General features: G+C 39.7%; 3 protein-coding genes and 1 pseudogene across 10 annotated transcripts in view; 1 reads left to right on the top strand and 3 right to left on the bottom strand.

The window, feature by feature from the left end:
* PRKAB2 (protein kinase AMP-activated non-catalytic subunit beta 2) overlaps window positions 1-12,405 on the bottom strand; it is a 12,917-nt gene extending 512 nt beyond the window's left edge. The window contains exons 1-7 of one of the 2 annotated variants that reach the window (XM_057721600.1): window positions 12,295-12,405; window positions 11,849-12,031; window positions 8,188-8,354; window positions 7,277-7,370; window positions 6,924-7,044; window positions 3,371-3,504; window positions 2,281-2,349 (exon numbers count right to left, since the gene is read on the bottom strand). In XM_057721600.1, coding sequence (XP_057577583.1) covers window positions 2,281-2,349; window positions 3,371-3,504; window positions 6,924-7,044; window positions 7,277-7,370; window positions 8,188-8,354; window positions 11,849-12,004 — 741 coding nt within the window. In that variant the 5' untranslated portion in view covers window positions 12,005-12,031; window positions 12,295-12,405. Of the gene's footprint in view, window positions 1-2,280; window positions 2,350-3,370; window positions 3,505-6,923; window positions 7,045-7,276; window positions 7,371-8,187; window positions 8,355-11,848; window positions 12,189-12,294 lie in introns of those variants that run through there. The other variant, XM_057721611.1, reaches the window with a different exon arrangement.
* An 11,459-nt stretch (window positions 12,406-23,864) lies between these two features.
* On the bottom strand, window positions 23,865-56,933 carry FMO5 (flavin containing dimethylaniline monoxygenase 5). 6 transcript variants are annotated; one of them, XM_057721586.1, is made up of 9 exons: window positions 56,910-56,933; window positions 56,286-56,463; window positions 45,889-46,077; window positions 43,284-43,446; window positions 41,607-41,749; window positions 38,835-39,034; window positions 34,875-35,227; window positions 27,892-27,964; window positions 23,865-25,512 (listed from the first exon to the last, which is right to left on the bottom strand). In XM_057721586.1, exons 2-9 carry the CDS (start codon window positions 56,418-56,420, stop codon window positions 25,167-25,169), a joined length of 1,602 nt encoding a protein of 533 aa, XP_057577569.1. In that variant the 5' UTR covers window positions 56,421-56,463; window positions 56,910-56,933; the 3' UTR covers window positions 23,865-25,166. The 6 variants fall into 6 exon arrangements, with proteins under 6 accessions (XP_057577569.1, XP_057577558.1, XP_057577527.1 ...); XM_057721575.1 differs by having other exon boundaries at window positions 56,875-56,918; XM_057721544.1 differs by lacking the exon at window positions 56,910-56,933 and adding an exon at window positions 56,563-56,817.
* A 26,576-nt stretch (window positions 56,934-83,509) lies between these two features.
* Window positions 83,510-136,538, top strand: CHD1L (chromodomain helicase DNA binding protein 1 like). 2 transcript variants are annotated; one of them, XM_057721514.1, is made up of 23 exons: window positions 83,510-83,697; window positions 96,715-96,827; window positions 99,919-100,025; window positions 100,585-100,699; window positions 101,623-101,654; window positions 105,390-105,471; window positions 109,167-109,329; window positions 110,649-110,804; window positions 111,503-111,592; window positions 114,054-114,150; window positions 116,182-116,255; window positions 116,533-116,643; window positions 119,588-119,702; window positions 120,305-120,458; window positions 123,956-124,118; window positions 128,520-128,668; window positions 129,473-129,636; window positions 130,184-130,389; window positions 131,470-131,568; window positions 134,178-134,248; window positions 134,354-134,468; window positions 135,194-135,302; window positions 136,190-136,538. In XM_057721514.1, exons 1-23 carry the CDS (start codon window positions 83,565-83,567, stop codon window positions 136,266-136,268), a joined length of 2,697 nt encoding a protein of 898 aa, XP_057577497.1. In that variant the 5' UTR covers window positions 83,510-83,564; the 3' UTR covers window positions 136,269-136,538. The 2 variants fall into 2 exon arrangements, with proteins under 2 accessions (XP_057577497.1, XP_057577505.1); XM_057721522.1 differs by lacking the exon at window positions 83,510-83,697 and adding an exon at window positions 83,924-84,014.
* Window positions 88,453-89,800, bottom strand: LOC130858786 (septin-7-like; annotated as a pseudogene).
* Window positions 136,539-144,179: the final 7,641 nt, after the last annotated feature.

Raw genomic sequence — 144,179 nt, 5'->3', positions numbered from 1 at the left:
TTGAGTAATCTACTTAATGTCTTTTTTCTCATCATTACAAAGGATAACACCTACCATTGAGATGGCTCTGATGGGGGCTTCCTAGGTGGCACAGTGATTAAGAATCTGCTTGCCAATACAGGGGACACGGGTTTGATCTCCAGGAAGATCCCGCATGCTGCGGAGTAGCTAAGCCCATGCGCCGCAACTGTTGAACCTGTGCCCTAGAGCCCGTGAGCCACAACTATTGAGCCCATGTGCCGCAACTACTGAAGCCCACGTGCCTAGAGCCCGTGCTCTGCAACAGAAGAAGCCACGGCAATGAGGAGCCCATGCACTACAACGAAGAGTAGCCCCTGCTCACCGCAACTAAAGAAACCCCGCACACAGCAACAAAGACCCAACACAGCCAACAAACAAATAAGTTAAAAAAAAAGATGGCTCTGATGATTACACGAAAATATCTGACACAGAACCTGACAGAAAATAGGTGCTAAAGAAATATAAGTCTCCTACCACGCTTTCTTCCCCACCTCACATTCAAATATTGGGCTTAAAACTATCATGGAAAAAAAGAAATATCCTGACATCCATTTCTAGAAAGAAGTCTTAAAAGCAATGAGAAGAAAGGGTAGTGATCCTTTTGAAAAACCATTTCTGAGCCCCAAAGCAGGTCTAATTTCCATTTAATACCAGGGATGAACTTTTTAAAAAGTCCTCTCTGATCAAGTGGGGGCTCAGGAATCCTTTTCTATCCTTGAACAAAGTGGATCCTAAAATCCTCCTTGGAAAGACACTCAATCCAATGGATCAATTCCAAACAGCTTAAACAATCTGAGAGAACCAGGGATAGGTCAAGGCCAAGCTGAACCACAATAATCAAGACCCTGACCTGGGTCAGAACCAGTACGAAGAATAAGAGATACCATTTCCCAGGCGGTGTAACAGACCTTAGGTGTACCATAGAAGGAGATGGCAGATCTGTGGACAGCACCTGATGGCCAAGGAGCAGATACAGAGGGCAAAATTCAGTTAGATTCTGAAGAACCCAAGCAAATATAATTAAGAAACCAGTGCATCTTCCTGTTTTCCTCTATATCATCCACAATGAATACTTCTCAGATTGACATTCTGTGATCACAGTATGCAGATCACAGCCTAAATATGACAGAAGCAAGGCAGGTAAAAAATTCAACTCCAGGAAGAGTTTGGTGGAAATGAGGAGTGGGTGAGAGAAAGACCTATTTGGAAAAACCAGCACAATGATCTCTAAGAAAGAACACGGAATGAGGAGAGGAGGACTGGACCTCTGTCCTGTCTCTGGTCCTTACTGTCAATACAACCTTCTCTGAGCCTTAGTTTCTGTATCTATAAAACAGGGGTTAAAAATAATACTTATCTCACAAGGTTATTATAAAAATTGAATGCAATAATATATATTTAATAAGTACCACATAATCTGTTAAAGACAGCTATATCAGTGATTTCCCTCATCTAGCTGCACACCTATGAAATATAAGCAGCTTAAAAAAAAATTATTGAGGCCCATCCTAGAAGCACTTATTCAGAATCCCTCAGGATGGAGCCTCTGAATCTGTATTTTCACAAACTTCCCCTAAGTGATTCCGATAATATTCAGCTTAGTTTGGTAACTACGTAACTATATAAAATATTATCCCAATAGCCAGACCGCAAAGACATCTCAAGAGTGAGCAGATATTTTCAATCCAGAATCTAAAGCAGCAGAGAAACCAAGACACATTCTAAGAGTTGGGGTGGGGTGGGGGCGGTGTCCACAGGGCAAGTCTGGTCACATTTCTCCTTTATGTGGTGTATAGGAAAGATGCAAGCACTTGGGCATATATGACTCAGGCTCCTGAAAGCAGCTCATGTCCACCTTTTAAAAAGGTGGAAGCCTTAATATCACATTCAAGCATTCTTTGAACTAGAAGGTAAACTTGCTTTTTCTGCAAATGAAATCCTAGTACCATGAACTCAAACTTAATTAAGTAGGTGGTACAAAGGTTATAGCCACCCAAAAAGAAACCAGGAAGCAAAAAAATCCATTCAATCACAGGGCAATTCAGCTAGCCAGAACTCAAATATCGAGACTAAGATTTAAAACAAACTTACCCACTAATTAAAAAAAGAAAGTTCTTATCCTGTAATTTGACCATTACTGCCAGCTTCAGCTTCAGTGAAGTAGCAGAGCAAGTAACCACTAGAGTAAACACTGCAATGTGTTCAACTCTCGCCCTCCCATTTTGTGGGGCTATGTGAAGAACCAGGCCCACCACTTACCTTAATGGACAGTGCATAGAGATGGTTCAACATAACATGATTGGGCTCAGGGAGCAAGGCTGGGTCACACTAAGAGAGGTTAAAAAACAAACAAAAAAAAACTAAATGGGGTTAAATGCACAATCTTAAACCAAACAGTTTATTCTTCCTCAGAGATCTTTGGGACTGTTAAGAAACTCAAAACTAGAATGCATTATTTCTTTTAAATGATGCACTCATCCTAGTATATATCAATAATACGTTCTCATTACAGAAAATTAGGAAAATTCTGAGTCCAGGGCAGAAACCCTAAGCCTCAGTATTTATTCATCCTCTTTAATAGACCTTGCCCACAACACATAGAGAAGATTTGTGTTAAGAGCAAAAATAGGGACTTCCCTGGTGGGCAGTGGTTAAGAATCTGCCTGCCAATGCAGGGGACACCAGTGTGAGCCCTGGTCTGGGAAGATCCCACATGCCGCAGAACAACTACGCCCGTGTGCCACAACTACTGAGCCTACACTCTAGAACCCGCAAGCCACAACTACTGAGCCCACATGCCACAACCAGTGAAGCCCATGCACCTAAAGCCTGTGCGCAACAAGAGAAGCCACTGCAATGAGAAGCCCATGCACTGCAACAAAGAGTAGCCCCCCACTCACCACAACTAGAGAAAGCTCACGTGCAGCAACAAAGACCCAATGCAGACAAAATAAATAAATAAATAAACAAAATTTTAAAAAAAGAGGTAAAAATAATCAGTGGGAATCAAGCGACTAGAAATGTAAATTATATGCAAAATATACTTCTTTTGGATTCCCCAAATGAGAAACACTCCTCATCTTATGTTGGAATAGAAGTCTTAGACACTTGTTCTAGCAATCCATAGCTCTGGGCATGATATATTAAGACCAGAAGATAACTATGAACTTTGATACTTGGAAAAGTCGCAACTCAGCCCTGGAAAAAGGAACCTGTAACACTACTGATATGTATATGATTTATACTCAACACACCTTTGTAATAATCCTAATCTCTAGGATTACTACACTTTGGCTCAGATGGTCCTGGTAACCCCCAGATGATCCAGCAATACTCTTAGGATACTCACAGATATATTAGTGTCCTTGTTAAGAATAACCTGGAGAAGGTGAGGAGGCAGGATGGGTGGAGATTTGAATCTCTCCTCTGATCGAAACACATACATTTCTTGGCCATAAGGCCCTGGGGGTGAGCTGGAAAGGTCTGAAAAATAATATTCAAATATAAGGGAAAGCTGGAGAGCTATTAAAGATGCATGAAAAAGCTGTCAATACATGGTGGCTAATATTAAATATGGTAGAGGTCAAGAATCATAAATTTATGACTTGATGGGTCTACAACTGTAAGGCAAAGAAGAAGTCTAAGTCATCCTGAACATAAACCATGAAGTTCCTCAACATGGCAATACAATGTGAAGGATAGGGGAGGAGATGAGGGGCAAAAGATAAAGGTTCAGGGAAGAGCTACTCTATCAACTGTATGGCTTGGGACAAATCCCTCTAATAGTTTCTTCATTCATAAAATGAAAATAATAATCTCTGCCCTATTTCACAGTGTTTTTATAGGAATCAAATGAGACAACAGATGTGACAATGCCTTATAAACTATCAAACAATATGAAAATATTAGATTTGTTCTTTTTTCCACCCAAGCAACACCAAGGTTATAAACTCAAAGACTACTGATACTACAATGACTGCAACAATGAGGAAAAATTAGTAACAATGTAGTGGTCATTAGGGAAATGCAAATCAAAACCACAATAAGATACCATTTCACACTCATTAAGATGGCTATAATAAAAAAAGACAGACAATAATAATTATTGGCGATGATGTGGAGAAACTGGAACCTTTGTACTATTCCCATTGCTAGTCGGAATGTAAAATGGTGCAGCCACTTTGGAGAACAGATTGGCAGTTCCTCCGAAAATTAAGTACAAAGTTCCCATATGATCCTTCAATTATACTCCTGGGTACATACCCAAGAGAAATGAAAACATGTCCACACAAAAACTTGAACACAAATGTTCATAACACTATTATTCATAACAGACCACAAGTGGAAACGATCCAAATGTCCATCAGCTAATGAATGGATAAATAAAATGGTATATCCATACAATGGGATTTATTCAGCCATAAAAAGGAATGAAGTATATATTATCACAACATGGATGAACCCTGAAAACATCATGTTCAGTGAAAGAAGCCAGACACAAAAAACCACATGGTGTATGATCCCATTTATATGAAATGTCCAAAAGAGGCAAATCCACAGAGACACAAAGTAGATTTGTGGTTGCCATGCCAGAAGTGGAAGGAAAGAGGAAACAGGAAGTGACTGCTAATGGGGATGGGGTTTCTTTTTGGGGTGATCACTATCCAGAATTAGATAGGGATGATGGTTGCACAACTCTGTGAATATACTAAAAAGTACTGAATTGTACACCTTAAAAGAGTGAATTTTATGGCATGTGAAATTGTATCTTAAAAAAAATAGAAAAAAATGTATGCAGACAAGAATAGAAAGAAATACACAAAAAAGAAGAGAATTGTAATTTTTTGCTTAAAATTTTTTAATGTTTTTTACAGTTTCTAGTAAAAAGGATTTTAATAACCAGTTCAACATAAGCACTCAGATTTCAATTAAATATATGTGGGGCAAAAGAAAAAAGTAGCAAAAATACTTTTACATTAATCAATATCTTAAAAATATATAGAACTTGAAACTTTTCAAAGTACTCTCCGTTATTTTGTCATGTGATCCACAAAAACTTTGCAAGTTCATAAAACAGTTTTTTTGTTTTTGTTTTTCCTTTTCATCAGGAAAAAAAAATGGTTAAGTCATTTACCCAAAGTCACATACATGGCAAGATAGTGACTAAATGTAGATTAAAACCCATTATCTGAAGATTCCTAATAAAATGTATTCTAAACCTTACCTCAGTGGACCAGGAAGTTGGGTGAAAGCGGGAAGAAAGAAATATCAAATATTGGTCCTCTCTATATATAATTATGATTATATGTCTGTTATTCATTGGTTGATTTGCTAGAATCATATAATGCAAAAATTTAGAGTCACTAGTTGCCTCATCATTTAATTCAGTATTTTTAAACTATTTTTAATCTCTGTCCCACCAGTTAAGAACAATGTCCAGCCTTATTTTCTGAGCTTATATGATGAAAACAGTATCTTTGTAATTTTCCTAAACAATTATTATACTATTGATTATTCTTTTAGAAACTTGTGCCCTGAGATTTTAATATGTCTCACTTCAGGTATTGTGTCTCCCCAGCTGAGAATCACTGAGAGTCTAAGCCTCTGATTTTACTGATAAGGAAACGAGAACCAAAAAGGCTGAAGGACTTGTCCATGATGGCAAAGCTAGTTAGTAGCAGAGGCAGGCTTTGGACTCACAAGGGAGAAGTGTGCTTACTGGGAACACAGTTCTTTGGACAGTCATAGCCTTTGTTGTAAAGTAACAAAATTGGTAACTGTGAGTGTGGACAGCAAATCACTTTTCTGATGTTATAGCCAGTAGTAAGTAGAGATGAAGGCCTTGGAAAAAATACTGGGAGAAGCAAAAGGATACAGGTCTTTTCCTCTACTGAGGAATTTTTTTTAACCCAAAACTTATAAAACTTCAGTTAACATATACACAAAAGAAATGTGAGGTTTTTGTAACCCTTTTCCCCCAAAGACTGCCATATGTGTAGGGCCCTATAAAATTTTTATAGAAGTGCCAACTGAGCTATCAAACTGGCAGGATTAAGCTGAGGCAGCTCAACAAGACAAGACAAAACTAGCCCCTACTAGTTGAGAGTCAGGTCAAGATCAATGAAAAACTTGAAATATTACTAGAAATAGCTTTTTAAACTATAGCCCAGGGACTTCCCTGGTGGCACAGTGGTTAAGAATCCGCCTGCCAATGCAGGGGACATGGGTTCGAGCCCTGGTCCAGGACGATCCTACATGCCACAGAGCAACTAAGCCCGTGTTCCACAACTATTGAGCCTGCACTCTAGAGCCTGTGACCCACAACTACTGAGCCCGAGTGCTGCAACTAATGAAGCCCACACGCCTAGAGCCTGTGCTCCCAACCAAGAGAAGCCACCACAATGAGAAGTCTGTGCACCACAGTGAAGAGTAGACCCCCCACTTTCCACAACTAGAGAAAGCCTGTGTGCAGCAACAAAGACCCAACACAGCCAGAAAATAAATAAATTTATAAAAATAAAATAAAATAAACTATAGCCCATAGCCCATTAGTGGTTTATAAAAAGAAGGATAAAATAGAAAACAGAGTGCTTTACATGTAATAAAGGCAAACATTATACTGCAAGACTTGTGTTACTGGTGTGTGTGTGTGTGTGTGTGTGTGTGTGTACTGGGTTACAATGTAAACTTACTGCAGATCCTAGTTAAAAAGTTTGAAATCAAATACACTAGACAGATTTTTTCCTTGGAGAAGGGGACCTAAATGTTTATAGGAGAAAGATATACATATAATTTAGAAGATTCCTAAAGAGAAAATGAAAAAACAAACAAAAACCACTCTTGGGAAGAAACATGCATTATAAAAAAAACACATCAAGAAAGAGCAAATACTACAAAATTACCTCGACAAGATGTCTCTGAGCTTTCCATTGAATCCAGCTTTAAAGCATCAAACACCTCAAAATCAGATTTCTTGACATGGATCAAATTGTTAATTGTGCCAAGCTGACTGGTAACCACAGGCTGAAACAATGAATGGAAAAAAATTCATGAATCCCCATTTCAAATACATCTCTTCCATTCAACTCTCCTCTTTTTAAAAGGGATCATACTTGGCACCACCATATTTTATCAAGAGAGAAGTCCAACAGTGCAGCAGCCCATTAATCCTGACAGCAGTGATGTTTGACACCAAAGAGAATACTAGCTAAAAGGAGACTAAGTCAGTGGTTACCCTCGGAGATCAAGGCCTTACCTCTGATGGATCATGAACCCACTGTCCATCCACAAAGAACTTGTATTGGTGCTCTCCCTCAGGGAGGTCCAGGATGGCAACAAAGTCATTATGGCTACAGAAGAAGACAGAAAGTTAAATAGGCCAAATTCCTATAAGAGGACTGAATATAAATGTAAAAACCATGAGGCAATCACAATGTCATACCAATGATCTCCCACATTCTTAAGTGATTGCACCCCCTGGAGTAAAAAATAATTTATAAACCCATTCTCCTTTTCTATATCACCTTGAGCATATATTTGCTAGCCCCTCCCAATAAGTTTAGTTCTTAACTAATATCTGGAAAAAGAAAAATAAAGATGTTAATCCCCACAAATGTTCCACCTTAGTACAACTATTTTGCTTCAGCAGAACAGATTCTTCATGAGGTAAATAAGATAGCAAGTAGGTTCAGGATAAGAAGTGCCTCAAGGTATCCTTTCCATATTTTGGTGAGCATTTTCTACATACCAAGGGCCATAACCAGTTACATAATTCACTGTTGCTGTGCAAGCAACAAATAACATTACTGCCTAGAACTTTACAATGTGTTTTGTTTTAGTGCAGAAGTCAGAGCAACTGGACTCAGGCAGTTACAGAAGACTTCCCACAAGCACAAAAAGGACTTGTATTAACACAGTCCTAAAGAATGTACCCACAAAGCTGTTATAAATCCCTTTGAGGCGATGACATTCTAAGTGGTAAAATGTCTCTGACTCACTATGAGGTTAAAAAAAAAGTCACAGATATAGTTATTGGTTACAGAAAATGTTCTAGAGAGAGTCCCTAGCAGGTGGAGAGCAGTAGTCCAGCCAGGTCTCTCTCCTGAGAAAGGAAATCAGGTCTCTACTCCTGGACCCTGTAGACTCAACCAAGACACTTGTCTTCACCTCTTAATCAGTGGAATCTTGGTGCTCCAATTGTTGAAGGACCCAGAGATGAAGACCTCCTTGCCTCCTTCAGACCAGCGGATAACAGTGGGCCGGGCCTGCTGTGTGGGCTTTACGGAGTCCTCCAAATCCTGCTGCCATGATACAAACTCTTTGTCCCCAGGGAGCTGTAAGAAGGATTAGGTCATCCCTAAATTGTGACCCAGGATTTCTGAAAAGGTCACTCTCCTCCCTAGGGCAGAGAGGGGTGCTATGTTTCTGCTAAGGATTAATAAAGCCTTGAAATTAGCAACTAAATCAGATTTTGAACAAACTATAGAAAAAGAACTCATCTAGGACCCAAATGGTCAGGTGGCTTATGCTAAAAGTCTACCCAAATCACAGCCTAATTTCTGAGTCTGCATATATCATTCATCCTTTCAGAGGCTTAGGATTTCCCTTAAGAAAACAAACAAACAAAAAACCTTACTTCCTGTTACCAGATTAACTCATAGGCAGACAATTATGTTTCTGAGTGTCTCTTAAGAGGAAAAATATGAAAATAAAGTATGGTTCTACAAAAAATAAAGTTAGCCAGGTATTTTTCACATGCAAATACGAGCAGCTCTCAATTATCAGTTGTAATGGAAATTAGAGACACTAAAATGCATAAGTAATTCATAATCTCTACTTTAGTTAATAGGTTACAAAAAGACATTAAAAATATAAAAATCAGATCACTGATTTCTTGAATTTGGAAAAATGGTTATGAAATCTTGCTCACCTATGCCAGGTTTATACCAGTTATTTCAGGAGTAGGGATGAAAATTCTGGAGCCTCAAGAAGCATAAGATCAAAAACACAGTTTCCTTTAAAAAAGTTTTTCCAATATCAAATGAGGTATGGAGGGATCTGAAAAAAGAATTGACTCCTTACTTAGTTTCTTTTCATTACCATCCTTTAGAACAAGAATTGGCAAACTATGGCCAGTGAGCTATTGGAAAATAGCCACACTCATTCACTTACTCATTTTCTACAGCTGCTTTCATGCTACAATGGCAGAACTGAGTAGCTGTGACAGAGACTGCATGGTCCGCAAGGTCTAAAATATTTACTATCTGGCCCTTTACAGCAAAAGTTTGTTCACCCCCATGTCAGACTGGCTTAAATGACTTTGGTGAATAAGACTTTATGGTATCAACCAAAATATTACCAAATAAAATAATGTGGGTTTTTTTTTTTTTTAATGACTAGTTTATTCATTTGGGCTTTACTTTCAAAATGGCTGAGGTGGTCTACCTTCCATAATATCTCTCCATATTCCTCAAAACTACATTATGAGACACCAGTAGCAGCATAATCCAAAGTAAACAGAGAAAGAGAATTGAAGGAACTCTCATATTATATAAAGAAGTAACTTAAGAGAAAACCTCTGGACCTCCATTTTCTCAAAGCAATGAACCCTTGATAGGCTGCATTAGAAACACAGAAATTTTTACATATGCTTAACAATTACATATGCCTCAGATTCTGGTTCAGATATAGGGCCTGGAATCTATTTTTAGAAAGCTTCCCAGACAATAGTACTGAAATTATGTTAAATATAAAGAAACCTCATCTTTAGAGATACATCCTAAAATATTCACAGATAAAGCAATAACTGATATGATGGTCTGGGATTTGCTTCAAAATAAGTGGTGGGAGAAGAGTGGATTAGGGTATAGATGATATAAAATTCATTCATGATTTGATCATTGTTTAAACTGGATGACAGTTATATAGGAGTTCATTATACTGTTCTCCAACTTTGAAACATGGAAAATATTTCAAATTTTCCATGAAGTGTTTAAATAAATCCCAGGTGAGTCTAATGTGCAAACAGGGCTGAAAACCATTGAACTAATCCACTGAAGAAGGCTGGCATTTGAAGCAATGTAGGCCCCCCGCCACTGTTTCTATCATTTACTTGTATGATTCAGTATTTTCAGTTTAGAATTTGAAAGCTACAAACTATTAATACGCCTAGCTTTGGAAGAAAGCCCTTCCACGTATGACATGACATTTCTGTGGTAGGCATGAGTGCAGCTGACTAGCAGAAAGATTGTTTACTCCAAGTTAAATAGTCAGCAAAATCATCAGGAAGAGGCAAAACAACTGAATTACAATTGAAAAATGTTTAAGTGAAACACTGAGGGAAGAAATAGAGTAGATTGAGAACTATAAAATCTTAGGTTTGGAAGTGACCTTGGGAATTACTTGAACCAAATTTCTTATTTCACAAATGGCAAGACTGAGGTAAGGGAAAGAATGATCCAAAATAGGCTCCATTTCAGATAGAGCAACTGGCTTTTCCTCAGGACGCGGATTACTGCAGTCACAGTTTGACAAATACACTGTACTTAAATCCTGAGTCATCAATGTAGGAAATGGATAAAAATACAATCACCTTGAGAAAGCTTTGAAGAAGTAAATTAAGATGGCTGGAGAGACAGCCCAAATGTTGCGGAAGAAGTCCTGAAATGGAGAAGGAAGAAAGGAACAGAGAAGAAACCCCAAGAAATCACCCTCACTTCTCTTTGTGATTATGTTCTCAATTGAGATCCAAGGCAAAAAAACAGTAGAACCCAATGTGATAACACATTTCATGTGTTATCAACCTGGCAAATTATTCTCTATTTACAAGAGTAAATAAAATAAAACCCCTGATGGGTGGGAAGGGTTGAGTGATAACATCAAACACACCCCAATCGCCTCAATCCCTCCATTTTTCTACTTCATTCCAGTCAGAGTACCGGGAGGAATTAATGTATTTAATGCAGACAGCTCTAAACGTGATTAGAAACATTCGGATGGTAATTACATTGCTGCCAGCTCCATCTATCCTTTCTGAAGGGTAAACACAAATTGCCACTTTCCTGAAAGTCCTTGATTGAGAGCAAGGTCTTCACGGCAACTGTGGGTTGTCCGTTTTCAGCCGTGGTAACATTATGGAGTACTACGGGGAAGTGGAGAAATCCTGGAATTATTTGCGCTCCCACTTGAGAAGCAGCTGGACGTGAAAGAAGCACCTCAGCCACAGCCACAACAATTATTACGTATGAGATGAAAACTAAGCAGTCAACTAAAATAATGTCCTTTATTGATCCCCAAGACTAGAATAAAGTATTCATATAAGCAAGTGATTGCTGCTTACAGCCATGCCAAAGTGGAAGAGGATCTGAAGTGCTGAGCTCTCAGAGGGGTAGAAATGATACTGATACACAGAAGTTGTCAGGAGAAAGAAATTCCCTTACCTGTCTCAGGGCAAATGTGAGAAGCTGCCGCCTACGCTTACCCTCTGAAGTTTTTCACCAGGGCTTACAACCTACAAATTCATTAACAGTCTAGAAGAGGACACCTGTGCCTGTTAGGAGACCCAAGGGCGGGGGGGCGGGGTGTTTTTTGGCCTCATCCCCAAAACTGTGGCCAACAGAATAGTGGAGTAACAAGAACTCCGCCTCTATCCAATTTTGAGGCAGCACCGCGAAAGGAATTACCACTCAATGTCTCCGTCCCCGAAAAAAACCTTTAATTCTAAAATCCATAACCCAGGTCAGTGTGATAAGGAAAAAAACCAAAAATGGGAGGAGGAGCCCTGACATCCAGCAGCATAGCCACCAACTGGGGGCGTGGGGACGCTCACCTTGGAGTCCGGCAGGCTGAAAACGCTGGGGTCGTCGGTGCTCCCCACCATGATCTTATGTTCCTTGCCCGGGGCATGGCCGCCGGCGCCCTCGGCGCGCGCAGCCTTGGCGCCGTGGCGCTCGCCGGCCACCCGGTCGCTGGTGGTGTTTCCCATGGCGGTGCAGCGCAAGTTGGGGGCCACCTGCGGCAGGGAACAACTCGGCGCTAAGGACACCCCTGCGGTCGCGTCTGGGGCGCCCCCGGCCCCGCCCCTGCGCCTGGGAACCCAGGCAAGGGAATCCCCGCCCCAGGGAAGCCGCGATCGGGGGACCCCTCCCTCCCTGGCCTCCGGGAGCACCCGGAACCCCCAATCCCCCTACATGCCCGCTGCTCGAGAAGCCCGCTTCCGGGAACTCTCCCGCATCCCCAGCGCTCACTGCCCAGGGGCGCCCCCACCCCAATCACCTCCCACGATGCTCTCCCTCCTCCCGGGGCCAATGGTGCGATGGCTGTTCTGCGGATAAGGCCACCAATAAAGTTATTCAAATTGAAGCCGCGCCCCGGGCTAGCAAGCCGGGTTTCCTCCTAAAATGGCTACAAGGCCAGTGGCGCTGGGCCCGCCCCGCGCGCGTTCCCTGCGGCCCCGCCGCGGCAGCGCCCGGGGCCCGCCGGCCTCTCTAGCCGCCGCCGCCTCGATGGTGGGCAGACCTGTCCAGCCTCCACCGCCAGGCGGGGGCGCCGCTACGCCGTCAGCCGCGCGTGGGGCCAGGACCGCTTCGCTGGCGAGACTGCGCCGAGAATCGTTGGTTAGTGGAGCGCCAGGGCCTCCCATCGGGAGGAGACGGTCCCCGAATGACACTTGGAGCCCCCTCACGGGCTCGGGTGCGCGGTACCTGAAGGAGCAGCGTTGCTTTCTTCCTGGCCCCCTCACCTAGACTCAGGTTCGCCAAACGTTTTCATTTTGTAGCGTCTTTTCGACAGGCTTCCCGCATAAGTGAGTTTATGGGGAATTAAGTAAACGGACTTGGTAACTGACAGCTAAGGAAGTAGTGGTAATTGCCCGAGGCTAAAACTAAGTGCTCTGGGGAGCAGTCAGCCCGAGTGGAGCCCCAGGGAAGCGGGGATGATTAGGAGATAAATCTTGACAAATTGTTAAAATTAGTCTAAGGAGGAGGAGAAAGCTATTCTAGGCTAAGAAACAGCACTTGCAGTGCACAACCCCAGAAGAAATGAAATTCATTCAAGAGAGTAACAGAAACATCAGAATGAGCACTTAGGGCAGAAGAGGGCAACGACAGTCGTCAGGTTGGGACAGATTCAGGTTGCTACTGATAATTCATGGGACTTCTATGGTATTTACTAATTCTTACTTTGTATTGTTATTATGTGCTTGTCTCATTACCTGCTAGAAACCCTTGTCATTCAATGTGTGTTATAGTAGCCAGCAGCACTGGCATCACCTGGGAGCTTGTTAGAAGTGCTGAATCTGAGGCCCCATCCTACAGAATCAGATTCTGCATTTTAACAAGATCCCCAAGGGACTGTGTATACACATGGAAGTGTAAGAACCACTGCATTGACAACTGGCAGACAGCAAATCTGGGTTTGATTCTTCTTCACATTCTTGCATGCGCCTTGTACAGAGTCAACTTTTAATAAATATCTGCAGAATGACGGGTACATGGATACTGTTTACTACATTTATAACAGGATAATTCCACTTAGTCTTAAACACAGCCAGTAATGGGGAAACCCAAGTCACATAAGGCCACCCTTTCTGCATGAGCAGCTCTATTTGTTAAAAAGTTCATTTTTAAGTTGAAAACCCATCCACTTAAGTCCAACAAATCCACTGCGCCCCTTTTGTTTTTGCTCTGCCCCTAATAAACGCAGTTATTCTCTGGCTCTTAACCAAAGACAGTTTGCAGGAAAAAAAGGTACATTTTTTACTGCAACCTTTTGCTCACCCTTCAAAATCTTAACGTCTAGTTACTTCCTACTTGGATAATCTTACCCCCTTCATTCCCGAAGTCCCTTTCAATCTTTCCACAGAACTCCAAAGAAGGCCCTTGAAGGACTAATACATTAATCCTTAACTTGTGTACTGTTCAGCTTTCTAACCCCAGGGTGGTTTCTCCATGCCAAATAATATGTCCCTAATGTATTTCCTTACAAGCCTCAAATCAGCATAGGAGAAGCAAATTTGCATTGGGGGATTATTCGTGACACTGTTTTGCTCTAATAGCATTTATAAATCGGTCAATAGTTAATAAAAGCCAACTTTGCATATTGTCTATTTTAGACATAAGACAAAAGTAATTTGACACTGTAGAAAGGATTAATTGCTTCTCCCTAGTCCCATGTTTGTTTGTTTTCTCCTTATACTGAGAAATGAGTAGGTAAAGAAACATGATCTCTTAACCAATACCAGTATAATTTCTCTCTTTAGACTTAATGCTGTTGTCCCAATGTCCTATCTTTCTTTCTAGAGGAAAGGAAAAGAAAGAGGTAATAGGTAAAATAATTGGTGAGGGTTCTCTTGATGTTAGGGTATCTCTGATGTCATTGCCACTGGTTTCCTCAGATAAGCCATTCTGCCTCATCAACTGAGGAGAATAACAGAGAGCATGGGAGGCTTCACAACACAGCATGCTTTTATGCATGCTGCTCAAGGTGTCCTACTTCCTCTGAGAGGTGAAGATGGCGGAATGGGGGAAGAATATATTGATTTTACAAACTGGATGACAGGTTAGATTCGGCATCTGGAGCTTTACTTTCCTGTCTCCACTCCCGAGCTTGCATCCCCATTTGTGATCAGGAATGAGTAGGACATCTCATCTTGGTGATTTCCATTTCAAAAACAATCTGATCTTTTTTATAAAGTTAAACATACACCTAACATGCAGTTTAGTAATCCCACTCCTAGGTATTTATTCAAGTGAAATAAAGACAGGTTCACACAAAAACCTGTACATAAATATTTTTTTGTACAAAACATATTCGGCTTTATCATATTCACCCCAAAATGGAAACAACACAAATGTCTTTCACCTGGTAAATCCATAAACAAAATGTGGTATAGCCATAAATGGAATACTACTCAGCAATGAAAAGTGTTAAACTCTTGATACACACAACGTGGATGAATCTCAAATGCATTTTGGAAAGTGAAAGAAGCCAGAGTCTATTTACATGATATTCTGGAAAAAGCAAGACTTGGAGTCAGAAAACAGATCAGTGCTTTCCAGGATTTGAAGGTGGGAAGTAAGGGTTGACTACAAAGGGGCCTGAGGAAATTTGTGGGATTATAGAATACTCCTGTATCTTGATTGTAATGGTGTTAGTCATCTGTCAAAATTTACAGAACTGTACACTAAAAAGCATGATTTTTAGGACTTCCCTGGTGGTCCAGTAGTTAAGACTCTGCGCTTCCAATCCAGGGGGCATGGATTGGGATCGAATACATGCCACACAGTCCAGCCAAAAAAAAAAAAAAGGTGGTTTTATTTTATGAACATTATATACCTCAATAAAAAAATAACAATTTAATACTATTTTAAAAATCAGCTTTAGGAAGAGGAAAGACAAAAGTTTATACATAAAAGAGACTACTCAACCATTGTGGAAACTATTTTTAAAAACAAATACCATTGATATTAATTTTTTCCAGCTTTATTGAGGTGTAATTGACAAAATTATATATATTTAAAGTATGCAACCTGATGATTTGTTATATGCAAACACTGAAATGATTCCCACAATCAAGGTAATTAACACCTATCACACCTTTGTGTGTTTGTGTGGAAAAATGCTTAAGATTTACTCTCTTAGCAAATATCAAGTATACAACACAGTATTGTTAACTATAGTCACCATGCTGTACTTATTCATCTTATAACTGAAAGTTTATACCCTTTGATCAACATCTCATTTCCCCTACCTCCCAACCCCTGGCATCCATCATTCTACCCTCTATTTTTTTGAATTCGACTTTTTTTTTAGATTCCAGGTATAAGTGATACAGTACAGTTTTTGTCTTTCTCTGACTGACTTATTTCACTTAGCATAATGCCCTCAAGGCCCATCCATGATGTTGCACATGGCAGGATTTTCTTCTTTCTCATGGCTAAATAGGATCCCATTGTGTATGTATATATCCATTGTGTATGTATGTATACGCTACATCATCTTTATCCATTCATCTTTAGACAGATACTTATGTTGTCTCCATATCTTGGCTATTGTGAATAACACTGCAGTGAACATGAGAGTGCAGATATCTCTTCAAGATCCTGATTTCATCTCCTTTGGATATATACCCGTGAGTAGGATTACTGGATCATGTGGTATTCTATTTTTAAATTTTTGAGGAATCTCCATACTGTTTTCCATAGTGGCTGCACCAATTTACATTCCCACCAACAGCATGCAGGGGTTCCCTTTTCTCCAAGTCCTTGCCAACACATCTCTTGTCTTTTTGATAATAGCCATTCTAACAGATGAGGTGATGATATCTCATTGTAGTTCTGATTTACATTTCCCTGATGATTAGCAATGTTGAGCGCCTTTTCATGTACACGTTGGCCATTTGTATGTCTTCTTTGGAGAAATACCTATTCAGGTCTGTGATGATATGGTTTATAACAGGAAACGTATATTTGATCTTTGTCCTCATTTCTGTCACAGAGCTCCCAAAAGCCTTGGCATTTCCTAAGTGGTGAGAGCATTACCCCACATATTATCATAATTCTTTCAGATTTCAAAGGATTTTCATATGAATTGTATCATTTGATCCTCGAAACCACCTTGTGAGTGTAGGTGGAACATCTAGATGATCATATCTCATTTTATAGAAGAGGTTCAGGTTAAATATTTAGCCAGTATCTCCTGAAATAATATGTATAGTCTATTAATTTTAACAAACCTTGATGGAGGGCCTAGTACTTGCTGGGCCTAGGTAAGTTGGCCCTTGCTCTGGACTTGCTCACAATCTTGAAATCTCCAAGGAAACCACTATGACCCCAAATAGAGGCCAAACAAGAAATTAAGACAAGGCTTTATTGGGGCCCCTGCCCCACCAGGCGGTAGCAAGAACAAACAATAGTTTCCCCTGCTTACTTGCTCCTTGAGGAGGGGCAAGCTTGTTCCTTATATGGGATGAGGGTAGGGGTGTGTCCAGGGGTCAGGCCAGAGGGGTGGCTTAGGTGTTTTGCCCACCCCTTAGGTGATGGTATGTGCAGGGGGCATGCATAGTACCCTGTTTTTGCTCCCAACACCCTGTTTTTGCTCCAGGCTCTTCAAAGATGGCAGTTGGATTTTTTTGGTCTCTTCGTATCTTTTGGGTCCAGAATTTGCCCCAACTGCACATGCACACAGTTATTTTTACTCCCATACACTTTCTTTGTATTTTGTTGCTTGAGGAGAGGTGTGTCCAGGTGCAAGCATTGCAGCACTGCAGCAAAAGGTCCCAGGCCCCCCGCCTGTCTCAGTATGACTCCAGATGTGACACTTATAGACATATAAATGTCTATAATGACACTTATGACTTAAACATTCACTGAAAATGTCATCCAAAATTATAGACTTACATTATTGGAAGAATTAGTATCTTAGCATTAATTAAAATGTATTGATTGAATACCTAGTATGTACATAGCATCACCACATAAGTATTGGTTTAGTGCAAGTAGACTATTAACTGTACATTGTTTGACTTAGGGCAAGTATTTTTATCTTTCTAGTTGTAAATTTTCTCATCTATAAAATGAGAGGATTATGCATGTGATCACTAAATCCTAGATTAGAGTTGAAGACATTAGTATGAAGTCATGTTTAGCTTAGTATAGAAACAGATGGGTAAATACAGAAGTAATTATAATTATGTAATTATATATATATGGGTTAGTATGCACATATTTCCAAGCTTTGTCCTCTGAAGGGCCTGGAAGCAATGACACCCCAGTAGCAATGAGCATACCTAGCACCAAGTTTTTGGTTTCTAATACCATTCTGTATTAAAAGGAACCAGGAATCCTGGAAGGAAAGGCTGTTCCTAGGACTGGGACAGGAAATATACAAGATGAGTATGGAGTATCTTGAAGTGCCAGAAAGTGAAGAATTGCTTAAAAAAAAGAAAAAAAATGGTGCTATGTCAAAGGGACACAGGAGTCAGTGCAACAGCTCCAAATGGCTAAAGCTGAAATAATTTGAGCAATGGAATAAATAATATAGTATTGGATTATAACCCATATTATGAAGTAAATATCCATGAGTTCATACTGATATACATGACTGAATAAACAGATACATGGGGGAGAATTTTTCCCATACAGAAGAATTCTAAAAAATTTATTTATCAATAGATATTCTGCCCTCAAGGAGATTGATCATAACTCTCCACCCCTCAAGTGTGGGCGGAGCATAATAACCTCCTTCCAAAGAGTACAATATGGAAAAGGGGAAAAAAGGATAATTTTACAGTGGAGAAACTTAACAAACACAACCTCAGCCAGGTTAACATCATTAGTGATAAGTGATTAATAGTACTCTTGATATGAAATGATGAAAATAGCACTTTACCTCCATAGTTTCCCTCCTGACAACCCAAAACCCTAGCCTAATCATGAGGAAGGAATATCAGACAATCACAAATTAAGAGATAGTCTACAAAATACTTAATGAGTGCTCCTTAAAACTGTCAAGATCATCAAAAACAAGGAAAATGTAAGAAACTGTCACAGTCTAAAGCAGCCTAACGATAAGGAGTAATGGGATGTCCTAAGTGGGATCCTATGATAGAAAATGACATTAGGTATAAAGTAAATAAATCAGAATAAATTATGGAACTTAGTTATTTTTAAATTGTCAAGGTCCTGAAAGACAGCAAAACACTGAAGAACTGACAAAGTTTAGAGGAGATTAAGGATACATAGCAACTAAATGCAATATAGGATCCTGGAACAAAAAAAGGGAAATTAGTGGGAAAAGTGGTGAAAGTTGAATGAGTGGTTTAATTAACAGTTTTGTATCAGTGTTAATTTCTTTGTTTTGATAATTGTTTTAATGTTTTGTGAAGTCTTATCTTTAGGGAAGGTAGGTAAAGGTTATACAAGAAGTCTTTGTGTTATTTTTGCACCTTTTCTGAAAGAATGACATCAGTTCAAAATAAAAAGTTTTAAAAATTACTAAAGTAATCCAAATAATAAAAACATGAGGAATCCTAGTGTCATGATCTTTAGTCAGAAGACTTTTCAAATGAGAGCATTTGCACCCAAAGAAATAGAGAAAAAGAATGCACTGAAGAGAGCTTTAAAATAAGTTTATTTAAAATCCTCAAGGGAGGGAAGATGCTAGTTAATACACCACAGCTCCATACCACTCTCATCCCAACCCAATTTTCATAAGTCAACAACTGTTGGTTCTGGCAGATAGTGGAGACCTCAGGATCAGTTCGAGGTCTGACAGAAAGAGCAGGTACAGGTCTTCCTCACCTTTTGGCTAAATCAGTGGTTCTCAAACTTTACCATGCATCAGGAGGGCTTACTAAAACACAGATGACTGGTGACCAGAACTTCTGTTTCAGTAAGTCTGTCGTGGGGTCTGAGAATTTCTATCAAGTTCCAGATGATGCTGATGTTTCTGGCTCAAGAACCAAATTTGGAGAAACACTGGGCCAGGCAAGAGTATGGAGACCAGTATTGGAGATCCCTAATAAAAGGCAGTGTGCAGGAAAGAGTTTGCTGACTCTTGGAACCATAATAGTGCTTCCCATATCTCCAAAAATAAAATATTTAAAACCAACCAGAATATGAGGAAACAATCTCCTATACAGAAGAACCCCAATAATTTATGTATGTATTGTCCTCTCAAGGAGGTGGAGCATAACTCTAGGCCTGAGGCTGCTTACCCTTAGGAAGGCCAGCTTGCATCTTTGGCCCATGGCTGGTGTCTGGGAATTTGGATTTGGGGAGGGTTCTTACCCCCCTGACTGATAAGAGTGGCTTGCTGTGCCTAAACTGTATCACCATGTGGTTTACACTGATTACCTGCCCTCCTTCTGAGAGTCTGGAATTTTGGTATGTTCCAGGCAGAGAGTGCCTATGTGACTAGCCCTCATTATAAACCTGGGGCACTGAGTGGAAAGATGTGAAAGTCTTCTGATTGCTTCCATTTTCTTAGAGAAAAAAGAAGCAAGGTTTAGTGGTCATGGATTTAAGACTTCACGTGAGCATACTGATATTTTTCTCTTGCCATATTTAAGTGTTTTAGTGCAGGCAAATAACCAAAAGTAAAGTTTAGCCAAGCAAGTGTAGGGGAAAGGGCAAAGGAATTGAGAGTGCACGGTAGGGTATGATTATAACGTTGGATCGTGGATTTTAGACCAGTTGGGCTGCATGTTTTGTTTCCAAAACGTGGACACAACCTAAGTGTCCATCAGTGGAGAAATAGATTTTAAACATGTGGTATATATACACAATGGTATATTATTCAGCAATAAAAATGAAAGAAATCCTGCCTTTGCAACAATATGGATGGACCTTGAAGGTATTATGCTAAGTGAAATAAGTAAGACAGAGAAAGAGAAATGTTGTATGATCTCACTTATATGTGGAATCTAAAAAACAAAACAAAGCACCTAAACCCATAGATGCAGAGAACAGATTGGTGGTTGGCAGAGGCGGGGGGTGGGCAAAATGGGTGAAGGGGGTCAAAAGGTAAACCCTTCCAGTTATAAGATAAATAAGTCCTGAGGATATAATGTATAACATGGCGATTATAGTTAACAATACTATATTGTATATTTGAAAGTTGCTAAGAGAGTAGATCTTTAAAGTTCTCATCACAAGAAAAAAAATTAATTGTGGTGATAGATGTTAACTAGACTTCCTGTGGTGATCATTTCATAATATATACATAAATCATTATATTGTGTACCTGAAACTACTATAATGTTATATTTCAATTATATATCAATTTAAAAATTGAGGTTAAAAAAAACTGCTGAAAAAAATTAACTACAGGAGTAGCTATATAGAGAGAGAGGTGGAAAGCTTGGTGCTGAAATCTTCACTAAATGAAGAGGAGTAAACAGGAGGTCTGTAAATAACTTCAAACAGGAGAGGTAGTGGGTGTTTTAAAGAAGCTGGGGAATTTGAGAAAGCAGGGAGAAACAGCACTGAGGATCAAGACAGCAAGGAGGATCAAGGAAGACACGCACCGCACCTTCTTTCCTGCACTAAGATAATTGACTTTTTAAGTCCTGTGTTTGAGGAAATAAGTTATAGGTAGAACATGTCACTTGTGTTTCAAACCAAACAGATATTAGACATGACATACTGATTCAGATCAGTGATCTATCCCAGAATATTTTTTGAAAGAACATGCTTGCCCCACATACATTTCAAAATGTTAAGTACCCCTTAATCACCAAATATTATTCACTATTTTATTGATTCCTTTAGAAACTCATCCATATTTTTATCTCCCATGTTGAATTCATTTAATTAATTAATCATTCACTTACTGAGGTCTTACTATGTTTTAGGTACTACATTAGGCACTGGGAACATACAGATTAATTACAAAGTATCTTCCTCAAAGGAATTTACTAGTTCAAGGAGGAACTAGGTGAGAGAAACAATTGATAGTGTGACAATGACAGTCACCACATTATAGTCACTACATATAATTGAGCAATATAGCAGGTGCAGTGTGAACATAAAGATAGGTCATCTGTTTCATCCTGGAGTTATGGTGACTCTTGAAGGTGAAATAGTTTGGGCAAGTGGAAAATATAACAAGAGGGTACAGCATGAGAATGTTGTAAAAGCATGGAAAAACATAGCACTTTGGGAAATTCCGAGTAGGCTGCTTGGAGGATGTTTATTATATAGTATTATGTGTTATATAGTATTATATAATATATAGTTATATAGCATTATGTTATATTACTCGACAAAAGTAATCATGCACAAATCCAGTATTGAGTAAAATTATCTCATTCATGAATGTACTTATTAATATACCACACATTTTGCTAGTGGAGACTGTTGGCTTACTGTGCTCAGCTACAAGAAAGAACTTATCTAAGTATTTTAAGAAAATGTGTTTTTTGATGTTACATTCTCCTCTCTATAACTGTAGTCTATACTTATTCAGCAAAGGAACAAAATTGCTATAGTAAGTTATAGTATGCTTTATTAGAACAACTTAATTTGTAATCAAGGGAAAAGAGAGTAGTTTATTTTGTTTGTTTGTTTGGCACATGGGCTTAGTTGCTCCATGGCATGTGGGATCTTCCTGGAGCAGGGATCGAGATTCTTAACCACTGCGCCACCTAGGAAGCCTGTGAGAGTAGTTTAAATAAAAGGTACCATTCAATATCCTCCCTCCTCTGAGAAAATTCCACTAGACTATGTCTTTGGGTCTAATCCTGAACCAAAAGAATACATTTCTTTTTCTTTTTAGTAATTGTTAAATTTTAGAATAGTTTTAGATTTAAGAAAAACTTGAGAAGATAGTAGAGTTCCTGTATACCCACACCGAATTTATTTTATTGTTAACATCTTACGTTACTATGGTACATTTGTCACAACCAATAAACCAATTAGTACGTTGTTATTAACCAAAATCCATACTTTATTAATACTTCTTCAGTTTCTGCTTAATGTCCTTTTTATGTTTCAAGATCCCACCCAAGATACATTACATTTAGACGTCAGATCTCCTTAGGCTCCTCTGCACTATGACAGTTTCTCAGATCTTCCTTTTTCTTTGATGAACTTGACAGTTTTGAGAGGGTCAAGTATTTTGTGAGATATTCCTGTCCTTGGGTTTGTCTGGTGTTTTTTTCATGGTTTGACTGGATTATGGTTTTAAGGAGGAAGACCACAGAGGTAAACTAACCTTCTCATCACATTATATCAAGAGTACATACTATCAACATGACTTAACTGTTGATGTTAATCTTTTTTAATTTTATTTATTTATTTATTATTTTTTGGGGGGTACACCAAGTTGATGTTAATCTTGATCACCCAGCTGAGGTAGTTTGTCAAATTTCGCTACTGTAAAATTATTTTTCCCCCTTTGGAAGGAAGTCACTCTATGCAGACTACACTTAAGGAGTGGGCAGAGTATGTATTGTTCAAACAATACATTCTTTGAAATTCTTCCGTATGGGAGCTTTGTCTATTCTACCCCACTTATTACTGTCACTTATTTATATCTGTGTGGACTCATGGGTATTTTTTATACTTTGTATTATAATTCAATACTAGATTATTTATGTTGTTGTTCAAATTGTTCCAGCTTTGGCCTTTGGGACAACTTTCAGTTGGTACCTGTGTCCTTGTGACATACCCCCATCCGTTTACTTCCTGAGCGCTTCCTTTCTGGCACTACAAGAAAGCTTTTTTTTTTTTTTATATATAATGGGAAAATGATATAACCTTTTAATATAATTACAAAAGCAAAATGTGGTAAATTGATGAATATTAATACACGTTAGGGCTTTGTATCTTGAGTTGTTTTGAGTTCACTTTCTTATTCACATCTTACTTTTAGCTTGGTTTAGAATTTAACCAATGATTTTTTTTTTGTAACCTTTCATATTATAAGTAAAATGAGAGTCACTGAACTTAGAATCACATGCTTTTTATTTAAAGAGGAAACTGGGGTACTTATTACTGATAACCAGGAATTATATTATCAAAGGACTGTTAATTCAACAAACTACTGCTAAAAGAGGCAAATTTATATGTTAAAAGAGGGAGTGAAATGAAAATGAAAGGCTTTCAATTTACTTTAGAACTAGAATAGTCTGCAGATAAAAAGATACTAGGTCCATTTTAATAAAGGATAAATCCCCAGTATCTCAAGGATTGTGGAAGAAAAAAGACCTTCTAATTCTCAAAAAGCATTTCCACAGGTGAACTAGCAGGGAATTGTACAAATAGTTATATGATTAGGAGGAAGTTGTAGTTCTCACATTTCTGGTTCTCTTATTTACATTGGAAAGATAATAAATTCTAATGTTGTTCTTTCAGTTGTGCAGATTTATTGTTTGTTAAACAATAGGCAGCAATCCCAAAATGTATTACACCACAGCTTATTTATGAACACACACCTACCTGGCTGTTACATCCAGTACCTTTCTTCACGGAATTAAGTGTGCCCAACAACTAACATTTAGTTAACTTCTCGGAAAGACAAGAACAGAGCAAAACTTCTACAGATGAGAAAGCAGAATAAACAGCAGCACTTACATGTAAACTGGAGTCCCTGGTTTTCATTTCATTTGCTTCGTTTTTCATAACTATGATGTCTGACATAAGAACTGTTATAAGCAAAATACCCTCTATATTTAGGTATCATCAATCCTAATTTACTACATAACTGACCTCTTCGAATACTTATTACTTAGACTCTCTGTGTGGCAGAGTGTGGAGGGGAGACAGTGGCCGGGGAGGGGGGGTGGGGCATGGAACCCAATCCCATTTGTAGGCCACCACAGCAGGTGATGGCTACTTATCATGGCTCCTAAGATAAAGTCTTGTTGTATCCTAATATGGGAACTAAGATCAGAAAAGACTGCACAGCTCATTTAAAATCCCAATTTTTCCAGCCAGGTTGAATCTGTTGGCAGCTGCTAGATTGTCAGAATGATCCATGAGCCTAGAAAGCTGAAGGTGGTTTCTCCACTGAGAAAATAGAGATGTGTTGCTTAGAGGAAAAGAGTAAAACTGACCAGGTATCAGATACATTAGTGAACAGAAAGTGTAACAAAATGTCTAAGTATCTATATATCTTATCTTAGATGTATACAACTGTTGTAAGACCATTATTTCTCGTCTCTCTCAGGAAAAATACATTTAGTTATAATATTGAAAAGAAAGGTAAGATTAAACTTCTAGTAGAAAACCAAATCCTGTCAGAGGCACAGTTACATGGAATCACCCATTTCTTATGTAGATATTGGCTTATGCTCCCCACCATAATATTTGATAAATGACAGCAAACATTTATTAAGCACCTACCCCATGTCAGGAATTCTGCTAAGATCAAACAAAGATGACTAAAAGAGTATCTGAGTTCACAGCCCAGGAATTACAGGAAGGAAAAAGTGATGGGTCTTAAGAGTAAGGGAGGTAAGTCAAGACAAATGAAAAGCTGGGATTTCCACTGTAGGGAAAAGAAGAAAAAGGATTAATGCTTTGGAAAGAGAAATAAAAGATTTCAGGGCAATGTGAAGCTAAGAATTGTTCAATCTTGTCAGGTTCTGAAGGCATCTCTAGATCCAGCTTTCAAAGAACACTGGGACAATGACAATGGAAGAGCTAAAAATAAGTCATAATTACAGCAAAGAAAGCAACAGCCAGCATAAATCTGGCCATTGTTACTGCTGAAGTCATGGAATTATCGCTTTCAGGTACTCTTGTCATTAGTGGCTTCCTGATACGATCTTCTGTGGTGAGGATAGCTTTTCGAGCTCCATCCCACTTTCCAGGGCCTTGTAACCGATACTGGACTGGAGTACAGGGTCCCCAAAATAACTGTAATGCCAGCTTGGGGTCAGTGAAGGCCAGGGACAGCAGATTGGGCCTGACGCCCACCAGATCAGCAAGCTCATCCATGGTATCTATATAGTCTCCCTGAATGGTGTGGCGTTGGCTTTCCACATACCTGAGGCAGAGAAGACAGAAACCATGGCCTATTAACAATTCAGTCAATCAATCAATGCTTTCTGAATATCTGCTCTTGGCTCAATATGGGCTAGGAGAAGGGAAAAAAAAAGACACTATCTCTGTCCTTAAGGACCTTATTATCTGCTGAAGCAGATAAGAAATTCTACAGCCAGAGTGCGGATAATTTTTGACTCACCCTCGTAGATACACATGAAACAGAGAGGAATGTAAGACTTTTGGTAAATCATATGGTTTTGGACTGCTTAATAGAAATATAGAAGAGAGTAGTTAAAATAGAGCTATGATAAATCTTGAAAGATGTGGAAGAAACAGGTAAGTTGAGAATAAAAGGGAGAGTATTACAAGTCAGGGGACCAGCAGAGTGAAGGAAGAAAGCGGCCATGAGTATAGAACGTGAGCACAGAATATCTGTGGGCACTACCTACAGTAGAGGAAGCATATTGTGGAGAACAAGGCTGGATATAAGGAGGCAAGCACAGAGGATCCAGATACAGGAGACTCTGATACTATCAAAAAGAGAGAACCCACCACAAAAATTCTCAAGTTTGGGATCCTCAGTTGTTTCATGAGGGCAGTGGTGGTGGAGTCCAAAGAGCAGGACACTTCCCAGGGCCAATGTTAATTTGGAATCCTGAAAGGAGGGGGAGGATGACTTATCCCACAAGATCCTCCAAATGGAGCCAGATGGAACAATTATACCAAGTGCAGATTTGAAGAGTGAAGAGGGCTTTTTAGAGGGAAAATGTGGTAACAGTATATAATACCTGCATGGAAGGAGTGGGATTTAAAGAGCTAACTGGTGACTTTCTCGTTTACTTTCTACAATGAAAATAAAAGAAAGAACATTGGGACAGAAAAGAAATAAGAGAAAAGTCAAATCAAGCTAATTGAGATTAGAGGGGTTTACTAGAGGAATCTAAAAAGGACAGGAAGAAATGATAGAAAATAAACTTCAGGTAGAACTGGTGAGATGGAATTCCCGAGGAACTGATAGATGGTCAAAGGAATTTACTGAAATGGGACTAAAGTTTAGAAGAGCAGAAGGTAAGACAGGAAAGAATTTGAGAGCTTGCCTTTATGGACATTATGTTGGTTCACGGGTTTATAGGAATGTATTTATACTATAGTAGTGGGTCAAGAGCTGTAGTATTCAGGAAGATTTAACAAAGATATTCACTAGTACCTGCCCTGTATGGTTGTTTCGAGAATTAAATAAATTCATGCATGCAAAACACTTAGTGTTTGTACAGAGTTGACCCTCAATAAAGGTTAAATTTTATCCGTGGGAACTGCTCACAGTTGGAAGGTGACTAGACAAAAATAAGTCAAAGGAAAGAGAGGAGGAAAGTTGAAATGGGATAATTTTGTGCCAGAAAAGCAAGGAAAGAAAGCACTCCAAGAAGGAAGAAGCGTTTAAAGGTGCCAGTCAGTAGTGAGAGAAAGAAAATTAAGTTGGTCATGATGACCTTTAAGAGAGCAGCTGCAAGAGTAAGGATGGAAGTTACAATGGAGGGAGAAAAGGGTGCCAATTTAGAGCATATAATGTAGAATATATATTGTAGAAATTTGGCAGTGAAAGGAAGGAGGAAAATAGGAGAGCACCTAGAAAGGGTATCAGAGTTAGATAAAAACTTTCTTTTTCCTCCTTCCAAAAGGGAGAGTTATGCTGGTATCATCGACCGAAGAAAACCACGTCTTTGGGCATGGGATGATTGTGCCTCTAACTTTTCCCAAAAAATTTAGGAACTTCATCAACATCAACTCTGTTCAAATAAAAATCACCCAGTGAATAAGCTGAAGTTTTGACATTCAGATTGCTGAATAACTGTGTCCACCCAAGCACTAAGCAGCTGGGTGATGGTACCACCTTCCCAGATCTTATAGATTATTCATACCAAAAGCCACTGTGACCTGAGTACGCTGTCACATGACAGCCAGCAAAGTGGCCTCTGCAGATTCGTAAATCTACCTGCAGATTTGTGATTTAACCACATCTACCTCTCATTAATTCAGCGCTGTCCTTCCTTTCTCTGGCAGCTTTAATAGCCCTTCAAGTAATCCTTGCCAAAATAATATGCCTGGTTTTCTCTCCATGTGCTTTTTCCTAACTGACTTTTCTTTTAGGTCTTAAATATAGAATTTTCTTAAGCTTTTCTCTCCTTTCCCATCCATATTCAAACCACTTGGTGGTACTTCTCTATTCTATTGTCACAAACTTTTATTTCCCTTTCCTTCAAAATATAATCTAAATCCTTAAATGAACACGAGGAAAATAAATACAGTAAAGTACAGCATTGCTCTTATTAAGAACTAAGTGGGAAAAATTAACCACATACATTCCTGGAAGAATTCTTACCTTTTTGCCATATCCTCTTGAACCTTAGCTATTTCTTTTATCATTTCATTTTGTGAGGGCAATGTCTTTATCCCTAAAGAGAAAAATCAAAATTGTAAGTGTAAAATTACCTCAGTACGAACAATAATCCTATTAACAATCCCTATTAATAATCACCATGCTACGGAGAATTCAGGCTAGTTTTCTGTACCAAGGAGGTTACAGCTTCACTTGATCACCTTACCCTACCACCACCAGAATACAATCGTGTTAACCTCAGTAGCTTACTCTTTTCTGCCTTGTCTTTGGAAGATATTTCTCCTGATCTTTCCAATCAATACCTGACTCCTCCCCAACATAGTCTTACAATTGGGAAATGAAATAAGGACATGAGGAAATGATAAAATTGTATGGAAAATTAGGTACAAAGTAAAAGGGCGAGGGGAGGATGGGAAACACACCTGTACTTGTACTCTTAATAACAAAGAGGCTTTATACCACAGGAAGAAGGAAGTAAAAGTAAACTCTCAATCCTATTTTATGCCCAAAGTCCCATGGAAGATAAGCCTTACCTTCTTTTTATTTGGTGAAGATTGAGGGGTAAGGTCAAAGGCAACTCATAATACCCAATCTTAGCAAATAAATTTAAGCACTAAGGCCTAAACAGTTCCAGTAGCAGGAATTTAACACCCAAGGACACGGCTAGACAAAGGTAGAATAGTATTTAAGTCGACACAGACAACTCTCAATTTAAATGATTAGCTATGCCCAGAATTTATAGGCACTATGCCATGTAGAAATCTTTAGCCACACCCAACTCCGAAGTGTTACTCCACAAAATTCTGGAACGTATAATTTTAGAATGGGAATATATCTTACCTAATACAAACCTTCTCTCTACAAATACTCTCAAATGGTTATCTCGGGCTTCCTAGATGGCGCAGTGGTTATGAATCTGCCTGCCAATGCAGGGGACACGGGTTTGATCCCTGCTCCAGGAAGATCCCACATGCCGCAGAGCAACTAAGCCCGTGCGCCACAACTATTGAGCCTGCGCTTTAGAGCCTGTGAGCCACAACTATTGAGCCCATGTGCTGCAACTACTGAAGCCTACGCACCTAGAGCCCGTGCTCCACAACAACAGAAGCCACAGCAATGAGGAGCCCGCGCACAACAACGAAGAGTAGCCCCCACTCACCGCAACAAAAAGAAAGCCCATGCAGAGCCAAAAAGACCCAACATAGCCAATAAATTAAATAAATAAATAAATTTATAAAAAAAAATGGTTATCTCATTCCTCCTTAAATATCTCTGATGATGGGATCTCATCACTTTCTGAGATGATTTAATTGTTTGGCTGCTCTACTTGCTGGAACATTATTCTTTCTATTGACCCCAGAATCTGCGTCCATGCAGCCGACACCAGTGGACTTAGCTCTGCCTTCTTGAGCCAAGGAGTCTAATATTAACAAATGACGGCCTTTGAACCACTTGAGAACAACTGTCATAATTTCTTTAAGTTTCAGCCTTAAAGCCTTAACAGTACTAGTTCCCCATATCACAGGTTTCACATACTCTGCCACATTGGCTGCCCTTCTCTGGGCACACTCTAGTAACTATCTTGGTGTGTCCCTCTTAAAACATTGCCGAGACCAGCTCGGCGACTCGAGGTGAGTGATGGGTGCCGCAAGCTTGAAGAAAACACAGACACAGACTGAAGAGAAAAGTGGGGGGGGGGGGGGCTCAAGACCTCCCGGATCAAGAGCCTTGCTGACTCATCCCAGGTTGCTTTTATTGAGTTCTTCCGCTAACATTCTCAGGTTACACCCATAAACAATCAAAGGCCTCACGTGACTTAGGCAATTATCTTTGTTTGCTTCCTGGGTCCCAGTTGAGCAGGTGTGGATTTGAGCTGGGCGTGGAGAGCAAAACAGCCCTGGGGGCAGGAGACCTCTCTCAGATATTAGGGGTCTGTGCCCCACCCCTGTTGGCCCCTCTGCGACTGTGCCTGTCTTAGGTTGTTCCTCCCTTGAGGAATCTTACCCCTCTCTGGCTAACCAGTCATCCTCCAGGGCCAAACAGGGTGATATAAGGAAGGCTCTATGCACCACCCCTGTTGGCCCCTCTGCAGCTGTGCCTGTCTTAGGTTGTTCCTCCTCTGAGGAATCTTACCCGTCTTTGGCTAACCAGCCATCCTTCAGGGCCAAACAGGGTGATATTAGTATCCACGCCCCGCACCCTCAGCTCCTCCACTGCTCAAGCAGGACATTCTGAATCCCATCGCTCGGCCCACATACTTTAACATTTTCAGGGTTTCAGAAAGACTCCTGAATGTCTTCCCACAAAACATGAGACTTGGAAATTCATCACTCAAGAAATAGGCTTCTGTGTTTTGCCACGTGTTCTTTTCATTTTAGCCTTGGGAATTACTATGTGTGTTCATAGGTCAATGAGGAAACACTGAAATGCTTCATTTGAGGTTAATTGCAGGTCTTAAGATGCCCATGAAACACAGTTTGAGAGTTGATTTCCAAATTATTTCTCATACTACAACCATAACTATTACTTCTCTTAACTAGAAACATTATGAAAGAGGAGGTCATTTCTTGCCTGTGAGAGGCAGCCAATTCATCCAAAAAACAAAAAACAAAAAACCCAACCAAACAAAAAAATCACTGTAAATTAGATAGGTAGATAGATAGGAATATATAAAAAGGTGTACAGTATCCAGTGGTGCAGTTCTTTCTTAACTCATTGATACTGTTCTTGCAGTGTTTCCTTGTTCAAGCACATGTCATTTTTACCACATGTATCTCCCTCCTTCCTATCTCATTTCCCCTCTTATATTACCTGTTTCAATCACTGGCCATAGCACCTGAACAGATTCCTTTCTCACTTTCATCTCTAATATACATTCTATCCAAATCCTTTTAAATTCACCAATGAAATTTCATTCAAATTTGTTTCCTCATATTCGTTTACTTTAGTTTAAAGCCCTCATTATGTCTTTCTTGGACTTTTGCCACAGGCTCAAAACTGACCTATGTCCCATTTCACTCCCCTCTAACACATCTTCTGAATTACAAACCTGATTTGACTCTCCCTCGCCCAGTTAATCCTACAATTGTTCCCTGTTGCCTACATTGAATGTAAACTTCTTGCATGGCCCCTAAAGATTTTTCTTGGTTTTGCCTCTATAAATATCTTCAGCTTCATTTTCTTTAATTCCTATAACACTTTACTTTCCAGAATTCTTAACTCCTTGTAGTTCGCAGGACTTGGTTTATTTTGTCGTTTTCTCTAACTCTGCATAAATATTACTGATTGTTCTCTTCTCTGTTACAGTCAAGATGCCCTTGTCCTTTTGGTAAACTCTTACTTTTTTACAGTTGTAAACTGTAAAACTCTTACTTTTTTGCAGTTGTAGGGAGAATTGGGTACTTGTTCCTTACTGGCCCCATAGCCAGCTCCTCTACATTGTTCTTGGACACTTGTTTAGGGTATAATAAACAGCTGTTGAACGAATGAACACATTAAATGTCTGTTTACTTGTCTGTCTTCCTTGCTTGACTCTGAGTTCCATAAAGATAGGAATTTTCTGTTTGGTCACCTTTGTATGTCCAGCACCTAGCAGAGGGTCTGGCATATACTAAGAGGCCAGTAAATGTTAGGTGAAGAATGTTGAAGAACAGTGAAGAACTGAAGTTCAGAGATTTCCTAAGAGTTCCAAGACAAGATTCAAAAGGGGTGAGCCTGAATTATAACTCTGTGGAACTAAGTCTTTCAGTCTGCTCTCAGGCCTAAGGCAGGTTATATTTATGTAATCCTGACTAGTCCCTGCACATTTAATGTAAAAATAATGTTGCAAGAGAAAGGAGGTGTGGCTGCTGTTCTGCTCTTCCAGTCCAGTCCAGCCTTTTCCCATGACTGGAAACTGAGAAAGTAGTTCATAAGCTGAAATCCTCAGAAAAGAATTTTCTACTGTAGAGTCCAGAAAACCTCCGAAACTAAACTTGCATTCATTGAATAGAGATTTTTCAGCTGCCTCCCATGTGCTAGGCACTGGTCTAGTTGTGGAAGACAAAGGCAAATAAACATGATTCTTTTATTTAAAGAGCTTTCAATATGCTACTAAGGGAGGGAGGAAATAAACAGGCTTTTTCTACATAAATAAGGGTACAGGGAAGGCATACCAGGCAGAGAGAACAGCAGAAGCAGAGGCATAAGATACAAGAGTACCTGCTTTGTTTGCTGCTTAGTGGGTAAGCCATTCAGTGCATCTAGAGGATTATAGGATGTATGATAAACACTAGTGAAAGATGGGCCTGAAAAAGCAGCCTGTATCCAATTCATCGAGGAACTTTAATGCCATGCTGTGACATAATGCCTCCTTGTGATCCAGAGAACTGATATCATTTCATACAGTTTTCAAGGGAAGAAAGTTACTAAATGAAAGTGGAACACTTGCAAGTGCTCTTAAGAGGGCTACGAAAGAGACAAAGATAACAGAAAACTAGATTTTGGTCAAGGCAAGCAAGTGGGTTCAGTGTTCCAGAAAAGAGTGGAATATTTTCTTGACAAGAGAATAGTAATTCTAGAGAACAAAGGAAGAAGCGAAATGGGGCTCAGTAGGGAAAGGACAGGGCATGGAAAAGGACAGGCTGAGTTGGGCAGGTATGAAAAAATGGGAGAAACCAGCTGATTCTAAGGTCTTAAAATTGGCACAATGAAGGTAGAATTCAGAGATGAGAAAGGCATGAATTTGGTAGGTAGACAGTAGGGCTATGGGTAGAACAAAAAACTGAGAGTTCCTTTTGGAAGTTTGATAAAGTTATAGGGATTCTCTGATGATTCCTTCCTTCCAAGTGTTAGAAGAAAGCTGGAGGAATTAGCACCTAGCTTTGCTAACATAGCAAACTGGGCATTTTGTGCATTTCCCCTAAGATCCCCTAGTCCCATAGCCAAAATGCAGAATCTTCCAAATACTCATTTTCCCTAATCCTCTCAATAGTTCACTTGGTCCTAGAAAAGAGTCTTGGTTGTTCAAAGTATACTAAGATGCTGTGGCCTATTTTAATGCAACTTTTTCCTTTTATTTAATTGACCCAATTAAAAGATCCACTTGATATGACTGGAATTAAGCCAACTTAATGGGTTACTTGCATTGGATTGCTGGTCCAGTGTTCAAGGAGTACATGATCTACTGGATAGAATTAAAAGGAATTAAGAAATGAAAGAACTTTGGGACTTCCCTGGCAGTCCAGTGGTTAAGACTCCACACTTCCAATGCAGGGGGCATGGGTTTGATCCCTCGGTGGGGAACTATGATCCCACATGCCCCACGGTGTGGCCAAACACACACACACACGCACACAGGAACTTCCCTGGTGGTCTAGTGGTTAAGACTTTGCCTTCCAATACCAGGGCGTGTGGGTTCGACCCCTGGTCGGGGAGCTAAGATCCCACATGCCTCCTAGTCAAAAAAAACCAAAACATCAAACAGAGGCAATATTGTAACAAATTCAATAAAAACTTTAAAAATGGTCCACATTTAAAAAAAAATCTTAAAAAAAAATGAAAGAACTTTGGGGAAATTTGGGAAAGTTTTTTTATCTGTGATCTCTAACACCACTGCTTCTTTGTTGTCTGCAACCATAAGGATCGTCACTAGGGAAGAAGAAGCTGTAACTTCAACAAGAACTTCGAATAGTTTTAATTAAACATTAGTAATGTTAGCAAATTTTATTATAATAACCATAGACTCAAAGAACTTCTTTGTTAGATGGGACCTTAAAAGTCATCGGACCTCTTCCTATTCTGAGGCTTGAATCTACTCCATGTCGGCCAGGCCAAAATTTGTTTTTAATGTTAAGCTGACATTGTGCAAACCCTCAAAGTTTCACTCCTCGGTTCTGGTTCAACCCTTTAAAGTGATACTAAGCAAATATATAAAACCTTCTGCCATGGGGCATCTCTTCAGCTATCTGAAGGGAAATTTCATATCACCCCAAATCTTATCCTCTCCAGGCCAAACCTCTTCAGGTCCTCTGGTTGTACCTTACATGGCACATTTTAAAATCCTTTAACCATTCTTGTTTCTCTCCTTTTAATGTACTCCAGTTTCACTTTTAAAATATCTTTGGGTGTGGTCTGACTAGTTCAGAGAAGAACAGCTGTGAATTCCAGGACATTATAGTTTTTTTGTTGTTTTTTTTTTCTTTTTTTAGGCGCATGGGCTTAGTTGCTCCATGGCATGTGGAATCTTCCCAGAGCAGGGCTCGAACCCGTGTCCCCGGCATTGGCAGGTGGATTCTTAACCACTGCGCCACCTAGGAAGTCCTGTAGTTTTTTTTTAATGATGGCAGATATAGTTAAGTCTTTTGGAAGCCACATCATTCTGCTGATTCGTATTGAGCCTGCTATCCCAAACCCCGAGGTTTTTTCTCACATTCTCTTAGCCAAAGCTTTCTGAAAGAGGGAATATAAAGGAAGGAAAGTGAGAATTTGAGTGGCTGAATCTTCTACATTCTGAACTAGTCTTTAACCAGGTCTTAATTTTTGGCTGAAATCAAATCACAGAACTTCTATATTTGACTTTCTCTAACTATAATGAAAGAAGGCTAAATTCTTTTACTTCACAAATATATATGTGTCAGTTGTTTAAAATCTAGATGAGCAGATGGATTTTAATCTGGAGTGCACATTGGAATCACCTGGGGAACATACTCTCAACAATCTTATGTCAGCCCCACCCCAGACTTATTAAGTAAACACCACCAGGTACAACACGCCTATTTTGGGAAAATTTCCCAGGAGATTCTGCTATATGACCATGATTATAAATTACTACTTTATATTCCCTCAAAAATTAATTTTTGAGCACTGATTTTGTGCCAAGCACTGTTACAATCGTGCATAATGTCTCAGCTATTTATAAGCAAGAACATAAAGATAATTAAACACACCACTAAGTAAGTAAGTAGTCATCTTGCATAGTCACTTACCTTTAAATACTTGAGTGACCCAGCGTCCTTGGAGCTCTGAAATGGGCATAATGGCACCCAAGGGCTGGATCAAGCCTATGATTGCAAGAGTTGGCTTTTCTAGGTCGGGAGGGAAGACCTTTTTATACAGGGATATCTTGTTTTTGACTACTTTGACAGAATCTTCAAGAAAAGGAAAGGCAAAGCTATAGCCTGTAGCAAAGATGACAGCATCAATGTCATCTTCCCTGGAGCCATCCTCAAATATGGCCGCTGTCTCTGTGAATTCCTTCACATTCGCTTTCACCTTCACCAAGCCAGAAATTATACGATTTGGTAGATCATCATTTACTGTTGGATGCTGACTCAAAACTCTGTGAATGATGATAAAGAAGGAGAAACGAAGAGAGATCATGAGAGAGAGAGATCATTACTATGTAAGTAAAATTCTACTTTGATTGAGTTGGTTAACCAATATGCCAATAGCCTCCTTTTATTCATGAAATTTGGGAAAGGTCTCATGTATACCAGCTTAATAAAGATAAGGCTTTCAGAGTAGAAATTGGACCCTGGATGGCATTGAAAGGGAAGATGTTAGATATGTAAGGGAAGATGTTGGAGACGTAAGGGAAGAATGGTCTTATTTGAAGAGCACATGTATGGTTTCTCAAGGATTAATAATGCTCTCAGTGATACAAGGCCACAGTCTAGTAGTTTCTATCCATATATCAAGAAGTCTGCAGAAGTGGACTATTAGCATTCTGTTGTGTCTCATTTCAGTTTCGAAGGCCCAAGAGCTAGACTCGGACCATCATTTTCCAAATTATGTAATAAATTACATGTTTATAGTAATTTACAGTTATAAATTGATTTTACATACATTAACTTATTTGAGTCTCACACAAACCCAATGAAGGAGGCAGGACAGTTGTCATTATCCAGGTTTTGCAGATAAGGAAACTGAGGGCTAAAGAAGTTAAGTGGCTTGCCCAAGGTCACGCAGTCTAGGATTTTAGGATTTATATCAAAACTTTTTTTACGAACTCCCTTGAGATCCTCTGGGCATGGTAAGTAGTGTTGCCTAGAAATAGCATACGATAAGGTGACCAAAAAAAAAAAAGAAAAAAAGGCAGGTTTGCCGAATCTTGGACCTTTCTAAAAACAGTCTGAATCCTTGGATACTATGTTAACAGGCTCTCAGAATCCTCGGCCCATCATGTTCAGACAGAGCTGGCCTCTTCTCAGGAACATGATATGTTTAAACAGTATTACTGGTTTGCTGCATTTAGTAATTCTTTGACTCAAACCTTTAGATACAGATTCTATTCCCACTCCAACCTCATCATTTCATCTTTCCAAACTTACTCCTTTTCACTAACAGTACCACCATCCACATTGTTGCCCAAGACACAAAATTGTGAATCTTACATCTGGTCACCAAGGCCATTGTTTCTCCTCTTAACATCTCCAGAATAGTTTTACTTATTCTCTGTTTCACCTGAACCATTACAGTTGTCTTTAGGGCCTCCTGCTCCATCCCCCTTCAGTCTATCTTCTACATCATTTTTGGAGTGATTGTTCCAAAATGTATTTATTATTATGTTACTCACATGCTTAAAATCTTTCAATGGCTCCAGACTTGTCTTCATTCTAAACTTTTTATTTAGCAGAGCACACAGAGGTTTTCATACATCTGCCCAGTGAACCTGGAGATGTAGTCAGTCACTCTTCCATCTTTGCCTGTAGTCCAGCCAAACCAAAGTGTGTGCAGGTCTCAGAGCATACTATTTTTTTATGCTCTTCCAAGACCTTGTATTTATAATTAGAATGCTACTTCCTTACCCTATTTGTTTGACTATCTCCTATTATTCCATAAAGCCTCAATTTATTTTGTGACCACCAAAGTTATGGATGATAGTTTCTGTAATTGGGTGAAATAAATGGCTGAAAGGTTGGGGAACACAGTCTCAAAGCACCCCCACTGATTAATTTCAAAGGAAGAAATATCTTTACAGAAGAAAACCTGGTAGATACCACCTAATCCAAGTGGTCAAATTTAACATTATTAATATGCAATAAATTGCTACCAGATGGCTCCTAATGTGATCCACCAAGAAGGCACAATATAACCTATGAGTATTTGCACCAAAACTGTTTAACCTAATATAATAGAGGAAGAACAACCATGAAAGTCCAAATTTAGAGACTTTTGCAAAATAGCTTCAATTCTTAAAAGAAACAAAAATCCATGTCAAAAAAAATGGAGAATTATTTCAGATTAAGAGAGATTAAAGAGATATGACAACTAAATGCAATGGTGTAATACCTGACAGGATCCTGGATGTAAAAATATAAAAGCTACAGGGAATTCCCTGGTGGTCCAGTCGTTAGGACTCCATACTTTACACCATGCGGCACGGCCAAAAAAAAAAAAAAAAAAAAAAAAGCTACAAATATTATTGAAACAATTTGGGAAATCTGAATATGTAATATATTACTTAATGGTATTTTATCAATGTTAAATTTACTAAGTGTGATTATATTATGTTTACGTAGAAGAATGCCCTTTTTGTTAGGTAATATATGCTAAAGAATGTAAGGGAATGTCTCTTATTGACTGCAACTTACTCTCAAATGGCTCAGAAAAAAAAAATGTGTGAATACATGTATGTATATATGGCTGCTATATATGTGTGGCTCTACCTCCAGAGAGAGAAAGAGACAAAGCAAATATAGTAAATTGGTAATAACAGGTGAATCTAAGTGAACAGTATATGAGTATTCATTGTACTTACTATTTTATAGCAAGTAAATCTAAACATTAAAAAAATTAAAAGTTGGAGGGGGAGGGCTTCCTAGGTGGCGCAGTGGTTGAGAATCCACCTGCCAATGCAGGGGACACGGGTTCCATCCCTGCTCCAGGAAGAGCCCACATGCCAAGGAGCAACTAAACCCATGTGCCACAACTATTGAGCCTGCGCTTTAGAGCCCGTGAGCCACAACTATTGAGCCCATGTGCTGCAACTACTGAAGCCCACGCACCTAGAGCCTGTGCTCCGCAACAAGAGAAGCCACGGCAATGAGGAGCCCACACACCACAACGAAGAGTAGCCCCCACTCACCGCAACTAAAAAGAAAGCCCGTGCACAGCCAAAAAGACCCAACACAGCCAATAAAATAAATAAATAAATAAATAAATAAAGTAAATTTATTAAAAAAAAAAAGTTGGAGGGGGGAAAAAGCATGTAAATCAGCCCCTGGAAGTGCTATCACAGTCTACTTTCTTGGCTGTGTGAGGACTCCTATCCTTCATATTCTCATAGCACTCCATGCATTTCTTTATCGTATACTATTGTATGTCTTCTTGTTAGAGTATTAAAGGAAATATCCATCTTTCGAGTTTGTCATTTATTACTGGTGTGATCTTGGGCAAATTAGTTCCTGTAAGTGTCAATTTTTATATTTGCAAACTGGATATCAAAATAGTACCAACTTATGGGGCTATCGTGAGGATTAAATGAGATAATGCATGTAAATCATTTAGCACCGTGCTTGTCTTATATTTAGTCCTCAAAAAAGTAGGGTGTTATTAGTATTACTATTACTCTTAGGTCTTTAGTCTCAGTATTCTCATGCTAGTATAATGCTTGGCTCATAACAGATGCTCAGCTGTTTGTTGGATGAATGAATGAATGAATGATGCACTGCCTTCTACTACCATTTTGTTGTTGCTGGTGGGCATCATGTAAAAGAACTGGTACCTCAGGGAATGATAAAATGCCTAATGCCAAGGAGAATTATTGACTGAAGAGTACAGACCATTAGTTCTTCGACTTCTGTGGGGGCAAGGTAGAAATCTGATCTCAGATTCTGTGGATTTGCTTCATGTACAGGCAGAGGCAGCTCTACTATTAGTCTGTGTGAACAGTCCTTATTCTTTGCCTTGGCCATTACCGCCCAACTCCCAGCCTGGGGACATACCTGTGTTTAGGCTTCAGGCCAAACATTTCATGATCAAACCTTTGGCTTATCTTTTTTTCCAAATTTATGTTTGCTAATGATTGACCCAAAATCTTCTTCATAAAATATTTAAATCGAGACGAGAACAACACATCAAAAGGATATCCATAGTCTCCCACACGATTGAAGATCCAAGTCCCTCTTCTGGTGCTGAGGAAAACCTGAGGCATGGGAAAACAGTGTTTGCTTTTGCCATTCTCTGAAGAAATGGGAACCATCTTCTTCAAGATGAAGATCAAACTCATTAGTCTGGCTTTTTATTCCCTGACTCTCTCTCTCTCTCTCTCTCTGTGTGTGTGTGTGTGTGTGTGTGTGTGTGTGTGTGTGTGTTTAATGTCTTGCCATTTTCTTCTCAAACACTAAGTTTACATTTAAATTGGTGTATTTACCGACCAAGACTATGTTTTGCTCTGAACCACCACTGCATTTCTCTTTAATGTCATTATGCCTCCCTGAAAAGCCCCTTATCTCCTTAATTTTCCAAAGCCTATTCATTTTTAAGATCCAGATCAAGTCCCCCTCCTCCATGAAGACACCACTGATCATCCTGGCTGATAATTTTCTCTCCATCTTCTGAACTTCTCTAGTACTTATCACCTGTCCAACTCATTTAAAATCATGGAACAGTAAAGCTGAAAGCAACTGGACATCATTTAATCCAAAACCTTCAGTCTTTTTTTTCTTTTGCCTTTGACATTGTTTGTATTATTACAAAAAACTTACTCATATTGTTATTTAACATTATATATTCTTATTTTTTTGTCTTTCCAAATGTGTTTTCTCCAAGGAAAGAGGTATAACATATACATCTTTTAGTCCCCAGCATATCATGATCATCACTTCCATTTATTGAGAGTTGTAACCTGTAAGTCACTGTACTAGGTCCTTTATATTTTTATTTGATCAATACAGCAACCTCTCGAGGTAGGTATTACGTCCAATTTTTGGATGAGAAGCATGGAGAGAAGGAATAACTTGCCTGAGATCATATAGCTACTAAGTGGTAGAGCTGAATTTCTAACCTGAGTCTGATTGACTCCAAAGCGTTTGCTTGAGAAATGTTTCATCGATAATTTAAGGGAAAAACTGAAGGTTGCAAGTAGAGCAACAGGGAGCTGGTCTTTCTGTGCCATCTGCTGGCTAAAGTCCACGTTCAGAGCTGATAAAAGTTTAGTACTCAACTACCTGGCAAAAGCATCACTTTCTCTACATTATAAAACTCTCTGGAGATGGTTTCCAGGGTTGTAAGCTATATAAGTATATTGTTTTATGGTCTTTTGTCCAAGCCCTCATGTTAAAAGGTGACCTGTCTACAGAGGGATAATCATGTACTTCATGCTTATATTCTCACCGATGGTGACCTTAAGTGCTATCATAATTAAGCACTTTTATGTGTCACAGTTGAAAGGGTATTCGTGGCCTTAGGAATCAAATGGTTTTGTGTGCAGTCTATGTAACTTTTTAAATATAGGTTATGAGTAATGTAAATGCTTAGAGCTTCAATTAAAAATAACAGTAATACATATGTCACAAAGCTTTCTCAGACACAACTGCCTTACCTCTACCCACTCTTGCTGCCTTGTTCTCTGGCAGTTTACAATTCCTCAGTGCTTGTAAGACCCAGCTTCTCTATGACTGACCATTTAACAAGCCAGTGATATTAAAGAAAGCTCATGCTTTGGGTCCCCACCACATACCTTGTACATTCTTTTATCATATCACCCACACATATTTTTACCCTTTATTGTTTATATACCTATTTCCTAATAAATGCTTGTTGAATTAAATCATAGAGTAATATATGAAATCAGTTTTGTGGTGACAGATAGACCTGAGAAGTGGTGTTATTGAATGGAGTTTGTGGGTAAAGGTCATTTAACAGAGTTGTGGCATTAAACTTCTATTTTTAGAAATAATTTAAAAACAATTTGTGGAGAAGCACAGCTTAATTAAAGTTACTGAAGAACAACCAGGCATTTACCTATTGCCAACAAAGTTATGATTCAATAAAGACACGAATAACAAAATATATCGATGTCTTTTTCTAGGAATTTATAATGAAGATACTTTCTTCCCAGTTCAAAATCTATGATACAAAAAACAAAACAAACCAGAAAACCTCGAGGACAGAGAAATTGCTTTAGAGTGAGTGTCATTCTCTGTTACCTAATTGTAAAGGCTGGGGAGAGCTGCTTGCATGTGCTACAATGTGGATCCTTTTCATACTGATATCCTTGTTGTCTTTAGAAGGATTAGACTGCTTCTTTTTTCCATTTGGGGAGTGAAGAAGAGTGAAGAGGAATATCTCCCCACCATCCTATGAGTGAAAAGCTTTCAATGACCCAGTACACTTTCGTTCACATAAGAGCATAGCACTTCTGCTGGCCAACAGGTGATCCGCACTCTGCTGCATTCTAACAAGCTCTCCTAGCCATCTCCTGGTCTTCTTCAAAGCCAGAGGCGTGCTCTGAAGAGACAGCTGAGTGAGATTATGAGCACAGTCTGTAGTCATGACCAAATTCCTCAGTGTGAGGCCAAATGAATAATGGGAACCTAACTTGTAACCTTGGCTCCATCACATCATCAATCATAATGTTGCCAACTTACGGCAATGAAACCAAGCCCTGCATTGCCCTTGGCACTGATGGGCTGTGTGCAAGTATCCATATACTCTGTTGGGTCCTCCTGCAGCTTCCTTGATGAAGCAAAGTAAATAATTTTACTAATTCAAACCTGCTTGGCCGTGTGGCTGATTTCCACAGCCAGATCCCCTCCAGAATTCCCAATGCCAATTATGATGACTCTCTTTCCAGTGAAACACTCTGGATTCTTATAATCTCGACTATGGAAGTACTGTCCTTTGAACTTCTCAATTCCTGCAAGAGAAGGGAAAATAATTATTGGGTGGTGGTTTATCTGATATCATTTGTTAAATCACTCATTTTTTTTGCAGTGGGTAGAGTTTACGCACATATCCTCCATATGTTCTCCTTTTACTCAGGTGTACTCTTGCCTTTCTGAATATTTTTGCCTGTTTTCTTTTCCCATAATCTCAAGAGTGGAACCTTGTGATTTCCTTATTACAAGTATTGTTATAGTACTGTGGACTTGTGGGCTCACAAATCCAAACTGCTTCAGAAAACCTCCATTCTCTTTTGCCTTTTCATCCTCTATTTTTTTTTCATTGAAGGGCAGTTGACTTATTATATGTTTCTGATGTACAGCATAGTAACTTGATATTTTTATAGATTATGCAACATACAAAGTTATTACAATAGTAAAGTATTTTGACTATATTCCTTGTGTTGTATATGACATCCCTGTGACATTTATTTTATAGCTGGCAGTTTGTATCTCTTAATCCCCTTCACCTATTCCCATCCCCCACTCCTCTTTTCACCTTCTGTAAATACCTACTTCCATTTCAACTGGAGTATATATGTTTTTATATACTCTAGACAATACATGGAGTGCTTTTTTCCCCTCAAAATGAAAATTCAGGCCAAAGACTGTAATTAAACTCTTTCTTTAAGCTTTATTTTCTTCCTTAGAAACTCAATATTTCTGTTTGTTTCCTCGATTGCTAGAAAAGCCCTCATTCAGGTTAAAGAAGATGTGGTACATATAGACAATGGAATATTACTCAGCCATAAAGAAGAATGGGGAAAAAAAAGAATGAAATAATGTCATTTGCAGCAACATGGATGGACCTAGAGATTGTCATACTGAGTGAATTAAGTCAGAGAAAGACAAATATATGATATCACTTATATGTGGAACCTAAAAAAATGGTACAAATGAACTTATTTACAAACAGAAACAGAGTCACAGATGTAGAAAACAAACTTATGGTTACCAGGGGAAAGGTGGGGGGAGGGATAAACTGGGAGACTGGGATTGACACATACACACTACTATATGTAAAATAGATAACTAATAAGTACCTACTGTACAGCACAGGGACCTCTTCTCAATACTCTGAAGATGACATATATGTGAAAAGAATCTAAGTAGAGTGGATATATGTGTATGTATAACGGATTCACTTTGCTGTACAGCAGAAACTAACACAACATTTTAAATCAACTATACTCCAATAAAATTTTAAAAAGAAAAAGCCCTCATTCAACCTAATGCGGATCAACCTTTTATCCTTAGAAAAACTGTAATCATGATGAAACTAAATATAGAGCCTTCTAATTTTCCTCTAGTCCCCCAAATTACTGTTATCTCTACCTCCCAAATAGCACTAATACAAGTTACCCCAACATCTTTCAGGAGAATATGCAGAATCAGGATTAGCCTTATTTCATCTGAAGATAGGAGTCACTCAGACCACAATCCTCCTCTTCTGTAGGGACCAGGTCACAGGCATGGTTCAGGATTCTTCCTTCCTGGTAGGCTACTTACCAGGGAAGCTTTCCAAGGGCAAGTGAGCATTGGTGTGGTGGCCCGTGCAAACCATAACTCCATCGAAGACATTCACCTCCTTTTTCCCTTCAGATTCCGTGACCACCTCCCATTGGCCTGAAGTGGAGAAATCAGGCTGCTTCTTCACACTGCACACCGTGGTCTAAAAAGAAAAGGGATAGCCACAGGGGACTATAACCACAGCCTATACATCTTCCCTGACAGGATTCTCTTTGCAGGGGGTTACACAAAGGGCTGATACCATGTAGCAGGGCTCACACAGGGATATTTGATTTTCACACTCCAAAAATAAGAACTTTTTTGTTTGGGGCTGTGGCCAGAGTGAGAAAACTTCCATGAGGCAAGCTAAATAAAACAGAATTGGCAGACTAATATTGCACTTTCCACTGCTTCTAGAAAAGTACAAATTACTAATTCTCTTGGACCATACCCTAAGGCAATGTGATACTTGAATAAAGTTTGGGCTTCTCTTGTGCTTCTGAGACACTCCATGCACGAAATGCCTATTCATTCCTATACCCCCAGACATCCTGAGACCCTCTGATGTCTTCTTACCTCAAGTCCTGTTCTCACTGTCTAGCCTTAAACTTGTGACTGAGCTATGGGGCTCCCTTTCCTAATAGAGTAGAAAAACATCTCAGTGGCTCATATTTTATGTAAATGAAGCTTTCACTTCCATAAATGTCCATTTTACAAGTAACTATAAAGAAGGAAGGTATGAGATGGGATAGTCAGAGGTAAAATTTTTAGCTTTAAAAAATAATAATATGGGTTACTCTACCCAGCTTAAGGAAACAGTAAGAATGTGTTCCAATGCTTCTAGGGTTTATGACCATAATGTCTTGGTGGACTAATAGAGACACCACTCTTGTATACCTGAACCATCCTATACTATTTATAGTTCTTCTCTATCATGTTCTTTTACACAGGCTGGTGCTTCTGCATGGATCATCCTTTTATTCTTTCTTCATTTGGAGATACTCATCCTTCAATAGTTTGCTTTGTATTATCTCCTCTAAGAAAACTTTCCTGGTGCCTAATGCCTCATGCCCTGATAGGTTAAGTGTCCCTCCTCTGAGCTGTAATGTATAGATCTCAGTGGCATTTATCACCCTGTAACTCTTTATTTTTACTAATTATGTTTACCCTGAAAAACTTTTTCATTTTTCTATCTCCTTAACTAAGCTGTGAAATCACTCACTTTTTTTGTCTTTGTGTCTTCACTGCTTAGTATGGTAACAAACCTTTCAATAAGTGTTTAAACAAGAGAAGCACCACTAGTCTATAAATGAATGACTTTGAAAGTTGTCGTTTTAATTTTGTTATCAAACAGAAAAAGGCATGATTTAGTAGAATGATCAGAAGGTAGAAGATTTGGGTTTTTTGCCGTCTGTTAGAAATATCAATTCTTTTATGATCATGGTTTAATATGATAGAAGTATCATGGAAGACTTTACAGCAGGAGGGAACCAATGAAGTCATTTTTTAAAAAACAAAATTGACACATCAAAGTTAAGGAACTTACTTGTCTGAAGTCACAAGTTGATTGGTGGTACAGCAAAGACTAGAACTCAAGTTTTTGTTTCTCAATTCAGTGTTTTTCCCTCTACACCAGAGTTAACTTATTTGCTTCCTCATAACTTTTCAATAGCTACTTCACTGGGTGGTTGTGATCACATAAGAAAATGCATTGGAAAGTACCTCAGAAAGTATAAAAGGGGGACTTCCCTGGTGGCACAGTGGATAAGACTCCACGCTCCTGAAGCAGGGGGCCCGGGTTCGATCCCTGGTCAGGGAACTGATCCCACATGTATGCCACAACTAAGGAGCCCACATGCTGCAACTAAGGAGCCCGCCTGCCACAACTAAGATCCAGCAGAAATAAATATATTTTTAAAAAAAGTAAAAAAGGGCTAAGCAGCAAGTTGTTTTTTCATTGTTGGTGGTGGTGGTGGTTGTTTTGGCTGCATTGGGTCTTTGTTGCCAAGTATGGGCTTTCTCTAGTTGTGGCAAGTGGGGACTACTCTTCATTGCAGTGCGCAGGCTTCTCATTGTGGTGGCTTCTCTTGTTGCGAAGCTCGGGCTTTAGTAGTTGCAGCACGTGGGCTCAGTAGTTGTGACACGTGGGCTCTAGGGTGTGCAGGCTTCAGTAGTTGTGGCACATGGGCTTAGTTGCCCCACAGCATGTGGGATCTTCCCGGCCCAGGGATCGAACCCATGTCCCCACTGGCAGGTGGATTCTTAACCGCTGAGCGACCAGGGAAGTCCCTAAGGAGCAAGTTGTAGAACCAGAAGGTTTTAAAGTTCCCATACCTGTCAGTTCCCCTCATTTGTTTTATTGTAATTAAATGATATAGAATGAAGGCAATGAAATGAAGGTGGCTTCCTGGATCTACAGTTAAAATATATAGAAGAGGGGCCTTTCCAAGAATATTTTTCAGGCACAGAGAAGACACAGAGTGGAGTCTGTCTGAATAGGATAGATACATGAGCATATCAAACCAATCTACACATAAATGAAACCACATTATTCATTTACTTGACAAACAACTTTGAACACAAAGATACCCACAAAACTCCTTACCTTAAATCGAATGTACTTTAGAAGGTCAAATTCTTTGGCATACATCCTGAAATACTCCAGGACCTGGGAGTTGTGCATGAAGTTAGGATAGTGATCTGGGATGAGATAGTCACTGAAGCACATCATCTCCTTAGAAGTGTTAATGATCACTGACTTGTAAATACTGGCCCTTCCTTCTTCAGGTTCTTCCTGCAGTAAATAAAAACCATTCGTAGCAACTTGAGAATTAAAGGCATGGTTTATAAACAGCCAATAAACATTTGAAAAAGTTTTCTGAAAGAAATGCCAATTAAAAAAAGTTACCGCCCCCCCCCCACCCCTCCACACCTCCCAGTATTGCGACCCTTGTGCTGTCTCTTCTCCTTGAATCTGAGTTGTCTTTATGACTTGCTTTTGACCAACAGCATGCAGTTGGAATGAGACTGAATGGCTTCCAAGACTAAGTGATAAGTAGTCCTGCAGCTTCTGCCTGGGTATCTTAGAAAGCTTGCTCTGCTGGAAGTCAGCAGCCACCTAAGAAGTCCAGCTACTCTGAGACCACCATCCTGTGAGGAAGCCCAAGCTAGCCACATGAAGAAAATGTCTGAGATAGAGAGGTGTGCAGCCAGCCTCCAGAAGTTCTAGTTATCCCATCTGACGTTCTAAACATGTGAGCAAAGTGGTCATAGCATATGTCCTGTCTCAGCTGTCACCTGGACATGAGACTCCAAATGAGAACTGCCCAACTGAGTAATAGTCTTTTAAATAGTATCTAATTTCAAAGGCTAGGGACGTTTCAAGGGTTTTCATACACTTGCCACGTTGTTCTCCAGGAAACACTGTACTAACTTACATTCTGTCCACTATGTGTGTCCATTTTACCTTGTTTTTACTAATGTAAAAGACAATTACTCAGTGTTAGCAAAAGTGAGCTTAAAGGAGATCTCACTACAATGTTTTCTGCATAGCAATGTGGCAAGAATATGAAAACCCTTGAAACTTAGCCTTTTAAAGAAATTCAAAAAATAAAAGAGAGATTCAGCACTGTAGACAAAGATTTATGTTAATGCATGTTAATGATAGCATTATTTATAATATAAAAATGAAATAAGCTAAATGTCTGTGATATTGTGATTTATAAGAAATATATATTTGGCCATCCAGATGGTCAAAATATATCTCTCATATATATATTTGGTCTTTCTCCACAGTTCCTGGCTCAGTGCTCCCAAAACTTGTAATTTCCTAGTGTTAAGAGTGATAAAAGTGTCTTCTGTTATGTTAACATGGTGACTTTTAGAAAGCAGCTAAGGATGGGGGCTGGTGACCAGTGGAGCAAACCCTGTGATTACAGGGTTGTTATTTTCAGTTGTCCACCCCCTGACCTCTGGGGAGGGGATGGGGCTGGAAGTTGAATCAATTGCCAATCCCCAATAATTTAATCAGTCACGCCTATGTCATGAAGCCTCCATAAAAACCCAAAAGAGTGGGGTTCAGGGATCTTCCAGGTTGGTAAACCTGAGGAGATTAGGAGAGAGTGGTATGCCTGGAGAGGGCATGGAAGCTCACTTCCCTTTTCCTTATGTATCTCTTTCATTTGCCTGCTCCTAAATTATATTCTTTTATAACAAACCGGTAATCTAGTGAGTAAATGGGCTTCCCCATTTCCCCCAGTCAAACCCAAGGCGGGCAGGGTGTGGGAATTTCTGATTTACAGCCATTTGGTCAGAAGTATAGGTGACAACCTGGACTTGAGACTGGCATCTGAGTTGAATTCTTGTACATCCTGCTAGTGTCAGAGAATTGTCTGCTGGTGTCTGGGGACCACCCCCATTCTCTCTCTCTCTCTTTCACACACACACACACACACACTGGCATTGGTCTCAGAACCATTTAATGCCCAACAGAATACACTGTAATTTTGAGAACTACTGCTCTAGATCCTTGCTACCTAAAGTATGATCTGTGAACTAGCAGCAGGGACATCACTTGGGAGATTGTTAGAAATTCAGAATTTCAGGCCCCACCCCAGACCTACTGAATCGGAACCTGCCTTTTAACAAAATCCTGAAGTGTTTCAGATGCACCTGAAAGCTGAGAAGCATTGCTCTAGCTGACATCAAACCCCAGTTCACTGTTCTTCCCCCATCAAGGTTAACTTGTTTGCTTCCTCAAAAACTTCTAATAACTACCTCATGGGGGTGTTGTGATCACATAAAATAGTGCAATATCTACCCAGATTGTTATATTAGCCTGTCACTGAGGTATCACAAACAACGGCTTTTCAACTCTATTATATTTAAAAAGAATTGTTTTGATTATAGACAATTACCTTAACCAATTTGGACCCCCCTCTTCCGTTTTTATTCCAGAAACAGATATTTGGATGCTGGGTATTTTTGAACATTAAATGGCCACAAAGGAGAGTGTTCATCGGCTTTGCCCACGTTAGAGATGATTTTGCTCCCATTTTTAGAGAAGAATTTTTCAATTTCAGAATCCTGAGTTGATCATTCTCATTTCTCTGCCCCATACTTCAAGATCTCGTTCCCTTTGGCTGCTAATAATGTTTTCACAATTCTTTCCTTCTAATCTACCCTACCTATTTCAACCAAAGTGTTCTTCCTAGGCTATGGTTGTATCTCTGCCCTAATTAAAATTTTGGATGCTGCACCATTTTCTCTAGTTTATATTTTTCAGCTTAGGATTCAAAGACCTCCATAATGTCTTGTAGTACATTCTTTACCTCCCCAACTAGATTGTAAGCCCCTTGACTTGTATTCATGATCTCTCCCACAGCATATAAAAGTATAAATAGCACTTAGTAGATATTTAATAGACATATGTTGAATTATATTGAGAAAAGTACATATAGAAACAGAAAGTAAACTTCACATAATGCGTAACAAACTAATGAAATACATCAAAATTCATTTCAAAAACAGTTGAATAAGATATTTTTATCTTATTCACAAAAATTTGTTGTAAGGAAGATTGCAAAATAATATAAAATCAAATGCATAAAGATATCCATATTATTTAAAATAGCTACTAATTAGAAACCACTTATAATGCCCCCCTCCCCAATAGGCAAATGGTTTAGTAAATTATGGTATCTCAGTATGATGCAGAATTTATCTTCCATACCACTCCTTAAGTATCCTGCTAAATTCAAAGCAGATCCTGTCCCCCCACGCTTAATGGCTTCTACCGATTCCATCTGGAAAACCAAATTTCTTATTTTGACACTCAGCATATTTCACAATCTATCCTAATCTACCTTTTATTATCTTCATTTAGTACTCTCCTCAATTAACTTCAAGCTTCTGAGTCATTAAATTGTTCTTGAAATATTCTAGACTCTTACAGCTTTTGTAATACTACTGCTTCTTCATGTGGAAAATTGCTATCTATCATTCAAGTCACATCAAATGTCACTTCTAAGGAGAAGTATTTCTTGTTCTCTTCACTGAGTTAGATGCCCCATTCAACCTCCAAGCTTCCAAAACTCTCTGCTCATATTGCCATCAAGACAGCTTAGAACACATGATATTCTGCATTTGTTTCTATGACTGTGAGGTACCCAAAAGTAGGATTTGTGTCTTATTTTTTGCATCTTTATCATCAACACAGTACCTGATACACAGCAGATGCTTAATAAATGCTTTGTAATGAATTAATGAGTGAATTATAGAGATTGAGTTTGGAGACACTTAAAACTATGATTTTGGAATCTGTGTAGGAACACTGAAAATGGCCTATGCTATAATGTTAAGTGGAAAAAGTAATATTATGAAATTAAAATCACATTCTAATCACCAAATATATAATATTAGGTATACCTGGGGCACCTGTATACCTATGTCTACCCATGTTTATATAATTACATATTGTATAATCTCTCCCGATATATGAGTATATTTTATTTATTTTAAATCAATAAATCTTGAAACTAGAGAAAACAAGTTGATTTATTAAGGAGGTAGGATTTTTTTCTTTTATTTTTGTAGAAATGTTGTTTATACAGCACCTTTATGATAAAAACCTTCAGCAAACTAGGAATAGAGGGAAACATCTTCAATTTGATAAAGAACGCCTACAAAATATCTACAGCTAACATCACACTTAATAGTGAGAAAATGGACAACTTCCCCATAAAGTTGAGAACAAGGTAAGGATATCCTCTCTTACCACTTCTATTCAACACTGTACTAGAAATCTTAACTAATGTAATAAGATAAGAAATGGAAATAAAAGTATACAGATTGGGAAAGAATAAATAAAATGATTTTTATTCCCAAATGATATGACTATCTATGTAGAAAATCCCAAAGAATTAAAAAAATTCCTGGCACTAGTAAGAAATTATAGCAGGGTTGCAGGATACAAGGTTAATATACAAAAATCAATTACTTTGCTATATACCAGAAATGCAAAATTGGACTTTAAAATTAGAAAAACAAAACCATTTATAATAACACCCCCCAAATTAAATGTTTAGGTAAAAATCTGACAAAATATGTATGAGCCATATGCAGATACTATAAAACACAGAAGAAAATCAAAGATACAAATAAATGGAAAGAGAGTCTATGCTCATAGACTGGAAGACTCAATACTGTTAAGATGTCAGTTCTTCCAACATGATCTGTAGATCCAATGCAATCCCAATCAACATCCCAGCTAGCTATTTTGTAGATATTGACAAACTGATTCTAAACTTTATGTGGAAAGACAAAAGGCCTAAAATAGCCAACTTTGTCCTTACGTGTGGACTATGCATAGTGACTTTCTTCCAAAGAGTATAGTATGATAAGGGAGAAAAAAAAAGAGCAACTTTACAGTGTCAAACGCTGATAAGCACCATCTCAAGCCAGGTCATCAAGGTTAACATCAATCAATGTGATAAGTCTGATAGTGTGTAACATTGATATGATGTGATGAGAAGAGCACTTTACCTCTAAGGCCTTCCTCCCCAAAGTTTATAACCCCAGTATAACCATGATGAAAACACCAGACAAATCCCAATTGAGGGACATTCTATAAAATACCTGACCAGTAATCCTCAAAACTGTCAAGGTCATCAAAAACAAGGAAAGTCTGAGAAACTGTCACAACCAAGAAGAGCCTAAGGAGACATGACAACTAAATGTAATGTGGTGTCCTGGATGGGAACACCTGGAAAAGGAAAAGGCCATTAGGAAAAAACCTAAGTAAATCTGAATAAAGCATGGACTTCAGTTAATAATTATTCATTAATTATGACGAATGTATCATGCTAATGTAAGATGTTAATAATACCTGGGCATAGGGTATGTGGGAACTCTGTACTATCTTCCTAATAATTCTGTAAATCTAACACAGTTCTAAAATTAAAAGTTTATTTAAACATGTTTGTACATAGCACATTTTTAAGAAAAAAATAAGTGGCGGTGTCCTTTTGGAACCAAGATGTTTGAGGGGACAGGGGTAGACACATTCCTAACTATTAAAGTTGACTTCATTTACTCATTCAGTAGATATTTCTAAAGTCTCTCTGTAATAAAAACAGTATATTCATGCTAAAAAATACAAGTCTGTCCCTGTTCAAAGTTTAGTGCAAGGAGTAGAGCCATGCTTTCCACAGCAGGTCTGTTAGGGTCACTGAGCTAAATGAATCACAGACCTTACCCCTGTGACAATAATCATATATCTGTATTCTTTTTCAAGTAACGAAGACAACAGAGTGTTATCGTGTGTCAACAAAAACCTTCAAGCCCTTCTAAACACTTGATTGGATCCTAGGTAAGGTTTATCACTGTCAACTCACTACTTTATAAAAGAGAGTGAGGGCAGAGTGGTACTGGGTCAGTGAATGGAAAAAGAAGCTTCTGCTCCTGCACTGTAGTATTTCCTACCATCAGCGAATAATCTGCCCTCTGCAGATGTAACTTGATCATATTTCCTGCCTAAACACATGACTCTCATTGAGTAGGAAGTTCATTATGAGAAAAGAGAGAACTGGGGACTTAGGGTAGTGTAATTGGAACTGGAGGGATTAGAGCCAATTGTAAGGGCAGAAGAAAGGAGAAAAGTGACTCCCCTTCAGAGGCAGGAGTGAGAACAGTGTGCATCTTCTGTTCCTTTAACAGACTCTTAGAATCCTGTGGGACAGAAGCTGTCTTAGGACTGTTCTCAATGTTGTCTTCATCTGGAATCTGATGGGGAACTCTAAAAATACTAATGCCTGGTCCCCAACTCCCAGAGACCCTGTTTTGTTTTTTTTTTGTTTGTTTTTATTTTATTGGCTGTGTTGGGTCTTTTTTGCTGTGCACAGGCTTTCTCTTTAGTTGTGGTGAGTGTGGGCTACTCTTCGCTGTGGTGCGCGGGTTCTTCATTGCCATGGCTTCTTTTGTTGCGGAGCACGGGCTCTAGGTGCGTGGGCTTCAGTAGTTGCAGCACATGGGCTCAATAGGTGTGGCTCACAGGCTCTAAAGCACAGGCTCAGTAGTTGTGGCACAGGGCTTAGCTACTCCGCGGCATGTGGGATCTTCTTGGAGCAGGAATCGAACCCCTGTCCCCTGCATTGGCAGGTGGACTCCCAACCACTGCGCCACCTAGGAAGCCCCAGAGACCCTGTTTTAATTGCTCCTTGTCTAATGTGCAGACAAGGTTGAGATCTGCTGGTAAGAGGTCATGTGTTTGTCTGAGAAAGCTCAGGGCACCAGAGTTTATCCCACCCACCTCAGAAGTCCGTTCTCCAAATATTAACTAAACTGCAGAATGCCTGGGGGCAGTGGCAGGAGGTTATATAACTCCCTATCTCCACACCATCTAACATAGTCTGAGTTTCAGAAATGTTTGTTCAATAAACATTGATTTTCTTTTAAAAATGCAATGTCATCATCACTTATCACCTGGGAAAACTGGATAAAAGGGCAAAGGTTTCCATGTTGGCTGCATATTAGAAATAACTAGTGGAGAGCTTTATTGGCACACCAGGCCAATAAAACCAGAATCTGGCTGGACCGATATCAGTATTAAAGTTTATTCAAGTTCCCCAGGTAATTGTTCAGCGTGCAGCCAAAGCTGCACGGCCTACAGTTACCCTCCTTTAAGTATTTTTGCATCCATTCCATTGTCTTTTGTGGGCGGGGTAGTTGATATATTTAAGAATCGAAAAAACCTATTCATCTAAGAGTGTTTATTACTTGATTTTATATTTTAAGTTAAAATGTATTAAATATGCCTAATTTTACATTATATTGTATCTTTGTATCACATGTACACTGTAGAACTTTACTACTTGAAACTCAGTTATCAGATCAGCAGCACCTGGGGGGCTTACTTGAAATACAGAGTCTTGGACCACCGCAGATGAATGAATCAGAACGTGCATTTTAATTTTAGCAAAAGCTCCAGTGATTCACACGCACACTGAAGCTGAGAAGCACTGCCCTGGTATACTTTAAGGATTTTTAAAATTCAGAGTGACTATAGAATATTAAAAACTATTTCCCAGCGTTACATACTTATTAAAATCTCAGCATATCATAAGGGATTTAACATGTTAAGCCATTTCGTTTGTAAATAATATCGTAGTATGAAAATTAAAGTGGTATGTCTCATATTACTAGCTACTTTTCACCATCAGTCTGATCTAACATTAATGAGGAGATCAAGAAGACAGACATTTATACTGAATCCCTGAGACCTGTTACAAGAAAGAGGATATGGAAGCCCGGAGTCCCCCGTGGCTTACTGGACACCTGGTAGCAATGATGGAATTCCAAAGTGCTTGGGATGATCCTATATATGAAACCCCCAATGAATTACAGAAAAGTTAGTGGGGGTTAGGATGAGGCAGAGGAAGGCTCCAGATAACATGCAAGGGGGTAGTAGAAAAGCAGATCTCAGAGGGAATTCTTGAGGAAAGCTGCATCAGCATGTAAAACATGTTTAATCTGCAATTAATGGGTGTTTATAATATCTCAGGCTCCATAACTGTGTAACTGGAATATGTGAGAATGAAGGTCTCTATTTCCATAAGCATTCTAAGCAGCCACCCAAGATATTTTGCTTCTTGAGGATTCATTTATAAAATGTAAATATATTTGGTGCCTGATATATGCCAGGCATCACCCTTGGGTCTAGAAACATAGTGATGTGTGTGTGTGCATGTGTGTGTGTGTGTGTGTACATATATAATATGTGTAAAATATATATGTTAAATATAATAGACACAGATGTGGTCTGTCTTAACAGAAGTCAGAGCATTATGATGAAATACAGCTTATTTATTTTCAAGGAAGCAGTTTACAAGGTGCTGAAATTTTGCCAAGAGTATAATCAGAAAATACTCCAAGTTGAGTCTCTAACAGAAAAGAAGTTTAAACTACTTTGGAGATAAAAGTTAGAAACCTGGTAATCAGGTAGGATGGTGGAACCTCAACTGATTTCATGCCTGGTCAGCAGTTGCCAAACCTGGCTAGGATGCTTGCCAGACACCAAATGCGTGGGCCACATTCTGGGCCTAGTAATAACTGATATTCAGCAATTATTGTGCAACTGTTATTAGTGATGACATAATTATTCATTCACTTAACCCCCACAATAACTCTGAAGTGGGTAGCAGTATTATCTCCTTAAAGATGACAACACAGAGGTACAGAGAGATTTAATGATTTTCCCCAAGGGCACAGTAGGTGCTAGTAGGTGCAGACATAGGATTTGAACCCAGGTGTGCTCTTAACCTCTACACTATGTTGTGGCTGGATTTCAAAAGTAAAATTTTCTATTGATTACAAAATATTAATTGACAGGCTTTTCAGCCCATGCCCAGGACGGATTATGACAGAGGCATGGGTGGTGTGCTAAGGGTTATCCACCCTAGATCTGAATATAAGGACTGTTGTCAAATAGAGTTAGTCCCCAAGACAGAGCCAAAATGCAAAAAAACTGTACTGCCGTTTCACTAAGGAATGCTGTAAAACCACTTTTAAGTAGCTGGCCAACACTGTTAGTTTTTATGAAATATGAAACAAATCTGGACACCTTAATACCATTCGCTGGCTTAAAAAGTGAGTTTAAAAGCAACACCCAATGGATGTTGCTTTGGAGATGAGTTAAGGAGGCTGATATTCTTTGACATTTAATAAGCTTAATTATCATTTAAGTAAGCTGATACCTTAACTGTCAGTAACAAGTTGCAGGGCTGGGTATGCATATTAAAGCAACTCAACTTTAAAACTGAATATGTGCCAGGACAAAAAAAACCCAGTTGCAAGTGCCCTCTGCCCTCCTCTGAAGATAGGACTACTGATTTGATTTCTCAAGGGAAGGAAAAGTTCAAAGCAAAGATGGCAGCCAGGTTTTATATCCTATTCTAGGACTAGAATTATTAGAGAATTGTTTAATGTAACTAGAAGTTTTTAAAAGGAAAGAAGGAAGCAACCAAAGAAGGAAGTAAAGAAAGAAAAGCAAAAAAGAATCAATAAGGTTAGAAGAGATCCAAAATGGGGATTCCTGGAAGGAGTTGTAAGCAGTATTCTAGATCACTTACTGATTAATGCAGACCAGGAGCAACTACTTTACATCTTACCTTTGTCATTTTGTTACACCGCCGCCCCTCCCCCCAATGATTGTTTCCCTCTTCTGGATATAAGCAAAACTCACAAAGACAGTCCCCAACTTGTGATTTTTTGACTTTACAGTGGTTCAAAAGCAATACACATTCAACAGAAACCACACTTCAAATTTTGAATTTCCATCTTTTCCCTGGTTAGCGATATTTTGTAACATACTCTAGTGATGCTCGCAGTGGCAGCTTCTAGTCAGCCACAGGATCAGGAGGGTAAACAACTGATAGACTAACACAGGAGGGTAAACAACTGATAGACTGTACACAACCAACCATTCTGTTTTTCGCTTTCAGTACAGCATTCAACAAATTACATGATATATTCAGCACTTTATTATAAAATAGTCTTTGTGTGAGATGATTTTGCCTCACTGTAGGCTAACGTCTAAGTGTTTTGAGCATGTTTAAGGTAGGCTAGGCTCAGCTATGGTGTTAGGTAGGGTTAGGTGTTTTAAATACATTTTTAACTTAGGATATTTTCAGTTTACGATGGGCTTATCAAGATGTAACCTCATTGTAAATCAAGGAAGATCTGTAAATGAAAATGATCTCTGTGCCATTTTCATAGATATCGGTAACGGAAAAAACAAGTGATACCTGTGTCCCATTTTGCTGCAGGCCTAGGGAAAGAGGAACCTGCATAGAACCCAAGGTCATGGCTGCTGAGAAGAGATCAGCAGGTTGAGGTCTAGCAGGTTAAATCACTGTCAAGCCCATCATACTTCCTGGCACGAGATAAAGTATCTTATGCTCCTAGTTATGGCGAGAGTTCCAAGTATTAAGAAACCAGGAGATTTACCTGGAACCTCCAGAGCCCTCCAATGTCATCAGTCCTTTCAAAGCAGACGGGTTCCAAGCCTTCTTCCAGACAGCACTTGATAGAGGTGAGCCCACTCACTCCTCCCCCAATCACAGCAATTCTTTTCTTGGTCATGGTCTCCAGAGATCTTCACCGGGCTGGGTCAGTGTAACCTGTCCTAAAGAAAGGATAACAAAAGAGAAAGCACACATCAGTTAACATCCTTCAAAGAAAGACTCGGCCGCGGCAACTAAATAAATGCTGAAACAGCAGGTGCCTTTGGGGAAGCCAGATTCCAGTGTCCAGGTAACCGCAGGGAATTACACCACCTTGGATAGGGGAGCCCTGCTCCTGCAAGACCTAGAGCTGAGACCCAAAGCTGAGAGGTCTGCTCTGGTACCCGATCCTACTGCCTTTGCCTCAACACCCGCAGATTCTTTAGCAGCGATCTGGAGGGCGCCTGCACTTTCGGCTCTTTTCACAGAAATATAAAGCAACAAAGTACAAACAGCAGCAATAGCCAATGGGGAGGGCTGTTAAGCTCCACCTCCTTTTAGCCCACACACCGCCCACTCAGAGCATCCATTACCCTGGCAGAAGGAATAAAACTTGGGCTGAACCTACTTCCGGCAGAAAAAATTAACCATATAACCCCTGCAATTGCCCGCACTCTCAGCTACTCACAGGGGGAGACCCTAGCGGCCGGAATCTCCGTCGCCCGCCCCGCCCATTCACTTTTAACTTCAGGGTATTGTCTTAAAGTGACAAACTCCTACTGGTGAAGGGAAACTCAGCAACAACCCCAAAGCAAGTCTTCCTCCCAAAAGCTTAAGTGGCGAACATCTATCTTTCAGGAGACCTGTTAAAACACATCCTGGCCCCCTCGTCCACCCCTCCGCCCCAACCCCCAACCCCACAAATCGGATCTTTGATTCTGTGCTGCTGGCAGAAATTTACTTTAAAATACCCATGCACTGAGCCGGGTGCTGGGGTACAGAGAGGAGTGAGTGAATTACGTTTCCTACTTAGATGAGCTTATAGTTTAGTAGAGAAGACTGATACACAAACAGATAATTTCCAAAAAATAAAAAATACTGTAAAAAGCACTTTCTCTCACACAGTTACCTGTGTGATTACAAATACAAATATCTCCTTTTAAAATGTTAACAAATTTTTCAGGTCATGCTGAAAAGACCAATGTAATGGATATAGGATTTCACACATTGGGTCAGAATCAGGGCCATTCAACCCAGGAGTCTATTTTGACAGGTGTAAAGGGTTCTGGGAGACCTGGGTTGTGGTTGTGACGGATGTCATGCACCTTTGTGCACCTTATACTACTCCCTGTGTCGGCTTTGCTGAAGATGATTTGACGCCAATAATGCCAGCCCTGGATTTTGGCTTACTGACATCACCCGGGAAGTATCCTTCCCAGACCAAAGGTTATTCCTCAAGGGTTTACCTTATATGGTGCAAAAGATATAGTGGGAATGGACACATGTCATCCTTTTAGCAACCCCATAAAGAAAGTACTGTCAACTACTTCTTTCCCAAGTAGGTGAAAAGGCAGGGAGGTACAGCTGACAGTCTGGCTGCAGACCTGGACTTCAATCACTATATATACTGCTCCTTTATGAGGATATTTTTATGTCTTATTTAGCCACAAGTCCTTTGTCCATTTCTCATCTCTTTTTTCATCCCCTTTCTTTGCCTAACTCCTGCCTTTACAGTTTACACTTTAGTTGAACTGCTTTTGGCTATTGCCTTATTTCAACTACTTTAAAATATGTTTAAAAATAGATCTTTGGTTTGGGAAATCATTTGGCTCCATCTGGAAGACTCCCGCTCAAAACATGGTGTGAATTATATGAACACACATACACTCACACACACACGCAAACACACACACACTTAAACACACATACACACAGTGGGGAACACATGACATCAACATTGCCTAATGGGAGAATAAAGGGAAAGAAGCTTAAGGATGGAGTTATATATATCTCTCAGTAATTTAAAAAAGTGCTTTTGTGGGAGGGGGAGGAGGGGGGGAACTCGAGGGAGGGTGGGGGGGGAGTCGAGGGAGGGAGGGAATACGGGGATATGTGTATAAAAACAGATGATTGAACTTGGTGTACCCCCCCAAAAAAATAATAAATTAAAATAAATAAATAAAAAGTAAAAAAAAAGTGCTTTTGTTTTCTGATGTGGTTCTGTCTTTTTGATACTGTTCTTATTTATCAAAATGTCATTAATCTCTCAATAGTGACATCAAGATGAGTTAATCAAAAGGTTCTTATTTTTCTTTAAAAATAATGCTACCCTTTACTTTTGTTCTGGATTCTCTTCTCACTTTGCTCCAGAAATCCCTTATTTAACTAGTGTCCTCACTGTCAAATACCACAAAATAGAATGCCTTTGTCACCAAATATCTTTTCCTCGGTCTAATGCCACTTTCTCCTAGAAACAAAAAGCAGGGTTTTGTTTGTTTGTTTGTTTTTCAGTTACCTAAATGCATCTCCCTTGAGATTTCAAAAATATTAACCTCTCATCTTATCACTCCCCAAGATTTATGGTATTGGAAGGGCCACCAAATACTAGAGAACAAGACATTCTCAAATAATCATCCTGTTTCTATGAGATCATGGTTTATTGGGTATTGGATAAGTAAGTTGTGGAGGTAACCTCCACATGAACGAACCTGAATGTGAGTGGCACGGCGGAATTAAGAAAATTCACACAAGAGTATAGGAAAGCATGGGGTCAGGGGACTCAGGACCAAGTCAGTCAAGAGCCCCGAGCTCTGATTCCCATGGCATACTTATTGAGAAAGATCAAAAGCATTCTAGCAGAGACCAAATTATAAAATAAAATAATGAAAAACACAAGGCATGAGACTTTAGAAGAGCCAAAACAGAACGCCTTGTGTATATTATCACCATTAGGGAGGATAGCTAAGCTTCAACCCGGAGCTGGCACCATCGGGCTAGGTGACTGCCTTATCTCAGTCCGTTTTCCTTTGAGATTGGTTCTGCTTTCAGAACATGGTTACAGTCACTCAGCTGTCATGTGCCCTCCGCTGGTTTTTCCAAGTTACTGTCCTCTGCGTCCTCTCTGGTTTCCCACATCTCCCCCTTTTTGTTTACCGGCCACGTACCTGACCTTCACAGCACACTCAGCTAGTCGTTGTTGTTGCTTTCGACTTTGCCGGAAGAGACGTCGCCAGACTAGGCAAAGACAGAAAATCATTAAGATTAATATCCCAATTATCGCCAAAGCAGAGCCCCCAAATATGTGCCAATGGGGCATAAAGTTCAATTTATTCAATTTATTAGCAATATTGTCCAGATAATTTGATCCTGCTAGTAATTCCAATTTTTCGTCAAAAGTATCAAGGATTTCTTTATGCAATAATGTTAATTCATAAGTCATATTTCCTTGATTTAATAAATGTTGATGTACTTTGTTCCAATTAAATTTTGAAGAATTATAAGGATAGGGAGTAACAAAATTGAGTAATATTCCAATCATGCTGAGACCAGCTCCGCGACTCGAGGTGAGTGACGGGTGCCGCAAGCTTGAAGAAGACACAAACACAGACTGAAGAGAAAAGTGGGGGGGGGGGGGGGGCTCAAGACCTCCCGGATCAAGAGCCTTGCTGACTCATCCCACGTTGCTTTTATTGAGTTCTTCCGCTAACATTCTCAGGTTACACCCATAAACAATCAAAGGCCTCACATGACTGAGGCAATTATCTTTGTTTGCTTCCTGGGTCCGAGCTGAGCAGGTGTGGATTTGAGCTGGGCCTGGAGAGCAAAACAGCCCTGGGGGCAGGAGACCTCTCTCAGATATTGGGGGTCTGTGCCCCACCCCTGTTGGCCCCTCTGCGACTGTGCCTGTCTTAGGTTGTTCCTCCCGTGAGGAATCTTACCCGTCTCTGGCTAACCAGTCATCCTCCAGGGCCAAACAGGGTGATATAAGGAAGGCTCTATGCACCACCCCTGTTGGCTCCTCCACTGCTCAAGCAGGACATTCTGAATCCCATCGCTTGGCCCACATACTTTAACATTTTCAAGGTTTCAGAAAGGCTCCTGAATGTCTTCCCACACAATCACAATGAAGACGTAACTGTTTTTGAAGACTGGAAACTTCATCTCCTATCATAACTGTGGTTTGTTGTAAATCAGCCACTTCAGAAGCTAGTTTATTGTCAATTTGATTCTGAGCAGACCAAAGCAGCCCAGAGTCAATATGCCATTGCTGCACAAACTCCGTAATTTGAATAGTCTGATGTAGAGCTATACCTGTGGTTGCTGCCATGGCAGTTACTGCAATTAAACCTATTATGACAGCAATTAAAGTTCCAATGAAACGTTTGGTTCTGTTTAGTATTTTTTTAACTATCTCCTGCAAGAAGTATAGATTAGGAGATTCTTGCCGTTTCATTTGAACTGGCAGCCAAATTCCTGGGCAAGCTTTGAGTAAATAAATTGATACGGTTAAATAATATGCTAGAATTTAAGCGAGTATAAAAAGTACAGTTAACACAATTTAACAGTAATTCATAAGTATCAAAGTTAGTATGTCCTTTCATTAGTAGGTAAGGGAATTTTACACAAGCTTGTATGTAATGTGTTTCATTAATAGTAAGGGAGAGTGCAGTATCATTATTAACCAAATTTCTAGTATGATTTCCTTTCCAAGCACGTATTTTACGAAGGGTGGCCATTAATTTCCAAATTTGATTATAAACTGGACCATGAGTAAAATATGGACTCGGAGGAGTCATCCCTGATCCATGCCAGTATGTACTAACTCCAGACACCTCTGTTGAGATAACAGTACCATGCTTATATTTTTTCCATCTTAAATTATACGGGGAACCGCGGCGTGGAGCTGAAGCCTTAGGGCTCCAATCAATGACGTTTCCTTGGGAAATATTAACAAGCACTCGACCCTCATTTCCCCTACATTTCTCCCAACTGATTCAATTTGAAATAGATGACAGCATTTTTTGCTGACAAATGGGTGTGTCTGGAGGCATGGTGTTACTAATGATCCCGGTGTCTTTAAAGCTAAAACTTACCAATGAAAATAACTGAATAGGATTAGTACCGTTAGTTTTAATGGTAGACAGGCAGCCTTGATATGCCACTTTAAGACAGTGATTCTCATGTCCAAAACAAATAGGAATATTATTTGCTCCTACAGTATAATTAGAAATAGTATAGCCCTCCTCATTTGGCATCATAGGTCCCCTAGGATCGTATATTCAGATTCGCCATTCTTTCCTCTAGTGGTGGATCTGTGTTCAATCTCACCCTCTTCCAGTTCATTTCTGGGTTTCAGTCGTTTTGCAGGGAGCCACAATATTTCTCCGCTTTCTGTGGAGACACAAGCGAAACCTCTACCCCATGATTTAATCCAACCCCTTTTTCATATGTCTGTACTTATATCACGCCACCAAATTGGCTGCATGGGAGGAGATTCAGGTATTTCATTTTCCCAATGTTTTTCTATTGCTGATTTATTCTCTTCAGTCCAAAAATTTAAATGATTAACTGTAAACAAAGCTTTATTCAAACGATCTTTAGGTGTTATAGGAAACCCATCTCCCCCTTTTTTGTTTATCCAGCATTTGTTTTAATGTTAAGTGAGCTCTTGCAACAATTGCTTGGCCTGTTGGATTATATGGAATGCCAGTAGAATGTGATATATGCCATTCATCACAAAATTTTTTGAATAAATTAGAGGTATAAGCAGGACCATTATCTGTTTTTATTTGTTGTGGAAGGCCCATGACCATGAAACAGGCTAGTAAATGAGAACAAACATGAGATGTTTTTTCACCAGATAAAGCAGAGGCCATAATAAAATGAGAATAGGTGTGGGAAGACATTCGGGAACCTTTCTGAAACCTTGAAAATGTTAATGTGGGCCGAGCGATGGGATTCAGAATGTCCTGCTTGAGCAGTGGAGGAGCTAAGGGTGCGGGGCGTGGAGACTAATATCACCCTGTTTGGCCCCGAAGGACGGCTGGTTAGCCAAAGACGGGTAAGATTCCTCAGAGGAGGAACAACCTAAGACAGGCACAGTCACAGAGGGGCCAACAGGGGTGGGGCACAGACCCCCAATATCTGAGAGAGGTCTCCTGCCCCCAGGGCTGTTTTGCTCTCCGCCCCCAGCTCAGAGCCACACCTGCTCAACTCGGACCCAGGAAGTAAACAAAGATAATTGCCTCAGTCGTGAGGCCTTTGATTGTTTATGGGTGTAACCTGAGAATGTTAGCGGAAGAACTCAATAAAAGCAACCTGGGATGAGTCAGCAGGGCTCTTGATCCGAGAGGTCTTGAGCCCCCCGGTCTCACTTTTCTCTTCAGTCTGTGTTTGTGTCTTCTTCAAGCTTGCGGCACCCGTCACTCGCCTCGAGTCGCCGAGCTGGTCTCGGCAAATAGGTATCAATAGTAACATGCACATATCCCAGACGACCAAAGGAAGGGATACGAGTAACATCCATTTGCCATAATTGGTTTGGGGCTTGCCCTCTGGGGTTAGCACCACTAGGCCAAGAGGGAACACTGATGATTTGACAGGACGGGCAATGTTTTATAATCATCTGACTCCGGCGACGGGAAATTCCAAAGCGTTTTTTAAGGCCTTTGGCATTAACGTGAATCAGTCGATGAAATTCTGTTGCTTCTTTAAGTTGAACATTAGCAATAAGTAACTGATCAATATTATGATTACTTTCGGATAATGGTCCAGGCAAATTTGAATGAGCTCGCATATGAGTAATAAACAATGGGAAAGTTCGTTGTTGAAGAGTCTCCTGTAATTGAGTTAATAACTGAAAGATAGAAGAAGAGGAATTAAGTTCAGCAGTTTCAATGGTTTGTACTGTACAAACAACATATTGTGAATCAGAAACTATATTAAGAGAGTCAGGAAAATCTGTCAATAATGATATTACTGCCATTAATTCAGCCTTTTGTGCAGATGTTTGAAAAGTGTCCCATACTTTAGTGAAAAGTCCTGAATATCCAGCTTTGCCATTATTGCTTCCATCAGTAAAAAAAAGTAGGGGTTTCTATAATAGGATTTTGGGCAACAATATGAGGTAAAATCCAATTAGTGACTTTCAAAAACTGAAAATATTGCTGTGGGGAAAATGATTATCAAGAATATTTACATAATCCGAGAGCCCAATTTGCCATTCAATATTAGTTTGCAAAGTTTTGTTAATTTGAGCATTTGTTAAAGGACCTACAATAACATGTGAGTCTCGGCCTGCTAACTGCTGGAGACGAATTCTTCCTTTATGAGTTAATTGTCCCATTTTGTCCAGATAAAGCTGTAGCAGTTTATTAACCTTGCTGGGGAGGAAGATCCTTTCAATAATGGCCTCTTCCTGAATTAATATACCTGTTGGAGAATGTAAAGAAGGAAAAATCAAAAGCTGAATAGGTTTATTTAAATCAACGTGTTCAAGCTGAGCTTGATGAATGTGCTGTTGTATCCATTCCAATTTCCTTTTTGTAGTGGGAGTGAGTTTTCTGGGACTGTAATGTAGGATCACCTCTCAGAATATCAAAAAGATTAGAAAGAACATAAGTTGGAATTCCCAATGTTGGACATAGCCAATTAACATCTCCTAACAATTTCTGAAAATCATTTAAAGTATTGAGATAATCAACATGAATTTGAACTTTTTGTGGAGTTATAATATTACGATTTATAACAGCTCCCAAATAATGAAATGGAGATTCAGTCTGAATTTTGTCTTTGACTATTTCCCAACCATATTTTAATAGCTCTTGCTGAGCTGCCTCAAAAAAGAAGAGTTAATTCTTCCTTAGTGGGAGTTGCAAATAATAAATCATCCATATAATGAATTACATAAGCATTAGGAAACTACCACCTTAGCAGCTGCAGTGGCGGATTAACAAAATGTTGGCAAAGAGTAGGACTGTTTAACATTTTTGGGGGCAATATTTTCCACTGATATCGTTCTGCAGGTTTGTGTTTGTTAATTGAAGGAGCAGTGAAGGCAAATTTAATATAGTCCTGTGGCTGTAAAGGGATAGTAAAAAAGCAATCCTTCAAATCAATAATAATCAGAGACCAGTCCTTAGGAATCATAGCAGGAGAAGGAAGCCCTGGTTGTAGCGATCCCATTGGGTGAATTATGGCATTAATTTTTCTCAAATCCATTAACATTCTCCATTTTCCTGATTTTTTCTTCATTACAAAAACTGGAGAATTCCAAGGGCTGGTGGAAGATTCAACATGACCTGCCTGAAGTTGTTCTTGAGCTAATTGTTTAAGTGCGTCCAGTTTTTCTACAGTAAGCGGCCTTTGCTCCTTGCTGAGACGTTTAAATTGTAAAAATTCTGCTGATGTTAAACAAGTACGGGCTAGTTGGTCCCAGTCACATGGTATGAGTCTTTCTGCTTGAGATAAACCTTGCACTAGCCCCGTAGTGTAAGGGGAGCTGGTCCCATAAGCCATATATGCCTGTTTTAATTCTTTTAATGTCTTAAAAGGAATAGGGGCATGATGAAATCGATAAGCCCCTTGAGGGAATTTCTGATTAGGGGGTACTTGAGAAACAGTCACCGGAAAAGCACAAGGGTATAAGTAAGCCTCGAAATCTCCCTCTAATTGGGCTTGACCAATTCCTTTCTGTATTCCTGAACCCTTAAGTGGCGAGACAATAGAACTGGCAGGAACTCCAATACAATGTTGAATAGAAGTGGTGATAACAGATCCTTATCTTGTTAGGGGGGAAGCACTTACTATCTCACCATTAAGTGTGATGTTATTTGTATGTTTTAGGTAAATAATCTTATAAAATTGTGGAAGTGTCTATTCTTAGTCAACTAATAGTTTTTATTATGAATGGGTGTTGAATTTTATAAAATGCTTTCTCTTTATCTCTGCCCCCTTTTTTTCTATAACTTTTAAGATGATCACATTGTTAAAATCATATTGAATGAGTTTAAGTGTTAAGCCAGCTGTGTCTTTCTGGAATAAACTCACAAGACCATGATGCGTATGGTTCTTACATAGTTCTGTATTTGATTTGTTAGTATTTCATTTGGAATTTTTTTTCCATCTGTATTCTTAAGGGATATTACTTGGTAATTTTTTTTTTTTGTAATGTCCTTGATAGGTTTTGGTATTAAGGTTATGCTTGCCTCTCTGAAAGATTTTGTGTAGAATTGTTAATCTTTTCCCTTAAAAGTTTGGTAGCATTTACCAGGGTAGTCATTTGGATCTGGTGTTTTTGTTGTTGGAATGTTATAAAGTATGGATTTAATTTCATTAAAATATACAGGATTATTCAAAATTTTATAAGTTGTGTTTTTCTAAAAAGTTGTCCATTTCATCTGCATTGTCAAATTGATTGACATCAAGTTGTTCATGAATCCTCATATTATTTTTTTAATGTATGTCATCTATAGTGATGTTGCCTCTGTCATTCTTGATACTAGGTATATCTGTTTTGTCTCTTGCTCTTTTCTTTGATCAATTCTGTCAATTTATGAATCTTTTTTTTTTTAACTTCAGCATAGGTTTTTATTTATTTTTTATTTTTTTAAGCTCTTTATTGGAATATAATTGCTTTACACTCTTGTACCAGTTTTTGAGGTACACCAAAGTCAATCAGCTGTATTTAGACACATATCCCCATATTCCCTCCCTCCCTTGACTCCCCCCCACCCTCCCTGTCCCAGCCCTCTGAGGCATAGAACTATCTTTTGGCTTCACTGACTTTCTCTGTTTTATTATTTGTTTTCTATTTCATTAATCTCTGATTTTATTTTTCTTTCTACCTTCTCTTTTTTGTAGCTTGTTGAGATAGATTCTTTTTTTTTTTAAATAAATTTATTTATTTATTTATTGCCTGTGTTGGGTCTCCGTTGCTGCACACGTGGCAAGCGGGGGCTACTCTTCATTACAGTGCGCAGGCTTCTCATTGCAATGGCTTCTCCTGTTGCAAAGCATAGGCTCTAGGCACTCGGGCTTCAGTAGCTGTGGTACATGGGCTCAATAGTTGTGTCTCGTGGGCTCTAGAGCACAGGCTCAGTAGTTGTGGCACATGGGCTTAGTTGCTCCTCGGCATGTGGGATCTTCCCAGACCAGGGATCAAACCGTGTCCTCTGTATTGGCAGGCGGATTCTTCTTTTTTTCTTTTTTTTAAAACTCTTTATTGGAATATATTTGCTTTACACTCTTCTACCAGTCTTTGAGGTACACCAAAGTGAATCAAGCTGGTTCAGCCACTATGGAAAACAGTTTGGAGTTTCCTTAAAAAACTAAAAATGGAACTACCATATGACCCAGCAATCCCACTACTGGGCATATACCCAGAGAAAACCATGATCCAAAAAGAAACATGTAGCATAATGTTCATTGCAGCACTATTTACAATAACCAGGACATGGAAGCAACCTAAATGCCCATCAACAGATGAATGGCAGGCAGATTCTTAAACACTGCACCACCAGGGAAGTCCCAAGAGAGATTCTTAATTTATCAAATTTCCATCTAAGGACTACTATAGCTGCATCTCACAAATTTTGATATGTTATGTTTTCATTACTGTTACTTTCAAAATATTTTCTAATTTCTATTGTAATCTTGTCTTTGATAAATCGATTACTTAGAAGTTACTTTATTTCCAGATGATTTGGGATTTTCTAGCTAGGTAACCAAACAGGACCCTATGGGTCCTTCCCCTGGCAAACCCCTCCCCTACATCCTCTGCTTTAGCTCCTCTGAAGTATTGTACTTAGATGATTGTATCTGACACACATTTCCTGAGTTGTTTTATAGATGTTAAAACCCCCACCAAATGGAAGAAATTAACTACTTGATGACTGTGAGCAGGTGGCTCCCAGAGCTACTGGAGCCTGAGAATTGATAATGTTAACCCCTGTGACACCACCCTGTTACCTCATCATCAATCAATCAATCAGAGAATTCTGCAGGAGCTGGTCGCATACCCTGGAATGGCCCTCCCTCACTTTGCCTTTAAAAATGCTTTGCTGAAACCCATAGGGGAGTTCAGGCTTTTTGAACACCAGTTGTCCTGGGTTCCTTATATGGTGCCTTACAATAAATGATGATACCAAATGCTGGCAAGGCTACGGTGCAACAGATACTCTTTCATTGCCGGTGGGAATGCAAAATGGTACAGCCACTTTGGAGGTTTCTTACAAACTGTACATACATTTACCATACATCCAGCCATCCAGCAATCATGAGTCTTGGTATTTACCCAAAGGAGTTGAAAACTTATGTCCATACATAAGCCTGCACTCGGATTTCCATGCCCTACCACCCAGCTTCATTGAGGTATATATATGTTTAAAGTGTACACCAAGATGATTTCCTACATTTATACATTGTGAAGTGATTACCACAATCAAGTTAATTAACACATCCATCACCTAACATAGTTACCTTTTGTATGTATGTGGCGAGAAAGCTTAACATTTACTTCCTTAGCAAATTTCAAGTATCCAATACAGAATTACTAACTATAGTCACCATCCTGTACATTAGATCCTCAGAACTTGCTCATTTTATAAGTGAAAGTTTATACCCTTTAACCAACATCTTCTCATTTCCCCTACCTTCTAGTCCCTGGTAACTATTGATCTACTCTGTTTGCATGAGTTCAACTTTTTTTTTTTCTTTTCAGACTCCACATATAATAATTCTACATCATACTGTATGTGATAGCATACAGTATTTGTCTTTCCCCTCTGGTTTATTTCACCTAGCATAATGCCTTCTGGGTTCATCTGTGTTGACACAAATGGCAGGATCCCCTTTTTATGGCTGTATAATATTCTATTGTATGTTTGTATAACATAGTTTCTTTATCCATTCATCTGTTGGTGGACACTTAGCTTGTTTTCATATCTTGACTATTGTGAATAATGCTGTAATGAATATGGAAGTGCACATATCTCTTCCAGATACTGATTTTGCTCCCGTTGGATACATACCCAGAAGTGGGATTTCTGGCTCTTTTCCTACTTCTATTTTTAATTTCTTGAGGAAGCTCCACACTGTTTTCCATAATAGAGTTATGAATTTACATTCCTACCGACAGTGTAACAGAATTCCCTTTTTTTCTGCATCCTTGCCAACATTTGTTATTTCTTATGTGTATTTCTTTTGATAATAGCCATTCCAGCAGGTATGAGGTGATACCTCATTGTGGTTTTGATTTGCATTTACCTGATAATTATTGATATTGACCTTTTTATCTATCTGTTGGCCATTTGTATATTATTTTCTTTGGAAAGATGTCTATTCAGGTCATTTGTCCATTTTTTAATCGGATTATTTGTTTTCTTGGTATTGAGTTACATGAGTTTCTTATATATTTTAGATATCAACCCCTTATCAGATACATGGCTTGCAAATATTTTTCCCATTCTGTAGGTTGTCATCTAATTTTCTTGAGTGCTTCCTTTGCTGTACAGAAGCTTTTTGGTTTGATGTAGTCCCAGTTATTTATTTTTGCTTTTGTTGCTTGCTCTTTTGAATCATCTAAAAAAATCATTGCCAACACCAATGTCAAGGAGATTTTCCCTATGTTTTTTTTCAAAGAGTTTTATGGTTTCAGGTCCTACATTTCAGTCTTGAATCCATTTCAAGTTAGTTTTGTGAGTGGTATAAGATAGGGGTCCAATTTCATTCTTTTGCGATGTGGATATATAGCTTTCCCAACACCATTTATTGAAGAGGCTGTACTTTTCCCATTTTATGTTCTTGGCACTCATCTCAAAGATTAGTTAACTGTATATGTGTATGTTTATTTCTGGGCTCTCTACTCTCTTCCATTGGTCTATGCATCTGTTTTTTTGTTTTGTTTTGTTTTTTAATTAATTATTTATTTATTTTATTGGCTGTGTTGAGTCTTTTTTGCTGTGCACGGGCTTTCTTTTTAGTTGCAGTGAGTGGGGGCTACTTTTTGTTGTGGTGCACAGGCTCCTCATTGCTGTGGCTTCTTTTGTTGCAGAGCACAGTCTCTAGGTACATGGGCTTCAGTAGTTGCAGCACATGGGCTCAATAGTTGTGGCTCATGGGCTCTAAAGCGCAGGCTCAATAGTTGTGGTGCACAGGCTTAGTTGCTCCTTGGCATGTGGGCTCTTCCTGGAGCAGGGATCGAACCCGTGTGCCCTGCATTGGCAGGTGGATTCTCAACCACTGCACCACCTAGGAAGCCCTATACATCTGTTTTTATGCTAGTATCATACTGTTTTGATTATTGTAGGTTTTCAATGTAGTTTGAAATCAGGACATGTAATGCCTCCAGCTTTGTTCTTTTTTCTCAATGTTGTTTTGGCTATTTGGAGTCTTTTGTTTTTTGTTTTTTGTTTTTAACATGACTTTTTTTTAAATTAGTTATCTATTTTATACATATATATGTCAACTCCAATTTCCCAATCATCCCACCACCCCAGCCCCACTTTCCCCGCTTTGATACAGATTTTATGGCAGCTTTATTTTTTTTAATTGTTAAATTATTTATTTATTGGGCTTCCCTGGTGTGCAGTGGTTAAGAATCCACCTGCCAATGCAGGGGACACGGGTTCGGTCCCTGAGCCAGGAAGATCCCACATGCCTCGGAGCAACTAAGCCCATGTGCCACAACTAATGAAGCCCATACGCCTAGAGCCCATGCCCTGCAGCAAGAGAAGCCACCACAATGAGAAGCCTGCACACCACAATGAAGAGTAGCCCCCACTCTCCACAGCTAGAGAAAGCCTGCATGCAGCAATGAAGACCCAACACAGGCAGTAAATAAATAAATAAATTTATTTTTAAAAATATAGTTATTTTGGCTGTGCTGAATCTTTGTTGTGGCACATGGGCTCTTCATTGTGGTATGAGGGCTCTAGAGTGTGCGAGCTCAGTAGTTACAGTGCATGGGCTTAGTTGCAGTATGTGAGATCTTAGTTCCCTGACCAGGGATCCAATCTGGGCCTGCTGTATTGCGAGCACAGAGTCTTAACCACTGGACAACCGGGGAAGTCCCTATAACAGCTTTATCTGTAATTGCCAAAACTTGGAAGCAACTTGGATGTCTTTCAGTAGGCAAATGGATAAATAAACTGTGGTACATCTGGACAGCGGAATATTATTCAGTGTTAAGAAGAAATGAACTACCAAGCCATAAAAGACATGGAGGAAACAAATGCATCTTACTAAGCGAAAGAAACTAAAATGAAAAGGCTACTGTGATGGTTAATTTTATGTGTCAAGTTGATTGGGCTAAGATATGCCCAGATAGCTGGTAAAACATTATTTCTGAGTGTGTCTGTGAGGGTGTTTATAGACGAGATTAGCATTTGAATTGGCAGACTGAGTAAAGAAGATAACCCCTTACCCATGTGGGTGGACATTATCCAATCCATTGAGGTCCTGAATAAAACAAAAAGTGAAGGTAGGACAAATTTGCTCTCTACTTGAGCTAAGACATCCATCTTCTCTTGACCTCACACATGGGCACTCCTGATTCTTGGGCTTTTGGATTGGACTCTGGCTTAAACCATTGGCTTCCCTGATTCTCAGGCTTTCAAGTTTGTATTGGAACTACACCACTGGCTTTCCTGTGCTCCAGCTTGCATATGGTAGATCATGGAATTTCTCAGATGCCATAATCAGTGAATCAATCCCTCAAAATAAGTCTCTTACTATCTCTCTACCTATCCTATTGGTTCTGTTTCTCTGGAGAACTCTGACTAATACAGATACATATATGATTCTGACTTTATAACATTCTGGGAAAGGCAAAACTATGAAGATAGTAAAATGATTAGTTTTTGCCAGGGGTTTGAGGGGAGGGAGGGATGAATAGGTGAAGCACAGAGGATTTTTAGTGCAATGAAAATACTCTGTATAATACTATAATGAAGCGGGGAGGGTTGGGGGGGAATGAATTGGGAGATTGGGATTGCCATATACATATTATTAATAAGAAAAAAATACCAAATTGTACACTCTAAATATATGCAGTTTTTTGTATGTTAACCGTATCTCAGTAAAAGGTCTTTAAAAAAAAAAAGAAAAAAAAAATACTACAGCGGTGGATTTATGTTATTAATTATATTTGTTCAAGCCCATAGAATATACAACACCTAGAGTAAGCCCTAATGCAAACTGTCGACTTTGGATGATAATGATGTGTCAATGTAGGTTCTTTGATTGTAACAAATGTATCATTCTAGTTGGTGATGCTGATGATGGCGTAGGCTATGCCTGTGTGGGGGCTGGGAGTATATGGAAAGTCTCTGTACCGCCTGTCAGTTTAACTGTGAAGCTGAAACTGCCCTTAAAAAAAAGTCTAAAAAAAATGGAATCAAAGAAAGTTTTTCAATAATTCTCTGTTAAAAAAAAATGAGGTGGAAGACTAGCTGTACTAAGGTACAATTGTGTTGTGTTGGTGTAAGAATAGTCAAATAGATGAATAGGACACCATAGAAAGTCCAGAAACTGGTCCATGCACACAAAGACATTTGATTTATGATGAAGCTGTCATTGCAAAGCAGTTGGGAAAATAGCTTATCAATAAATGGTATGGAAAAAACCCCACAAAACTTGATTCTTATTTAGTATTCTACAAACTATTAATTCCAATTTATAGACATAAATGTATTAGAAATTCTAGATGGTGTAATAATATAAGAAAAAGAAATGGGACTTCCCTGGTGGTCCAGTGGTTGGGGCTTTGTGCTCCCAGTGCAGGGGCCCTGGGTTCAATCCCTGGTCAAGGAACTGGATCCCTCATGCTGCAACTAAAGATCCTGCATGCCTCAATGAAGATCATGCATGCCACAATGGAAGATCCCACATGCCACAACTAAAAAGATGCCATATGCCACAAAAAGGATCCCATGTGCTGCAGCTGAGACCCAGCAAAGCCAAATAAATAAATAAATGAATAAATAAGTAAATATTTAAAAGAAAAAGAAAAAGAAAAGGCAATGAGAGGTATTTAAACTGGAAAGGAAGAAATGTCCCTACTTGCAGAGAACACATTTGTCCATGTAGAGGATTCCAAGGAATCTACACAAAAAGCTTCTAGATCTTACAAGTGATTAGCAAGGTCACAGTATAAAGAAGGTCAGCATACAAAAGTCAATTTGCATTTCTACATATTTGTAATAAATGATGGGAATCCAAAAGTTAAAAACAGTACCAATAGCTCTTCAAAAATGAAACACTAGGTATAACTATAATAGGATATGCATGATCTTTATTTTGAAAATCAAAAAATGTTGATGAAATAAAGCAGAGAAGACCTAAATAAATAGCGAGACCTACCTTTTCACTGATTGAAAAATTCAATATAGTTAAGATGTCAATTCTCCCTAAACTGATGTAAAGATTTAATGTAATCCCTATGAAAATCTCAGCAGAATTCTTTGCAAATATAGAAAAGGTAATTCTAAATTCTTATGGAAATGTGAAGAAACTAAAGTATCTAAAATGATTTTGAAAAACAAAAACACAGTTGGAAGACTCACGTTACACATTAAGATATATCATAAAGCTACAGTAAAGAAGACAGTGGTATTGGTGAAAGGACAGATACATAGATCAGTGGTACAGAATAGCCTCCAGAAATAGACCTTCATAAATTCAGTCTATTGATTTTTAATGAAGAAACAGAGGCAATTCAATGGAGAAAGGACAGTATTTTGCTGGAAAAATTAGGCATCTAGATGCAAAAAAAAAGTGAACTTTGACCTATATCTCACACTACATAGAAAATGAATTTAAAATGGATAATAGACCTAAGTGTGAGATGTAAAACTATAAAACTCTTAGAAGAAATTATAGGAGAAAACCTTCATGACTTTGGGTAAGGCAAAAATTTCTTGGACACAAAACCGAAAGCATAATCCATAGAAGAACAAATTGATAAATTAGACTTTGTTAAAACTTAAAACTTTTTCTCTTCAAAAGACATTAAGAAAATGAAAAGACAAGCCATGGACTGGGAGAAAATTTACTAATCATGCATATGACAAAGAACATTCACCTAAAATATATAAAGAACTCTTAAAACTTGAAAAAAAATACAGTTTTTAAAAAGTGGGCAAAAGATTTGAACAGACACTTCACCAGAGGAGATATATAGATGGCAAAAAACACACGATGAACCCATTAGTCATTACATAAATGAAAATTAAAACCAAATGGGAAACTCTTGCACACCTATTATAATGGCTAAAATAAAAAATAATGGCAATACCCAGTGCAGGTGAGGATTTGTAGCAACTGGAACTCTCCTATATAGCTTGTGAGAATGCAAAATGGAATAATTATTCTGGAAAACATTTTGATAGATTCTAATAAAGTTAAACAAACATTCACAATGTAACCCAGCAATCCTACTAATACGTTTTTAGTCTAGAGAAATGAAAACATATGTCCACACAAAATTTGTAAACAAAGGTTCATAGCTATTTAGAACTGTCAAAAACTGAAAACAATCCCAAATGGCCTTCAACAGATGAATAAACACTGTGGTGTATTCATACAATGGAGTGCTACTCATCAGGAAAAAGGAATAAGCTATTAATACACAAACAGCATGGATGAATCGGAAATGCATTATGCTAAGTGGAAGAAGCTGGTCTCAAAATGTAACATAATATATATTTCCATTTATGTGACATTCAGGAAAAGATAAAACTGTAGTAGTGGTGAACAGATCGATGGTTTCTGGGGTTTAGGGGGTGGGTTGAGAGACTGATTAAAGAGTGTTAGAACTGTTCTTTATCCTGCTTGTGGTGGTGATTATAAGAATCTCTACATTATTAAAACTTATAAAACAAAAAACCAAAAAAAATAAAGAGTGAATTTTCTGTGTGTAAACTTTAGAATAATTAATAGACAAATAAGATATATTAGAGGTTGGACTCATCATCTTGGGTCAAAGTGAAAGGCTACATAGCCTACAATTTTATGGCTGGTAGTGCAATAAAATAAGATACTTGCTACTTATCCTCCCTGGCCGCATATATGCCAGTATATTTTAATGGTTATCTATGGTCCTATTAGGCATAACTGACTAATTCTTACTGTGAAGACACATTTATTTTATCTTTTAAACCATTTACCAAAGGTCACAGTAACATGCAGTAACATTTTTTATAAATGGAAATTTAAAAAATCTAGAAGGATCAACTGAATAACTATTTGTACTACAAAGGCAGTTTAATAAAGGGGCAGAATATAAGATCAACATATACAAATTGATTTTTTTCCTATATACCAATTGGAAAAAGTAAGAGAATAAAAGATCCCATTAATAATACCAGGAAAAGGGCTTCCCTGGTACTACAATGGTTAAGAATCCACCTGCCAATGCAGGGGACACGGGTTCGAGCCCTGGTCCAAGAAGATCCCACATGCTGCAGAGCAGCTACACCCGTGCACCACAACTACTGAGCCCACGTGCTGCAACTACTGAACCCCATGCGCCTAGAGCCCATGCTCTGCAACAAGAGAAGCCTGTGCACCACAACAAAGAGTAGCCCCTGCTCGCTGCAACTAGAGAAAGCCCACACGCAGTATGAGACCCTACACAGCCAATAAATAAAAATAAAATAAATTTATATTAAAAAAATAGCAGTAAATACTAAACATTTCACTAGAATAAACAAAAAAGTAATATGCAAGACCTATTTGAAGAAAACAATGACACCTGACTAAAAGACACAAAATATGACTTGAATAAATATCTTGTTGCCAGATGAGGAATCTTAGTATCGTACAAATTATTAAGTTTGCCAGTCTCCCAACATTAATTGGTAATGTCAAGGCAATCCAGTCAAAATTTCAGGTGAATTTTTTATGGACCTTGATGAGTTGATTCTCAGATTTATATTGAATACCAGAAAAGAAAATGTGTGAAAAAATTAAAAGAAAGACAAAAATTGAAAAGAAATATTTAAAAACAAACTAACAGTATAATGATTGAAACAGTGTGGTATAGTTGTGTAAAAAAATAGCCTCATGTATATAAAGGAATTTAGTTTGCAAGAAAGACACTATTTTTAATTATTGTTAATGGATGAATTATCAGTAAATAGTGTTTGTTATCTATTTGGGGAAAAAGTTAAAGTTAGGTCCTAACTTTGCATTGTATCAAATTCCAGAGATAGATATAAAAAACAAAACTAGAGAACTACTAGGAGAAAATTTAAGAAAATATTTGTATAATCTGGGAGAAAAGGAAGCATTTATGAGACAAAAATCCAAGAACAGGGATGGAAAAGTCTTACACATACAAATTCAAAACCTGTATATAAATAATACTAAATAAAGAATTCAACAAAAGACTAAAATTCAAAATACGTGAAGAGCTTCACACAATTATTAAAAAAAGACAAGTAAGACAATAGAAAAATAAGCAAAGGATATGAACAGCCCACTGCAATAGAAGGAAGAAAAATGGCCAATTAGTTTATAAAATGATTTTCAATCAGACATGCAACCAAAGAAATTTTAGGTAATAAGATATCTGTTTTCCCCATCAGATTGGAAAACAAAACAAAAGAAAAAGATTGGTCATATTCGGAATTGGAGAAGTGATGGAAGTTGGCATGCTCATCTACTGTGGGTGGAAGATAAATTGATTAAGCCTTCACATGGAACAGTATTATCAACATTGTGAGTTTCTTTTACCACCAATTCCCCTTCCAGGATTTCCTACAGAAATAGTTGCACATGTGTATCAACAAAAATGTACTGTAGCATTGTTTGGGGGTATAGCTTAGGTGCTGGAGCCGGACTATGTGGACTCTACCACTAACTACTTTTATGACCTTAAGCAACTTAATATTTTTGTGGCTCAGTTTTCTCATCTGTAAAATGAGGAATAGGATACCTACCCTGTAGCACTGTTGTGAGGAACAAAGAAAATAATACATGTAAAGTGATCAGCACATGGTCTGGCACATCAAGTTCAAATATCAGGTGGCATTGATAGTGAAAAATTTGAAATAACCTCATAAAATGTTCATCAAGATGGACAAGGACTCTATTACGGGACACCGACCATACTATGGACAATACAGCGGTCTCCAACCTTTTTGGTACCAGGGACTGGTTTCGTGGAAGACAATTTTTCCACGGACTGGGGCGGGGGGATGGTTCAGGTCGTAATGCGTGCAAAGGGGAGCAGTGGGGAGCTGCAGATGAAGCTTCACTGGCTTGCCTGCTGCTCACCTCCTGCTGTGTGGTCAGGTTCCTAACAGGCTGCAGACAGTTACTGGTCTGGGGCTGGGGGATTGGGGACCCCTGGACAAATATATATTATATGACATATATTAATATAATATATTAATATAATATATTAGTGTTTAGTTCCTTGTAAAAAATTATTTCATTTAAGTTTCACAAAACCATTATAGGGTAGCTATTTTATCTTTGTTATAAATTAATATAACATAATATATATTATATTAATATAATGCATTATATATAAATACATATTATATATATATTTTTAAGTATATTTCTAAAAATCTATTTTGAATGAGATGAATTTATTGTACTGACAGGGAAAGGTTAGGAAAGATTTTAACCAGCACAGCCCCTATTTGGTTTCTACAGCTCTCATGGCAAAGGGTAGGAACAATCTGGGCAAGCAAACTTAAAGCTTTAGCTCATATAGATAGAGTACATCACATCCACTTGCATTCCACTGACCAAAGCAAATCGTATGCACTGTGCCTATGGGGAGGCACTGAAGTCATATTAGCTAAGGGCATGGAGGTACAACCATCTCATAGGGGAAAAAGTGAATATTTGGGAACAGTAATACAATCTACCAAAGCTGGCTATCCATGACCCCACAAGCCCACCATTGAGTAGATACCCCACACTCTGTGTGTGTTTCCTATTTACCTTCAGAACCTGTATCTGTGGGCCACACATATGAGAAAAACACTGTGGAGCATTTGCCTGTGGATTCCCTGAGCAACTGAGGTTACAATGGGACTTCAACAATGAGAGAGAACTCCTGACTGCTTGTGTCTCCACTGGTAAGATGTAGATCCTTAGGTGATTACCAGGCTCATTCCCAACTTAGGTTTTTTGTTCCTTCACAATATCCTGGACATTCAAATTTGTGTTTAGTTCCTTGTAAGCAATTATTTCATTTAATTTTCACAACACCATTATAGGGTAGCTATTTTATCTTTGTTGTAAATTATTGTGTATCATAGGCCTTCCAGAAGTACTCTTATTGTTAAAAACTCTTTAATCATGAATATGAGTTGTGCATGCCAGTTTTGAGCAGTTTGGGGGGTGGCGGGTTGGAGGTAGGAGAACTCCCTTACCTCGGTGTTATAACAGTGTCTCAGGAATACATACTTGCGACAGGTGTGCTCATTTTTCAAATCTAAGACCCAGCTTTGTGGGGTTATGGTATGAGATGGCTTTGGGCTCTTGTCAACCACAGCAGAGAGGGGTTCTTAAGATTGTAGCTTCTGGTAGCAAGTTCACATTGTCTGAAATTATCTCAAGGTAGGCTGAGTCATGAGAAACATTTGGCTTCATGATTTTATTACTGATCGAGGCGTCCTGTTCCTTCTGTGGAAACATGTCGCAAAAGTTAAATTCCAGAGTTGGAAAACTCTCAAGATTTTGGGGATTAGCTAGGTGGATGGCATAAATGTTATGCTGCTGGGTGGAGAACAGAAAGAGTGAAATTACATGTGACTATTTGATGGCAAGGCATGGTAGTCAAAAGGCATTTAATTAAAAAGGAAAAACACAGTCAACAAAAGAGCTGTGGGCAAACTTTGGTGCATGGCTCAAGTTCACAAACTCTGGACTTTGTCCTCAAAGATTTACTTGATTGTATTCCAGTGTTATTATGCCCTTACCTCTGCTGACAAAGGCTAGTAGCAATTTTCTGAAGTGACTGGGCAAGAGTCCTGTAAAGCAGACTTACTTTGTTGGCATACTAAAGTGTGAACTGTCTGTTTCTTCCTGGCTCTCCGGATTTTAAGTTTATTATGTGTTATTTGATGCCAAAGATGTATAATTACATCAAAAGTCAAAATGCAGTATTTCCTTTCTTGGGAGAAAGAAAACCCAGTCTCATTCATCCTACTGCAGTGATTCTCTATCCTACGTCACTGACCTAATCCTAGCCTGAGCCCGAAGGTCTAAGTTCATGTACTCAAGAAGAAGTCTGTGCAAACTTTCACCCATGGTCACACTTTTACTCACGCTCCATATCTGCCTCACTAGATGCTGCCAGCTAGTGTCCTCCTATGACCCCACAGGGCAGGGACAAAATGGACAGCAAACAACTTGTTCGCTAACCTGTGCTCGATCATGCATGTTTTGGTAAGGGTGGCATAGACCAAAGCTCATCACTGATGTCATTTGGATGCCATTAGTCTTATCGGGTTGCTGTTGCCAGAGAGTATACCTTCTCCCTGGTGTAATAAAGCAATTAATATGAACACCATGCTTATATAACCTGAGCAATGAATGAAACAGGACTTGGGTTTATACTTTATTCTGGAAGTTAACACTGACTCATTAGAAAACATTGGACAAGTTGCCTAAACTCTCTGTGCCTTAGTTGGCCCATTTGTGAAATATCCTCTCTGTACTACAAGGTTATAATAATCATAGGTCCTGGATTTCAGAACTGTTCTACAGGTACCTCATTCAAACATTCAGCAATACTTATGCACCCTGGCAGTCTTCTAGGCACAGTTGAATTTTCAACATATCTAAAAGTGAAATAATTATCTTCTCTTCCTCAAATCAGCTTTTATCTCCTCATTCTCTGTCTCAAGTGGTGGCAGTTAACATATATCCGGTTGCCTGAGGCAGAATCCCCTGGGAGTCAATCTCAGTGTTTCTCTTTCCCTCAGCCCCACATTGCTCCTCTCAAGTGTACCCTCACCAGTTTAAAAAGTCTATTACTCCCTTGCCTAACCCTGCCTCAGTGTCTTTGCCCTCATGGTCTGTCTGCCTTGAACATGCTCCTTCCTGATCTCACATAGCTGGCTTCTCATCATTCAGATCTTGGCTCAAATGTCATCTTGTTAGTGACATGTTCTTCAACCCATCCCATACAGAGTTGCTCCCCAGCCCTGCTCTTAATCTCATTACCTATTTTCAAACATCTTATTAGCAGTAATACTATCTGATAACTCACCTGTAACCTCTCGCCACAGACCCCCCCCCCCCCGCTCCCGCCCATTTTGTCTGTTTCCAACACAGAATCTAAGCTCTGTACGCGCAGGGGTGTTTCCTGCCTTGTTCACCTCCATTCCAGACACTGGGGATGTGGCTAGCATAACCACTCTTTATTGTATTCATCTAGCAAAAGTTCAACCTGGTAAAATCCAGTTCTCTAACTATTCCTCACTTGCACCAACACACACTACGCTGACTGGTCTCACGACCATAAACCTCGTGTCCTTCGCTGCTGTTTGGCATATTTCTCCAGTCAATTAACGCTCTCAGTTTCCCAGACAACTATTTCACACCTTTCCTTCCTCAAACCTCTAAGTCCCGCTCCTGCTCCTCCAGCTCATCTGATGACTTTGTTTCTTTCTTCACTTAAACAACAGAAATGGAAGAAATCTTCCTCATGCTCTCACCACCATGTCCGTGCATACACTGTGCCTCTGTATGTTCTAGTGCACGGACTGTCCACGCTCCTAACTAGATGTGCACTGGGTCCCACCTCCTCTCACTCAAGGACATCACTTCCGCAGCATCAGTTTTTCTCTCGACTGTTTTCCCCTGAGCTTTCAACATGCTCTAATATCACCCATCGGACAAAGCAACCCTCCTCTTGACCCTATTCCGCCTTTCAGTTTTCGCTCCCAGTTTTCTGCTCCCTTTTACAGCAAAACTCATTGGAAGAGGCATGAGACATTTTGTCTTCACTTTCTTTTCTCCTGTTCCCTTTTTAAAACCCACTTCAATATACAGAAATCATTCTTGTCAAGGTCATGAATGGCCACTCTATTGCCCAATCTAGTGGTTATTTCTCTATCCTACCTTTGATGAGGAAACTCTGGAGTTCATACACAGCTAGAAAATAGCTTTATGCCTGCTCTGCTTTTGTAAATCCTGCTTGCGGCACTAGAGTGTGGACAAAATACTTTAACAATCAACTGGAACCTAAAAGATTATCAGATAAGTATGGAATGTTCTGTTCCTGCCCCTGCTCTTCTTGTTTGAAAACACTTTGCATGTAACGCCCAGCAACGCCTGTGCTCTGTAATCACCTGCAACCTATGGAAACTGCGTAGCCAATCAATTAATGCCAACTGTAGCCAATCAACTAATGCCAACTGTAGCTATGTGTCTTAACATATATAAGGAGAGAATTCACCTGGAGCGGGGCCCAGAATTTTGGCACGTTAGCTTGTCTGGGTCCGCTGGCTCAATAAACCTGAGTTCTCTAACCCTCCGAGTGTGGTGCTTGGTTTCTTGTGGGATCGATTTCTGCAACACCTTTAGTCCATCTCTTAGCTGCATTTGACACAGTCACTCACTTCTTAATACTCTTTTGGCTCAGGGACACCATGTTCTTAGTTCTCATACTGCGTCACAGACTATTCTTAGTCTCTTCTGCTGGTTCCGCCTCATCTTCTTAACTTTTAAATATTAGTTGTCCAAGGCTTAGTCTCTTTTATAGTTTCAGTCATCTCTTAGGGGGCCCATTTAGTATCAACGCTTAAAGTCTATCCTAAAATGAGGACTCCCATATTTATGTAATCAGTTCCAATCTCTCCCCTGAATATCAGGCTAATCTGATTATCTATTCAAAATCCATATTTGAATATCTACTAACAATTTTATGCTACTCTGTCCAAAAATGAATTCTTCATTTTCCTCAAGCCTCCTCATTCTCAGTCTTCTCCCTTCCACGAGTGGAAACTCCATTCTATCATTTCTTGGGCCAAATCCCTGAAATCACCCTTTCTCCTCTTCTTCTCTGGCACACAATCTCAGTGTGTATTTTATAGGCTCTGCTTTTTCAATATATCTAGTATCTCACCAATTCTCAACACTCCACTGCCACCACACTGACCCAACAGCTATCATCTCTTGCCCAGACTCCTGCAAGAGTCTCCTAACTGGTCTGCCTGCTTCCACTCTGCCCTCTTCTGTAGACTTTTCATACAGCATTCAGAGTAAAACTTGTAGGCGTCATCTCACTAGCTGACTTGGAGTCTCTCAGTTACCTTTATACAGTTGCCTAGCTGTATTTTAGTTATTAAAAAAAATTTAATAGCTATTGCTAGATCACTTTATTTTTTTATAATTTTATTTGTTTATTTATTTATTTATTGGCTGCATTGGGTCTTCATTGCTGCATGTGGGCTTTCTGTAGTTGTAGAGAGTGGGGGCTACTCTTCATTGTGGTGCGTGGGGTTCTTATTGCGGTGGCTTTTCTTGTTGCAGAGCATGGGCTCTAGGTGTGTGGGCTTAGTAGTTGTGGCTCGCAGGCTCTAGAGTGCAGGTTCAGTAGTTGTGGCCCATGGGCTTAATTTCTCTGTGGCATGTGGGATCTTCCTGCACCAGGGCTCAAACCCGTGTCCCCTGCATTGGCAAGGCAGATTCCTAATCACTGCGCCACCAGGGAAGCCCACCTAGCTGTATTTTAGATGCCAGACTCAATATACCAAAGGAACACTTAGCTTACAGCTAGTATCCTATCTCTGGTATTACACAAAATCAAATATACTTTAAGTTAAAAATAATAAACACCCTTTTGTTTGAGCTGCAGATGGTTGATATTGCTGCTGTAGTGGATGTCTACCCACAGAGCCTAGACAGGAAGAAATAAGTCAAACACAGAGACCAGGATGCGAAAACCATTCAGGAGCAGCCCCATAGGACAGAAGCCCCTCCAGAGAAGCCCGCAAAGGATACAAGTGTTTCTTAAGGTTTTAGGAAAATACCCAAGTAGGAAATCAATGTAGCCCCATTAAGTGACGCTGTTTTTCTTTCACCTTAACATTGATCACTACCTGATTTTATTTGCTTATTACTTGTCTTCTCCTTTTAAAATATAAGCTTAATTCAACATATAAACTTAATATAGTTTACTTAAATGTTCCACAGATGAGTTAAGTGACCTCTATCTCCAGTACCAAAAGAGTGCTTGGCACATGTTAGATGTTCAATCAGTATTTACAGAATGACTCAAGACAAAAAATTATCTTCACAAAGAGTGCTTTGTTTAATTTTTTATGAATAAACCAACCTGAAGCCATCGCTTTTGTAGCTAATTTCCCCCTTTTATTTAGAGGGGGTGAAGTTGTGGGGAATGCAACTTTTAAAAATCTGTGTATACTGAAGGTTGGAAGCACCAAGATTAACCTAAAGGGGAATTCCGTATTCTTATGACATTACCCAGAGAATAGAAAGGTTCCTGTTCCAGCTTTTGTCAATTGCCATTCCAAATCACAGTTTCCTCAACTGTAGTTTAGGGACAATTATCGTACTTATTTATAGGGTTATTGGGAGGGTTAAATGAGAAAATCATGTAAAGCTCTTAGGGCAGCAACTCTAACTGCATCAACAAATGCAGCTACTTGGTTGTTATAATATTTGTATTAGCGGTACACTACTAATCGTAAATTACTACATCTTAAATCCACTCAAGGCTGATGTTGAGTCATAGTGACCCCTGATCTAACACATTGCCTCAATTTGCTCCCCGTAATTTATTTGAGAAATTCATTGCGGCAATGACATCCTTCATGATTTTAATTTTCTACCATTGAGAGGTTCCAGTCTACATACAACAGGGAGTAAGTAAGACGATTTCAGGGCCCAAACCAATTTATTACTCGTGAAAACTGAACTTTACAATCTTGCTGTGAATCGCTGAGGGGCAGAGACTATGTCTTACTGAATGCTATAATCCCAGGGCCCAGCAGAGCCATCTGGCGCCTGACAGCCAATGTTGATTACATAACAGGCGAGTGACGAGCGTTTCAGGTCTTCAGTCTCCTAGAGCGGGCAGAAGCACAGCCAGGAGGCACAGGTGCGAGACTCACGCGGCCGCACGCGCACCGGCTGCAAGCACTCAACAGCGAGTGGGATACGTCCCAGCACCCTCCGCGCCAGCAACTCAGCGCGGGACGCGCCCTCTGGCGGCGGCGGCGCCCGGGCGTCGAGCCGCGAACGTTGGGAAGGAAGCGCGCGGGGCGGCGGGGGCGGAGCGTCGCCCGGCGGGATGGAGCGTGCGGGCGCCGCGGCGGGCGAGAGCAACATGCCTGGCTTCCTACTGGCTCTGCAGAGCGGGAGCCGAGCCGAGGCGGCGCGGGAGCGGGTGCGGGAGCAGGACCTGCGGCAGTGGGGCCTGACAGGTGAGTGGCCGCGGGCGAACTTCCGCCCACGCCGGCCGACTCGCTGGGACTCTCCTCGCCCGGGCCCGGCGCCCGGCGCCAGGAACGGTCCGGCGGCGCCTCGGGTGCACCGTCCTGTGGGGTTTTAACCTGCGGACAACAGGGCCTTCCCTTCCCGCCCCTGCGGCGGGGCAGGGCGGAGACGAACCCCGCCTGCGCAGCGCGCGGGGCCAGCGGACGCCGGAGAAATGGGATTCCCCGCGGAGAAGCGAGGCCCGCCCGCGGCCCCTGCCGCCCGGCCCTGGGGAGGGGGAGCTTGGTGAGGCCCCGTGCCAAAGGTTAGACCTTCCCCTCTGATGAAGAGGAGGACGTCCTGGCGCCCCAAGGGTGTGGGTTTAAAGTTTCTGTTCTGGTGGGTTTGGAGGCCTGCCTTGAGGAGTTTAATTGGTTGCTTCCGTGAAACTATCAGAACTCGTCTCAAACTTCACTTTTCTTCTTCGTTTACCGTGGGCGCGCAGTCCTTTGTAAATTCTCCACTGGTTAGTTCTCCCCCAACGCTGTAATTTGAAATATGCAGCTAAGCAAAATTCATCAGCTCATAACTGCATGTAACTGTCTATTTTATTTATACTAGCCCTTCCCTAGAAACTTCTAAACGCGAAACTTGCATCCCCCTGAGGTCTGCAGGCAGGGAGGCGGACCGCATCTCTGGATGGAGAGCAAAGGATGGAGAGATGCAGATCCTATTTTCCGATTTCCCGGCCTGCGCTTGAGTCACCCCCTAACCGCTCCCACCCTCGTTTTATTTATAAAATGTTGAACACACTGCCGTGCCTTAACTGTCTTAATCTTGATTCAGTAATAATCAATGATTTAGTCGTAAACTCATTATTTATTGAGTGTTGCTGAGAGTCACATACTACAAGATGTTAGGTATAGTGATGAGGATACAAATGTGGGCCCTGCTGTCCTAGAGTTTCTAGGAGACTATGGGGACTGTGAGTGCTTTCAAAAATATAAACAAGTATTTGTTGAACTGATACTGTGTGCTAAATACCACGGAAGCGTGAGGTTTTGTTGTGAATGAAGCAAAAGGGGCAGTTCTATGTCCAGCTTAGAAGAGGGATGGGAAGAGATGAATGGATAGGATACAGACATGAAAGAGAAAGATTTCTCCCTTCTTGAGGCTCTGAGTCTATGAGAATGGTATCTCTGTGACTTGTAAGGAGTGTGTATCCAACTTGAATATGAATTTATGGACTAATGCTTTTGTTTGGTGTAAAGGTTATATATTTATAAAGCCAAAGTTTATATGTGATTATATGTGTTTGCCTATTTCCTTGCCTGTGTTTTTGGGCATGATACTGTGTGTGAGAGAAGGCTAGTTCCGATATGCACATTGATACTGGACTGTCAGTAATACACCTGGAGAAATATACACATCGACCGGTGTTGCTACCATAATGAAATCGAGAATATAGATGAGAGCTTGCAGGTTTGTCTGGATGAATTAGAGTGAGTGAATGAAAAAGTAAATAGACAAATATGAAAGCTTGGTGGTGGGCCTGGATGAGTGGATAGTGGGGCGAAAGAAGAAAACGGGAATATAAGTACACTCAGAGGAATAACCATTTATTATTATAACTTGAAATTCCTATTTGTATTTGCCAGAATAAATTAATGTTCTGAGAAACTGTTCCTTGTGAGTTGATTCAAGATGCTTACTGATTTTTTTCCCTTCCAATTGACAGAAGTAGTACATGTTCTCTGTAAATCATTTAGAGTAATATTTTATGCATAAAAAACCCCATAATCCTATTACTGTTAACATGTTATTATCTATCCTGCCAGTCCTTGGTCTGTGCATGCATATGTGTGTATATAATTTCTTTTTTTCTTTCTTTTCCTGGGTGGAGCAGGGACTGAGGGAGAAGTGCAAAAATGGAGTTTCATGTACATACTTTTTGGAAACCATAATTTTTTTTCCTTATTACCATTTAGTCTTCTTCAGTGTCATATTGTAGGTACTGACTATTTCAGTGTATGGATGTGATGTAATTTAGCCAGCCACTCTATATAGGTATTTAGGTTCTTTTTTTGCTGTTTTAAATAATACTAATAAATATCCTCGTAACCAAATATTTATTATTGCTATGAATTTTTAAAAATTGAGATATAATTGACATATAACATTATATTAGTTTCAGTTGTATAACACAATGACTTGATATTTTTATATATTGCATAATGATCACCGCAGAAGGTCTAGTTAACACATTGCCATAGTTGCAAATTTTTCTTTTGGTGATGAGAACTTTTAAGATCTACTCTCTTAGCAACTTTCAAATAAGCAATACAGTATTTTTGTAGCAATGAAGTTTTAACTCCTCAAAGACAGCGTTTCTGGAACAAGAGTATGTAGAATTTTGCTCATTTTTCCACACTCACCAACACTGATATTTTCAAATTTGAGAAGTTAAAAATGTTGTTTTATTGTTTAATTTAATGTTTATTGTTTACTAATATTGATGGACACTTGGATATTTGCCATTCTTTTGTTCCTTGTCTGTTTATGCTCACTGCCTTTTTTTTTTTTTTTTTGGTTGCTTTGTATCTTTGTTGCTGTGTGCCGGCTTTCTCTAGTTGTTGTGAGTGGGGCTACTCTTTATTGCGGTGCACTGGCTTCTCATTGCTGTGGCTTCTCTTGCGGTTGCTCTATAGTAGAGCAATGGGCTCTGGGCTCGGGTGCTTCAGCGGTAGCAGCATGCGGGCACAGTAGTTTCAGCGCAAGGGCTTCGGTAGTTGTGGCGTGTGGGTTCCAGAGCGCAGGCTCAGTAGTTGTGGCACACAGGCTTAGTTGCTCCATGGCATGTGGGATCTTCCCGGACCAGGGATCCAACCTGTGTCCCCTGCATTGGCAGGCAGATTCTTAACCACTGCGCCACCAGGGAAGTCCCTCATTGCCCATTTTTTTTTTTTATAAATTTATTTATTTATTGGCTACGTTGGGTCCTCGCTGCTGCGTGCGGGCTTTCTCCAGTTGTGGAGAGCGGAGGCTACCCTTTGTTGGGGTGCACTGGCTTCTTATTGCAGTGGCCTCCCCTGCTGCGAAACATGGGCTCTAGGTGCGTGAGCTTCAGTAGATGTGGCACGTGGGCTCAATAGTTGTGGCTCTCGGGCTCTAGAGCACAGGCTCAGTAGTTGTGGCTCACGGGCTTCATCGCTCCTCAGCATGTGGGATCTTCCCAGTCCATGGATTGAACCCATGTCCCCTGCTCATTGACCATTTTTAAATTGAGGTTTGTCTTTGCTTTGTAGGCTGTTTCTTGTGTTGAAAATATTATAAGTATTTGTCACATGTAATGGGAATATGTTTTCTAGTTTGTTATTTGCATTTTGATTTCTTGTGTGTGTGTGTATGTATGTATTTCGGTGGTGAAGTTTAAGAATTCTTTGTAGTCGTACCTTTCAGCCTTTTACTATATGAATTTTGCCATTAGTATTCTGCTTAGAAGCAGCTTTGCTACTCTGAATTTATACATACTGGCCTAAATATTTTTCTTCTAGTAAAATTATGATTTCTTTATTTTATATTAAATTTTTAATTTCCTCACAAATTTATTAGGAAGGAACTTGACTCTAATTCTTTCCCCAAATATGGAACAAAATATCTACTTTTTGGAAATTGCTGACTTAAGTATTTTGTTCTGCAGTATTTTTCCTAGTGATTCAAAAACTTTCTTCCTCTTAATAGTGTCAGAGATACATCCCATTCATCTGGTGAACTTTAGAAACCCAAAATACATTGTATCATAAGGGTGTGTTAGGACTGCTTTTTTTTTGGAATATGTAGACCTATTCTTTTTTTTTTTTTAACAACACAACATTGTTTACTATGTGAATTTTTTTTACAATACAAACAAAAAAAATACAGAAATGCAATATATGAATACAGCTAAATGCAGAATAGTGACTTTTTTTTTCAAGAGGACATGATTCCCATTTCTAGTAAAATAAAGAGACTGCACATAGGTAGAAATAGGTTGGTCGTTAGCTTAACAATTTTGCCTAGAAATGATCTATAAATGCATTTTCCCCCCTGCTACTTACCATAAAGTGTAAAAAGGGAATTAAAGGAAAGTTTCCTTGTTGGTTCCTACCATATGAAAGATGCTATATTTTATTTTAGCAGGGCCAATATATGGAAAATACCTAAATTAAATGTTATTACAAAAATGAAGCAGTAATGAGATTCTGGCTAAAGAGGGCACTAAATGAAAATAATATATGTTTAAAGAATCCAAAACAAACAAAAAAGGTTGCTATACAAAAGCTCTAGGTTCATTGTAAGCATACAGGGTTTTTTTCCATGTGTATTTTTAAACAATGGAAGTGTCGAAAAATAGGGTCAACTGTGTTAGACTAAATTACATTATTGTATATGCTGCAGTGAGTGGAACCTCTGTATTATAATTATCATAAAGAAGCATAGTTTGCATCATATTATGGCAGTTTATCCTCAATGAAAACCTTCCAGTCTTTTTATTTTGGAATATCCTGTAAACAGTCAAATCACCAGAACATGATTGTACAACAGTGAAATGTTTTCTTGCATTAAATCGAAGACATCTGTTTAATAAAAAAAGAAAAAAATGTAGGAAAGGTACTTAGAGCTGTTAGTTTCTAAGTACATGACACCCTAGACAATTCAAGGCATCTGAATCTCCATCAAGAACAAAAAAAATAACAATAATTTTTGTCACGCTGTTAAATCCATCAAGGATAAAACCGATGCAAATTGGTCAAACGGATCCAACAAACACTGATGTCCAAGGTGGCATGTTGGCAACTAACATGTAACTGATGGTCAGTAGGGGGTTTAAAAGATCTTCCCTTGTTCTTTTCCAAGGTTCTGGAAGAGTTCTGTTGTTCTAAAATACATTGTTGGGCTTCCCAATTTGCCTTCTCATCCTCAAACTGACGACGTTTTCCCTCTAATTCTTTGTGCTGTGCTTGCAAATTCTTTTTCATTTGCTCATGGCGCAGTTGGAGCTCAGCTTCAGAGTCCTTCAGTTTTGGAACTTTTTCTTTGACCTTCATCTCAAACACCTGCTCCATCTCCATCTTCTTCATCTTAGCTATGTGCTCCCTTCTTTCTTCTTCCACTTGTGCACGAGGGCTCTCAGTAAGTTGCCCTTTATTCTTGTTATTATCAACTCCATTATAAGTCACAGCTGCCAGTTTTCTGCTCCGGTAGTTCTCATAGTGCACATTATTAGTGACATCTTGCAAGTCCTGCATGTGTGTTCTTAGTGTATTTCTTAGAATTGTAAAATCACAATGTTCACCATTTTCAACTTCAGCAACACCCCAAGTGTAGTGCCTTCCGCTGACCCTTTTGCCATTAACTTCAGTGATAGTATGACTGCTACCACAGTGAGAGGTAAACGGTCCTTTATCTTTTTAACAAGCTTATTTTCTTCTTCATCTGTTTCTGGGAATTCATATGTTTTATATTTATGTTCTTGGATTTCTTTCATTATCTGTTTCTTAAACTGTTGACGCTCCTCCCTTGTGAGTGTGTCTGCTTTGGCAATAAGTGGAATGATATTCACTTTTTCATGCAGATGCTTCATAAACTCAATATCCAATGGTTTGAGTCCATGTCCTGAAGGAGCAATGAAGTATAAGCAACACTGCACTCTGTTATCAGGCATCTGACATCTGTTCACTCTAGATTCAGCATTTAGGTAATCCTCAAACTTACTATCAATGTAGTCGATAACAGGCTGCTAGCAATTACTGTTAACCATGCATGTCCAAATCCTGGGGTGTCAACTGTTGTGAGCAGTAACTGAACACCACCTTCTTTGATGAAAACTTTGGATTGTTCCACCTGTACAGCCTTTTTTATTCTGTGGGAGGGACCTGGATACTCTAGAGAATACAAATCTGTGAGGAATAATGAGTTGATTAATGTTGACTTTCCCAGTCCAGATTCACCCACAACCAAAAGTGTGAATTCACACCCTCTCTTCACGGATTTTCTGTATACTTGATCTGGGAGATTTGCAAATCCCACGTAGCCTTCAAGGTTCTGTTGAGCCATGGTGCTGCTGTTGATGCTGCTCTCCTCAGTGGCACCAGATCTTTCACTAGACCTATTACTTTTGTGTGTGGGGGGGGGTCTAATAACACTGTAATTTTATTTTATTTTTATTTTTTAGAGTGTACAATTTGGTATTTTTTTTCATATTAGTGATGTATATATGCCAATCTCAGTCTCCCAATTCATTCCCCCACAACTCTCCCCGCTTTCCCCACTTGGTGTCCATAGGTTTGTTCTCTACATCTGTGTCTCTATTTCTGCCTTGCAAACCGGTTGATTTGTACCATTTTTCTATAGTCCACATATATGTGTTAATACACGATATTTGTTTTTCTCTTTCTGACTCACTTCACTCTGTATGACAGTATCTAGGTCCATCCATGTCTCTACAAATGTCCCAGTTTCATTCCTTTTTACAGCTGAGTAATATTTCATTGTATATATGTACCACATCTTTTTTATCCATTCATCTGTTGATGGACATTGAGGTTGCTTCCGTGTCCTGGCTATTGTAAATAGTGCTGCACTGAACGTTATGGTACATGTTTCTTTTTGGATTATGGTTTTCTCTGGGTATATGCCCAGTAGTGGGATGTATGTGCCCAGTAGTGGGATTGCTGGGTCATATGGTAACTCAGTTTTTAGTTTTGCAGGGAACCTCCATACTGTTCTCCCTAGTGGCTGTATCAATTTACATTCCCACCAACAGTGCAAGAGCATTCCCTTTTCTCCACACCATCTCCAGCATTTACTGTTTGTAGATTTTCTGATGATGCCCAATCTAATGGGTGTGAGGTGATACCTCATTGTGGCTTTGACTTGCATTTCTCTAATGATTAGTGATGTTGAGCAGCTTTTCATGTGCCTCTTGGCCATCCATATGTATTCTTTGGAGAAATGCGTATTTAGGTCTTCTGTGCATTTTTTGATTGGGTTGTTTGTTTTTTTGATATTGAGCTGGATGAACTGTTAATATATTTTGGAGAATAATCCTTTGTTGATTCGTTTGCAAATATTTTCTCCCATTCTGAGGATTGTCTTTTTGTCTTGCTTATAGTTTGCTTTGCTGTGCAGAAGCTTTGAAGTTTCATTAGGTCCCATTTATTTATTTTTGTTTTTATTTCCATTACTCTAGGGGGTGGATCAAAAAAGCTCATGCTGTGATTTATGTCAAGAGTGTTCTGCCTATGTTTTCCTCTAGGAGTTCTATAGTGTCTGGCCTTACATTTATGTCTTTCATCCGTTTTGAGTTTATTTTTGTGTATGGTGTTAGGAAGTGTTCTAATTTCATTCTTTCACATGTAGCTGTCCAGTTTTCCCAGCACGACTTATTGAAGAGGCTGCCTTTTCTCCATTGTATATCCTTGCCTCCTTTGTCATAGATTAGTTGGCCATAGTTTATCTCTGGGCTTTCTATCCTGTTCCATTGATCTATATTTCTTTTTTTGTGCCAGTACCATACTGTCTTCATCACTGTAGCCTTGTAGTATACTTTGAAGTCAGGAAGCCTGGTTCCACCAACTCTGTCTTTCCTTCTCAAGATTGCTTTGGCTATTCGGGGTCTTTTGCGTTTCCATACAAATCGTAAAATTTCTTGTTCTAGTTCTGTGAAAAATGCGGTTGGTAATTTGATAGTGATTGCGTTGAACCTGTAAATTGTTTTGGGTAGTATAGTCATTTTCACAATGTTGATTCTTCCTATCCAAGAACATGGTATATCTCTCCATCTGTTTGTGTTGTCTTTGATTTCTTTCATTAGTGTCTTATACTTTTATGAGTACAGGTCTTTTACCTCCTTAGTTAGGTTTATTCCTAGGTATTTTATTTTTTTTGTTGCAATGGTGAATGGGATTGTTTCCTTAATTTCTTTTTCTGATCTTTCATTGTTAGTGTATAGAAATGCAAGAGATGTCTGTGTGTTAATTTTGTATCCTGCAACTTTACCAAATTCATTGATTAGCTCAAGTAGTTTTCTGGTGGCATCTTTAGGATTTTCTATGTATAGTATCATGTCATCTGTGAACAGTGACAGTTTTACTTCTTCTTTTCCAATTTGGATTCCTTTTATTTCTTTTCCTTCTCTGATTACTGTGGCAAGGACTTCCAAAACTATGTTGAATAGTAGTGGTGAGAGTGGACATCCTTGTCTTGTTCCTGATCTTAGAGGGATTGCTTTTAGTTTTTCACCATTGAGAATGTTGTTTGCTGTGGGTTTGTCATTTATGGCTTTTATTATGTTGAGGTAGGTTCCCTCTATGCCCACCTTCTGGAGAGTTTTTATCATAAATGGGTGTTGAATTTTGTCAAAAGCTTTTTCTGCACCTATTGAGATGATCATGTGGTTTTTATCCTTCAATTTGTTAATATGGTGTATCAAATTGATTGATTTGCATGTATTGAAGAATCCTTGCATTCCAGGGATAAACCCCACTTGATCATGGTGTATGATCCTTTGAATGTGTTGTTGGATTCTGTTGGCTAGTATTTTGTTGAGGATTTTTGCATCTAAATTCATCAGTGATATTGGTCTGTAGTTTTCTTTTTTTGTAGTATCTTTGTCTGGTTTTGGTATCAGGGTGATGGTGGCTTCATAAAATGAGTTTGGGAGTGTTCCTTCCTCTGCAATGTTTTGGAAGAGTTTGAGAAGGTTGTAGTTTGGTGTGAGGTGTCCAGCACTGGCAGTTGCAGACAGTCAGACGAAGCTAGGTCTTAGACTTTGATACAGGGCTCCGTGAGAGTTCTCTGTGTGTGAGGACTCCCTAGTAGCCTAGCATCCTGGATTCAGTGCTCTCTCCCCACAGACTCGTACTTGACTTCTGATGGAGTAGTCGAGACTTCAGAGGTTGCTTGTCCTGGCAATAAAGGGGTATAAGGAGGACTGTCCAAGCCCCAGACTAATGGCAGAGTGTTGAGTCAAACAAATACCAGTTACGTCAGGATCTTTTCAGTCCTTCCTGGTGTCCGAGACCATCTGCTGGTGTTCAGCTGGTTCTCTGTGGGAATTATTGCGTCTTTGATGTATTCCTGATGCATCTGTGGAGGGGGATGCATTCCACGTCCTTCTACTTCACCGTCATCCCTCTTCTCTCGACCTGTTACTTCTTGATGTTTTTGCTGGCATTTTCACTACATATCATCCACCTGAGAGGTGGGCATGAGAATTCAAACAACTCTGTGATGGATAGTGCCAATGGGTGCTCTCAAATTTATTTCTTCTTCAACCCCCACGCATGCCTTACTGCCTCCTAGAGGTTAGAAAGCAAAAGACTACATGTCCCAGACTTGCCTGGAGTTCTGTTGTGCATGTGACTTGACTTCCACCTAGCAGATGACTGTGGGAGATTTGGAAGACACAAGTGAGGGAAAGAGGCTGCAGTCCAGGAGGGATTTGAAGTTTCTACATTTCCCTTGGCTGTGACTCCTAACTTCAGTGAAATTGGGTAGGGTACTGAGCATCCCCTTTGCTGGCATGGATTGCAGCTGAGGCAGTAGGGTCCTGGAGCTGACAGTTGGGGTAATGGCCTCCTGGTTTTTCCCCTTGACTTTAGTTTTTAGAAAGTTAATTTTGATGTGTCTTGGTGTATTTTTCTTTGGGTTCCTTCTTTTATTATGTTTGAAGTTCATTCAGCTTCTTGAATCTGTAGGTCTTTTGCCAAATGTGGAAAGTTTTTCAGCCATTCCTTTTTTGAGTACTTTTTTTAGCCCTGTCCTGTTTCTCACCTCTTCTGGGATGCCAGTGAATGAATGTAGTTCTTTTGTTAGAGACTTGCAGTTCCCTGAAGCTCTGTTCATTTGTTTTCAGTCTGTTTTCTCTCTGTTGTTTAGATTGAGTAATTTCTGTGGTTCTGTTTTACAATTCATTGATTCTTTCCTCTCTTCTCTCCATTCTGCTATTAAGTACATCCTCTGAGCTTTTCATTTTGGTTATTGTATTTTTCAGTATCTTTTTTGTCTTTGCTGAGACTTTCTATTTCTTTATTGTGGCTTTCTATTTTTTCATTTGTTTTAAGCATTTCATAGTTGCTTGTTGAAGCATTTTTATCCTTGCTCCTTTAAAATAAGTGTAACATCTGTGTTATCTGAATGTTGGCATCTGTGGATTATCTTTTGTCATTAAGTTTGAAACCTTCCTGGTTCTTGGAATAATGAGTGATTTTTTTATTGAAACCTGGACACTTTTATGTTTTGAGACTCAAGATCTTGTTTAAACCATCTGTTCATTTGTCTGTTTTTCATGCTGCTCTGACAGGGGAAGAGTGGTGGCTGCTTTGTTACTACCACCTGGAGATAGAAGGTCAGGCTTCCCTCTGACCTTCTCTTGATACCTCAGGATAGGGAGGGCGTTCCTCCTTTGGATGAGGAGGAGAGTGCTAGCTTCCACCTCCCTCTCTACTGACACTGTGATAGGGGTTGTCTCATTACCTCTAGGCAGTGATAAACATCCTGAGTCTTCACTAGGCCTCCATTTGTAGGAGTGGTTAGGGAGGGGGCTCATGAGATCTAGTAGGGATAGAAGTCTAGGCTCCCTGTGTGGTCTCCACTGACCTGCACGGGAGGAAGAAGTGGAGTGGGGACGGCTTCATTATTGGTGAGTGGGGATGAAAATCCTGGCTCCCTACCTAGCCCTCTTTGGTACCCACTGGGGGTTTTGGGGAACTTTGTTATAGCCTCTTGAGGGTAGAAGTCTAGGCTCCCACTTGGCCTTTGCTGATGTGCATGGGACCATGGTTTTTTTCCTTGTGGTGTTTGGCTTAACTAGAGTGGTTATTGTCTAAGTTTAAATTTTCTGTCTCTCTAAGCTGTCCCTTTCCTTTGGCTAATGGGAGCAGGCTTTTGTTGGGCCTTTTTTTTTTTTTTTTTTTTCTTTTCTTTCTATGTCCATTGGCATTTCTGGGGGTGGCCAGTTTCTTCATCTCTAAGTCTGGGATATATGAGGCAAAAAGAAACCCAGGGAACTCATCACTCTGTTGTTCGCTGGGTCCTAAGGTTGTTAACCAGTCTGCTTTCTTTGTTCACCTTTTCAGAGTCATCTTTTTTTTTTTTTTTTTTTTTTGGCACACGGGCTTAGTTGCTCCGCGGCATGTGGGAACTTCCTGGAGCTGGGATCGAACCCGTGACCTCTGCATTGGCAGGCGGATTCTTAACCACTGTGCCACCTAGGAAGCCCCAGAGTCATCTTATTATGTTCATTTTTCTTTGTAATAATCAGGATTTTTAGTTGTAGTAGCAAGAGGAATGGGGAAGAGAGTATCTCCATTTTCCCCAAAGCAGAAGCCTCCAGATTTCACATTTTAATCTTCTTCGACTCTCTGAATTTTCTAATGTGCAATATGGGATTGTTATCAGCATTAAATGGGGTGACTTAGGTACAGTGTTTACTACTATCCCTGTGCCGAGACCAGCTCGGCGACTCGAGGCGAGTGACGGGTGCCGCAAGCTTGAAGAAGACACAGACACAGACTGAAGAGAAAAGTGGGACCGGGGGGCTCAAGACCTCTCGGATCAAGAGCCCCGCTGACTCATCCCAGGCTGCTTTTATTGAGTTCGTGGGCTTACATTCTCAGGTTACACTCATAAACAATCAAAGGCCTCACATGACTGAGGCAATTATCTTTGTTTACTTCCTGGGTCTGAGTTGAGCAGGTGTAGATTTGAGCTGGGGGTGGAGAGCAAAACAGCCCTGGGGGCAGGAGACCGCTCTCAGATATTGGGGGTCTGTGCCCCACCCGTGTTGGCCCCTCTGCGACTGTGCCTGTCTTAGGTTGTTCCTCCCTTGAGGAATCTTACCCGTCTCTGGCTAACCAGTCATCCTCCAGGGCCAAACACGGTGATATAAGGAAGGCTCTATGCACCACCCCTGTTGGCCCCTCTGCGGCTGTGCCTGTCTTAGGTTGTTCCTCCTCTGAGGAATCTTACCCGTCTTTGGCTAACCAGCCATCCCTCAGGACCAAACAGGGTGATATTAGTCTCCACGCCCCACACCCTCAGCTCCTCCACTGCTCAAGCAGGACATTCTGAATCCCATCGCTCGGCCCACATACTTCAACACTTTCAATGCTTCAAAAAGGTTCCAGAATGTCTTCCCACATCCCTGGTATTTAGTAAGTGCTGAATAAAAATAGCTTGTTAATCTTTTTAATGTTCTACAAATATATATTGTCTAGTTTCATTTAAAAGGCCATGAGTTCTAACCAGAGTTTTACTTTTGTTAAAAGTTTTTCTATAAAGTATGTTTGGGGTCTTCCCTCTCCCAAAGACATGGCTATTCTCTGAAATTGAATTTTTTTTTTTTTTTTTTTTTGAGAGAGAGAGAAAAGAGAGGCAGCAGGAGCTCTGGATTTCAGACATTTTCTGCTGTCCCTGTGCACTGTTAAATTTTTTTTTTTTAAACAACTTCTATGTAACATTGTTTCCATTCTTAACAGCACTGCTTCTTGATTGAAGCATGATTTAGTCTAGTCCTATCTTGGTTTTTTTCCTTTAGCATCTGATGGTAAATTTACATGGTTGCAGTTAAGCAAGCAGACACATGTACAGTCCATGTGGTATTCTTTGCTGTTATGTTGCATCAGTAAAGCCTCATTTCCTAGAATGGACACTGGCATGAGACTCAGGCAGTCTAGAGGCCAAATCCCAGGTTGACTTTCTCATCTGTCAAGTGGATCCCGTAACACTGACAGGCTCTTGTAGGGCTTTGATTATAGTGGTAACTAAGTCTGCTCAAAAAGTAGTTTGGAAGTCAACAAATATTTGGATATCTATAACTTCTCAGTAAAGGATATGGCCAGTAAGGTTTGGGGTATGGGAATTTAGGCTGTGTTCTTTAGTTGAAGTCTTAAATATAGCCTGTGTGTGTGTGCTGAAATGTCTGCTCTTTGGACTTGCTGTTTTTTGTTTTTTTTTAATTTAAAAATTTTTTTTATTTCTAGGGATCCATCTACGCCCTTATCAGCTGGAGGGAGTCAACTGGCTAGCCCAGCGCTTCCATTGTCAGAATGGCTGCATCCTGGGAGATGAGATGGGCTTGGGTAAGACCTGCCAGGTATGTTACTGTGGAGTGAGTACTGTTCACCTCTACTGAAATACCTCCTTACAGCTCATTACGATCTTTAGCTGCCAGCTCCTGGTATGTATTTTTATAGTAGGAGGTAAAATGCCTGAACTTTTGTTAAGAGATCATGACCTTGGACTTGACTTTTCTCATCGTGGGGGTGGTTTTGAGCTGTGTCACTACCTTCATTTTATCTAGCCCTTGACACATAGAATTACAATTAATGGGCAGGGTTTTTTTTCTATATAAAGCAAATATACCTATCCCACAGATGAAATTGACTCTGCCCTTCTTAGTAATACTTCATCTAGTAAAGATAACTGGATCACTTCTAATATTAGTCTCCCTTCCTCAGTGGGTGGTAGGGCTACTGCCCATTTCTCTGCCATGCCAGAGAAGTACAGAGGAAATACTCTATGTTTTCTAAAATTCCTTGGCCATCTAATGGTAGGATACAGTTTAGACACCAGGAGAATCAGAAGTGACTTCCTTGGGCATTGATTAGCAGGTTGTGTGTTGAGACTGATGCTTCTAGTAGGATAATCACCAGTACAGCTCATGTTGACAGACATCAGTGATAGGCTTGGATTGATGGAAAGTCCAGACACAGATACCCCTGTGGGTTCTGTGTCTGGACTCATCACACAAGGTTTATTCACCTGTAAGGTACCAAAGAGAGTCAGTGCAGTCAGGATGCACAGCAGAGGCAAGTTGAGCAGAAACCATGGAAGTATAAGTTTCTTGATTCCAAAAAGGTTTCATCAGTGAACCCACAGAATGAACGAAGTTCTCATTAGTCCTTTTAGATGCTTAACCTGCCCCATGTAACCTCACATCCATAAACATCAAGCTAGAGCAGTTCTGCTCAGAGCCTGGTCTGACCATGCGTTGGAGATGCCTTAATCTAAGCCAGGTGTACCTCATCCATCTTGGGGTTGTTCACGATACAGTATGACCTCTGAGCATAGTACCCCCAGGTACCTCATTTATCACCCTCAAGTCTCTCAGGCAGTAATCCTGGTTCTAGTGTATGTTCCCGAACTGAGAGCTATGAAACAAAGGTAAGTTTCCCTGTGTTTCTGGGAGGCAGGTTAACATACTCTCGTACTCAGGTACAGAGCCCTCCTTGCGTCTGCTGTGCTGTGGACGTTGGAATTGCCCTGACTTCGTTCAGTGCCAGCAAATTCCACTTGTCCTTTGCCTTTCCCAGGGTATTCATATAGCTGTACTTTAAGTGCCCTAAAAATCACACCTCCAAATTCATCTCGTTAAAATTTTGCTTAGAATTTTTGCATCTGTGTTCACGAAGGATGTTGGTCTGTAGTTTCCATTTTGAGTAATGTCTTTGTATGGTTTTAGTATTGTGTTAAACCTGGCCTCATAGAATAAATCAAGAAGTATCCCTTCCTTATCAGTTTTCTGGAAGAGTTTCTGTAGAGTTGCTACTGTTTCTTCCTTAAATGTTGGAAGAATCCACTAATGAATCCAAATTTGTTTTGTAGATATCTGGTTTAAGATAATAAAAGATAAATTTTCTCTAAATAGCATCTTCAATGAAAACTAAACAGAATGGTTTTAATTCAGCAAGTACTTATTGGGTGGTTGTCTGGGCACAGTCTGGTCTGGGAAGCCTTGGATAGTTAAAAAAGAAAAATATTTCAATTATAAAATTAAGTATTATCAGTTAAAACCCATAACCACAGCACTTTAGCCATAATCATGAATAGCAATACATGTTTCATGTGGTTGGAATTATAGTGCACATATAGTTTGTATTTTATTAATCAAATAGTCATTGTTTTCCATTTTATATTCTTTATCTTTTATATTCTTCACAGTGATTATTTTCTATTGACTGCACAATATTCCATCAAGAGAATTGATCATAATGTACTTAAGTGTTCTGTAGATGAGGAATAGAGAGTTTCCCTCTTTCTGTTTTATTTCAGTTAACCTTGTGAACATCTTTGGGCATGTATAGCTTTCTCAGGATTTTGGATTATATCCTTAGGATAGATTTTTCTAAGAAAAATTGGGGATGGAGGGCCCTCACACTTTTTGTTTTATGAAAGAGTACTATTTTTTCTATATATCACAGCAACCTTTTAAAGAAACTTTTCTAGTCAGAAGTGTGTATAGCCATATCCTGAAATAGGCTGTTAAGGCTTTACAAAGATTTTCAGTTTAGACCCTGACCTAAGTTCATGAGGCATTATTTATTATTTTCCTCACTGGAATGTGTGCCCCAGGAGAGCTAGGAGTTTTGTCTGTTCACTATTACATACCAGAGCTCAGAATAGTGCCTGCTAAATAGAAGACGTTTCATTAATACACATAGGAGGGAGGAAAGAAAACATCGCCCCTTAGGACAGGGGTCCCCAACCCCTGGGCTGTGGACTGGTACCGGTCTGCAGCCTGTTAGGAACTGGGCCGCACAGCAGGAGATGAGCAGTGGGGGAGCGAGGAAAGCTTCATCTGCTGCTCCCCGTCTCCCCATCGCTTGTATTACCACCTGAACCATACCCCCACCCCCCACCCCCCACCCCCACTGCCGCCATCCCGTCCGTAGAAAAATTGTCTTCCATGAAACCAGTCCCTGGTACCAGAAAGGTTGGGGGCCACTGCCTTGGGAGATCCTGGCCAACAGCAAGAGGCCACTGCATGGTTGGTCCTCTTTGCAGTCATGTCTTAATACTACTTATGTTTTTAGAGCATTCCTGACCTTGTGCATAATTTGCATTGTTTTCATTGATTTATATTGTCTTTCCTGATGTTTTCCTTTGTATGAAATGTTGAATTACATAAATTTTGAGCACTATTGCTTGTTGACTGTTGATGTAATTGAGTACCATAAATTTCTTTGGCAGTTATATTGAGGTTTACCTGATTTCACTCTAGGAATGCATGACTCTCCTAATGTGTGGAAGATTGTACATTTTTTGGTTTTTTTGTAAAGCAAGTCTTCTATAACAGTTTGTGTTTGTATTTTATTCTTTTTGATGTGATTACAAGGCTGTGGGAACTTTATCGTTGTTTCTCATGTGGAAGTGTGATCAAAACTGCCTTTTTTCCTGTGTTCCAGACTATTGCTCTCTTCATTTACTTGGCTGGAAGATTAAATGATGAAGGACCGTTTCTGATTCTTTGTCCCTTGTCTGTTTTGGGCAACTGGAAAGAAGAGATGGAGAGGTACAGAATAGATGTAGCTGAAATTTTATTTTTTACATTTTGTTTTCTGGGTGCTACGTGAAATATGATAAAACAACATAGTGTCCTAAGCAGTAAGTTTATTTCTTCCAGAAAGCTCTGGCCTGAGGCGGTGTAGATAAGAGACTGAGGATTTGATGGGGGAGGGTTCAGTGGGTGTTATTGTCATCTTTTGGCAATCTGACGGTCAGTACTTATTTTTAGTAAATTTTGCAAAACTAAGGAAGAAACCATCTTTTTCGTAGTGATATAGTGACACTTCATAGGAAGTAACAAATGTGGAAAAATAGTTTTGTTTTTAGAGTTAACATATGGCCCTTTTAGATGTTTATCCTCCCCTTCTCCCTTTTCACGCGGGGACTTACCCTTAGGTTTACCCTTTACTCTAGGTAAGATTTAAGGGTCCCAGGACTTGTTCTGGCTGCAGGGCATCCTGGGGTCTGCACATCTGCAGTCCTTCCATGAAGTGTAATTTTCTAGACATGCACTCCTTTTCCATGGCTCTATGTTTGTGTTCCTCTACCTCTTTTCTTGGATTCAGATTTGCTCCAGGTCTTTCCTGTGTAACATATGCCGGGGGCAAGGAGGAGAGAGCTCACCTACAGCAAGACCTAAAGCAGGAGTCATGTTTTCATGCGCTGCTGACTACCTATGAGGTATCCGTTTGCTTTTCTACAGCCAGAACTCTTTTTTTTTTTTTAATTTTTATTGTATTTATTTATTGGCTGCATTGGGTCTTTGTTGCTGCATATGGGCTTTCTCTAGTTATGGTGAGTGGGGGCTACTCTTCATTCTGGTGTGTGGGCTCCTCATTGTGGTGCCGTCTTTTGTTGCGGAGCATGGGCTCTAGGCGCCTGGGCTTCAGTAGATGTGGCACACGGGCTTAGTTGCTCCTTGGCATGTGGACTCTTCCTGGAGCAGGGCTCAAACCCGTGTCCCCTGCATTGGCAGATGGATTCTTAACCACTGCGCCACCTAGGAAGTCCTGTAGCCAGAACTCTTAACCTGGGACCTTAGAAGTTGTAGAATCCACTGGGATTATATTTAATTTTTTTGAGGGCTCGTTATTTTGAGAAGAAGGCCTTTCATTAGATTCTCACATAAGGTCTGTGAGCAAAGGAAGCAAAAGACCATTGTGCTCCAAGTCAATTAGATATCTCTCCCTCTCTGTCCTGGTAGATCAAGGGGGAAAGCTTCCCAAGGAGGCAGTACTTGAGCTGCCTCTTGGCCGATGAGTAGAAGGAGGCAGGCAGGTAGGGGAAAGGATTTTGTGGGCTGAGGCATCATCTCTGTTACTGGAGGATGGGAAAGGAGGACACTTAGGTCCAGTCCCTGTTTAAGTCCTTGTTCTTCAAGCTAAGACTGTCTGGGCCACTGTAAGCAAGACCTTCCACTCATTCACACCTCCTTTTGTCTGTAAGGTGGTGCCACTTAGAAGTTATGCTCAGAGCTTTATTACGTAGTGAATGAATAGGACTTAGCTAAATCCTGTAGTCGAGGAGAGTTAATAAAAAACTAGCTTGTTAATATCAGAGTTGTATCAGTCAGCCTTTGTAATGTGTCTTCCTTAATTTTTCAGATTTGCTTGAAAGATGCATCATTTCTAAAGTCGTGAGTATGTTGCACTACTTCAGAAATTGTCTTGAATGTGTCATGAAGGTCATGTCTTACCTTCATATTTTAGCACTTTGTGTTTTTTCCTGGTGTGTCGTCCGTGAGTCTTACCTGGTGTGTGGCATGCAGGAGTCTTACAGTCTAACCTCCTGCTCTTTAGCTGTATGTCTGTGGGTTCATTACTTAACATCTGTGAATCTCAGCTTCTTCATCTGTAAAACGGGGATAATGAAATTTTTACCTTGGTTGTTTGCTGTGAGGATTGAGATAAGGTGTATGTGGTGGGTGGTTAACAGATACTAGATTCTTTACATCACAACTTGCATAGACACCTTTCAGGACTGTTGTGTGGAGATTTTACTACAACATAAGAGGTGAATTATTTGAGCTTTTTCCTGGAAGTATCCTAAAATAGCAATCAGTGCTATAAAATCAGCTTTTTAGAAAGGGATTTTTAAGTATATTTCTTTCCAGTTAATTGGCTTTCAGGTCTCACATCAGCTCATGAAGTACAGGAAACTTCGATGTAACTCTTAGTACTACCTGGTAATAGGGATGATGTGTTGCAGTATGTGGTCAAGACAACAGTTACTATATAAATTACACAAGAGCTGGATTTTTTTTTAAGCTCTTTATTGGAATATAATTGCTTTACACACTTCTACCGGTTTTCGAGCTACACCAAAGTGAATCAGCTGTATTTATACATATATTCTTATATCCCCTCTCTCCCGCGACTCCCCCCCACCCTCCTGTCTGGGCCCTCTAAGGCATCACCCATCATCGAGTTGATCTCCCTTTGTTATACAGCAACTTCGCACTAGCTATCTATTTTACAGTTGGTAGTATATATGTGTCTATGCTACTCTCTCACTTCGTCCCAGCTTCCCCTTCGCCCCCTGCCCCACCAGCCCCGTGTCCTCCAGTCCATTCTCTGCATCTGCATCCTTATTCTCGTCCTGTCACTGGGTTCATCAGTACCATTTTTTTTTTTTTTTGATTCTGTATATATGACTTAGCATACAGTATTTGTTTTTCTCTTACTTCACCAAGAGCTAGATTTTAAGTGAATAAGAAGATATGTTGACAGAGTTTCATTTTCCATAATGTGTATTTACGACATGGTTAGGTGGGGTTTGCATCTTTAATATTCAGAAACTTTTCAAAGTGCTTTATCAATATTTTAAATGTTATTTTCTCTCCAGGTTCTTCTGAGTTGGCTTTTTACTTTCATCTTATTTTGAAACACTGAAGGCTTAGTCATACATTTCATGACTTCCATCTGTTTTGTTTCACTTAAGTTTCACTTAAATAAGCATATTACCTTACTTGTTTTAGGAAAAGGATATGCTTTCCCTCTCACTTCTCTTTTTAGTATTAATATCCAACTTAATATTTATTGAAGCTCTCTCCTCTGGAAAGACACTGTTCTGGGAGTTACCAGCAGTACCAGGAAAGTAAACCAGAGAGTGACCCTAAGAGGACATAAACTCCAGCAGAGGGATAAGAAGTGTACAGATATCTATAACACAAGGCAATGTATGGGAAGTCTCAAAAGACAAGAAGATTGAGACACAGATGGTATTGGGTACTTTACATAAATGATCCTATTTAATCTTCAAGAAAACCCTAATAGGTGGGTATTCTCATTCGTTTTATAGATGAGAAAGGTAATAGATTAGGTGACCCATCCCAGGGCACGTGGCTAGTGAGTGGCAAAGCAGACATCCAAACCCACCACTCGGTGCTGTGGAGCTTCTTTATAAGAGAGCTTTTCAAAGTATCTAGGTGCACTGGAGTTTCACATTTTCAGCAGAAATACAATCTTTCTATATTAGATCATCTATCTTAAATCCATTCCAGGTGAATTTAAGAACCTAAGGGACATTTATAATGTGTACTCAGTATGAACCCTAAGAACACAGATGTATTCTTTTGATGTATTTGGCAAGGTTATAGCGTGTATTGCTGTACTGCACACTCTGAGAACAGCCAGGAAGTATAATGTAATCTCTGCCCTAAAGAGGCTCGTTATGGAGAGTTGAGACTGTGCATGTAACAATATGAAAAATAGGAAATTTTTTTGACAATAGACTTAACAAAATCTTTGGATCAAGAGGATTAGAAGTTACTTTGCCCACTTTGCATTCAGTGCTGAAATTCCCTCCACCTGTTCCTCTCCAGGGAACATCCCTTGGTGTGTCCTTTGATGAGTGATATGACCTCCTTCTTTCATTGAGCCCAGATCAACCTCCCTGAAGTCTGTTTCATTGAACACGCTTTTTATTGGATGCTTGCTTGTATAAAAGCCTGAATATCTAGTTCTTGATACCTTAACGGTACCATAATAATCTTAATAGATTAATACCTAATCTATTTTGAATGCTGATTCAAACAGGAGCCAGGCACTGTAGTGCAGCAACTTTCACACCTATCTCATGACCAGTGTCCAACATCAGCTGGACTTTTATTCTTCATAATCCTTCAGTGCAGCCCCTGCTTCTGCTACCCAGCAGGAATGACCCCAATTTCTGCACTGTCTCTTTGGACCCCAGTTCTCCCTCTACCTGCACCACTCGGAGTAGGTGAATGGTACTAGGTATCTTGTTTCTATACCCATTTTCTGGATTTCTCTGTGGCCTCAGAGGAAGAAGGCTTCTTCCTCGTAAGGCCATAAACATCTTTCTCTAATATTTGAGGGGTTTTTATTTCCATACCTACTATCTTTCCAATGTTCTACTTGTATATACATTTAGTTTTTTAAGTATAAAAATAATGTAATGGGATTTATAGAATGTTTACAGATGAAATAAAAAGTTAAAATCCTTATAACTTCCACATTACTATCTTTTGCATGGTTTTCACATTTGTGAAAAAGATATATCTTTTTTAGTTATATAGGCCTTTTAAATTATAATCATATTTATCATTTAAAATGCTGTATTTCGTCACTCATTGAGCCTATTATTTTCAGTTTTTTGCTGTTTTAAATAATGCAGCTTGGAACATATTCATACATATTTTTCCATATTTTGGAATTTTTTTGGGGGGAGAACAGCTTCCCAGGAGTATGTGAAGAGGATATGCTTTTATGATTACAACCTCTTGAGAATTTGTGGTCATAACTATTATGCTGCAGAAGTGCTCTGGCACAGCCACCCACATTAACAGAGCCAATGATGTATCTCACTGTCTGTAGCGTTTGATCCTGTTCACCACGTCCCCATTTTAAAATCATACTTTTTTAGCTACTGTGACACCACTGTCTCTTGGTTTTACTTCTAGGTCTGAATCTCAGTTGTGCCTCATAATAGCTTTAAGACCTTGACCAAGTCATATACCTTTCTGAGCTTTAGTCTCTGTGTTGGTAAAATGGGCACAATAATGTGTACTCACTTTATTTTTTGGGATTAAATAACATACCTAAAGCCCCAAGCTGAGTTTCTGGCATATAGTAGGTGGTCATAAGCATTTCCTTTTGCTTTCTGTCTCCGGTTTCTTCCTTTCTGTCTTCAGTGTATAGGTCTTTCCTGTAAATTTCCTTAATTTTACTACTTTATCCAGATTGTCTTGTGTACACGGGCAGCTCTCAGATAAGAAGGCAATTTGGGTGTGTTTCTAATAGAATGGACTTAATCCCCAGCAAGAGTCATAGTTTTGTAGTAAGACTTTTGATTGTGAGATACGTGTTTGGGTTACACAAAACTGAAAGCTTGGATTTTTTCCTCACAGCTTCCCTTGGAGTGTTCTTGTTGTGGATGAAGCTCACAGGTTGAAAAACCAAAGCTCCCTGCTGCATAAGACACTTTCAGAGGTAAACTCCCAGGATAGTCTTAGCTTTTATATAACTCCCTAATATTTATTTATTTATTTAGGCTGTGCTGGGTCTTAGTTGCGGCACTTGGGATCTTCGTCGCAGCATGAGGGATCATTTAGTTGTGGCATGCGAACTCTTAGTTGCTGCATTCATGTGGGATCTAGTTCCTCGACCAGGGATCGAACCCGGGCCTCCTGCATTGGGTGTGTAGAGTCTTACCCACTGGACCACCAGGGAAGTCCCTATATAACTTCCTTTTAAAAAATATTAGTTTAGTCCTGTATAGAGCCAATTAAGTTGAAACTTTCTTTCAGTGAGATTTCTGCAGGGTTCAGTGAACATTTATGGCCACAGAAGTAGTACTTAATATAGCCTAGCTTCTTCCTCTTGTCTTTTACACAGGAGATAATGTTTAGTAAAATATGGTTATCAAATGAGTAAGACTCTACCCCAGGAAAATACATTGTATTTTTGGAAATCTTTCAACTGTCTTTTTGATCTTCTCTAACGAGGCAATTTCTTTAAAAATAATCTTACTGTAATTTTTCTGTCTGCAATAACAAACATATCTGACATATTGTATCCCTCCCCCATTTGCCTGTTTAAAAATTTTGACAGTTCACAGAATTGTGAAATGACTGATTTCACACCACTGAATATTCCCTTCAATCTCACCTGTCTTTGTGATACATTTGGCTATGACACCCTTGATCTTGTTCCATTCTCTTAATCTCTGGCATCATTCTGGCAAAGTAGATGAGAAATGTCATCATAGCCCTAGAGTTGCCATCTTTTCTGAGGAGCCTGGGGAACAGCTTATGAGTATGAAGTGCCCTTCTCCTTGTTGACCTGGTAAAGGCTTGTTCATTCATGAGACCCCCATGTATGAACTGGGACCATGAATGTCTGGGACCATCATTGAATTTTGGTCCCTATCCTAAAATAGATCAATTAATCAATGTAGAGATAATTTCGAGGAAAGTCTTAGATTTGAATTCTATATTTACTGGCTAAAAGCTGCAGTTTTTAGTGTTAATGCAGATATGGCCACTGTCTGTTATTAGCCCAGTCTCAAAGCTTGCTGTCCCTTAGTGGGATCCCCCTGCTCTGTAGTGTCCTTTACCTGCTTTTTAGGGACTCTTAACAGTCTCTCTTTCCCAAGAGGTGGTCATATCCTGGCACCTAACCTTGTAAGAGACTGCTTCATAAACTACTGTGCCAGATTACTGATTTACAGTGGGAGAAGAGAAGCAGGTGTAGTAGAAGAACCCTGGGTTTGGAGTTGGGAAATTAGATTCTGTTGCTGGCTCCAGAGACTTTCCTTCTTATTCATAAGGAAACTAAGGCTCAGAGGGACGAAGTGGAATTCTCTGAAATTGAAATTGTTCTGCATCATCTAAATATTCTTTTTTAGGTGAGGTTTGAAATGCAGACAGAAAAAAGTACTCACTTTTTTTAAATTTTATTTTTTTCTTTTCCATTATGGCTTATCACAGGATATTGAATATAGTTCCCTGTTTTATACAGTAGAAACTTATTATTTATCCATTCTGTGTATAATAGTTTGCATCTGCTAATCCCAAACTCTCAATCCATCCCTCCCACATCCCGCTTCCCCTTGGCAAGTCTGTTCTCTGTATCTGAATACTCACTTTTATTGATAGGGCTGAGAGGCAGGGAGAAGGTACTGCCTTTTTTCTCCTTCCTAATATTGTTTTCAGTTTGTTTGTAAAAGTTGGAAGCAACCTAAATGTGAATATAAGGAATTGGTTATACAATTTATGCTATACTCATACAGTACACTTACAAAGTAAGGCTGTCATGAAAAATTATGCAAAAGAATATGTAATAATGCAGAAAATACTTGCAAAATATTTTATAAAAAAATGTTTACAGAATATTATACATAGACAGAGATTGTCTCTGGACTTTTTTTTTTCCTGACTATAAGTTTTGATGCCAAAATGGACACTGCTTTGAATAAAATGTTAACTCGTGTTAGTGTAAGTTGATTTTAGTAACTGACAACCTTGATTATCTTTGTTGACCTCATTACTTTGGTCACTTTAGTTCTTTGCTTGCTGAGCACGTATAGTAAAAATGTGATTTGATTATGAAACACTTATTGTTGGAATACTGTGAAAACATTGTCCTACAAGCAGAGCAGGCATGAGTGGGCATTGATCAGACAATTTAAAAAGAAACAATAAAAGGGAGAGGGTCTCCCACCCCCCCAAAAAAGATTTTGAAATCAGTTTTAATTGATTGTGTCATTTCGTTTATCACCTTTTCTTATTTCAAAAGCAGTATCTTTTTTTGTCTTTGGCTGTACTGTGTGGCTTGAGGGATCTTAGTTCCCTGACCAGGGATTGAACCTGCACCCTCAACAGTGAAAGTGTGGAGTCCTACCACTAGACTGCAGGGAATTCCCCAAAGCAGTGTCTTCTTTTGACCCCCTCCAAATCAAAATATAGAAACATAAGAAGAAAAGTAAAAGCCACCAAAAATTCTACTCCACTGCATATATTAACATTTGGTGTATATGCTGTCACATCCTTTGCAGTGCATATGTACACCCAAACATAAATATGCATATATATTGTTTAAAAAATAAAAATGTATTACTTTAAATATCAAAATGCAGTATATATGTGTATCTAACTCTATATATATACACACACAATGTATTTCAATGTTTAACATGTATACATAGGATATGGCTCTCTTTGTGCTGTGTTATTTAACTCCAGTGGTCTAAGTTCTTGTTTATGTTAGTTCAGAGGTTGTCCTTTGTTTGACCTAATATCTGTTGTTATTATTTTTCTTAACCTTTTACTTCATTAGTCTGTTATTCTTGGCATTCTCATCTTTTGCTCAAAATTTAAAGAGTTTCTTTCCATTTTGGGCTCTACATGGTCTAGAAATGCCCAGAAGTCTTGATGTCTTGCATTGGCTGCACCTGTAAAGTTTTACAAAAGGACAGTCTTTTAAAGTAAATCTTCTTGCTTCTTGCTTGTATTGGTGGGTCCTGCTGCTATTGCTTTGGGCTTTTCAAACTGCATGAATATATGCTGTGTGGTTGAATTCCCAAATGGATTGAATAACAGTAACCATTTTGAATACTCGTGGAGTACTGTAGTGTTCACAATGTGATTTTTACTTACCTTATAATGGTATCTCCTTCACAGGATTATTATCCCCCCCTTTCTTTTAAATTAATTAATTAATTGGCTGCATTGGGTCTTTGTTGCTGTGCGTGGGCTTTTCTAGTTGCGGTGAGTGGGGCTACTCTTCCTTGTGGTGCATGGGCTTCTCATTGTGGTGGCTTCTCTTGTTGCAGAGCACGGGCTTCAGTAGTTGTGGTGCATGGGCTTAGTTGCTCCACGGCATGTGGGATCTTCCTGGGCCAGGGCTCAAACTGGTATGCTCTGCATTGGCAGCATTGGCAGGCGGGTTCTTAACCACTGTGGCACCAGGGAAGTCTGTATTATCCCCTTCTTATAGTTGAAACTGAAGAGGTATTATTTCCTGCATCAAACAGCTATTATCCATTTTGAACCTGAGCCTTCTGATTTCATGTCCCTTTAGTCATTTCATTAAATCATGCCTTTCTTTGTAAAGGTTGTGATGGGTAACTCAGTCTTGCTTTCCAGTGTTACAGGTTTTTCACTTTATTTATTTATACATTTGAGTTTTCAGTCGTCTTCAGTCTCCTGTTGACCGGAACTCCCATCCAGAACAGCCTTCGAGAGCTCTACTCTCTCCTCAGTTTTGTGGAGCCTGGTCTCTTTTCCAAGGAACAGGTGGAAGATTTTGTTCAGCGTTACCAGGATATTGAGAAAGAGTCTGAGTCAGGCAAGTTCCCTTCTTACAAATCATGCGCAAGAGGTCTGGGCCCAGAGATTTCCCTAGTGTGTAAGGGTTATGGATAGAAAAGAAAGAGAATCGATAACCAGAGGATACCTTCCGGGGAGACAAAGAGCCGCACAAAGATAAGGTGATGTCAGAGCACTCCCGTTCCCAGTGCCTGCTGTTCATGACACTCTTATTCGTTGTTACATGATTCTACAGTAGTGCTTATTTGGGTCATTTTCGGAAGAAATAATATCTGCTGATTTGCAGACTTTTTTTTCCAACATGTAATTTCTATGAGGACTTTAACTTCCTGTGCTACTTCCTGAGGCGGAAAAGTATGTGGGTGCTATAGTCTGAAACTGTCATTCAGTGTTCCATAGCACTGGTGTGTCTTTTAACACTGCAACAAAACCAGAAGTTTGCGATGGATGGTAGTGGAAGTGAAGGAGGAAGCCTTCCTCATTTGTACAGTTGTACATAGTCTTTGTACATAGTCTTCCTCTCGCACCTTTGCCCCCCTGCCTCATAGAATTGTCTGTCTATCTCTGTGATATTATCCCGAGATGATTATTCAGAACAAATGTTAGGCATGCCAACTAGTGGGTATGTATATACTAGGTGAGTGTGAGTTGGAAAGGCTTCTCACAGCAGAGATCCCCACACCAGAGTGAAATTTACCTAGGGAACCTGCTCTGATTGTTCCTACGTTTAGGGTTGCTAGATAAAATATACAACACCCAGTCAAATATTACACAGGACATACTGATATTAAAAAAGATGATTTGTTTATCAAATTTAACTGGGCACTTGTATTTTTATTTGCTGTATTTATCTGGCAATCCTACATGCAGTGTAATTCCAATTTAGGCTAGTTTTCGAAGTTCACGACAGCTAGGGAAGGAACAAGGGCATTGATGTCAAAGAACTAAGTTTGAGTGCTAGCGACATTAGCAGCCAGCTGTGTGACTTTGGATAAAGGGTTTAATTCCTCTGAGCTTCACTTAACTTAGTTATACAAATAGGGACAATATTACCAACTTGCCCTACATTTCTGAGCTGTCATGCTGATCGAATGCAGAAGTATCCTGGAAACAGAATAGCTCTGTGAAAATGAGATTAGTAAGAATCAGGAGGAGTTGGAAGGAAGAACCCAATGAAGGAAGAAATACTATGAAAAATTACCATACTGGCGTGGAGCGCAGAATTGGCATGAAAATGAGAAACAAAAATAAACTGTTGTACGTTCTCTAGTAGTTCATTTCCTTGGTCTTGCTTTTGTCCCACACCACTTGTGTGTGTGTATGTTTTTCCTCCTACAGCAAGTGAACTATACAAGCTCTTGCAGCCATTTCTGCTGAGGCGAGTGAAAGCTGAGGTAGCCACAGAGCTTCCCAAGAAGACGGAAGTAGTGATATACCACGGCATGTCAGCACTGCAGAAAAAATACTACAAGGCTATTTTGATGAAAGACCTAGGTAATTGGAGGGTACTTGTCCATTAGAAACTACATGAGGATGTGGTTTCATGCAAGGAAATATTTTATAATCACACTCACTTTGTATAGCAAGAACATGGGATGAAATTTTGTATTCTGAATAATATTCAGGTCAGCTGCAGTGAAACTGGCAGAGTATCTTTAATACAACTCAGACTTTACTGATAGTTGCATTTGTGAAATTTCCTCCTCCTCCCCACTCCTTGTTTTCCTTATTGCCGTTAGTTAAGCAGACACTTCTAGGTGTCCCAGTCATACCTTTCATTTTCCTGCCCTGTCATATATTTAACACATTGTGAAACGTTTTTGTTAAATCATACTATCTGGGAGGAGTTGGGACTGGGAAGGGAGAGAAAGGAGTAGACTGATCTCTCACTTTGCATTTTTTTGTTCCTTGGCTCCATAAGAGCAGTTAAAGAAGGAAATTTACAATTCTGCAAAGGAGTAACAAAGTACTCCTGAGTTTGTGTTATAGTTCTGCTTCCTTCTTAAAACAAGGTGATGGTTGAGAAAACTTCCTATCGATGTGCTATTAAATCTTAATGCAATTCAGTGAAATTTGGGAGCTTAATATAGATTTGAAAGATATATTATTGAAGTGAGTGAGGTTACATATGGAAACTTAGAGTTTTTTCTGTTGTTGTTCAGTTGTCCATCTCTCTCTTTTTTAAATTTCAGATGCGTTTGAAAATGAGATGGCGAAGGTTAAACTTCAGAATGTATTGTCCCAGCTTCGAAAGTGTGTGGATCACCCATATTTGTTTGATGGTGAGGCAATGCCCTTTTTTCTCACATTTCTTTTTGTGATCACTTCTGTGGCCAACCTCATAGAAAAATTCTTCAAAAGATTTGCCTATGTTTACCGTCTATTTTTCCCCATTTTCCCTTGTTAATGTTACCTAATGTATTGTTCATATTCAGATTTCTTCAGTTGTCTCCTAAACATCCCTTGGGACTTTGTTTTTTTTTTTTTTTTTCTTTTCTTTTTTAAAAGTAATTTTATGTTTATTTTAATTTTTTTTTTTTTTTTTTTTGGCACATGGGCTTAGTTGCTCCGCAGCATGTGGGATCTTCCTGGAGCTAGGATCAAACCTGTGACCTCTGCATTGGCAGGCGGACTCTTAACCACTGCGCCACCTAGGAAGCCCTATGTTTATTTTAGATACAAAGGGAAATCGCAGGAGAATTTTAATCAAGGGAGTGACATCTGATTTACATTTTTTTATTGTTTTGAGCTATGGACACTTAAAAAAGAAACAGCGGTAAAAATGAAACAAATAATCCAACCCCCAAAACAGCAGGTGCAGAAAGGATAACATATCAACCCCCCCATCCCCTCCCACCATGAAGACCTCCTCCCTGTGCTGGAAAGGGAGTGACATGGTTATCCTCAAGGGCAGAAATTGGAGAGTGAGAGAATTCGGTACAAATAGACCTTGTTAAACATAGTTCTCATTCTCCTTACCCTCCCCACATAGTGTAGTTCTTTTTCCACAGTTGCCTCTCTTTGCTCAACACAAAAGAAAAGCATTTAAACTTTGCCACTTTTCCTTAGGAGAGCTCCCTGTGTCCCATATTATGGGAAATAATGTGTATGCTTCTCTCCTGCAAATCTGCCTCATGTCCGTCTTTTTTCTTTTTAAATTCAAGATCCAGTCATAGATCCTGCATTGCATTTGTCATGTCTCTTTATTCTCCTATAATCTAGAAATGTTACTCAGCCTTTTTTTTTTTTTTTTTTTTGGTCTTTCATGAAATTGATAGTTTTGAAAACTCAAGGCTGGTTGTTTTATGGGGTGTCTCATAATCTGAACTTATCTGATTATTTCTTCATGATTAGATGTCCCTTGGTCTTGAACCCACTCATTGAGCCTTTTATTGGTACCATTCCTAGTTCATTAGTGGTCTGTGTGTGGCTCAATCAGCGATTGTTAGTTCCCATTTTATTATATTTATTTATTTTAAATATTTATTTATTTATTTTTGGCTGTGTTGGGTCTTCATTGCTGCACGCAGGCTTCATTGCTTTCTCTAGTTGTGGAGAATGGGGACTACTCTTCATTGCGGCACGCAAGCTTCTCATTGTGGTGGCTTCTCATTGCAGAGCATGGGCTCTAGGCATGCAGGCTTCAGTAGTTGGGGCACATGGGCTTCAGTAGTTGGGGCACGTGGGCTTCAGTAATTGCGGCACACGGGCTCAGTAGTTGTGGTGCACAGGCTTAGTTGCTCCGTGGCATGTGAGATCTCCCCTGACCAGGGATCAAGCCCATGTCCCCTGCATTGGCAGGTGGATTTTTAACCGCTGTGCCGCCAGGGAAGTCCTCCCATTTTAATTCACCTCTCAAAACCTTTGACACAGTTGGTCACTTCTTGAGACACTTTTTTCCTTTGGCTTCTGGGACAGTACTTGCTCTTGCTTTTCCACCTGCCTTATATCTGTTCCTTCTTAGCCTCCTTTGCGGCTTCCCTTTCATCTTATGGATCTTTGTAAATTTCCCTGTAAGTGCTACTTTAGCTGCATTCTACACATTTTGATATGTAGTGTTTTCATTTTCATTCAAATTGGTTTTTGTTTTTTTTCAATTCACTCTGATTGGTAGCCTCTGGGACAATTCCAGGCCTTTTGTGGCTGTGAGGGCTCTGGTATTGATACAATCAATGTGGAGGTTTTGCTTCAGTCATTTTAAGGAAGTCCTTGCCAAGTAGCAGTATGAATTGTTTTAAAATGTCACCGAATCTTAATTAGGTGCATATTAGAGCCTTTTTTTTTTTTTTTTTTTTTTTTTTTAAGAAGGGGGGCATTGGGAACAAGTAGATTTTGAAAGAAGCGCTCCAGGTTATTCTGTTACCCCACTTTGAGAATGACTCATTTATACAGCTAAGCCTATTTTTTGATTTGTTTGCTAGAGTGAGAGCCTGAAGATTTCAGTTTTGGGTCTCTTTGGTCTTTAGCATCTCCCCGTGCCTCAGTTTCCTAAAGTGGGTTTTTTCCTTGGGTAAACATTTCTTAGGCGTATTGGGTGTGCCAGGCTGTGTGACTGATGTTAGGGATCACTGAGATCATCATGCAAACAAATGATTATGAAATGCCTTAAAGAGATATGAGACTTGGGTCCTTTATCAGTTAGAAGGAGCTTGACTTCTCTGTAGCCTTGGCCATCAGCTTCTCTGTTCAGAGTCTGCCTTGACTGGGGACACATTTACTGGGAGTGGGTTCTTTCTTTTCCAGGTGTGGAACCAGAGCCTTTTGAAATTGGAGACCACCTGATTGAGGCCAGTGGGAAACTTCACCTGTTGGATAAGCTGCTAGCATTCCTGTATTCCAAGTAGGTGGTAGGTTCATATTTTCTGCTCCAAGCTGGTGACTCTTAAAACCAGAATGATGAGCAACTCACTGATTCTTGAGGCTAATCCCAGTTCTTCTTTTTTCAAGACCCTGATTCAGGTTCCATCTTCTCTGCAGCTATACCTCCTACCCCATTCCATTCCTCACTCTATCCCCTCCATAATCATCCTTTCCTTTCCTGAATTCCTGCAGCACTTAGGACCCTAATCCGGTGCTTGGCAGTACACTGCCTTAATCTGTTGTCTGGTTAATTGCTGTATATTAACCATATCACTCCAGCTATATTGTTTAGTTCCACAAGGACAGAAATAACATCAAGCATTTTCTTTTTTAATTGCCTGCAGGTACCTTGCATTGAATTGGCACATAATAAGTGCTTAGTAAATATTCACTTTTGTTAACTTGTGGGACTTGGTTTGAACTCAAGGAGAACTTGGGGACGCTTTTCCTGAGACATGAATTGGGCATCAGAAGATCGAGTCACTTCTGGAGCCTCTAAAAGGTTTAGCTAAGTGTTGAGTGGCCTGGTGTCCAGCCTGTATCTGATCCTCCTGATCCCTAGAAAAATTCTTAGTTTCCCAATCCTAGATTTCAAAGTTGTCCCTTAGGGACAACTGACCCAAGAAGGCCTGAACCAACCTAAAACCTCAGATTTGGCAAAACTGTCCAATATTAGGAATGTGCAAATCAAATAATTGCATGTCTTACTATATTTTATTGGCCATGATATATCTCCTCTAAGTGTCTTAGTTTTGGAGAAGGACCCATAAACACCTTCTTTCCAACCTTTTCATTTCGCAGGTGATGAAACAGGCCCAGAGAGGTTGTGTGGCTTGTCTAAGGCCACCACAGCCAGCAAATGACAGCGATGGGATTAGAACTGAGGTCCTCAATTTTAAGATCAATGCCTTTTCTACCAATTTGGGGATAGAGTCTTGAAGGAGTTTTTCATAATTGTTTGTCTACACCCATTGCAAAATCAGATTAAATTAGTTTTCCTAATGAGAATGTTGTTTTGATAGTGCTGTACTTCTTTTTTTTTTTTTTTTTTTTTTTGGCCCATACTCTGGGGCATGTGGGATCTTCCTGGAGCAGGGATACGAACCCATGTCCTTTGCATTGGCAAGCAAATTCTTAACCACTGTACCACCTAGGAAGCCCAGTGCTGTACTTTTTTGTTTACGCAAACTGAAAATAATGGCTGATAGCATAAGGCTCTAGGCTTGACTTTGTTTTTTGTTTGTTTTAGCTGCACCTCACAGCCTGTGGGATCTTAGTTTCCCAACCAGGGATTGAACCTGGGCCCTCGGTAGTGAAAGCATGGATTCCTAACTACTGGACTACCAGGGAGTTCCCTTGGATTTGTTCTTGACTTAATCCATTTTACCTCCTCTTTTCCTCTCTCCTCTCCCTGCATAAGTTTTCTCATGTATTATATGGGATGTGAGACACCACCTGCTCCTTGCTTCTCTAAAGTGATGCTTCTCAAAATTTTCAACCAGTAATGCTATACTTCAAAAGGATAGAGACTTTCACCCCCAACTAGGGAATAGCTGTAGATTGCCAACCGCAAGCTCTTTAGGGTCATCAGTTTTTGTTCTGTATTTTTGTATGTTTGAATTTTGTATTTTTTTCCTTCACATATCTTTTTTATTTCACTGTTAAAACAAAAATATGTGTTTCTTTCCATTTAGTAATTGACATCCTAGAAAGAGGCACCTTGGTTATCCAGAGTTTCCTACACCCTCTGGTGCATTGACGCACGCTCCTGGGAATATCCCCACTCTAATTTGAGAACTGCTGTAAGGATACGGCTGCGTGTGCTGTTATACCCTTATATAAAAGCATTTCACATTACTGAAGAAGTCTTTGTAAATGATTATGATCTTTATATTTCTGCTTCAGTATTTCATTTCTTAATAAACTTGCATTCTTTGGTAAGTTTCACCTGAGGGAAACCCACCATAAATACTGTCAGAGTTGGCAGTTTTTCTTTTTTTTTTCTTGCCAGAGGCCATCGAGTTTTACTTTTCTCCCAAATGACCCAGATGTTGGATATTCTCCAAGACTACATGGATTATAGAGGTAACATCCCTTGACCACTACATTGCCCAAGACTTTTGGCTTAACAGTGTAGATAGGCCCATGAAGAGTTACCTGGGGTGTGGGGCTGTTAGAGGAAAGGAGTGTAAGAACATTATTCCAAGCCAAAGGAAGACTGCTTACAGTGGTGGGGGGAGGGGGCAGTGTGCCTGTATATGAGAAGGGACAAATTAGCATTTAGTTTTGAGCTGACCGTATTTTATTCCACAGAGAATACTTGAAAATGGTTAATATTTCTGTTTTCTCCCTCTGTGTGAAGGTTACAGCTACGAGCGTGTGGATGGTTCTGTGAGAGGAGAAGAGAGACACCTGGCCATTAAGAACTTTGGACAGCAGCCCATCTTTATTTTTCTCCTGAGTACCAGGGCAGGTAGGCCACATAGACATTGACAAAAGCAGACAAATAAGGGGTGACATAGTGCATTTACATCTGAACCATTACTATATTTTTCCATAATTCTCTGAAAGGTGAGGTTATTACTGAGGAATGTAAAAAAAGGGAATAGAGGTAGGTGACATAAGTTTATCAAAGTGCTGACTTCTAGTGCAGTGCTCTTTTCTATCTAACCGATCTAAGCTTTCATCTTGTCAAAGAAGTAAGGCTAAAACCTGGGGTTGTTGGAAAACAATTCTGATCTGCTCTGACCATTAACCTGGGATCGTCCTTAAAGATTTCAATGATTTTCTGCAAAGTTTTAGTCACGTTCAGTAGAGACAGCTCTCCTTCCCAGCCATGAAATGAGATAGCAACCTGTCCACTAGTTGTCCTTCCCACAAGTAGCTCTGGAATAGTGTTGTAAAAGCTTAATGAAAATCTAGTTTAAAAAATGTGATTATAATGAAATTGCCAGCTTTTCAGAATTATTTATAATGTTGTCTATATATGACTTAAGGTATAAATATTATATATGACATTTATAGTGTTTCACCAGTTACAGAATGTTTTCATTTTCTTAAATAATATGACCTCAGCTCTTGGAGAGGAAATTATTCCCATGTCATGGAACAAGCAGACCTTAAGTTAGTTTTAAACTCATAGAATCTTGTTTCACTATTTTATTTTTTGTAGACCTAAATCTTGATGGAACAGATGTAGGACCTCTGAAGGGATATGTGTCCTCTGTTACGCAGAGAGATCAGTATCTTTATGAAAAGAGAGTTCAGTCTTATTTAGTAGGCAGTTATTAAGTGCCTCATACTATAAGGTATAAAAAAGAAGTATTAGATATAATCCTTGACCATAAGGAGATTGTTTCACCTGTGTATGTCTCATCTCTGTATTACAACGATGTAGTCAGATTCACTCGGCCCCACTCGCTTCCAGGATCAGGGACTGCACCCTGCACCTCAGTCATCAGTTAGGGGTAGACTTAGGAGAGACGGAAAGGATCAGGGCAGACATCATCAGCGCTGGGAAAACAGCCCTATTTATGCTTTACTGATTTCATCATCTTCGTATTCAGAGAGTAGCATTGTTTGAAACGTCTAAAATTAGGAAGAAAGAGATCTCTGCTTTTCACCTCATCTCCTTGGGGTACTCAGAATTAGTTGAAACATAGTGATCTTTTAGAAGCCAAAGCAGTCCCAGACATGAGCCTTTTCCAAACTCTGAGTGTCCTGCTTGTTCACGTTTTAGCTGTAGAATTGCATCATTATCATTTATTCAGCAGTTTCCCTCCAACTTTCACATATTTCTGATTGAGTCATATTGCCACCAGATGGCAGTGATAGCTCATGAATACGTCCCAAACAAGTCTGGCTACAGTTTATTTATAAAATATCACCCCTTAATGAAGAAGAGCTGAACTTAGACAAATTAACCCAAGAAGAAGAAGAAAATTTTTATGGAGCACACTTTCATGAAAGAAGTACCTGGAAGGTATTATGGAATGGTGGGTAAAAAGCATAGGCTCTGGAGCCAGACCACGTGGGAGTAAACCTGGCTCTTTCTAGCTGTGCAACTTCCGATAAATCCCTTAACCTCTCTGTGCTTCCATTTCAACATCTATAAAATTATCATAATAACAATAAGTGCTCATAGGTTTGTTGTGAGAATTAAAGGAGTTAATATATGTAAAGTGCTTATTAGAAGAGTGCCTGGCAAGGAGTAAAGCACAGCACCAGGGTAGCTATCATTGTTATTAGGTATAATTTAGCATCTCTCAGTAATCAGTCTTTATTATCTCTTCATTCCAACTTTAATTTTATATGAAGGCTTTAATTAGAATGCTCTTGCCTGGCTTGTCTTGAGATCCAGCTTAGAGGCAGTAGCCCATCTCAAAAGTTAGTCCTTAATTCTGGCTCTTGGAACAAGCTATTTCACGCTTGCTTGTTTCATCAACGAGCTGTAACGACCCTGGCAATAGGGAGTCCGTTTTGTACTTGTTTCTGTATTAATCAGAGAGAAGGCTGTAATTTGCCATCATGGTTCTCTTAATTCCTATAGTCCAAGGAGCCTTCTCAGCCCGTTTCCTACAGTCCTGAAGAAAGATGAGAAAGTTGTCCGAGGGAGTGTCCTTGTCCTTTGGTTGGTTTTGTTACCTTCTCTTTGATTAATATGGAAACAAGTACAGAAGAGACTTACTAAAGTTTTCTCTAGTCAGAGGGAGGTAGCATCCCCTCGCCACTTGGAAGTGTGATAAATGGCATCCCCTCATCTCATTAACTTGTATCAGGGGTCTTGCTGCCCAGTTGTAACTTGCAGTGGATGTTAAGAGCTTTTCTCTTAACAGTGCCCACAGCAGACCTCACTCATATTTAAAATTGCTTCTGAAAGAGCATGTGGTCTTTCCCAGAGACTATTCTAAACAAAATTCAACGAAGATTTTTTTTTTTTTTTTTAAGAGCACAGGGTCAGTGGTTGTGGCCCACGGGCCTAGTTGCTCCGCAGCATGTGGGATCTTCCTGGAGCAGGGATCGAACCCGTGTTCCCTGCATTGGCGGGCGGATTCTCAACCACTGTGCCACCTAGGAAGCCCTCAGTGAAGATTTTTAAACAGAAGAGTTAAAATGGCTTCAGGGCACTTACTTAAGTACCCACTTTTGCTACTTAACCCCGCTCCTCTCATTCCCCTGCTCCTCTCATTCTGTTACTTTCAGTAGTTAAACTTTCCCAAGTCAGGCAATATGAGCCCAGGTAGCATTTTTAATCACTACAAGGCTGTCTGGAGTTGGGGGTGGGGGTGTCAGTTTGAAGGATGAAGTCAGTTGTTTTGGCTGCTCTCAGTTTATCTGACCACTGTAGCCTTGTGTCTTTATTTTCTGGTCCCTAGCCTGTGTGCTGCTGATGACATTCTTCTTCGCATTGTTTTCAGGTGGAGTTGGCATGAACTTAACGGCGGCAGATACCGTTATTTTTGTTGACAGTGATTTCAATCCTCAGAATGACTTGCAAGCAGCTGCCAGGGCTCACCGAATTGGCCAGAACAAGTGAGAGATTTGAGCATAGCACTGCTCCACTTCCTTGGCTCCTTAGCAGTTCTGGGTTGGGGAGGAAGAGGAAGAATGTGGGCCGGTGACAGTCCTAGACTGGAGGGTGAGAGACTGCTAGGTTTTAGCTCAGGTCTGTTGCTGACTCCAGAGAAGTACTGGGATGGGCACTTGCTTTGCTAAAAATAGCAAAGTCAAATTGTGAAAGGACTAGAAGGAACCTTTCCTTCCTGAGTTAAGGTCTAATTCAGTTAAAAAATGAAGTTACGAGTTTATGGAGTGTAGCCAAAAAGATAAGTCTTACCCTTTGGCCTGAGGATGACGTAGATCTACCAAAGGTTTTCCTCCGCCACAGATAAGGAATCCCAGTAATGGCCACCTCATCATCCCTCCCTTGACTCTTGGAAAGGTTCAACGAGAATGAGAGGCCAGATCTCCCTAACAAATGCTCAGCTTCACATACGACAGTCTCCCTGTAGTTGTACCCTGAACATGGCATTTTGGGTTTGTTTCCTTTTGGGTCTGTTGACCTTGCATGCTTGTGCCCTTTTTTGCAGACTCTTATGTTGTTAGCACATTACTCTCCTTTGACTTCTGTACAGGTCTGTTAAAGTTATTCGGCTGATTGGCCGAGACACTGTGGAAGAAATAGTCTGCAGGAAAGCAGCTTCCAAGCTGCAGCTCACCAACACGATCATAGAAGGGGGCCATTTTACTCTGGGAGCCCAGAATCCTGCTGCGGATGCTGACCTCCAGGTAAAACGTGTTGTTCTTCACTGTAGAATATGTCATGGTTTCAGTCATTGCTCCCATGATGAGAAAGCAAATGAACTAACCACCCACTCTCCCCAACTACACATTTGTTCTCTGGCCAGATTCCTACCTGCCATGGTATCTACTGCATGCAAGCTGCTGTGGGAGCTAAAATGAATATGGTACATGAAGGCAGCAGAATACAGAATAAGGATGGGCTTTGGATCCCTCTGACTTTGATTCACATCCAAGCCTCGTCCCTTATTGGCTGTGTGGCTTTGAGCAGATCGCTTAACCTTCGCTTTTCTAAAAATGAGGATACCACAAAGTTACCTGAGGGAGCTGTTAAGAGAATTAGGTAAAATAAAGGACTTAGCATAATAAATAATGGTTAATCTCATACCTCCATCTTAATCCCAGACCCTTAGATCAGTGCTTTACATCACCTTCTTCATACGCGGAGGAGGGTGGACAAGATCAGGAACTGAAAATTATGCCATAGGAAAAATACATGAAAGAACTAGAGTTAATTGCTTGAAGAAGGGAACACCAGATAGGAAGCAGATGCTGGCTTGGAAGACTTTAGAGAAAGCTCTCTTCCGGAAGAGGGCTTGGAGGTATTCTATAGCAGCCCTTGGGTTAAAATTAGAACCCATATTATGGTATATCCCAGGTTCTCCCATTTTGATCCAGGGATGAGGGGCTGGAAGCAGAGAGACCAACTCCTAGGATACTGAAAAGATCCAGGCATGAAGTGAGTAATAGACCTCTGACGGGGCAGCAGCAGTGGGAAGGTCTGGCGTGAGCAACATTATAAGAGAAGAAATGACAGGAGTCAGCTGCTTAGAGGTGGGTAGCTAGGGAGATGGAAAACTCAAAGATGTCTGTAAGGTCTTAAGCCTGGTTAATGAGGCGGATAGAAATTGGGAAGGTAGAAGGTAGGCAGAGTTTTAGGAAGGGGAAGATAATTTAGGCTTTAGTCCACAGAGTTTGCAGTAAAAAAGAAAATATAAACAAAACTAACGTTAGAGGAAAACTCAGAGACAAGAATTTCATTTGCAGAAGTTTGTAAGAGAGAGCAGGCTTTAAAGGGACTAGTTTATCAAACAAAATATTGGGTTAGCCGAAGAGTTCCTTCGGGTTTTTCTGTAACATCTACTTGAAAAACCCCAGACGAACTTTCTGGCCAACCCAATGTAAGTATTCAAAAGGAAAAATAATTATACACTATTATAAGCAGAAATACCAAGTTTATGGTTAGTCTGGTTAAAAAAAATTTTCTCACATGGTTATCGTATCCACAAAGACCAGTGAATATCTTTACATATCAGCTTTGCAAAAGACAGGGCTCACATTGGTTTTGTTAGGGAGTCAGTAACTTACAGGAAAGGCCCAAGGTTTCATTTATTTTGGGACTAGAACTAGAAAGTAATCCTGGGTTTTGTGTGTTTACTAGTTTGATTTTTGTTTATCTCAAGGTGCAAAGTGTGTTTTTGTTTTGTTTTGTGTTTTTCTTTTTTCTGTTTTTCCTTTGGTTCCCAACTGGCGTGTGCATGCTTATCCTGCTGGTGGCAGGGCAGGCTGTACGTATCGTTTCCACATTATCCAAGAGGCAGTTATAAATCTAAGATGAAAGCTTGAGAGAGAGGTAGGGGCAGACTGCAGAGACTCTTAAATATGGTTGTCCATGCATGGGTTTTCCATAGAACCTTGAGAGTGACAAGCTCAGCGTTGGGTCTGGTGAAGGGAATGGATGGCAGAGCCTTGGAGCGCCCACGTTCTGGGTGTTGGGGAAGGAGGAGGTGTGGTCAGTGAGAAGTTTGAACTCTCTCCTAGTGGGGGAGGGGCTCAGGGGATTCAGTCAGGGTGTCCCTGTGATGGAGGCTGCTGGGCCTATCCGTGTGATCGGGTAGCCGTGCCTCTGTGCCACAGGCTAAGTACTGGTGAGAACATAGACTCCTAGCTGTTTAAGAGAGGCTCTGTCGGAATCTCGCCCCGCTCATGTCTGATTTCTCTCTTACTTACAAGATTCTACAAGTTATCTGTTTGGTTGCCGAAAGCAAAGGTAACAACCCAGTGCCCTTATCTCAGAAGAAAGCAGTGTTTGTTTGTAAAATAAAAAGAATCCAATAGCAAAAGACGTGACTGTAGCTTAGTAAATCTAAGAAGTGTAGGATCCTGAAGTCCTCAAGGAAGGAAGCAGATTCATTATCCTGCAGGAAGAGCATGATAGAAACAGAGAGAGGCAGATGCAGATGTAGTGAATGTTTATTGAATGCTTACTGTGTGCTAAGTACCATAAACAGTGCTTCTTTCCAGTTGTTTCCGTGAATGTGAATAACAAGAGAATGAGGTAGGCACTCTCTTTATTCTTATTTTAAATAATTTGCCCAAGGACATTCATTCATTAGGAGTCCAATCCAAGTACTCTCTAACCTCCAAGCACATGCCCTTGCCCTTGCCCTTAATTACTGTAATATATTGTTTCTCTAAAGACACATGTAGTCCCTTGATGACTGAGACACATCACAAGTGAAAGCATAAATATAAGGTAGCCTGAAAGGAGTGTCCCAGGACGGACCAGTCTTTTTCATAAATTGTTTTTCATAAATTTCCATTTTTGGTGCCAGTTGCCAAAGCCAGTCGCCTTGTTATATATATTAGGGTTAAAGATCAACATATCCAGGTTTGTTCAATGCTTAGGTGAGCTATCTAGAGATAACTGACCCAGTCTAAAAAGACAAGATGCAAATGAGCCAAGATGTGAGTGCACCTTGGTTTAGAGTCTCAGAGTTAGCAGCAAGGGAAGTACATAGTTGAAAGAAGGAAGCTAAAGCCAAGAAAGATGATCTGGACTTTTTGCTTGGCTCCTACAGCCCTAGGGACAGGCTGAGGGTACGTTAGAGAGAAGGGAAGAGAAGCAGGGTAGTGCATTGCCAGAGGCATGTCCAGCAACATTAGAACTGAGAAATGGCTTTCAGGTCTAGTGGTCAGGAGTTGTTACTGGTCTTTGTGAAGGTGGTTTCCATAGAGCACTGTGGCAGGCACAAAATTGCCTAAGGAAAGAAGTCACTTAAGTACCCTGTGTAGCCTTCTTGTTCTAAGAAGTTGGCAGTGGGAGGGGTGGGAGAGTAGCTAACAGGGTCTGTGACTTCTCATGGGGCTTTTAGGACTGCCTGTGAAAAAGACTCCATGAGAAGTGCTAAGATAATGCAGAAAATGACTGTGATTCTTCAAAAAAAAAAAGAAAATTGGAGGCTCAAATTTTTTGTTTATTGAGGATTGTCAAAGTCAGCATCTCTGACTATTTATCACCTCTCTGCTTACCCATCATCCAACAACAAAACAGCCCTGTTGGTGTCATCTATCATGGGGAGAGAAGAAAGGATGACCATCAGGGAGGGAATGTGCCTGGTGTCGTTAAGCCACTTTGCAAATCACTGATATCCAATGTTTGTTTTCATGCGGGCCAACTGGACTTTTTGTTTTCTTTATTCAAGTTGACTGAGATACTCAAATTTGGTTTGGATAAACTGCTGTCCTCTGAGGGGAGCACCATGGATGAAATAGACCTGGAGTCTGTCCTGGGAGAAACAAAAAATGGCCAGTGGATCTCTGATGCCCTGCCTACAGCAGAAGGAAGCAGAGAGCAAGAGGAAGGAAGTAAGTGGGGGATGAGAGCAGAGCTAATGGCACAGCCACCCCAAGCTAGAACATGACTGAGATGCGTCCCCAGGGAAAGTCCTGGATACTGCTCCTAAGACATCCTTTTCCTACCCAGCCCTATTTTTATCCTGGGCACACTGTTTAAGACTTGGTTCAAGAACTCTTCCTAGGCTGATTGGAAATTCCCTTGTGTCTGAACTTTGAACCAAATTGATATTAATGCTTATGATAGTATCAAAGATTTTAATTTGCATTTTTTTCCTCCCTTGATTGCAAGGATCTTCTCCTTTGTTTATTCATAAATCCTTCTGTCCTTAGTATGGTGCTGCACATAGTGATCCCTTTTCTGTATAGTAGAATGATTTATTTTTTAAATTATAGTTAACACCAATTGAGCATTTATCCTGTGTTCATTTAACAGTGTGTTCTTGTCATGTGCCTTTTACCTTATACCTGTGTTTTCATTCATTCTTCACAGTGCTCCATGAGGTGAGGTACCATTAATTTTTTTTTAATTAAAAACATTATTTATTGCCTGCATTGGGTCTTTATTGCTGTGCACGGGCTTTCTCTGGTTGCGGCGAGTGATGGCCACTCTTCATTGCGGTGTGCGTGGCTTCTCTTGCTGTGGAGCACAAGCTCTTGGCACACGGGCTTTAGTAGTTGTGGCACACGGGCTCAGTAGTTGTGGCTTGTGGGCTCTAGAGTGCAGGCTCAGTAGTTGTGGCACACGGGCTTTGTTGCTCCACGGCATGTGGGAGCTTCCCCACCCAGGGATTGAACCTGTGTCCCCTGCATTGGCAGGTGGATTCTTAACCACTGTGCCACCAGGGATGTCCCTAATTTTAATTTTTTAGTGATGCAATATATATGTCATGACATGCTTTTGTCTTTTTTTTTTTTTTTCTGATTTGGTCAGCATTTGTCTTTTGTCCATTTCTATTTCTATAGAATTTGAATTTCTGAGTTGAAACGTTTTTTTCACGTAGTAGCTTTGTAAGGATGTTCCCTGATGTCTTAGGGTTATTTTGAAATGATGTTATTTTCCTGTACCAGTGGCAACAGAGATTCATTGTGGACTGGGGTGAGAGGTCTAATAGTCTTACTAGGCTTCTTAATTCAAGAGTACCTTATTCCATTCTTACAGAGAAGGGCAGTTTCTTTACCTGATGCTGCTTCCTTTTTTTGGGTGGAGAGTAAGCTGGCATGACTTCTGGTTTTGTGATTCTCTTTTGTTTCTGTAGGACCCTGAATTTCCATCCCTTGCTTCCTTCTTTCCTTTGCCACCAAACTGTCAAGGCATGTCTCTCCCTTCTAAGTTGTCTCTTTCCCCCAGAAGCAATGCCTTCCCAAATTGCCAGCTGCAAGTGCTTTCTAGTCCCTTCTTTTCAACTCCTTAGTAGCCACTGCTCTGATCTACCAGATCTCAGACATTTCCTCACTAATTTCCCATTTGGTGTGTGACCTTCTTGTGGGGGATGAATTTGATCTGTCTGAGGTTGCTAGAACCCTGCTGCCTCTTTTCTGTGCCGTCTCTGCCAGACTCTCTACTCCAGTGTGGGCTTGAGAGCTCACTCAGCTGGTTTGGGATGTTTTCTTTTCTACCTACCTGCAAACTGAAGTTTGTAGTACTCTCTGACTCCTAGTTTTGTAGTAGGTGTGGGTTCAGGGTGGTCTTGTTATCCTTGTCGTTCTGTATGGTTTTTATAGGATGTTTGGGGAGATTGGAACGTTGGCACCTGGCATGATTCTACAAGACACTGTTCTTTGACTTTTCTCGTAGTTTAGCTTTTAAACTTTTTAATATTAGCATCCTATTTTTATTCTTTAAGAACTCTTTCTTATTCTCTGCTTGTTGTTTTAATTGTATCTTGTTCTTATTCCAGGGATGTAACATCCACTCTGAGGACATTTATTATAGCTTTAAAAAAGTATTCCAGGGAGAATAGTGTATCTTTTAAAAAAGTATTCCTCTACTCCCTGTGTTGTCTCTCTTTTCTCCAATTGCTTCTGCTTCTTTTTAAAAAATTTGTCTTGTCCTTGTTGGTAGTTTTCCTGAAATATTTGGTGCACTCTGGCTGGCTGTTCACGTATGCTGGTGAAATGCCAAAGCTGATGGACAGCTCTGGCCTGATCAGGCGATCAGGTATATGGGCTCCTGGAGCTTATTCCAGCATCACTGGTTGGTGAGTTAGCTTTCACATTGAAGGCGGCCTTCCCAGATGTCTGTATTTGAAATCTTTTCTCTGAGCAACTCTATTATTTCTCCAGAGACAAATCCTTTAATATCTTTCCTGGAAGAGGTGAGTAGGGGTTGGAGTAACCTGTTTGCTCAGATTGAGGAGACAACATGAGTAAAGGGGTTCAGGGCGCTCCTGTTATTTGGTGTGCAGATTTTCTCTCAGTTCCTCCATCCCATGGTTCTTTGTGCATGTAAGTTCTGAGCTTTTGAAGGATTGAAAGGGTTTCTGTTCTCATAATCACCCCTTGACTAGGCACCTGTGTTTGGCTTCCACTATTCTTTCCATTCTGTTATCATTCCTCCAGCCACTTACTGTTTTCTAAAGAGTTATTGCACTTTGCATCCACTGTCATCTCACATTTTTTTTTTAAATCCCTTTACTGCCATGGAGTTGTTTTAGGTGGGAGAAGAAGTAGATGTATGTGATCCTATTTTTAAGTTGCATTTTGATTACATTAAGCACTGAAGCTTGCGCCCATTTCTACACTCATCTAGATTAATTTCAGCTTATTTTCCTAATGTTTAGTATAACAAAATAAATTTTCACTGTTTTCCAGAAGGATAATTATAATTTTTTTGGCAGTTGGACTGAGAAATACATTTTTTTCAGGCAGTCCAGCTGCCAGAAAGATTCCCCAGTTGTATTAAAATTTGGAATTTTATCTTTGATCAATGAGTATAGGTTCACTCTGTGGTGATATAGATGAGTGTCTAAGGATATAGATGAGTGTCTAAGCCTGTGGTCTCCAACCTTCTCTTGACTGCAGAGTGAAGACAGGCAGCATGGTTAAAAGAATATAAATGAATATGAAAGACTAGTAATTACAGCATCCCCTATCAAAATTAAATAATAAAACAGGGTGGCTTTATGTTGAATGCCAGGGTTTTTTTTTAAAAGCACGTCTGTAAGTTGAGAATTGCATGCAATATGAAGCTACATATGTTGATATTTGCCACTTCTCGGCTCTTTGTTTTTTTTCCACTTGTTGATAGAGCACCACATTGAAAGCCTCCCTGCTGATTTAATTAGCAAATACCAATTAGAATTACAGCTGGTTGGATTTGGGTACAAGTGTGAAGCAATTGATCTCTTGAGAATGAAAATGTTTTGCTTTCATACTCTCTAGGGAAAACATACGTATAGCTGATTTTATAATGCTCTGAAAATACATTCCTTGGTAACGTGTGCTTCACTTTAGAATCACTTTCTCACCTCTCTGGTTCCTAGTCTTGGCTTGTTATGACTTCTCTTTATCATGTGATTCATGATCTTGGCAAAATCACCCAACCTCTTTGAGCCTTTGTGTCCTCCTCTGTAAAATGGTGCTATCGGTGTCTGCTGTACTCTTTTACATAGCTGTAGAAATCATAGCCTAAAATTCTATTCAAGTTTATACTATCATGATTAGTGTTACTCTGTTATTTGCTGGCCTGTTATCTTTCCATCCTTCTGTAGACAACAGTAATATACTGAGAAGAGCACACTGGTCTTAGAGTCAGAAAATCCCACTTTCTTCACTTATTGGCAGTGAGAACTGGGGAGTCTCTTAATCACTGTCTGACCCTCAGTTTTCCCTTTCTTAAGTGGGGTTAGTATACCAGAACTGTGGTGAGGCTCAGGAAAATGCTTCATGAGATCTGCAAAGAATATTGTAAACCTAAGGGATTGTTTTTGTGATTCATTATTTCCTCATAGATTTTCTACTTGTTCCTTTTAATATTACAGAAAAGGGGGGAAGAGTTGAGTTATTAAAAGTGTGTTTGGAATTTAAAAAATATGCTCTTGGTTACCTTTATTAGGTGATCTTAATGTCAGTGAGATTTATGCTGGGGAGTAGTGTGGAATGAATGGACGAGTGATCCAAGACTCAGCAGGGTGGAGGCATCCAGCAGAGACTCACACACTATCTACAGGTAGACCAAAAGGGCTTTAGCCATGCTCTCTCCTTTGAAAAGTAAATATACGAGATCCCCATGTGGATCCCAAACCCATCAGCATTAGTGGGATTGGAAATCCAGTACCTTTATCACAAGCTAATCTTAGCCCATTTAAAATACAGGCTGTTCTCTTGTTCGCCATGGTTATTGCTTTGACTAGAATCAATCTGCTTTTCTTTGGTATCTAACATATTCTTTTTTGTGTTTTCTGTTTTTAGAAAACCACATGTACTTATTTGAAGGTAAAGATTATTCTAAGGAGCCTAGTAAAGAAGACAGAAAATCATTTGAGCAATTGGTGAATCTTCAGAAAACCCTTTTGGAGAAGACAAGTCAAGAGGGCCGGTTACTTCGAAATAAAGGCAGTGTAAGAACTATTAATTTATGTAAGGATAAATTCTTCCAAATTTTTAACCTAGGAGAACAAAAAATGATGCTGGGAGTGATTTGTTAAGAAATAAGTATGTAAGTATTTGTTAAAATAGAAGTGTAATTAACTGTACCCTAGTATAAAGACTATATAAGAAGTTGGCGTAAAAATCATAACAAGGAGGGTATTTTTTACCATTTAATGCAATTGATAGCAGCCTTCTCTATCTAATTCACTCCTGAAGGGATCACTATATTACACCAAAATACCATACCCTGCTGCTGGCAGTCATGACCCTGTGTCATTAAGGAAGAATGGCAATGATGTATGTAATGTCCATAGTATTTGGTACTTAATCTGTGCTCATTAAGTGCTAGTTATTGTAAAGATAATCATGATGTCGAACTATTCAGTTTAAGACAGAATGATATAACACATTGAGGAAGACTTCCATTAAAAATGGTTAAACCTAAAATAGCATCCTGAGGGTATGCCTTCAATTTCTTAAGAAAGTTATTTTCTGAAGTACCTTATTACTAATGAAATTAATCAAAATGATGTATTGTTATAGTAACCATGCCAGCGCTTTGGTAGAGTATTCTGGTTACCATGCCTACAAGATGTGTAAATTGAAGTGTTTTGCCACCACTTCCTACCACCCAAGGTGGCATGGAGATGCCATGTGTTATGAAATATTAAGCATGTTGCTTCTGTTCAGAGTGTGTTTTAGGGATGAATGAAACTCCTGAAGGAACAGGTAGCCTCCAACTTTCCTGGTTACAGAGGTTGGTCTTCCTCCAGGTTCTCATCCCAGGCCTCATGGAGGGGTCTGCCAAAAGGAAGCGGATTCTGAGCCCAGAAGAGCTGGAGGACAGAAGGAAGAAAAGACAAGAATCAGCAGCCAAGAGAAAGAGACTAATAGAGGAGCAGAAGAGGAAAAAGGAAGAAGCAGAACATAAGAAAAAGTATGTGTGTGTTATTTTATTGCATTATTAATAAAGTTGAGGGTCCCAGTTGGTAAAGGAATCACTGTTGCATAGTGAGTCCACAGTTGAACATCACTTTAAAATTGCAGAAAACATCTGTAAAGCTGGTAATTCCTACTGGTAATAGAATAATTTTTTAAAGATCAGAATTTAACCTTAACAGTCTACTTAAAAGAACAGTCCTGAGTGCCTAAGGCAGAGAAGTTGCATTCAGTTGAAGCTAGAAAATTTTAGGATTTTATTGCAGCTGTCTGACAAGAGTAGTTTACTTGAACAGTCCCTTTTAGTCACATGTTCTTAAAAACAGTGACATCCGGTGGCTGCTTATTTTTGAAGTGTAGTCAGGAGGCAGTTAGTAAGGCTAATCAGTAAGGCTTCTTGTTTATTTACAAATAGGCAGAAAACAGGGTGAGTTTCTAATTGCATCTCCACTTGGCACTTACTGTTTGTGAATAGCAGTACAAGATGTGCTCTAAGGGAAATTGTGATAGGCCCAGTTAATTTCCTTTTCTCTGGCCTGTTGAAGGATGGCCTGGTGGGAGTCCAACAATTACCAGTCCTTCTGCCTGCCCTCCGAGGAGAGTGAACCAGAGGACCTGGAGGATGGGGAAGATGAGAGCTCTGCCCAACTGGATTATGAGGACCCAGACTCGACCTCCATCAAGTATGTAAGCGGTGATGTCACCCACCCGCAGGCCGCAGCGGAGGATGCTGTCATCGTGCACTGCGTAGGTAGGAGAAGTGGTGGGGCCTCAATCTTTATGGTGCTAAGGTCTGGGGAAGATGAGGTAGAACCCTGATTTAGAGGTGATTAATGGGCCCAGAGCAGTCTCTTGTGGTCAGAAAGAGTGTGAATTTTAGAACCAGGAGACTGAGATTTGACTCTTGTCTCTCTTGTTTACCTGGTTGAGCAGCCCAGCCTCTTTGGGTCTCAACTTTCTTATCTGTATAATGGTATAATATTATAATATCTGCACTGTTCTCTGCCCAAGGTTTTTAAGAGAGTGCAAGGAGGTGACATCTATAAGACAAACGAATCCTTTCAAAACTCCAAGCATGTTCTTCCCTTATGACCTTTGCACATTTTACTTCCTCTGCCTGGAGCCCTCTTCCCCCACTTAGCCGCATCAAGCATTGTTCAAATGTCTGCATCTCAGAGAGGTCTCTCTTGATTGCCCAGACCCCATTCTCACCTCTCTACTTTTCTGTATCCACTTTCTTACCATGATGATACATCACTACCTGACATATTACCTGTGTATTTGCTTGTTTCATTGAACTAGAAAATAAGCTTCATGGGAGTTGGGATTTTTTTTTTTGTCCACTGCTATAACCCTAGTGCCCGAAACAGTTCTTGATATGTAATACTAGCAAATATTTATAGTATGATTGAATGAATGAATGACTCTAAATACAAGGTGCTAACCAGCTGTGTTAGTACCAGCTTGAAAAAGTCATTTAACCTTTCCACTTTCTTAACCTGTAAAATGGGAGTTGTGTGCTGTTGTATTACATCTACTCTCCATCCTCCTCAGCCATCTCCCAGGCATTAATAGAAGTGTTACAGAGATTCTGCTCTTTCAGAACACTAATTTTTTTTGATGTTTTTCTGTTATGATGGCCAGGTATATTTCAGAAAACCTAAACATATTTGAGAAGTCCAATGTATAATATGCCTACGAGATTAGACAGTTTTTTTCTGCCCTTTGAAAAATCATTCTTCTATGGATCTCTTCGGCATACCTTTGTTTTTTTAAATTGTGGACTAGATTTTGCCTCCTATAGAAGAAAATTTTCTCTTTCTTCTATCAGATGACTCTGGCCGCTGGGGCAGAGGTGGTTTATTCACAGCTCTGGAAATAAGATCTGCTGAGCCAAGAAAAATATATGAGCTGGCTGGGAAAATGAAAGGTAAGAAGCAAAGCAGAGAGAAGGGATAAGGATGGAATAAGAGGGGAGAGGACACTTAGGACAAGTATTAGATATGTAAAAAGCACTAGATGAGGAGTTGGAAGAGCTAGTTGGAGTCCAAGTTCTGTCATCAGTTAGCTAGCTGGTATGTGACTTTGAGGCAATCCCTTCCCCTCCCTCTGCCTGTTTTCTCATTTGTAATTTATGAATAATATTTATTCCACCTACCGCATGGGACTATAATGAGGAAAATGAATATGCAAGTATTTTGATAAGTGTCAGTCCCTGCATGCATGTTAAAGTTTTGGCTTTAAGATCATTTCATTGTTTACCCAATTCACTTCATCTTCTTGAGGGACTATCTCCTGAAAATGTCAGACACCTGTGGGAGAGAAATCAGACATACCATTGAAGTGCTAACAACAGCTGGGTGCTGAAGGGAAGGAAGTTGTCCTGTGAAGTTAGCACAGGCTGGGGTATAACACTCCTACTCCTGTAGGCATTGGAGAGTGAATACAAAACCCAGAGACATCTAGGCTGGGAGGGGGTGGGGTACTATGCACTTAAAATTCCTTTAAAAGTCTTATGTTTGTCTTAAACTATTCAAATTTTGCATTCTACTATATATATATATATATCTGTATTTGTATATTTTCCTACCACATCCAAATCATATCAAATTCTCTAGAGAAATGTGCTAATTTAATTCTGTGGCTTTTGCATACTCTTTTAAGTCATTCTAAAATATTTGCTCTGCTATGCCATTATGCTACTTAAATCTCCCATGTCTTTCCACTAGCCATTGGATACGGTCCTGCCTAGAATGCCATCTTTCTGGATCAGTTCATCCAGAATTATAACAATTGTAAATTTATATGCACCCAACATCTGTGTACCTAAATATATTAAGCAAATATTAATAGATATGAAGGGAGAAATAGACAATACAATAATAATAGGTACTTCAGTACTCTACTCTCAGCAATGTATAAATCATCCAGACAGAAAATTAACAAGGAAATGATGGGCTTGAAGCAAACATTAGACTAAATAGACCTAACAGGCATCTATAGAACATTCCATCCAACAGCAGCAGAATAGACATTTTTTTTAAGTGCACATGGAACATTTTCAAGGATAGATCATATGATCGGGCAAAAAACAAATCTTAGCAAAATAAGACAATTGAACTCATACGAAGTATTTTTTCTGCTCACAATGGTATGAAACTAGAAATAAAACGAGGAAAAGCTGGAAAATCTTTAAGTATGTGGAAACTAAACAGCACACTCCTGAACAGTCAATGGGTCAAAAAAGAAACCAACAGGGAAATCAAAGAATATCTCAAAAAAATGAAAATGGAAACACAACATACCAAAACAGTTCTCTCTGAGAACTGGTGCTGCAAAACCAGCTCTGAGAGGGAAGCTTGTAGCAATAAATGCATATATTAAGAAATTAGATCACAAATAATCAACCTAACTTTACCCCCGAAGGAACTAGAAAAGAGGAACAAATTAAGCCCAAAGGTAGTAGAATGAAGGAAATGAAATTCAGAGCAGAAATAAATGAAATAGAGACCAGAAAAACAATAGAAAAGATCAATGAAACTACGAGCTGGTATTTCAAAAAGATAAATAAAATTGATAAAGCTTTAGCGAGACTAAAAGAGAGCAGACAACACCAGAAAAAAAATTATAACTGACCCTACAGAAATACATAAAATCATAAGAGACTGCTGTGAATAATTGTACACCACAAATTAGATAAACTAGAAGAAATAAGTTCATAGAATCTACAAGCTACCAAGACTGAGCCAGTAAGAACTAGAAGGTCTGAACAGACCAATAATGAGTAAAGAGATTGACTTGGTAATTAAAAACCTCCCAACACAGAAAACTCCAGGACCAGATGGCTTCACTGGCAAATTCTACCAAACATTTAAAGAAGAATTAACGCCAGTCCTTCTCAAACTCTTCCAAAAAATTGAAGAGGAGGGAACCTTTCCAAACTCATTATGTGGTGCTATTACCCTGGTATCAAAGCCAGTTAAGGGCACTAAAAGAAAACAGAGACTGGCCTACAGAGACAGGCCAATATCTCTGGTAAACATAGATGCAAAAATTCTCAATGAAATATTAGCAAACCTAATTCAGGAACTCATTAAAAGGATTACACCCTGTGACCAAGCAGGGATTTTCCCTAGGATGTAGGGATGGTTCAACATAAACAAATCAATAAATGTTGTACACCACGTTAATAGAATGAAAGGTAAACATGATCATCTCAATAGATGTAGAAAATACATTTGACAAAATAAAACATCCTTTTGTGATAACATACCCTCTGCAGATTGGGTATAGAAGGAACATACCTCACTATGATATTAAAGGTCATTTACAATAAAACTAAAGCTCGTATTATATTCCACAGAGAATTGAAAGCTTTTCCTCTAATACCAGGAACAAGACGGGTGCCACTCTCACCCATACCTGAGTAGATTTGGAAAAGGCAAGGTATAGGGAGGATTCAGAATAGTCCATCCTCAGGGATCTCATTCTGTAGTGAACTTTGTGTTCTTTCTGTTGCTCCTTTTTGTTTTACCTTAGATTTGAGTTTGGGAGGCGTCCTTTTATTTCCTGTTGATGATAGAGAATCAAGAAACAAAGGGCAAGATTTGGTAAGTAAAACATCCACATCAAGTTATCGGAGCTAAGCTTCGACTCCCATCACCTCCCCTTGAAACTGCTCCTGCTCCCACCCAGTTAACGATCATTCCTCCTAGCTGGCCCTGATTGTGGCCCAGCACCGTGATCGCGCCAATGTCCTGTCTGGCATTAAGATGGCAGCCCTAGAACAGGGCCTGAAGAAGATATTTTTAGCAGCAAAGAAAAAGAAAGGTAAGCTCTTCCGCTTGTGCTCAGGAATACATGAATTTCTGTTTCCAAGCATATGATGTGAGTTTTAAAGGGAAGTGAGAAATGTCAAGACCCCATTCAGTATACGTGAATATAAGCCCCAGTATGAGAGACCACAGAAGTAACGACCTCCTCATCTTATTTGCAAAGCCCTTTTGCTTTCTAAGTCACTTTCGTATCCATTATCTCTGTGAACCACCTGCATCCACTGGGGTATCTCTATCATGATTTTACAGATGAGGAAGCAAAGGACCAGAGATGAAGTAAACTGGTCATAGGCAGTTGGGAAATGCCGTTTATCCTATCCCCTCTTGGATAGTCACAGTCCGCATTAGCAGACACTTCCCTGCCGAAAACCAGAATTCAGTTTTGTTTCTAAGCCCAGTGTGTCTCAGAATTTGTTGAAGAATCTTTGCTTACTTAATTACATCTCACTCTTTGATCATATTCTATTTCCGTTATACCTACTTACTTCTAGAGTCTGTAGGTTCTCATGTTTAATAGAATTAATTTAATTTTTCCCTATTACAATCCCTCCCCAGAATATTTTTGACATTATATTCGTATAATGGGAAAACCAAGATGATATATATTTTGTTCATTGGAAGCCGCACAGTGACTCAGAATATATTATCTCCTGTGTATAGCTTACACACTTTAATCAATTTGATGAAGGCATCATGATCTTTTTTTTTTTTTTTTAACAGCAAGTGTCCATCTTCCACGCATTGGACATGCCACGAAAGGTTTTAACTGGTATGGTACTGAGCGACTTATTCGGAAACACTTGGCCTCAAGAGGCATCCCAACTTACATGTATCCTTTTGTTACCCTAATGGTGTGCACTTCCAGCTCAAAAGGGGAAAATGTCTTGCATTTTTCTGGTGTCATTACTTAATCCAAGGCCAAGTCCTCTTCTGCCATGATTTTTACTCTTCCCCTCTTCAATAAGAAGAAACTAAGAAGTATTCTCTAACTTGTATATATCCAAGGAGATAAATACACCCAAGCATTTCTGGTGCCAAAAGCTAAATTAAAAGATATATGAAGAGGGGAATTAATTGAACAATTCCCATTGGCTAACATATTGAATCTTTTTCACATCACTTCCGGAGATCCTTTAGATCCATAGACCAAAGGCTAATTCTGAGAACTTCACTCTGTTCACTAAAATAAAAAAACAGGCAAACAAGTGAACTATTTTATTTCTGAACCTATTCAATGTATTCTTAAGGAGCAGTGTGAAATCCATGTTGACCATAAGAATATAATCTAGTTTTGCTAGACTAGTATTTTCTTCTAATGACCTGCTTGCTGTATAAGTTAGCATTGTTTGAACTATAATACTGAGTCCAGAATTACTGGAAGAAGCTGAATTTGCCCCCAAGTGCTATAATTATACAGAAACTTCATCTTTTTACGTAGATACTTGTTGAAACTAATTCACTCAGTGGTGGTTTATTTAAATCACTATAAAAACTTAGAGAAGTTACATTTTATACACTTGCACAATTCAAGCAGTATCAAGAGAGTTAGTATATTAGTAATAAGTACTAACAAATATTGGGAAGATTTATTATATGGTAAAAGGAAATTAAGACAAGCTACTTCTGGAGTGATTATTTCAATAATTACTAAAGAACTAGTAGTTTCAGTAAAGTTTTAAAGTGATGAAATATATATTCCTTAACCATCCTTATCAGATATTACTTTCCAAGAAGCAAGGCTGCCATCCTTCATCCACAGGCCTCGTCTTCCTCATCAGGACAGCTGGTGCCTTAACAGTCAGCTCAGCATCAGATCCAGCCTTCAGCAACCAGCTAAGATATTTGCTCAAAGCTACTGTAATAGAGTATTTCAAAAAGGAATCAGGATCTGGTGGGCCTCTGAGATACTCTGTTTTCTGAATTCTAATTTTGTTCTCCTGGATGTGTTACTGATGTGGTACCTATAATACAGGGATGCACAAGTTGAGAAAATCCTTTGGCAGCTTGCCAGGGCCCCAGTTTGCATAGCTATTTGCATAATAATGAATATATTTTCTATCTCTAATGGTTTCTTTGCTTCCTTTCCCCTCAGTCTAGTTTACTTCCCCTCCATCAGACTGATTTCTTTATAGTGAGAAAGGTAAATGGATTAAGGAGAAAGGAAAGGTAATAGAACAGGGTGGCTCTCGGGGAAGGAAGTACCTTCAGCCAATTTGTGCCTTGGAAAGACAGGTCTCCGAGGGGAAAGGCTGAGAAATGAGATTCTTGATCCAGACATGTGGAGCCCCTCCTGCCCTTCTTTTCATCCTGCTCAGCATTCAGAGCTAGAAGAACACATGTTGGCCCAGAGGCCTGTCAAATGTGACTTCAGAGAAACCAGAGGATCACCTTTCGCCGTCCCACCAAATTCAGTTAAGCGTCAAGAAATAAGGGAATTGTGGAAATGTCACAAAGCTGACAGTGACTGTCAGACTGGGGAGGGCGGGGGATAGAGAACCACCAGAGGAGACTTAGGAAGAGACACCATAGGAGCTATGGCTTTTCACACTTTTGTACGTAACGTCTCAGTCTTGGCCGACTGTCCTCAACCAGCCTGATTTCTGTTGCTTTGAGGCCCTCAACACCTAGAGAAGCCTCAGCCCTGGGCCCTTGATTCAGGGAACCCTGGCTACTGGGGGTCTCAGAGCTGGGACCATGACCTTCTAAGGAAAGTAGTGCTGTTACTAGCTGGGTTATATTGTTCTATGTGACTCCCTGCCCGGCTCCTTCACCCTTCAACAATTTAGCATCTGTGTTGAAGACCTATTAGACCTTAAATTCATGATTCCTTAATTTGTTTTTCCTAAAATTTCTTACTTTCATTTTTATTGCTTCCTACCTATTTCTTTTGCCACCAGCCCTTGACATGTGGGTGATTATAATAACTTTAACCTCTTGACACTGGCATCTTAAGTCTTAGAAGCAGAACTGGAACTCTGAAAAGGGAGAATGTAGAGGAATCTAACCTAATGCACAGGTAAGCAGCCGGGCCTTCAGAAGCAGTCAAGAGTCCAAACAGGTGAGGTATAAGCAGATGCAAAGAAAACTTGATTGTCAGAAAGCTGTATACACCCCTGAAAAGCTGTACTTCCTTCGGATAGCAGAATGTGTAGGGCTAGCTGTGGGTGTTTCTGAACATCTGAGAGGGGCATCAGAGCAGGGAACTCACTCCCAAATGGAGCATAGCTGACATTTTTAGGGGCACAGGTGGTTTTTTTCTTTTTAAAAGACGGGGGCTTCTTATTTCCCTATACTGTCCGCCTTCTACAGCCACATGGGCTTTTGTTCTGGATGGAGGCCCTGGGCTGTGACCTTCTGCTCCCTGGTAAAGGGGGCAGAACAACAGAGAAGGAGATCAGAAAACTCACATAGCATCTTCTCCCTTAAACATGGGGCCACCTGTTAGTGGCAGCCCCCTGCTTTCTTTTCGACCTCTCCTAGCTTGTCAGTCAAAAATGCTGCTTTGCTTTATCTCCGTATGTCTTTCCTGTCTCATAACCCCTTCACTCTTCCCATCAAAGGGTGTGGTACTGTCTGGAAGGAAGAAAGAGAAGCTACCTACTTTGTTTATCCCAAGGGTTCTGTTCCATTTCTTCCATAGCATCTTTGATGCCATCTGGCCCTCCCCTCTGAGAAGGCCAAGACAGGGTCAAGAGGACAACTGTAAGATTTTGTTCGCTGATGAGCTTTTGTGGCGAGGTTTGTAGCCTAAACATCAGTGAAAAAAACCCTGCTTATTTAGAGAGTGAGGAAACTTAACCTTGAATTTTCTCTGTGTACAATCTTATATATTTTCTTGGTTTTTAATAAACTTTCCTTCACCTTGTAATATGCCTATAACTTGTTTAATTTTTTGTCCCATTAATCTAAACTACATCCTATTAAGTTAATTAATCCTCTTTAAGTATAGCTTGAATCAGCCATTTTAGAGCCCCAGATCATCTCTAGGCCAATGTGTTTTCTCTTTTTTGCTGTCTACTAGTTGAAGAATAAACTCATTCTAGCATTATTTGTCTTCCACCATAATTTAACCATATTTCCCAGAGACATCCTACAGTTTCTTGCTTGGGACTTTGCTCATTTTGGTCCCTCCCTGGACAGCCTTCATCCTCTAAAGGCCCTCCCCATCTCCAACCCCCTTATTGTCCCCTATCAAATCTGATTTTTTAAGAATCCAAAAAAATGTAATCTCGCTGTGCTTGAACTACTAATGATTATTGTGTTTGTGGCACTTAATTTGTTGACCTCATACTCACTGGTATATTTATGTAACTACTGCCTAAATACTGAGGCCTTTGAGGAAGGTGATTTCTCATTTATTTTTCATCTCACACAAGTCAATTAGTAGGTACTCAAATACTGAATTGAATTAGAATATGAGTAACTGGCTAGCAACTTGGGAAAAGTATTAGACTTCCTGAATATATCATAAACTCCAGATGGCTTAAGTACTTAAATATAAAACTTGAGAATATAGAAACTTTTCATTTTTATAGTGTCCGACTAGCAACTGCCCTTTGAAGCTTCTCCCAACTTCTCACTACAATACCAGTGGCATTAAGGTGAAGACTTATAACCACACTGAAAATAAGACAACCAACCAACCAAATGCCAGAATATGAGAGGAAATGACACTAGTTATAAGGCAAAGTGGAACTGAGATTTCACTTTAGGAAGCAAAGATTGCTTAAAAACCTAGAACCTTCACCAGCCAGCAAATGAGCAACCATCCTTCTATCCTTTCCTTCCCTTATGTTAACAGAAAGGTCAACTGCCCCGACCCCAATCTCTGCTGTGAATTCTGTCCCCTCCAGCCTTCTCAAGAATGTTATTCTACGAATTACTCTTTCTCTTATATATTCAGTTTTTTCTCTAAATTAGAATCTTTTCATTGACTTATAAACAAGGTCAAGTCACTCACATTAAAAAGAACTTAAATCCTCATTCCCTCCCTTGTCACAGCCAAACCTCAAGAGTTGTCCATTTACACTGTTCTTGTTTCCTCACCTCCCACTCACTCTTTAGCCCACATCATTCTGACTTTCTGCACTGTTGCTCCACTAAGTCTGTGTTAAGAATACCAATGACCTCTAAGTCACTAAATCCAGAGAACATTTTTCAGTTCTCTTGACCTCTTAGCAGAGTTCAACATTGTCCACTGCTTCCCACTTCCTGAACACTCTTGCCTTGGCTTCTGTGACAAAATAATCTCAGGAACTTATCTTTTATCATCTTTGCACAGTTTTTCCCCATGGTCTTTTTTTTAACCTAGTGTGTTAATTTGTTAAGGCTGCCACAACAAAATACCATAGACTGACTTAACTAGAAATGTATTTTCTCACAGTGCAGGAGGCTTGAAGTCCAAAATCAAGACGTCAGAAGGGTTGGCTTTTTCTGAGACCCCTCTGTTTGGCTTGCAGATGGCCATCTTTTTGCTGTATCCTCACAAGTGGTTTCCTCTGTGTGTGCATACCCCTGATATCTCTCTGTGTTCCTGAATTTCCTCTTCTTATAAGGACACCAATCAGATTGAATTAGGCACCATCCTAATGGCCTCACTAACTTAATGGCTCCTTAAAGGCACTATCTACAAATACAGTCACATTCTGAGGAACTGGGATTAAGGGTTCAACACATGAACTTTGGAGGACACAATTCAGCCCTAAACACCCAGCCATTAAATGTTGGAGTTCCTTACCATAAAAGACCCTGAATTGCCAAAGCAATCCTGAAGAAAAAGAACAAAACAGGAGGCATAACCCTTCCAGACTTGCAGACAATACTACAAAGCTATAGTAATCCAAATAGCATGGTATTGACACAAAAACAGACACGGATCAATGGAACGGAATAGAGAGCCCAGAAATAAATCCACACACCTATGGTCAGTTACTCTTCAACAGAGGAAGCAAGAATTTACAGTGGAAAAATGTCTCTTCAGCAAGTGGTGCTTGGAAAGTTCGACAGCTGCATGTAAATCAATGAAGTTAGAACACACTCTCTCACTATACACAAAAATAAACTCAAAATTGACTTAAAGACTTAAATATAAGACACGGCACCATAAAACTCCCAGAAGAAATCATAGGCAAAACATTCTCTGACATAAATTGTACCAGTGTTTTCTTAGGTTAGTCTCCCAAGGCAATAGAAGTATAAGTAAAAATGAGACCTAAACAAACTTACAAGCCTTTGCACAGCAAAGGAAACCATAAACATGAAAAGGCAACCTACAGAATGGGAGAAAATATTTGCAAACAATGTGACCGACAAGGGCTTAATTTAGAAAATATATAAACAGTTCATACAACTCAGTGACAAAAAAAAAAAACCCAATCGAATAATGAGCAGAAGACCTAAAAAGATATTTCTCCAAAGAAGAAATACAGATGGCAAATAGGCACATGAAAAGATGCTCAACATCACTAGTTATTAGAGAAATACAAATCAAAACTACAATGAGGTACCACCTCACGCTGGTCAGAATGGCCATCATTAAAAAAGTCTACAAATAAATACTGGAGAGGGTGTGGAGAAAAGGGAACCCTTATATAGTGTTGGTGGGAATGGAGGTCCCTCAGAAAACTAAAAATAGAATTACCATATGACCCAGCAACCCCCCTTGTCGGGAGCCGTCTGGACAAGCCAATGCTGTGACAAGGTCACCAGGTGCCAAGGAGGACCACAAAGCGAGAACTCCTTGGAAGGGCATTTCGGAGCAGGAGGATCGCAAGGCGACCGCTCCGGAAGGACAGGCCCCAGACCATCTCCACCCATTTTACATTCTGTTCTTTGTTTCTTTCTAATACTGTTCTTACCACCCACTTCCCCTCCCTGTTTCTATGTCCCCAGGAAAGAACCAGGGTTTGACACATTCTTTCTCCGTGTCTGCCCCACCAAGTCCCCTCCCACCACCCCTTGGTGGAAAAGGCGGGCACCTCAGGCTACTAAATGCTGAAGAAAAGGGAGGGGTGGCTCTTTTTGTAATGCTCATGATTGCAGCAGGCATAAGTATAGACCTAGACATTAGGCATAGGTATGGGTACTAAGGGCTATAGTTTGCTTAGATGTAAGATTAAGAAGTTATTTACATATGTTTACCTCAGAGTCACAAGGTTTGCAAGCCAAACCCTGCGAAAGAAAGAAACTGGTAGATGCTGAGGGAAAATATACTCTGCCATAAAAGATTTTTTTCTGAGATATGTTCACTATATAAACACACAAAGCTCTGACAATAAATGGAGAGATCCTGCATAGCTGACACAGGCCTTCCCGTCTCTTCCTTTTGCCGACGCCACTCATCCCTTGGGTACTCCTGGACCTGCCAGAGCTGGACTTTGGCACCCCCTTCTGGGTGTATACTTGGACAAAACTGTAATTCAAAAAGATACATGCACCCCTATGTTGATAGCAATATTCACAATAACTAAGACGTGGAAACAATCTAAATGTCCATTGACAGATGAATGGATAAAGAAGATGCGGTACATATATACAGTGGAATACTACTCAGCCATAAAAAGGAACGAAATAATGCCATTTGGAACCACTAGAGGTTATCATACTAAGTGAAGTAAGTCAGACAGAGAAAGACAAATACCATATGATATCACTTACATGTGGAATCTAAAATATGATGCAAATGAACATATATGAAACAGAAACAGAATCATGGACTTAGCAGACTGGTGATTGTCAAGGGAAAGGGGGTTGGAGGAGGGCTGGAGTGAGGTTGGGGTTAGCAGATGTAATCTTTTATATACAGAATGGATAAACAATAAAGTCCTACTGTATGGCACAGGGAACTATATTCAATATCCTATGATAAACCATAATGGAAAATAATTTTTTTGATCTTTATTGGAGTATAATAGCTTTACACTGTTGTGTCAGTTTCCGCTGTACAACAAAGCGAATCAGCTGTATTTATACATATATCCCCATATCCCCTCCCTCTTGAGCCTCCCTCCCGAGTATCCCTCACACCCTCCTTATCCCACCCCTCTAGGTCATCAGCAGTCATCGAGTTGATCTCCCTGTGTTAGGCAGTTGCTTCCCACTAGCTATGTGTTTTACATTTGGTAGTATAAAATGTCAGTACTACTCTGGAAAATATTTTTTTTTAAAAAGAATGCATATATATAACTGAATCACTTTGCTGTACAGCAGTAGTTAACATAATATAAATCAACTGTACTTCAATAAAATAAAATGTTGGGGTTCCTCAGGGCTCATTCCCAGGTCCCACTTTTCCTCCTCTTTCTGAACTCTCTCACAAGGCTGTTTTATCCACTTATAACTGTGTAAGTCATTGCCTCATATCTCTATCTCAGTTGTCTCCTCTGAACTCCAAGCCTGTTACACTCAGCTGCCTACTTGACAGCTCTTCTGAATATTCAAAAGCACCACAAATTTACATGCCCCAAACTGAGTTACTATCAATCCCTTCTCATTCTCCCAAACAAAATAAATATGTCTATTCCATTATGCAAGTCCACAGTGTAAGGATTACCTTTGATATTTCTCTCATCCCCCATAAATTCAATCTATCATCAAGATCCAGCAACTTGGGACTTCCCTGGTGGCACAGTGGTTAAGAATCCGCCTGCCAATGCAGGGGACACGGGTTCCATACCTGGGCCAGGAAGATCCCACATGCCACGGAGAAACTAAGCCCGTGTGCTACAACTGCTGAGCCTGCGCTCTAGAGCCCACAAGCCATAACTACTGAGCCCTTGCACCACAACTACTGAAGCCCACATGCCTAGAGCCCATGCTCCACAAGAGAGGCCACTGCAATGAGAAGCCCACGCACTACAATGAGGAGTATCCCCTGCTCAGTGCAACTAGAGAAAGCTTGTGTGCAGGAACAAAGACCCAACACAGCCAATAAATAATTTAAAAAAAAAAAAAAAAAGATCCAGCAACTTAACTTCCTAAGTATCTCTTGAACTCACCTACTTTTCTCCATCTCTGCCATCACCTTAGTGTAGACCATTACATTTCACCTGGACAACCACAAAAGCTTTCTAACTCTGTCCTTGTATTGGCTCTAGTTCTCCTCCAATCTGATTGTCAACAGCCAGCATAGTCTTAATGTCTATATTATAATCACTCATCTTGAAACCTTCAATAATTTATCATTATTCTTAGGGTAAAACCCCAAATCCTTAATATGACTTAATATGAATTTTCTGCATCCATCAGCTACAAGCTGCAAAAATTTGTTCTGAAAATAGAAAGGACATTCTAATTCCTGCAAAAATGTCAAATTAACATGGGTTCCTTCCTCTAAAATCAACCCTCGAAGAACTAAAAATGGGACCATGGGATCTAAGAAATAACAACACAAACGTGAAAAAATCCCAGGGGAGATGGGAAGTGTTTTGAAATGGTGTGCAGGGGTAGTTTGTGGCTGGCGTGGCTGTGAGAAACTGTTCAAGAAAAGCCACTGTTCTAATCTGCCACTGCCCTCCCAATTTGACTTTCCCTTGGATCCATTATTTCCTGCCACCTCCCTGCAGGAATTTGAGACAAGGGTCGAGATACCCACAGGTGTAAAATCAGGGCAGGACAAAACCTCTTGGGGCCAACAGACTGGGAATGAACAGCCTCTGGTATCTACTCCTCTACCCTTTGCCTTCAAACCCCCAGGGCTGGTAGAGGA

This window comes from Hippopotamus amphibius, chromosome 1 (genome assembly GCF_030028045.1).
Source record: "Hippopotamus amphibius kiboko isolate mHipAmp2 chromosome 1, mHipAmp2.hap2, whole genome shotgun sequence".
Classification (NCBI taxonomy): Eukaryota; Metazoa; Chordata; class Mammalia; order Artiodactyla; family Hippopotamidae; genus Hippopotamus; species Hippopotamus amphibius.
This window is presented reverse-complemented; position numbering and strand designations above follow the sequence as displayed.

Bases quoted from the DNA above. Each gene is read 5' to 3' on its own strand.
- CHD1L (XM_057721514.1), top strand. From the start codon at position 83,565: ATGGAGCGTGCGGGCGCCGCGGCGGGCGAGAGCAACATGCCTGGCTTC. The intron at 100,026-100,584 runs GTACAGAATAGA...TCTTGGATTCAG, and splicing joins TGGAAAGAAGAGATGGAGAG to ATTTGCTCCAGGTCTTTCCT. The intron at 101,655-105,389 runs GTGAGTATGTTG...TTTTCCTCACAG, and splicing joins GATGCATCATTTCTAAAGTC to CTTCCCTTGGAGTGTTCTTG.
- FMO5 (XM_057721586.1), bottom strand. From the start codon at position 56,420: ATGACCAAGAAAAGAATTGCTGTGATTGGGGGAGGAGTGAGTGGGCTC. The intron at 46,078-56,285 runs GTAAATCTCCTG...TATTTACTGCAG, and splicing joins GAGGGCTCTGGAGGTTCCAG to GAAGAACCTGAAGAAGGAAG. The intron at 35,228-38,834 runs GTATGTCCCCAG...CATCATTCACAG, and splicing joins GGCCTGAAGCCTAAACACAG to AGTTTTGAGTCAGCATCCAA.